At 42.0% G+C, this 131,071-nt stretch overlaps 4 protein-coding genes across 6 annotated transcripts; 1 reads left to right on the plus strand and 3 right to left on the minus strand.

Moving 5' to 3' along the window:
* Window positions 1–3,119: 3,119 nt before the first annotated feature.
* Window positions 3,120–30,233, plus strand: ENOSF1 (enolase superfamily member 1). 3 transcript variants are annotated; one of them, XM_004742804.3, is made up of 16 exons: window positions 3,120–3,441; window positions 9,691–9,799; window positions 13,273–13,388; window positions 15,086–15,172; window positions 15,588–15,614; window positions 17,858–17,930; window positions 18,048–18,086; window positions 18,668–18,750; window positions 19,531–19,565; window positions 20,170–20,257; window positions 21,790–21,924; window positions 25,247–25,288; window positions 26,055–26,184; window positions 26,434–26,533; window positions 29,260–29,341; window positions 29,933–30,233. In XM_004742804.3, the coding sequence occupies exons 1-16, from the start codon at window positions 3,358–3,360 to the stop codon at window positions 30,032–30,034; spliced, it is 1,332 nt and encodes a 443-aa protein (XP_004742861.1). In that variant the 5' UTR covers window positions 3,120–3,357; the 3' UTR covers window positions 30,035–30,233. The 3 variants fall into 3 exon arrangements, with proteins under 3 accessions (XP_004742861.1, XP_044921354.1, XP_004742862.1); XM_045065419.1 differs by lacking the exon at window positions 9,691–9,799 and having other exon boundaries at window positions 3,268–3,441; XM_004742805.3 differs by lacking the exons at window positions 3,120–3,441; window positions 13,273–13,388 and having other exon boundaries at window positions 9,722–9,799.
* Window positions 30,234–30,978: 745 nt separating this feature from the next.
* Window positions 30,979–40,575, minus strand: TYMS (thymidylate synthetase). Its single transcript, XM_004742802.3, has 7 exons — window positions 40,263–40,575; window positions 38,210–38,283; window positions 35,299–35,473; window positions 33,676–33,777; window positions 32,715–32,890; window positions 32,255–32,326; window positions 30,979–31,402 (listed from the first exon to the last, which is right to left on the minus strand). Exons 1-7 carry the CDS (start codon window positions 40,480–40,482, stop codon window positions 31,265–31,267), a joined length of 957 nt encoding a protein of 318 aa, XP_004742859.1. The 5' UTR covers window positions 40,483–40,575; the 3' UTR covers window positions 30,979–31,264.
* Window positions 40,576–49,579: 9,004 nt separating this feature from the next.
* Window positions 49,580–77,768, minus strand: CLUL1 (clusterin like 1). The gene is made up of 7 exons (XM_013051267.2): window positions 77,656–77,768; window positions 76,386–76,534; window positions 71,440–71,607; window positions 69,057–69,489; window positions 62,739–62,876; window positions 53,317–53,531; window positions 49,580–49,768 (listed from the first exon to the last, which is right to left on the minus strand). Exons 1-7 carry the CDS (start codon window positions 77,759–77,761, stop codon window positions 49,580–49,582), a joined length of 1,398 nt encoding a protein of 465 aa, XP_012906721.1. The 5' UTR covers window positions 77,762–77,768.
* Window positions 77,769–97,824: 20,056 nt separating this feature from the next.
* CETN1 (centrin 1) lies at window positions 97,825–98,562 on the minus strand. The gene has a single exon (XM_004742806.3). The coding sequence runs from the start codon at window positions 98,514–98,516 to the stop codon at window positions 97,998–98,000; it is 519 nt and encodes a 172-aa protein (XP_004742863.1). The 5' UTR covers window positions 98,517–98,562; the 3' UTR covers window positions 97,825–97,997.
* Window positions 98,563–131,071: the final 32,509 nt, after the last annotated feature.

The raw sequence follows: 131,071 nt of genomic DNA on the forward strand, positions 1-131,071 counted from the left end.
CTCCCTGTTGAGCCTGATGTGTTAAGAGGCTCAATCCTAGGATCCTGAGATCATGACCTGAGACAAAGGCAGACGCTTAACTGACTTGAGTTACCCAGGTGCCTCTGACCAAGATTTTCTTGCCTGTTCCTTTTTAGTAGCTCTTCTCAAATTTGAGTAGTTTACTCTTATTCATGTGTCTATCAGTGCTCAACCAAATATTTGAAGGGGTCCTTCTGTTCTCTGCCTTTCAGACTATAGCCACATTGGCCTCCGCTAATACAAATAAATACTCATTTTTGTCACCTCAACACAGTAACACTGCAGGGCTCTGTTTGGCTCTCCCCCTACCTATGCACCTTGCACTGTAACCTATAGATAGTGAGTTGGTACAATTGCTCTCTCGAAGATCAATCTTGGTCCATGTCTGAAGTCCTTTCAAATATTTGAGCTGGTTTTCTGGCTAAGATGGTAGAATAAATCCTGTCCTTGTTACTTTATTTTTCCTAGAAGTAACAGACCTATTAGTTGTAGTGATTTTTTTTTAAAGGGTCGTTAATTAGAGGGCAACATTTAGAATGGCTGGGTAGGCCTGCCCTGGTATAATAAGCTGATAACAGTACTAACAGTTTTCCAAAGTTCCCAGTTTGCTTTGGGAGAGTCCTAGATGGAATCTGGGGGCTGGTGAGGAAATAAGCAGATCCTAAAGTAAACCCTGATCACCACAAGGGCAACAGAAATGGAGTCGTTTATTCTGAAATGTACCCCTGGGATCCAGCCCTGAACATGATTTTGAAAGGTCAGAAGGGACACAAGCCACCTCACCTAGAAGAAAAGTTACACACGTGGGGCCATTTGTCCCTCTCTTCCATAACCACCAGACAGAGGGCATCAAGTCCTAGCTTCCCAGAAAGGCAGAATGTGATGCTCAACAATAAATATTAATGGACATATGAACACTAATGTGAAGAAAACCACCATAAAGGAAAGAAATCAACAACCAAAAACTAACACCTAAGGAACCAAGCTGAATGGAGGCAACTAATGAAAACTTTGTTTTGAGATGTTTCAGCCATTTTTTTCAAAAGGTATGAAGGTACACCAGTCTCCTCATCTGTGGTTTTGCTTTCCCTGATTTCAGTCGCCTGTGTGGTTAGCCTGCTGACCAGAAGGAGATGGTCTTCCTGATGAATCCTCAGAAGTTCAGTAGCCTAACACTGCGAATTCACCTCATGTCATCATGTAGACATTTTATCTCACAGCATCACAAGGAGGGTGAGTACAGTACAAAAAAATTTTTTAAAAGATTTTATTTATTCATTTGGCAGCACAGGTAGGCAGAGGCTTCTCGCTGAGCAGAGAGCCCGATGTGGGGCTTAGTCCCAGACCCTAAGACCAGGATCCGAGCCAAGGCAGAGGCTTAACCCACTGAGCCACTCAGGCACCCTTACAAAAAGATTTTTTGAGAGACCACAGTCACTTAACTTTTATTTAGTATATTGATATAATTGTTTTGTTATTGTTAATCTCTTACTGTGCCCAATTTATAAATTAAACTATCATAGGTAAGCATGTATATATAAAAAAAAGTATATCTTAAGATTTGGTACTAAGTGTGGTTTCAGTCATCCATGGTGGGGGTGGGGGTGGTCGTGAAATGTGACCCCTGCTGATAAGAGGGGACAACTGTATTATGAAAAGAAAATTTGGAAGTTTAAAATGGAATGAAAAAAAACCCTCAACACCAAAGGAAAAAAATTGGGGTAAGTAGAAGAACATAGTTGGAGATCAAATCTGAGTTGGAATAATAAGCCAAAAATATACCCAGAATTCAGTACAAAAGGACAGAGTAAAAAATATATATATTTTTAAGTGTGGATAATAGATCTAGAAGTTCAGTATCAATCCAGTTAAGTTCCAGATGGGGGAGAAAAAAGCCAAAAGAATGAACTAATGAAAGAAATAGAGCAAATTTTTCCAGCAAATTTTTGCTTCTGGTTGAAAGGATCCCTCAATTGTAGAACAGAATTTTTAAATTAATCATAAACACAAATAATGATATTTTAAAGCCATAAAGAGAACATCCAACCTTTATCTAGAGGGGCTTGAAACCCCAGCTTATTCTTAAAGAATGGAACTCAGGGGTGCCTGGGTGGCTCTGTAGGGTAAGGATTGGACTTTGGATTTCAGCTCAGGTCATGATCTCAGGGCTGTGAGATGGAGCCCCATGTCTGGCTTCACACCCAAGGTGGAGCCTGCTTAAGCTTCTCTCCCTCTCCCTTTGCCCTTCCCACACTCCTCTCTTCCTTTGGGGGGAAGGAAGGGGGACTTAACCTTAAGTATTAATTTGAACTAAGACTTTTATATAATAAAACCAGCATTCAAATCCAGAAGAAAAAGACATCTTCAGAATACGAAGTACTCAGAATTTATTAACCAGGCCACAGACCCATTCTGAAAAAGTAAATTGAGCATATATTCCAGACACACACACACACTGTGGGTAGAGCAGGACAGGGAAAGACAAAGTCTCTTTCATATTAACACTTGAATTTCAGACTTCCCTTGGAAAATGAGAACATAAGCAATCCAGGGCTCTGATTCCCACTGGACCACTATAAGCTGGAGTTAACTGGCTATTGCTTTCAAAGAGTTACGGTCCTTAGCTACTGTCCCAGTGGCCTATTACTTCACTCTTTATTTGCTGTTGGTGCCCACCCAGCCTCCACAGGCATTTTAGTTGACCTTCTAAGCCTTAAGCCTAAGGAATTCATCCAGCAGGGTTATATGCATCCTTGAGGAGCAGAGGTGATGTGGGCATTCCTGAAAATATCCCCGCCATACCCAAAGAAACATGTTGATAGAATAGCATCTATAGCAGTGCTTCCCAGACATTTCATTTATTCTTCAAAGCATTCCCCAAAAGTAGGAACTGAAAGGGGGTGTGCTGTCCTTCAAAGCCAAGGATCAATGTGCCTTCTAATCCATAGCTTCCACCAAGTTCCCCCTTCAAAAGTCCTTGCAGTCCAGAAGACGCAGCCCAGTATTTGCAGCCGGAACACTCCGCCACTAACTTTAACTTGCTGTGTGGCCTCAAACAAGTCACTCGATCTCTCTGAATCTCATTTCTACCAATAAAATGAAAATGACCTTGCAGAGCTGCAGCGAATCCGCGCCAGGGCCGGTAGCACGGGGTTGCAGACGCCGCCGGGAGCCGTCCCATGGAGCCCGGAGCCCGGCCTGCCCCTGGGGTCCCGTAGAGTTCTTGTGCGCGGCAGGCGGCCAATCAGCGCCCGCCGGGCCGGGCTCTGCCCCTCCCGCCGCGCGCAGGGTCCCGAGCGGAGCGGGCGGCGCGGGCAGCTCGGGCGGTGCGGCGACATGGTGCGTGGCCGAATCTCCAGGCTCTCGGTGCGCGACGTGCGCTTCCCCACGTCGCTGGAGGGCCACGGCTCCGACGCCATGGTAAGCGCTGAGCGACTGCCGGGTGCCTCTTGCCGCGGACGTCCAGGCCCACGTAGGCGCGGGGAGTCCAGCGGGTCGCGGGGGTTCCCCACTTTGGAGCCGTTGCTTTTGCCGGGGAGGAGGCCGGAAAGGGGTGGGGGTGGGGGGTAAAAGTAACCCGAAACTATCCACAACTCCTGGGCTTCCCCGCCGCCCCCGCCTTTGTCGACGTTTTGCGCTTCCTGTTGTTACATTTATGATTCGTATTTTGCTGGAAAGGGTAGAATGCGTAATGTGCAACAGCGAAATGCTCTTGTTGGAGCCCCACCGGTGAAAGCCTAGAACCCCTGCTGGCTTCTGCTGCACTGAAACCTTGGTGGGGTTGTGGTGGTGGACCTGGCTGTTCTGGGTGAGAATCCTGCCTCCCCCACAACTTGCTGTGTGACCTATAGAAGACGCTAACCTCTCTGGGCATCTTGGGCCTGTCTTTGAAATGGTGTCGCACTCTGGCTGGAAAACCAGACAAGCCCGTGGTAATTCTGAGGCATGTGAGGGGCCTCATGAAATTACCTGAAAACGTTGTTAGGAAGGGTTTGTCACTGTAGAGAGTTATGCAAGTACCAGTCTTTGGAGAAGTTGTAAAACCACAGCCCTCTACCTAAATACTGAAGGGCATGTTTGCTTATTGACAGTGTTTGGAGGGAAACCCTCCATCCATACCAGGGTCCCTGCAGGGGTTCCCAAATATAGGAAGGAGCTCTATACAGGGTCTCCCCGAGGGCTGTCATCCACTGGATCCTCCTTGCCCTCAGTCCAACGAGGAGAAAAAATTGCATGAGTCTGTAAGGAATGTGTGCATACATGAGGGGACGTGAGAAACGTCTATGTTAGGATGATATTTACCTATTACGTGTGGAGGGAGGGGAATGAGTACCAGAGGACTCTAGTATGCCCTCTAATGTTGTGCTTCCTACGTGGGAAGGTGATATCATTACATTCATTACCCATGCTCTTTGGGTACTTGAGATTTTTTTTTTAAAGATAGGTCTCTCAATCATATAAAAAAAAATGGGCAGAAGATATGAACAGACACTTTTCCAATGAAGACATACAAATGGCTGTCAGACACATGAAAAAATGTTCATCATCACTAGCCATCAAGGAGATTCAAATTAAAACCACATTGAGATACCACCTTACACCAGTTAGAATGGCCAAAATTAACAAGACAGGAAACAACATGTGTTGGAGGGGATGTGGAGAAAGGGGAACCCTCTTACACTGTTGATGGGAATGCAAGTTGGTGCAGCCACTTTGGAGAACAGTATGGAGATTCCTCAAGAACTTAAAAATAGAGCTTCCCTATGACCCTGCAGTTGCACTACTGGGTATTTACCCCAAACATACAGATGTAGAGAAAAGAATGGCCATCTGTACCCCAATGTTTATAGCAACAATGGTCACGGTTGCCAAACTGTGGAAAGAACCAAGATGCCCTTCAGCAGACGAATGGATAAGGAAGATGTGGTCCATATACACTATGGAGTATTATGCCTGCATCAGAAAGGATGAATACCCAACTTTTGTAGCAACATGGACGGGACTGGAAGAGATTATGCTGAGTGAAAAAAGTCGAGCAGAGAGAGTCAATTATCATATGGTTTCACTTATTTGTGGAGCATAACAAATAAATCTGAGGATATGGGGAGATGGAGAGGAGAAGGGAGTTGAGGGAAATTGGAAGGGGAGGTGAACCATGAGAGACTATGGACTCTGAAAAACCACCTGAGGGTTTTGAAGGGGGGGGGGGTGGGAGGTTGGGGGAACTAGGTGGTGGGTATTAGAGAGGGCGCGGATTGCATGGAGGACTGGGTGTGGTGCAAAAACAATGAATACTGTTATGCTGAAAAGAAATTAAAAAAAAAAATAAAGATAGGTCTCTCGTGGAAAATGCTGACTAAACAAATTGTTATGTTTAAAAGTATGTCCTTTATTCTGAGGTGAAGTTATTCCCACTTTTTAAAATCTTTGTGTTCCTTCTTATGTTAAATGACTTTAAAAACACCCAGTTGGCAATCCTTTGTGGATCTCCAAATGTTTGAAACTTCACTGGCTTGTAAAAATCAAACAATTGCTCTAATGCAACCACTTTGGCTCTCTGAAGTGTAGCAGCTGTGGGTTAAACCACTCACTCTCTTAAGTCTTGGTTTTCCTTTTTCTTCCATTTTTAAAATTTAAATTCAATTAATTAACATATAATGTATTATTGGTTTCAGAGGTCAGTGATTCATCAGTTTTATATAACACCCAGTGCTCATTATATCATGTGCCCTCCTTAATATCCATCACCCAGTTACCCCTTCCCCCAGCTCCCTCCCCTCCAGCAACCCTCAGGTTGCTTATTGTGATTAAGAGTCTCTTTATGGTTTATCTCCCTCTCTGGTTTTATTTTTTTCCCCTCTTCCCCTATGATCCTGTGCTTTGTTTCTAAAATTACACATAGCAGTGAGATCATATGATAATTGTCTTTCTCCGATTGACTTATTTCACTCAGCATAATACCCTCTAGTTCCATCCACATCCTTGCGAATGACATTTTAAATTTTTATAGCTGAGTAGTATTTCATTGTGTATATATGCCACATCTACTATATCCATTCATCTGCCAATGGACATCAGGCTCTTTACAAGGCCTCAGTTTTCTTATCAGCGGCATGGGTATAATAATATCTGCTTTATGTAATAAATGAGATGCTCGTAAGGTGCCTGATACAGAGAATGCCACCAGAAAGTATTGTCTGTAATTACTGTTTACATATGAGGAAACTGAAGTAAAAGGGGCTCTGGCCTAGATTTTTCACTGCTTTGAATTTGTGAAGTGTTGAAGTAGCCTGGTTTTAAGTAGAGTAATTTAAGAACTGTGGAATTTGTCTCTGCGTCTAAGTTGTTTATGACCTCTGGATCAAGAGAGATTCTCTGATACCTGTGTTACAAACTCATAAATACTTAAGTATTTATCTTCCAGAGATAAGAGGTGTGTTGTGTGCTGATTCTCATGTGCCTTCTTATTAGAATGCGCTGCTTTGCAGTTCCTGGGGTATTGCTTCCGAGCCCTCACAGCATGCTGAACTCAGCAATTCAGCTCTGTTCAGCACTAATAAACAGAGGAGGCTTCCTGATCAGAAGCAGCAGGATATTTTCATGAAAGAAACTGAAACTGTCCCCCAACCTCTTAAAAGTAAAGGATTGCATCTGTGATTTTTTTTTTTTTTTAATTCCCCTTTAAGGAAATGTGGAACACTCAGGCCTGCATTATAAGTTGCTTGCTTGTCGAGACACTCATCAAGGTTCCAGAGAGTTCCAGGGCTGTGGGCTCATAGCCCAGCTCCAGCTGACATGTGCCACAACCACCACCACTTCCCAGCCCATACTCTTCCTCTTCTTTCCCCATTGTCTGCTGAGCTCCCAGGAGTGGCTGTGCTCCCAGACCACGCTCCCCCTCCTCTGGCTCCCAGTCCCACACCCCCCAGCACTTGGAAAACTGCCCACCGCATCATGGAGAAGACTGAAAACGAATGCACCCTGGGCCCCATCTCCACCCGTCGGTCTCCCAACTCACCCCCGTGTTTCCCTTTATTCTGTGAGTCCTGTCCTTCTCCCAAAAGAATCCATCCCCACTTTCCCTGACTGCGGAGGCCCCATTCTCCTCCCCCTATCTCCAGTATTTTCTTCCTCAGTTTCTTTTCCCAGTGGTTCCTTTTCTATCACATATAGACAGGGATTCGCACTTTGGAATCACCTTCTTTTGACCCTAACACCCTCTTCTGCTTCTGTGTCTGCTCCTTCCCCACCAGAGACTAAATCACTGGTTCATCCCTGTTGCCTCCAACCTTTGCACTTCCTTCCTTCCTTTACAGTAAGTACTTCCTTCCTCCTTCATCTGAAGCGAACTTTGTCTCCATCCTTCTTTGGGATGGACTGTTATTTCTGCCTCCAGGGTCCTTTCTCAGGGTCTGCGTGGCACGTTGTCCGCTGCCTCCCCTTCCACCCTGGCTGGCTGCTGCTGCTGCTTCCTTTACTGACCCTGCTTCTTCCCTCGGCAAGGCTCAGGCCCCAAGGGCCCTACGGTCTCATGCTTTGGTCCCAGTAAGACCCTCCCTGTGTGTACAGCTTCAGTACCCACTTGTATACCAGTGATTCCAGATCTCATTTCTGAATCTTGCCTCTCAGGAAATCAGGAGCCGAACCAGGCTGTCACCAACCCTTAAATACACTCCAGTCTTTCCCTTTTCTGTCTCTTCACTGTCACTGTCACCAAGGGTGATTCTTCTGTCCCTGCCCTTCATGCCCTCTCCCACTACTGAACAGCTCCCCATCCTGGACCAACCACCTCAGATTCTAATTTCATCATAAAGCCGCCTCCAGCTTCAGATCCATGCCACTAATAGTGCTCCCTGCCTGGCTTCCATAGTTTGTATTTCTCCCAGAGACTTACCACGTCCTGCCTCTTATTATTAGAGCTTCTGTAACCATGGCTTTTAACTGTAACATTCTTTTTTAAGATTTTATTTACTTATTTGAGAGAGAGAGAGCATGAACAAAGGGAAGGGCAGAGGGAGAGGGATAAGCAGGTTCCCACTGAGCCAGGAGCCTGACAGGGGGCTCAGTCCCGACACTTTGAGATCATGACCTGAGCTAAAGGCAGACACCCAGCCGACTGAGCCACCCAGGCGCCCCAGAAACCGAGTTTAAAGAGACAGTTTAGATCCCAAAACCCAGGGAAAGGGAAGAGGCAAACATGGTAGACAGGCGGCCTTTGTCTGGCATCAGAGCCTCGTGGAGGGCATTCAGTGTGAAGGGTTCCTGGGCACCGGCTACGTATCAGAAGTTGTGCAGGTTGCTGGGGGGAGCACAGATACATTTTCCCTTAAGAAAGTTGTAGTTTAAGGGCAACTGAGTGGCTCATTGGGCTGGGCGTCTGCCTTCAGCTCAAATCATGATCTCAGGGTCCTGGGATTGAACCCCCGAGAGTCTGCTGTGCTCCTACTGCCCTACCCCACCCCCAGATCATGCTCTCTTTCTCTCTCTCTCACCTGTTCTCTCTCAAATAAATAAAATTTTAAAAAACAACAACAGCTCAGTTTTCTTATCTGTCAGGTAGGGATAATCTAGCACCTACTTTGTGATATTGTCATGAGGGTTAAATTAAATCAAATAGCTTTTAAAGTAGTGTGCCAGAGCAACAAATGTTATATAGTAATAATAATAACAATAAAAACCGTAATAAATTGTCACCGCCCTATGCAAAATCCGTCATCCTACTTTCCTTATAGATGCATGCAGATCTTCTGCCTGGCTTCTGGGGGTCTCCACTGTCTGCCCCTACACCACCTCTCCAGTCTTGTCTCCATTCACTTGCCACCCCAGGGGCATTTCCCTTCTGTCTAACAAGGCTCAGGGTTTCCTATTGCTCTCTCTTGCCCCGTGCCGTCCCTTGTCCATCCCCATGTCTCTGTCCCCTGCTTCCTCTTTGCTTGCTCCCTTAATCTCCAGGGTCCTTCTCACTGACCACACAGTAGTCCTCGCCTGCTTCTTGTGTGTTGGCTTCTTCTCCCCACTGTAGGAGAAATTTCTAGACACAGACTGGGTTTTTCACTTCTGCCTCCCCCCATCAACAGGTAGTGTTGAGTTTCATCACAGTCAGTAAACACTTACCAAAATACCATTTGATAGTAGCAAGTTTAAAAAAAGAACAAAACAAAAAATGGGCTAATTTGTCCTGAGGTTTTAATTCCTTGCGTTCCCCCAGTGATCTCCTCTGAACCAGCGCCGTTGTCTTTTGAGCCCTGCTACGGGCTGCAGCGAAGAAAAGTCCAGTTTTCTGTGAGGCGCTCTGAAGCCTTGGCTGCTTCCATCTGAGGCTGCTTGTGAATGAATGCAGCTCTGTTCAGAGAGCTGGCAGAGGTAGCTTGGGCGAAAACTCCTGGATTACAATCTGAGCTTATCATCAGAGGAGGCATAATTGCAAACTGGCACTAAAAATGTATACATTGCCCTCGTTGAAATGATATGAATCTGTCAGGAGGACTTTCCCTTTGTCCATTCAGAACTCCTCCACTTGGTGGGGGGGGTGGTGCCCCAAGGCTTGCATCAGACTGGAGCTCTTCGCGCACATCCCCTGTTGTGTTTTCTCTTCTTATGTGATGCTCTGAGGTGTACCTTTGGGTTTCTCATGTTTGCGTTGTGGGGTGGGGTGCATATTTCCCACAGCACACAGACCCTGACTACTCGGCTGCCTATGTCATCTTAGAGACGGATGCGGAAGACGGGCTCAAGGGGTATGGGCTTACCTTCACTCTGGGAAAAGGCACGGAAGTTGGTGAGTGGAATGTTCTTATAAGGTTCTAGAATGCTACATTTTCACTTAGATTCCAGTTGTGACCTTACTTTTCTCTGTATTTGCACTGCTCAGGGTGAGTAAAAACAGTATCTTGTGGTTTATTTGTTTCATGGGGAGAAATGAAATGGTGGCAGAACTTGGCCCTTCTCCTCGCAGGGGTCAATGGACTGTGGGCATATCCATGAATCTTGGCCTATTTCTCTGACTGAGAAAGGCAGGTGGCCAGAGATATGACATAGACAGACGGGCAGTGGTCCTCATGGCGGAAGGGCCTCTGGTTGCCCAGGTTCAGAGCTGTCATCTGGGCAAAGCAGGTTTGCACAAGCCATGAGTTAGTTCTTCTCTCAGATTTGGGGAGAGCTCAGTGGGGGTCTTGAGGCCCCTCATTTTCTTGATAAGGAGACTGAGGCCCAGATAGCTGCTCAGCTAGCCCCTCCCTGAGTGCTTTCTTTCCACATTTTTTAAAAAAGATTTTTTTTTATTTGTTTAAAAGAAAGAGGGAGAGCACAGAGGGAGATGCAGATTCCCCGCTGAGCAAGGAGCCTGATGCGGGGCTCCATCCCAGGACTCCAGGGTCATGAACTGAGCCGAAGGCAGACGCTAACTGACTCAGCCACCCAGGTGCCCCTCTTTCCTCAACGTTTAAATACAAATGATCTCTTTGATTTTTGTTTTGAAATACTTAATCCCTGTACAAGATACAAAATTCAAAAAGTACAAAAGGTGACCTTTGCCAGATCAGTTTCTGTGGATCATGAGGGTCTGAAGCCAAATGATGACAGTTGAGGTGTGAGGATCCAAGAAGGAAGGACACGGATTCTCTAAATTTGGTGCTGATCAGGAGGACTGTCAGCTATTTGCACTGTCAAGTAGAAGTCTTTGGTCCACTGAAAGATTTTAGTATTGTCAAGCAGACGAAAGGTGTGTGTGCACATGTACACACGTGCGTGAATATGCGTGTGTGTAAGGACAAGGGAAGTTTTCTTGTACTTTAAGTGGATGCAAAGTGGCTACTGTCCCACTTTTCACGGGGCTGGCCTTCCATCGTGCCTTTAGCCAGTTCTGTAACAGACTTCCTTTGAGGTTCTCCCATGTGTCAGGCACTGGAGAGAGATTTTAGTGAGACAGACAAAGGAGACAGAATCTCGAGTATATGGAGAAAGAATGCACGAACGTCTCAGGGACATACAGCCATGAAAGAAAGGATCATGCAGCATGAGAAGGATAGATTTTTCAAAAGCTGGCGCAAGTTACACAGAAGGTTAGTTCATTGTCCAGGAGGGTCTTGGGCAGCTTCAGAACAGAGGTGAGCCTTTGAGATTAATCTTAAAGATTATTCCTTGAAGCTAGGAATTTATCAGGTAGCAGGAGGAGACTCGGCAGTGATTCCTTCTCCTTCTCCATTAAGTCAACCATTTGCTGTTAATGTTTTCCATAAGGCAGTAACCGCTGACCACGCTAGGTTTGTGAGCTGTGTGTCAGCTTCTCCGGCCCCGTAATTGTGTCTGGTCTAAGCCAAGTTTACGACGCTGCCTTCTCTCTATTGCAGGCAATATAGGGCGGCCCCCAAAAGTTGCATAAAACTCAGCAAACTTACAAAATATGTTATGGGACGGGCCTCTGGAACTACTCTGTTAATAGCCTAGACTTTGAACTTTGCTGAGTCGGGTGCACAGTGGAGGGACCCCACGTGCTCACTGAGACATGAGATAGGAGATAGGAGGCTCCTCTCCCTGGTTGCTGAGCTCTGTGCTTCGGGGCCTTCACTGACTTCTCTTCCTCCTCCACTCCCGTCCCCTCCCAGCTGTCCTGATGGACACCTCAGCCAGGGATAAATCAGTTTCCATCCTCTATGCCTTTAGTAAATGGCTCTTTGGCGGTGATAGAGTCGGCTTCCGCCTTTTGCCGACCACAACATGAGAGAACCCATTTTAACTTTAACCTTCCTCCATGTTTCAGGCAATTTACCAGTCTCACTGAATGTGTTATATGGCATTCGCATTAAAGTTGAAAAAAATTCCATTAGTCCATCACAGTTCTTCTGTGCCTTTGTCAGCCTACTTACTTGTTCATTCTTTTATGATCAAAAAAAAAAAAAAAGTAAGGGTGCCTTGGTGGCTCAGTGGGTTAAGCCGCTGCCTTCAGCTCAGGTCATGATCTCAGGGTCCTGGGATCAAGTCCCACATCGGGCTCTCTGGTCAGCAGGGAGCCTGCTTTCTTCTCTCTCTCTCTCTCTCTCTCTGCCTGCCTCTCTGTCTACTTGTGATCTCACTCTGTCAAATAAATAAATAAAATCTTTAAAAAAAAAAAAGTAAAAAATAGTGGTTTCCTCATTACTGTGAAGGCAGTGCTAGCAAAGTGTGTGAGAAAGGGAGGGAGGGTTCTAGTTATTGTTTTATGGATAGAATTTAAAAATACAGCTTTTAACAGAGGGAAAAAATATGAAGAAAGAAAAATTTCTAAAGAGACAAAAAACAGCTGTAAGGGTTCACGCCAGCCCTAAGGTCCAGGAACCCATGTCATTCATAGGCTTTATTGACTTGTCCTTCCTGGGCTAGACAATCCCAGGGAGTCAGTCAGCAAGGCACTGCCTTCAATGGCCAACTTCTTCAGATCAAATTTCTCACCCATGGCAGCAAAGCAAACCTGAAGTAGATTGTCCCATACCATGGATGATCACCAGTACCCAAATTTCTGTCAAATGCACTAAATTTTATTTTAAAGATTTTATGTGTGTATGTATGTATGTATGTATGTATTTACTTAATTGACAGAGAGAGAGAGAGGGAGAGACGGCGAGAGAGGGAATGTAAGCAGGGGCATGGGAGAGGGAGAAGTAGGCCTTTCCGCTGAGCAGGGAGTCCGATGCGGGGCTTGATCCTGGGACGCTGGGATCATGACCTGAGCCAAAGATAGACACTTAACAGCTGAGCCACGGAGGTGCCCCCTTTTCATCTGTAATAGTGTGTTATATTGTGAATTCAAGATATTTTCTGTGCCTGATATTAATTAGAAGGTACTTCTCTCTCTCTTTTTTGTCTTTTTTCCCCTTCGGTGGTAAGTAAGACCCTTCTTATTTTTTAGGAACAATGAGTTAGCAAGGTTTGGTTTTGAAACCCAAGTGCCTGGACAGACACTTTCCCAAGTGAACAAGAAAATAAACTGGGAATATTATATAAACTTTCATATCTGTGATTCTATTTTTCACCTGGCAACCATTCAAAATGTGTTTGCTATACTCAGATGGAGCTATGGATTAACAGCTATTCCATATGGATGGTATCACTTACGAAAAACACAGAAGACATATTCTGGGCAGTTTTTAAAAACAAGTATCTTTTGTATATGAAGTTTCTTTCATAAAACGCCCACATTAGTTTGTGGTGTTTTCATGTCTTAATTTTTTGAGTTCATACCCAAACATACTTAAGAATTGAATCCTTACTTAATAGTGGTCTGTGCTGTGAATGCCCTCGCTCACCATGTGCTTAACACGGACCTCAGGGACATCATCGGTGACTTCAGAGGTTTCTACAGGCAGCTCACAAGTGACGGGCAGCTCAGATGGGTAAGGGCCATTTTTAAAGAATGCTTCTATAAGTAGTGTTACTAAGGTCTAAGATGTCCTTTGATGGCAACAAATACGAAAACAAACAGGCTTATAATTCCAAGGTCAAACATTGTATCGAGATAAATTAGGGCTTGAACTATTTAGACCGTCAGTGTTTGGAAGTAATTGATTCCTTTCTATAAGACTTGAATCTGGACACATTTGGATCTTGAGAGCCCTATGGACCTCATCTCTACTCCCACTCCTTGAATGGAGAAGTGTTCTAGACCCCCTAGAAGATTAAGTACTGAATAGGCAGCCTTTCTGGAGGAGAGATAATGTGGGTAGTATTGGAGTTAAGAGAGGAAGTTATTAAAGCCAGAAATGTGAGTCTTACATTTCTTAACCAAAGTTAAGAAGATAGAGACCAGAGTACTTTTATGTGTAAAGGTCTGTATTTTGAACCCTAAGTTCAAGGCATGAAAAGAGTGAGGTTCTAGAGAAAGGAGTCTATCCCTGTAAGGTCAGTCCAATAACTGGGTCCTTGCCTTGTCTCCTGACATCAGCTCTGTCTTTTGCTACCTCTGCTCCAGGTCTTGTCCATGCATGGAGAAAGGCACAAGGGAAGGCACTTGCCATCTTGCCTTGGATTTCATTTTGAACTTAATGCAAAAGCAAGTTGAAATTGTTTTTCAAGGCATTCCCTTGAAGAAGCTCCTACGGGCCAAATCTGGGACAATTCAAGGATCAAAATAAATACGTTAGTAATGGCTTGTAACTCATGGAATAACGCAAGAATCATGAGTCCATTTAGGTAGTGAACAAGCAACCAGGAAAAGCTTGTCATTATAGTAGAATACAAACTTAATGTAAAAAGAATGGTAATGTTGGACAATCACTGTATTGCAAATGTTGTAGCCATAGCTGATTGAGGCAAGAATCTTCAATGCATGCCCAAATTTGGGGATATTAATCTCCATACTTAGAGAAAATGGTAACCTCACAGTGCAACAGCCGAGTGGACCCTGACTTACCTAAGTGCTGAAAGATAATAACCCTAATAAAAAACCAAAGTGACATTACTGTCTGCTTAAAATTTGTGCCAAAAAAGTATGACCTGAATCCCAGTGATGAAGGAACTCCAGACCAACACTGTTACAAGTCAGCCAGCTTGTGCACTTTAAAAATGTCAACAGCAGCTTGAGAAGAACAAGAGAAATTATTCCAGATAAAAAGAGTCTAAAGAGGCAAGACAACCAAATGCAATATGTTAATAAAATATTGAGACAGTTGGCAGAATGTGATTATGGACTGTCTTTTAGACAGAGTAGTCTATCAATGTTCTGTTCCCTGAATTTGATCGTTATACTACTACAGTTATGTGAGAAAACGTTCTTGTTTTTAGGTCCTACATGCAGAAGTCTTAGGGTTTGAGAAGCATGGTATCTGCAACTTAAACGGTTCAGTAAAATCAATATTATATATGTTCTATTTGTATATGTATATGTGTGTATATATAGAGAGAGAGAGTAGGGGGGTAACGTATAAGTTTTTTGTGCTGTTCTTGCAACTTTTCTATAGGTTAGAAAAAAAAAAGTTTAACCTCTACATGAGCCTTTATTGATGCCTTTTAAGTCTTGAAATGTGTCCCTGGCTAGGAGACCTAAATACCTCTCATTTCTAAGAAATGCTGATGTGTTTTGCTTCCTAACCAGATCGGTCCTGAGAAAGGTGTTGTGCATCTGGCTACCGCAGCCGTTCTCAACGCCATCTGGGACCTGTGGGCCAAGCAGGAGGGAAAGGTAACTCATCAAAGGAGCACTTGCTCTGTGGAAAATCCGACGTGTGGCAGAGAGATGAACACTTAACGCTATGAGCAACCTTCTGAAGGAAGACCTACACAGCAGGCCTCCAAAAGAAATATAAAGAATTGTTTGATTCTTTATCTCCCTGGCAGTAGTTAGGAAACTATAGGAGTAGGTTTAAAGGGCAGAGAAAGAAATAGGAGAACAGCAAAGCTAAGGAGTCAGGAGGCAGCATTAGAGACCCCAAGACCTGGGCACACAGGTGGGCCAGAGGGCAGGTGTTTGAGAGTGGGAGTTTTCCTTTTCTTTTAGGAAAAAAAAAAGGCTACTTTACACATGTTTTACAATTCTTTTCTCTTTCTTTCTCTCTCTCTCTCTCTCTCTCTCTCTCTCTCTTTCTTTTTTCTCCAAGCCTCTGTGGAAGTTACTTGTTGACATGGTAAGTATAATGTTGTTATAATGTTAAAGAATTATAATAACGTTGTAATGTAAATGAGATGGATTTCATAGATTACTTGCTTTTGGTAATTAGTAAATATATTCAGTATTGTCTTTGGGTCACTGTAGTGGTGACAAAGCAAAATCCCACTAGATCCTAGTATTTCTTTTCTGATATTTGAAGTAACAGCTGGCTGTGCTCACATAGGCAGAGTGGTGCACGGGAAACACTGAGTTTAGGTCCTGCCTCCCCCACTATGGAGTTTTCGCATGTAACACAAACACCCTGAGCCTCTGTTTCATAACTATGAAAAGGGGATTGTCGTCACTTCTCTGAGAACCTTGTAGAACTTGTTTAAAGACCAAATAAAGTGCTTCCTGAAGAACAAGAGGTTGCTAAGATATTATTATTATCTTAATAATATGTACAATATATTATTAAGATATTGTCTGGTCACTTTGAATTTAAAAGGAAGTGACAAATCAGACTGTGGTGGTCTCCAACTGTCTGATTGCAGAAGGGAAGGAGCCAAACGCTGACGATAAGGCACCTCGATGTTTCCGTGTTTCTTGACATGTTTATGGTAGAGCTGAACACCTGGCAGCTGAGGAGGAAAAAAAGTCTGGACAAGTTAAGGGGCATGAGCTTCACATCCAGGCAGACCTGGCTTTGTATCTGGGCTCTATCACTTCCTGGTGGGTTGACCTTAGACATGTCACTAACCTCTTTGAGCATCAGCTGCCTCACGGTGATGATGTCTTGCATGGTTGCTGAAACCCTGGCGGTCAGCAAGAGTTTGACATCACAATTAAGGAAACACAAAGAACACCATGGCCTTGAAGACTGTCGGTGGGCAGACATTGCCTCTTCTCTGGGAGAAAGTAAAACAGGAGGCTATCACACCGGCTCTCTGATGTGGTTGCAGGTGGCATGGGGGCTCCATCCAAAGGGGAAAGACATGAGCTGCCTTTAGGCACAAGGTCAGACTTTCAGAGGGGTGTAAAAGGCGGCTTCCCAAATGGAATGATTTGAGGGCCACTAGAGAAGATGCCTGAGACTTCATTCTTTTGGACCCTATTTCCTGTTTCAGTAGCGGCCAGTAGTCTAGAAAGAGGCAGAATCTCAGCATTGAAAGAGCTTTTACATCTTTATTTATTTATTTATTTTAAAGATGTTTATTTATTTGTTTGACGGAGAGAGACAGCGAGAGAGGGAACACAAGCAGAGGGAGTCGTAGAGCAAGAAGCCCACAGACCAGTGGAGTATTGTTGGTCACAGTAAAACCTAAGTGGGAGCAAAGCTACTGGTTGCTTCCCAGCTGTTAGATTGAGATGAGGAGGGGTCTCAGCCAGAGGCCCAGATGAGGATGTTGGCCTTGGCAGCATGGCCTGAGCAGTGAATGAGGGGCAGGAGGAGGTGGGGAGAGAGCAGCCAGTGATGGTCCAGGGCCAGGCAGTGTGCTGGGTCGTTCGTGGTGAATCCCTTCTGTCCTGTCGGTGAAGTGAGTTGACAAGAGAGGAAATGGGGGGCGCCTGGGTGGCTCAGTGGGTTAAGGCCTCTGCCTTCGGCTCGGGTCATGATCCCAGGGTCCTGGGATCGAGCCCCATGTCGGGCTCTCTGCTCAGCGGGGAGTCTGCTTCCCTTCCTCTCTCTCTGTCTGCCTCTCTGTCTACTTGTAATCTCTGTCTGTCAAATAAATAAATTCTTAAAAAATAATAATAATAATAATAATTTAAAAAAAAAAAAAAGAGGAAATGGCCCATGGTCAGGCTGCTAATAAATGGTGGGCACAGGGTTGACCCTGGAGGGCCTGGTTCTGAGACCAGCCTTCTTTCATCTCCTGCTGAGCTGCTCCAGCATCACCGTCAGCCGTGAAGTGTGGAGCAGTGACGTAAATAGAGAGGGATGCCAGGTACTCATCTCTCCGCTGAACCCGTGCTGAGCCCTTGCTTGCCTCCTGCCAGATCCTCCTTCCAGGAGCCATGTTAGTTGGGATGGTGGAGCCTAGATGTCTGGGGAGGGGCGGGGTGGGGAGGGAGTAAGGGGTTGCAGCACGAGGGCCTGAAGATGTCTTGGGGAGGCGGCACTGACCCTCCGAAGAGCTCTGTACCAAGGAATGACAGAACCAAACAATTTAACACAAATCCTGAATGCCCTTTCCCAGAGAGGATAAGTCTGTCCTTAGGAACCTAAGCTGCTCATGAATTGATCTGGGCCTTTCCCCTCTCCTGTCACACTGCCAGGACCCCAGGACGCTGTTATCCTGCATTGATTTCAGGTACATCACAGACGTCCTGACTGAGGAAGAAGCCTATGGTGAGTCATACTCGAGTGACGGAACTGAAAGTTTTCTGGTACCTACTGATGTCTAAATAATGTAGTAGCTTGCTTTTTTTGTCTGAAAAAGTGATGATGCTTCTCATTTCTTTCCAGAAATACTGCAGAAAGGTCAAGTTGGTAAAAAAGAGAGAGGTGGGTGGTGAGGAAATTTCCTTCATTATTTTTGTTGTCATTGTCCTTTTGAGGGTCCCTGTCCACTGGGGCTTCACATCATCTTTCCAAATGCCCGTGCCCCGCAGCCAGGCCCTCTGACAAAGCGTTGCATCTGGAAGATGCGGCGTCCTGGGTGTGACAAACAGGAAGACCTGGGCGAGTTTGAGACCCTTGGTATTTGCAGGATTGTGAATGTGGCCAGAGGCTGGGCTTGGGGCTGGTTGTACTTGAAATTCAGGGTCAGAAGGAGAACAGGCTGGATTCTCTGGGGGCAGCAGCTTAGCTAAAGGCAACTGTGGAGCCAGGGTGGCTTGATCGGTTGGGCATTTGCCTTTGGCTCAGGTCATGGTCCTGGGGTTCTGGGCTCAAGTTCCATGTCCGGCTCCCAGCTCAGCGGGGAGCCAGCTTCTCCCTCTCCCTCTGCCACTTCCCCTGCTTCTGTGCATTTTCTCTCTCTCTTGTCAAAAAGTAAATCTTAAAAAATAATAATAATAAAGGCAATTGTAATTCTGAAGGTCCCTGGAAAGCACAAAATGTTGACTGGCATTGTGTTTGCACAGAAGGACAAATGCTGATGCAAGGCTACCCTGCCTACACCACGTCGTGCGCCTGGCTGGGCTACTCAGACGACAAGCTGAGGCAGGTGGGCACTCGGACCTGGTGTTGTGGACAGGTTTTATATTCCTGGCTTTCTGGAGTTTTCTTGTTAGCCTTTCTAAATCATTTTGGACCCAAGACCTCATTCTGAAAGTACGTAACGCTGGAGCGAAGTGAAGCCATTCACATCGTGGGCGCGGGACCCCGTGACCTAGCGTGTCCCCTCTTGGCTTCTGGATCATGACAGGCCGGGGTTTGATTCCCTGGCAGAGGCAGCAGTGTCACACTGAGCCTTGATATCCTCACTGTGAAATGGGGAAATGATAGGTATCTTGTGGGTGGTTTGGGGGGATTCAGAATCCTGCTGTGAGCTGTGTAAGGCCCTCAGCCCTGGTGCTGGCGCCCAGCATGCAGTTGGAATGTGGTTGGTTTGTGACTTTGCCATCACACTGTCCTCGCCGCCGAGAGGAAGACTAGCTTCTGTTTGTTTCCCGTACGTCCACGTGTTCAGGGGGCTGCAGAATACCCTCCCTTTAAGAAGGGGGATGGATAGAAATTCTCCATTTCCCTCCTAGGAATGTTGTGAACAATTTAAGAACTTGTTCCCCTAGAGATGAGGAAAGAACGTCATCCTACAAGGATGAGGAGTTACGCTCTGTTGGGGAAGCCGCTCCTGCTTTTACATCACCAGCACGTGGTGGTTCCTCTGGTTCCTGCGGCAGCCATAGTGGTTATGAAAGGAGACGAGAGACAACCGGGGTACTCACTCGTTAGACAAAAGAGAGTTTCGGGGTGTGTGACAGTAACTGTGCTCCTTTCCCCGCAGCTCTGCACAGAGGCCCTGAAGGACGGCTGGACCAGGTAATAACCTGTTTGTGTGATAATGGGCTTCACTCTCCCTGTCACAGGCTGGGCAGTGGAGGCGAGCCAGGAGCAAAAGGCACCAAGGATGCCAGGGTTCATCCAGGAAGAGTCTGACACGTAGGGAATGCGTGGGACAAGTTTCAGCACAGGCCAGGTTCTTTCTGCAAAGATGAGATGTGATGGGGCCCCTGGGTGGCTCAGTTGGTTAAGCAGCTGCCTTCATTCCGGGGTCCTGGGATCAAGCCAGGACCTGCTCAGTGGGACACCTGCTTCTCCCTCTACCTGTTGCTCCCCCTGCTTGTGTTCTGCTCTAGCTGTGTCTCTCTCTGTCAAATAAATAAAATCTTTAAAAAAATAAATAAATAAAAAAGATCTGACAGCTCTCCTAGTTCCCTGACTTGGGGTCAGCAGGAGAGGAGGCCTTACTGTCCTGAGGTCATTTTCCAGTGACTTGTCTGAGACCTAGGGGGACAGGGCAGGTGGCTACTAGAAAAGGTCACCTGTGAATTCTCAGCAGAGGCAGCCACTTCAGCAGAGAACCTGCGTGTCTTCGCCCTGCCAGGGGATAGGTCCCAGTTACCAAGCCACATCTCTTTTACAGGTTTAAAGTGAAAGTGGGTGCTGATCTCCAGGATGACATCCGTAGGTGCCGCCTCATCCGGAATATGATTGGACCCGAGAAGACGCTGGTAAATGTCCTCCCCGCCCACCGAGAAAGAGCAGCCTTGCATGAAGCCTGTGCCCTGGGCCAAAATACAACTCACTTCAGGCAAGGATTAAAGAACAACGAGAACGTTAAAGCTGAATGTGAGAGGAAACACAGCTCTGTGGTCTTGCAGTGGGCAAACTCTTTTTTAAAAAAATAAAAAACAACTATGGAGGGAGCTGATAGTTTTAAATGATTCTCTTCTGCAGAACCTTAAGTAAGAGCTAGATTAGGGATTGTTCCTTCTTGCTAGCAGCGACACACCTGAGCAGACAGGTTCCCCACTGGTGCCCTCCTGTGTCGTTATCTAGTTTCCCTGAACAAATCTGTCCCTCCTGGTTCAGCAAATAGGCCAGTCTCGGGGAGCCAAGGTGGAAGAAATGCCTAACTTTTGCTGAGATAAATGTAAGGATCAGTGATTCCTGTCTTCATATTTTTATAAGATGTTTCTTATTACGTGTAAAATATTTTTATAAAGTCACTATAAGATGTTTTTGTGGTTTTTGGAGGCATGTTTCATAAGTTAACAGAAATGGAAGTTGAGTCCTTGACCTAGGATCAGAAGTGCCACTACCTATATACAAGTTAATGTGACTTTTGTCTTACGGGGCCATTCTTACCCAAATAACTTATGCTACAAAGTGATTCTAGATGTCCTGTCCTCTAGTCCTCATAGTGGCTCCTGAGGGGACTCATACAACTTAGCACTTCCTACTAGACAGATCCATCCCCATGTCTGTCTTCTCTGAGTGTGTTAATGTCAGGGATGGGGAAGCCCTTTCATCATCTCTGCCCGCCCAGCACCTGGCTTCCAGAGAGCTAGGGCCCGGGAGTTAGAGGCCTGGACCTGAACTTGCCATTCACATGACTTCCTGTTCTTGGCAACTTGCTTAACTGCTCTGCATGCCAGCTTTCTTTTCTGTAAACTGAGTTAATGTGAACTGCTTCATAGAGTTGTTCTAAATATTAAATGGGACAAAATCCATAAAATGCCCGGTTGAGTAGGTGCTTCATCAATGGGAGAGTCTGGGTTATTGATTAACCAGTGCCAGACTCGTAGTTGGCAAGAGTCAAAATGACTAGTGAACAAATTCAGAACTGATGAGCATGATTGGGAAGGTGCTAAAATAGTTTCTAGAACAATGGACAGTGCAAGACAGACACGGTTGGGTGGCACCTAGGTGCAGATTGGGCCATTACTCCGGGGCCCACAAGCACTTCTCCTGGGCCCAGCCCAGGACACCTGCAGACATCACAGTGATCCTGCGACTGGCTTGCCACCTCTTTCAGAAGATGCATCTGGAGCCCCAGTTCCAGTCGTGGTGGCTGCACTTTGGCCGCCTTCGTGCTGGCTGTGTGCTGGTCCTCCACAGGGGAAATGTCAGGCTCCCTTCCAGAGTCTTGCTTAACCATCGGGGGCACTGAGTGGCAGCATTTCTTCCCTTAGAGCCAGGGCCCCATCACAGGTCAGCACCAGCAGACCTCACAGCAGAGGGTCCCTCTCTCTCCGTGCAGATGATGGATGCCAACCAGCGCTGGGATGTGCCTGAGGCAGTGGAGTGGATGGCAAAGCTGGCTGAGTTCAAGCCACTGTGGATTGAGGAGCCCACCTCCCCAGATGACATTCTGGGACACGCCACCATTGCCAAGGTAGAAAAACTGCACCTGCTTCTGCCACTCCTGCAGTATATTTGTTTGTTTGCTGGGTTTCTGGACTGGCTGTGATGGATCCTTTGCTAAGGATCCTAAAACTCCTTTGCTTATTTCCTTGTAGGTTTCTCTTTAGAGACAGTAAATTGCTAAACATTGAAAGGCTGTCCAGCAAACCCAAGATTAATAGACACGACTTCATACTTCGTAAATACAGAAATCTGACTGATACTAAAATATTTTATTCACCCCGAATGAAACAAAATTGTAGATTCCTCTGGCTGACCCAAAAGAAAAGGTTTGCTAGCTAATGCCAAGGTCAGGCCACCCCAAGAGAAGGCTGCCTAGGGTCCCCGCACCAGGGCACTTCCCTCACAGATCTACTGGCCTTCCCACCTCTTGGGTTTAGGGAGACCCTGGTACATCAGAACATCTGAGGAACATGCTTTCTCAGGAAGCGGCTCCCTTTAGCCAGTGTCCGGCACTGATAAATAGAAAGCCAGAATGCCGGGTCACTTATGAGAACTCCCAACTTCTGGGGACACTAGGTGTTTGTATCCTCTGACCCGAGCAAGCTCCACGAGGAGCCACATTAAACCAAAGGCTGTTGGAAGAGTGAGAAATCAGGGAAGGAACGGGTTGTGTGATTTGAATACACTGGTGTCCATCCAAGGGGGCCCCATGCATCTATGCACAGAACATAGCTGTGCCTGCTCCTGGCACGAGGCATGTTGAGTCTTTTTTTTTTTTTAAGATTTTATTTACTTATTTATTTGTCAGGAAGAGAGCACAAGCAGACAGTGGCAGGCAGAGGCAGAGAGAGAAGCAGGCTTCCTGCTGAGCAAGGAGCCCAATGCGAGACTCAATCCCAGGATCCTGGAACCATGATCTGAGCCGAAGGCAGTGGCTTAACCTACTGAGCCACCAGGCATCCCGGAATGTTGACTCTCAAGTTCCCCCTCCTCAACCAGCACTCACCTCTAACTCCCCTTTTATGTTTTCCTCTGATGCCCCTTTCCCCCCAACACTCCGCTGTCAGGGTGTAGGTCTGCTGGCCTTATGTCCCTTCCTGCCTGCCTGAGCAGGTTTCCCCCTGAGGTGGTTCTGCATTGCTATACTTTCCCCTGATCTAGAAAGTTGCACTCTGAGGACGGGCAGTTTCACATTCTGGGAGGAACACCTCCCAGAGGTAGGACACCTCAGTGTGTCCTACAGGCAATTGTGGGTCCTACAGGGACCATCCTGCCCCATTTCTCTCAGGACACGAAGGTATGAGCCCCCGCTGTCAGGCCCTCCACAGAGGCTTGTGTTTGAGGGATGCCCTGCCTTCACCCACATCACAGCCAAGCCACAGAGAAACAAAGATACGTGAACCTGAGAGAGCTGGCATGGCGGGAGGGGTGCCAAGTCCTGAGGACAGTAGGAAGAAGGTCACTGCAGGGAGACACAAGGGTGGGCTACAGCGGTGGAGCTGCTTGGGGAGGTAAGACACGAGCGGACCCTGAGCAAAGCTGCATGGCAGGTTGGGGGGTGAGGAGCAGGAGCCACAGGGGGACCGTGTCAGTTTAAAGAGACCTGAACGCTTCTGAGGAGTCATGAGAATCGGGTCAGAGGCCATGGTTTGACAAAGATTTTCACCTTGGGGTTCTTTGGGGGCAGCCAGGCTCTAGTGCTGCCCACCAGCCCACACAGGGACCTGCCCCCTGCCCCCCAACACACACCCCTGCCCGGAGATTTTCATTAGAAGCTCTTCAGGGCTTCGGCCCTCTGAAGTTTTGTTTTTATGAGGGAGGCCAACCCCTCAGGAAGTATCCCATGATGTGGGCACAGACAACCCAAGGCAGGGGGCAGCTGCAGAGACAGCCGGCCCTGGTGGGGCCATGGAGATGCCCAGCGGAGTGCAGATGCACGTCGGGGGGGGTGGGGAAGACAGGTCCCTGGGACCGGGTGATGGGTCCCTCTGAGCAGAAGTGAGCCACCATAGTGTCTTGAAGGGGAGAGTGGGATCAAAGAGGATTTGACTGGAAAAAACATGTAGGATGGCTTGAGATGTGGTACAGTGTTGTGTGACACAGGCAGAAAGAAACGAGGCAAAGAGCAGAAGTAGGAGGCTTTCGCAGTAATCACGGAGGGCGGGCAGAGAAGGGACAGGGCAGCGAGGTGAGAGCAGGCTCAGGAAATATTTAAAAGGAAGAAATAGAAGTTGGTACCTATTTAGTGTCAGAAGCATATACTTTAAAATGGTAGAGTGAGTAAGCCAAGTGGCTTTCCTACCCCTCTCTTTTTCCCCACTCTGGTTTTTGGTTTTGTTTTGAGATAAAGAACTGCACTCATATAGAGGTCTCTGGAAGCATAAACCAGGAAAGTAGAAGGTGCCCCCACTGACCATCCACTTTAACTCCTCACCTGGGGACAAGGAGGCGAGGCTTGGGAAGCCCATGACTCCCCATCCACACATAGAGGCAGGACAGGTAGCAGGATGGGAGCCCCTGACTCCTAAATTAAGGGTTTTTTTTCTGCAGGGAAGTTTTCCTGTCTAGTGGTTAAGAAGCTTCCACTGGCTCTGGAGCTGGCCTGGAGTCTAGGCCTTGGTTTTACCCCTTTCCAGCCTGTGATCTGGGGCGAGTTACTAGCCCTGCACCTGCTTCTCATCTGTGAAATGGGGACGGGATGATGGTGGCTCCTGTCCCAACGGGCTGTAGATGAGGACCCATTTCAGTCAGGCTTTCACACGGCACCAGACAGGCAGCAGGACTCAGACATGTTAGCTATTGGTTCCCTTGCTGTATTCCCTAAACAATGGGAAGATAAGCTGGGGAGAAACCAAAGGCACCTGAGGAAAGTGCCTGTGGCAGCCCCAGTGGGGACGTTTGGGGAGCAGCCGGAGCCTGGGTGGAGGGGGTGAGGTAGCTTCAGAGGGCAGCACAGAGAGAGCAGTGCTGTGTTAAGAAGACTCCAGCATTCGCCCAGTGAGGAGTTCACCAGGTAAGGAACAAGCTCTGCCTGACCTGTAAAGTGGATCTAAGCCCACTGGCTAAGCTTGAAGGGAGAGGGTCCTAGAACACCCACTGAAGGGGCTGCAGGGAGAATCTGCAGAGCTGTAGCAGGAAGGGAGCTCATGGCAGCGTTGCAGCTAGCCCCTCCTGTGTGCACACATAGTCTCCTTGCCCACCTTTTGCCCTTCCTAAAACTTTACACAGCCCCCGCAGGGACATCTCCTCCTTCAGCTCTGAGTAGTGAAACCACTGTAAATTTTTTTTAAATTAGGATTTTCAGTTCAGAATCTTTGGGAAATAACATCAGGTTGTCTTGTGTTTTATAGGCGCTGGTCCCATTAGGGGTTGGCGTTGCCACCGGAGAACAGGTAAGTGACATCTCCTTGGGGTCAGTACACACTGGCCACCCACTGGGGACGCTGGCATATGTTAGGCTCCACCACCTGTGTTATTTTGAGGGGGAAGTTTTCATAATCTCAGAACCTAGGATACTTTACAGCACATTGGTAGAGTCTGCAGTCAGAGAGAGTCAAAATTTGTCTCTTTTCCGACAATTCATACGAAGTAAAGCCGAGTATCTTTCCCAAAGTATCTAATCAAAGTTTACAAGGCAGCAGTTTGAAGTTGCTCCTGCAAGGGCGTAAGACGCACAGTATGGTTTTAAGAAAGCCAGCTTCCAAATTGAATAAACATTACTGCGTTCACTCTCCATGCTTATAAACAGAGCACAAATGCTTGCCAAGACCCGCAGCCGTCCACCCACGCGCGGAGCCGCGTGGAGGAAGAGATTCTCGGTTTGCCCAGCGAAAGGAGCAGTGCTGGCTGGCCTTGGGGTTTCCGTCGTCCTAGCCACCTGCTCATCGCCATCACCACATTCCCTCCTGATGCTTCGCTTCGCCTCCCCCTTGCCAGCCGCTCTGACCGTCATTCCCTAATAGATGTCCAGTTAGTGGGACTTGTGCATGCCTCACACCCTTCCGCTAGCAGATTTACGAAGCAGTGAGCAGTCAGGACCCCCACCTGCATGGTCAGGGCTCGCTTCCTGCCAGATGAGAGCGAAGAATATAGCCCAGGCTTCCTGAAGGCCCAGGTTAACTCTTCTGCTGGTTTTATTTATTTTAATTCTATTTCCAGTGCCACAATAGAGTGATATTTAAGCAACTCCTTCAAGCGAAAGCCCTGCAGTTTCTCCAGATTGACAGCTGCAGGCTGGGAAGTGTCAATGAAAACCTTTCAGTGTTGCTGATGGCCAAAAAGTTTGAAAGTAAGGGCGCCTGGGAGCCACATACCAACCCTCCATTTCCCCGCCCACCGCCCACCGGCAGGTCCCTCTGGAAAGACTGTCTTTTCAGCCGAATCAGGGAATCTTTGACGATTTTCATCCTGCAATTTCCTCCCTAAGTAATAATGAATGATGTAATCACCTGCGGGCAATGAAAACTACCTCAGCTGTTCTCTCCTCTGCCCACCCCCACCCCACTTGACATTAAGAAGAGATCTGTCTTTATTGTAGTTCCGGTTTGCCCCCATGCTGGTGGAGTTGGCCTCTGTGAATTGGTTCAGCATCTGATTATATTTGACTTCATATCCGTTTCTGCAAGCCTCAAGAACAGGTAATGTCGGATAAAATTCGGGTCTGGAGAGCAGAGGCACTAAGAACTCTGTTCTTTGCCACATTCTATAACTCAAAGGCCAAGCTGGCTTTGCTTTCCACTTTTTCCCATGGGGCCATTTCACTGGAGTCCCAGCAGTGAATAGATCTCTTTTTCTTTTAGATGGTGGGTTCTTGGTAGCTGCCTTTGTTTTCTAAGTACATGATGGGCAGGTGGGGTGGAACCCGGGGAAACCAGAACTCCTTTTTTTTTTAAAGTTGGCTCCACACCTAGTATGGAGTCCACTAGGGCTTGAACTCAATGACCCTGAGATTAAAACCTGAGGTGAGATCAAGAGTTAGGCACTTAACCTACTGAGCCACCCAGGCGCCCCCAGAATTCCTTCCTTTCTAAATCTACATGGCTTTCATCACATTTATATTCTCTGCTTCTCCTGGTCCCAGCGCTGGAGTCTTTCATAGTCTGGCCACATCTAGTTTCATCTTATTTCTCAGGATGTCCCAGGTGAACTTTAAGACAGTCTTCCAATAATCTGCACACACATGGATTTATTTTGATTTATTTTTAAAAAACATTTTATTTATTTGCCAGAGAGAGAGAGAGCATGCGCACAAGCAGGGGGAGTGGCAGGCAGCGGGAGAAGCAGGCTCCTCCCTGAGCAAGGAGCCAGATGCAGGACTTAATCCTAGGACCCTAGGATCATGACCGGAGCCGAAGGCAGATGCTCAACGACTGAGCCACCCAGGCCCCCCTATTTTTATTTTTCTAAAGATGTATTTATTTCAGAGAGTGAGGGAGAGGGTGCAGGGGCAGAGGGAGAGAATGCTGTAGCTAAAACCTCTCGCTGAATGCAGAGCAGGACGTGAGGCTCAGTCCCAGGAGCCGGAGATCATGACCTGAGCCAGAATCAAGAGCTGGCTGCTTAACTGACCGAGTCTCTCAGTCACATAATAAAGTCACATATAATAAAGTGACTTTATTATGCATTTCATTCCTCCTGGAATTAAATGTGGTATTGCAGAAGGATCCCTAGCCATAATTTTATATGGTGACAACATAAACCTGTGCATGAGAATGGCAAACACCAAACGCCAGGCGATGGGTGAGAAATGGGACCTGTGAAGGTTGATAGGGGGCCTCAGTGATAAAGTAATGGTTTCTCTCTCTAGGTGGGGAGCTGAGGACATAGGTGTGCCTTTTATGTCTGAAATATTTTGTACAATAAAAAGTGAACACTCATAGGTTATTCTGCTTTTGCCCTCTCTCATTTCAGTCCTGCAGGTGGGACCAAGGGGAGGTTCAGACCAACCATGAAAGGTCCTGCCAGTCTTGAGGGCTGAGAAAAGGGCCTGCGCTGAGTGGTACACTGTGAGCATGCACGAGTAGGTGCGAGTGCATCAGGCTGCTCTGGGGCTAGGGAATGTCCTTGTGTGGGCGGGGCAGCTGCCAGGCACCACTGGGCACCCCTGCTTTGTGACCACATGGAGTGCCCATTCCCTGTTCATTCTTCAAGGCCAGAACATCCTCTCCCATACAGCTGGTTCTTCACCTGTAGTCTGTTCTTATAGATGATACATAGCACATATTCTAGGTGGTACCATAGTATCTTGTCCACTGAAACCATGCAGCCATATCTTGCCAGTTCCTTGGTGAGTGCCCAGCACCAGGCACCTGGGCTGCCTGTCCTAGCTGTTGATTAACTAATGACCAAAGTGAGGCAGCAGAGTTAAGTCACTTGCCCCAAGTCACAAAACTAGAAGGTGGTTGACTCCACAAATTTGAACAGATTGGTTTGATAATAAAACCTGTGCTCTTTTTTCTAAATCGTGTGTGTAGCTGGATGGGATCTCACTGGGGGATTTTAATCTATTCATCTAACCTCTCGCTAAAGGCACCCAAATAATCCCAGATACTTATGGAGTCTAAATGGGTATCTTCAGGGGGTCATGAAACCTTTACAGATCTTCCTTGGCTTGAGATAGTTTAACATTCCAATAAACCCTCCCTAAAATATTGAAATAGTAATATATTTATCAATATTGATAAATACTAATATATTGAAAATGTATTTTAAAATGTGTTTTATAATGCCTAACCTACTGAACATCATACTTAGCCTAGTGTACCTCAAACATGCTCAGCACACCTGTATTGGTCTCTACTTGAGCACAGTCATCTGGCATGAAGCTTGCTTTATAATAAACTGTTGAATAGTTCTTGTAGTTTATTGAATACATTACTGAAAGTGTAAAACAACGGTTGTTAGGAGTACAACAGTTGCTAGTGTATTCGTTGTGGGCCTTCATGATGGCATGGTTGACTGGGGGCTGCTGCCGCCACAGCCCAGCATCATGAGAGAGTATCGTATCACACATCACGAGCTGGGAAAAGATTCAAATTCAAAATCTGAAGTAAAATTCTAATGAATGCATATGGCTTTTGTTTCATCACGGAATCGAAAAATCTTAAGTCAAATCATTGTAAGTTGGAGACCATCTGTAGACTTAAAACAGACTTTACCCACCCACGTGAGACTTTACCCTCACATTACTTTATTTTACAGAAAGAACCTGAGGCATCGGTTGGAAGATTTGTATAGACATGCACCGGATTGGAGTCTGCCCTTTCTTGAGTGGTTCTCATGCCTTTGCTTTAACAGTTAGTACCACATGAATCATCTAACATAAGATTGTAATTACTGCCCTAATCTGATTCCTTCCTTCTAGAATGTGTGAATATGTCGACCACCTGCATGAACATTTCAGGTATCCTGTGGTAATCAAGAAGGCTTCCTACATGCCGCCTCAGGTGAGCTTGGCCAGAGAATCCCTGAGGAAGCAAGGAGCTGCCAGACCCTGGTATTCTTGTTCTTGTAGGTTAGACCCTAGAGTGCAAAGCGGTCTCCTTAGAGCTTATTTTCAGTATCTAGAAATTACAAATGTCTCTTGAGTTAGCAGTATCAAATTCCCAAGGCCTGAAGGTCAGGAGTTAAAGTGAAATTGCCCCAACAAGGCTTTCTCTAATGCCAGCCTTTCTTCCCAACACCAGCTGAGACCTTAAAATGAACACCTGTTGTGCAAAGCCCTTCCCACCCCCTGCCACAAACAGAACAAAACTTGGCACCACCTACCAAGTTAGTGAACTGAAACGTTTAGACTGTGGTTGTGTTATCTGGACCACTTATCTTCATCATGTCTGAGACACTGGGGCTCATTTTCATCAGTGGAGGCTGAGTTGTCAAGGAAGTGATTAGTTTAATCCCGAGATGTAGCCAATAAAAAGCGTATCCTTCACCATTTCAAATAATCTGAAAACAGCATTTCTTTGAGCAGCAGAAACACATATATGAGTTTTGTTCCAGGTGGTTATGAACACTATTCTATTCTTTGTCTTTGATAGGATGCTGGTTATTCAACAGAAATGAAGGAAGAATCTGTAAAGAAACACCAGTATCCAGATGGTGAAGTCTGGAAGAAACTCCTTGCTGCTAAAGGGAATTAAAATGTTCAGCCCTAACACCCTTTCCCAAGTGAAAAGTCTTACATACACTTTTTGGGTGTGGTTGTACAAAAACAGGAGAAAGAAATCATCCTAGAGTTCAAAACAATTTCAGCCAAAAGTCCTGTTAACCCCAGGAATCAGCTGTCATTATTACTTGATTCTTTTACAAATAAACACATTCTGCTAATTAATCCTCAAACAAATTTAGATTTAACTCCAAGTTCAGAAAGATGTTCTTAGAAAAATTTCTATCAAGTGCTGGTACGTGTACATTACTCTGTACTTTGAAAATAAGCAGCAGGTTGCATAACTATTGGAACACTGCCTTATTCTAACACTTGTTAAAAATTAGCAGAGAAAAAATAGTTCTGTAGGACTGTGGGATAGCTGGTGCATGACCAAAGGTAGCCTTTCTTTTCTTGCTCTAAGGGTACTAGCAGAGGATTCACACCATACTGAAACCATGACAGTGATAATGGGCAGGAAAATGGCATTTCATACATTATCTTTCCATAGTCCTTAAAACTTTATCCTAAATAATTATATGCTAATGATAAATGCAACCAGAATTAGATGAACTGCAGAAAAATAGGGCAGAATGCAGTTTAATCTCCATTTCTAAAATATACTAAACCTCTAAGCTGTATCCAAATGAGAATAGAGCATATGTTTATTTAGGAGGGTTCACTTAAATCTTTTAGGCAGGAAGTGAGCAGAATGGCAATACAGAATTAAAAAGTTTTTTTTAAAAAGATGAATGCAGAACACATCTTTATTATAGCAATATATAAAGCAAATAACTTTAAATGTTCATAACCACAACTGTACATTATTAATGAATGCTGGTGTTATTCAGCTTGCTCAGATTTGGGGGAAGAGCTGATGTGTAATTCCTGAAATTCATGGACCTTCATAAAAATGGGGGGTTGAAATGCATGTACATGTTTTAAGAGTATTCCCGTTTTTATTCTCGTCTGAGTCCCCATCTCGGCATTTTCACATGTCCTCAGTGAGTTAACCAAATTCAAGGCATTTTGTTGCTAAGAGGATCAGGCAAGGTTATGTTTGTCAGTGGCAACATTCTTACAAGTTAATAAATGCTGGTCACCAAGAGATTTTTGACCTAGTTCCCTCTTCCTCTAGGGCAAATGAGCTCATTTGCTTTCACCTGGGGACTCAGTCCAAACCCTACAGACTGAATAGCCTTCAAATACCTCCTTTAAGAGCACTTTAAACAGCCATTTCCATTTTAATAGTCGGGTGAGGACTGTACCCCTCAATCTGAAAGTCTTCAGCCTTGAAGTCATCGATTGTCTCAACTTTTCGAAGGATTTTGAGCTTCGGGAAAGGCCTTGGTTCTCGCTGAAGCTAGAAACAATAGGAGGTTATTATTTTGCCATTATCTGTACAACCTGCTTTAATTCTGCTCCATATGAAACAAGTACACAGTATTATCAACAAAGTATTATTTCACAGGAGTGTAATAGTGCAGATATCTGCCCCGGCTTATGCAACACTCCTGGGTTGTAACCGGCAGATTCTCTCCCACACATGGAGACTAAAGGATCTTTGGGGGCATCACACTGCATCAGGAGCCTTGTGGCTCATTTTACAATTGACTGCTCTTGGTAAATTTATTAAGGATGGGACACTTTTTCACTTCTGCATCTGTAACTCCTGGTAGGCACCCAAGTATGGTTATTTGAGTCCCATAATCCCTATCTCAACCGTCCCTGGCAAAGAGTGTGAGGTAAGATGACATCTGTTGACAAAAGGATGTAAGCTGGGGTTCCTGGAATGAACAGAGGGTAGCAATGGGGACACGGACACAGGCTCTAACCTCATCACTCTGTCCAGCACAACTGGAGCAGATGGCCACAGAAGCCACTGGACAAACCCCAAAGGTACCCTCTACACAAAAGCAGCCAAGCTCCCACAAAGGAGGAACGTCCAAAACCTGTATCTCATCTGGAAGGGGCTAAAAGGATCTGGTTAATTTTTTTTTTCCCTTGGGGCTCATTAAGCATCAGACACTCTTATTTTTAATTGCCATTTCAATGCCTTGTCCCTGCCTACCACCTGTCCCTGCAGCTGGAGCAGGGCATTGTATCTCTGCCCCAGCACAGAGCAGAAGGTCTGTTACATGAGGGATGTTCTAGAAGGCAACGTCTTAACAAGAGAAGGTACCAAAATTCAAAGTGTGACAGATACCACTCTTACCTGCATTTTCAGTGGCTCAATGTGATTCAGGTAAATATGTGCATCTCCCAAAGTATGTACGAAGTCACCTGGCTAAATCCAATGGGAGCAAGCAAAAATGGCAAATGTTTTAGTTTCAATTCCTTTCAGACACATCACTTAAAAGCACATTATGTAGACTATGCAAACATTCCAACACTTTTCAGAAAGCAATTTCACCTGCGTAACTTTTGAGAAAAGTTGATGTTCACAAAAGTTGTCTTGTCTCGTATATAACCCACACCAACCTGTGTGCTTATACAGACCGCAGAAACAGGAAGCCTCCCTGGAAGGCTGCCAGGTGAGCAGCTGTCTCTCACACAGATCACATTTTAAAACTAACCAGACACTGACCTCCCTGCAAGAATTTTTCCACAGTAAATAACCTATGAGCTCAGGGCTTCAGGCAGATAGCCCCCATTCCCTTCAGGGCGCAGCCCACCTTTAGGCCTGTGATGTGTGCGATCATGTAGGTGAGCAGGGCATAGCTGGCGATGTTGAAGGGCACGCCCAGGCCCATATCCCCTGACCTCTGGTACAGCTGGCAGGACAGCTCACCATTCACCACGTAGAACTGGCAGAGGGCATGGCACGGAGGGAGGGCCATCAGAGGAAGATCTGAGGAGCCAGCACAAAGGAAAATGAGGTGCCGGCAGTCTTAATGCAGCTACACACACAACAGGAATACAGGAGCCAGCTCCTATGGGGGAGATGAGAACAGGCCACTGGGCCAGTGACCTCATGAACTACACCATCACCTAAATCAAAAGCAGACCATTCCAATCCTACGGATGGCACCATGCCTACAGTGACCCATCCAACAACACCTGATGTCTGCGGATGTACGCTCGTAACTGAAGCCACAGTCATCCAGCCAAAATTACTTGTGCTGCCTTCGTGGCGCCAACTACAAGCAGGAAGAATCCATTAATTCATTCATTCCCAGGGGCCACAGGAAACTGGCATCCCATGCACAAAGTCTGTATTCAAATTCTCTTTTGGAAAAGCAAATATTCCACTCTGGTAATATTTATTACACCTTGGTAGAATTTAATTTTACTCTAACTGTTGAAATGTTAACAGCCAGGTGGAGGAGATATGAAACTTCATCCACCCCAATTTAAACTGTTAAAATCCAAGATGTATTTTTATAGGTAATTTAAAACCCTCTTTGGAGTAAAAGAACTATCAATACACATATTAAGATCATCTTCATCCAACCCCATCACCTGAAGGTAGACATGTGGCCAAGAGTGACTTGCCCAGGGAAACATCAGCCATGTGGCTGGGGGTGGTTCTGAGGGTCCAGCCTTCTATCGGCAGCCTCCATGTGAAAGCCACAGGGCTTCCCTATGTGCTAGTGGACACTCTGGACACAAGAGAATAACTGGGATGTTTCCAACCTTTTGGATTCCAGCCACACAGGATGATTCTTCTGTCGTCGGGGTTGGTTTTGATCGTGTCAATGACCTTTTGCAGTTGGTCTACTCCTTGACCTGAATAATCTGTGGAATTGTCAAGAGAAGACATGCCACATGTTGATCACAGCATCTCATGAGATGACCTTAGAGGCCATCTATCATCGTCTTACCAAGGCCCCCGAGGTCATGCTACAAGATATCTAAGGCACTCTACAAATTCCTCAGCTCTCTTGGGTTGATGATGCGTTCAGGGCTTTGATATCTATCCTCTGGAGCCATAACAAAGGTTTTTTCCTTTCCTACAAAAGAATCCTTTAAATATCTGTCATGGCGCCACCCCTCCGTGCCAGCCCCCCTCCCCACTGCTAATTTTCTCCAATCCCAGCAATCAGTTTCTTCCATGGTCCTCATGGGGCTGTCTCTATACCCATCAACCATTCCATCACACTCTGCGGCCAAGGAAAGTACTGGATCTTAAATAGAAGATACCACTCCACACATGCTCCAACAGAGGACAGTGGTCTCAATGCTATTCTCCCAATGCTTCCACCTAAAATTACAACTTAGCAACCAAACACCTACTAATTTATAAATATCAAGAAACCTCTGTAACTCTCACACCACCCTGTACTTATCTCCCATTTCTGGTCTCTGGACTTTAATTCCTTGCTTTCCTTCTGAAATGGAACTGGGAGCTGCGAAGTCTGAGAAGTGTGGCGCTTCATATCCCCTCCGGTTAAACCTGCGCTTACTGGGGTCAGACTATAGTCTAGTCCAGTTGTTCTTAATTTTGGGGGGAAGAATGTCCTGTCATGATCATAGCTTCAGAAAAAGGAATAGCAAAGGAATTTGCTATTTTGTGATCCCCAAAATGGCAAAGAAATAGAAAATTTCTTTTCTTGAAAAAGATGCACTGTGATAGTACAGTTCTGTATTTTGGTTGTGGTGCTTATATTAAATGTACAGGTGCTAAAATTATCAACGCTTTCTGTCCAGCCAGCAAGCTAGCACTTCCTACAAATGTGTGTACACACACAAACAATCAGGGCACACATACTGAGGAGGTAGGCATTTGCTTTTGCAGCACCTGACTCATGGACAGGCAGGAGAGGAAGGGTCAAAGGATGGGGGCAAATGGTGCTACCATGAGACTAAGGTGGATGTCCAGCAGTAAGATGATTCATCTTCTTCTACCCGAGAAGGGCAGGGAGAAAAGGGTAACCCCAGAACTACTATTACATGAGCACCACCTAAAGTGTGCGGGGTGGCTCAGCCTTCAAACGGGCGATCAAGCCACTACAAGGCAATCCTGAGGCTTCTTCCTACATTATTTCCCCAACACAGCAACCAACCGACCCACCATGTAGCTATCTGCTAATGAAACAGTATGGAAAGTACCAAGTACCCAATAAATGCTAACAACCAAGAGTGCGATCTGACCTCTACCTGAATCTGAAACAGCTTCTCACAAGGTCAAAGTTATACATCAGCTCCACAGACAGCAGCATCTGTGTAGACACTGGCCCCCAGTTTCACTTAAAACAATGGGGCCAACTCATACAATGTTGGGTGCTCAGGAAATGTGAGGCATCGCGGTTTTCTCACCTGAATCCTTATCTATGTATTCTGCCCCAAAATGCCTCCACTGAAAGCCATAAACTGGGCCTAAATCCCCTTCTTCTCTGTTGGAGAATCCCAGGCTGTCCAAGAAGTCTCGAGACCCATTGGCATCCCAGATTTTCACTCCCTTGGAAGACAGTTCCTTAGCGTTTGTAGATCCCTGCAAGAGACAGGAGAGCAGAGCAGGCATCTGAGTGAAGAAGCTGACACCCCAAGAGCCTCCCACAAACTGCTCCTCTGGCCTGTGCTAACACAGCAGAGATAGCCACTCAGCATGTCCCACACAGTGTGTCCTGTCCTTAAGGGCCAGTCCCAGCCCAGACTTTCTGAGGGCACCTAGGACAGTCTCCTGGAATCGCTTCCAGGACAAGGGATTCTTCCTCTCAATTAAATGTTCTAGATTAAACACCTCAAAGTCCTTTCATTATTCCCACCTCACCTAAAGGTTTTGTGTTTTTTAACAAATGTGTTTTGTATAAGTGTGATCCCCCAAAATGTATTTAATGTCTCCCCTTCAATCTGTTCAACGGATCTTAGACCTGGTATGGAGGTCATAACTGGCCTAATCAGTATCAGCTTTTCTTACAGATTGACTGACTGGTCACATTAGCTCATCGGTGCACTATAAAGTTCTGTTTACCCCAACCTATATTTGTAGTTAAGGTGGGGCTTTGTTTTTCCCAAGCACAAGCCAATGTTTATCACTTAATTTGGCCCATATCATCCCAGCATGTGTCCTGATCGTGCATTCAGGTCAAAGACCTCGGCGGCCTCCTGGTATGATGCACTGTCATGGTGACAAGCACAGGTACAGTGCCACACACACCAGGCCTGCCCTCCAGCACTCTTCTCTGACAGCTCTCTGACCCCTAGCCTCGCCGTCCCCACCAAGGGAAAAACACAGCTGCACCCCCACACTGTGAGGGTTAGAGAACACAGAAAGTGCTCAGTGCTCAACAGAGCCTACCCTCAGCACAGACTCCATGTCTCCATCTTGCCTATAGATGCTAGCCGCAGTGTGGGTTTGTCCTAACTGTGTTTCATCCATCACCCAGGGAGCAACTCTATCAGAGAGTCTGGTACATTCTTGGTAAAGAGTACTTGGAATCCTGAATTCAAGGTAAATTAAGTAAAACCAGGGAATCCATTTTATTTCTGAGCATCTTGTTTCCTCCCTTCTGTTTTTGAGTTTGTACTATCTTTTTCACCTCCAATAAGTCATTTTTCAATCTTTCCCATGTAAATTTTTTTAAAAAGATTTATTTATTTATTTATTTATTTGACAGACAGAGATCACAAGTAGGCAGAGAGGCAGGCAGAAAGAGAGGGGGAAGCAGGCTCGCTGCTGAGCAGAGAGCCCGATGTGGTGTTCAATCCCAGGACCCTGGGACCACGACCTAAGCAGAAGGCAGAGGCTTTAACCAACTGAGCCACCCAGGCGCCCCTCTTTTTTTTTTTTTTTTTTTTAAGTAGGCAACATGGGGTCACCTGGATGGCTCAGCTGGTTAAGTATCTACCTTTGGCTCAGGTCATGATCTCGGACGCTTGTGATCAAAGGGGAGCATTGGACTCCCCGCTCATCCGGGGTGTCTGCTTGTTCCTCTCCCACTGCCCCCTCTCCACTCATGTTTGTTCTTTCTCCTTTTTCTCAAATAAACAAACAAAATCTTACAAGGCTCCATGCCCAGGTGGAGCTCAGCACCAGTCTTGAACTCACAACCCTGAGAGCAAGACCGGAGTTGAGATCATTTGTCAGATGCTTAACCCACTGAGCCACCCAGATGCTCCCTCCCATATTGCTTCTAATGCCTCCCTTTTCTTCCATTTGACAGGGCTCTAGCTGGTTTACAAAGGGGCTCTTCTGAGATTTCTGATGATGTACCTGGAACTAGACACTCACTGCCAGCTGAGATAAGACAACACAGAAGAAAACACTTCAAGAATACGGAAGTAAGGGAAGACTGGATTGGATCCAAATCTAAATAAACTCTTTCTAAAATGTAGTAAGAAGTCTTGGGTCTCATTTGGCCTAAGATCAGACAAACCACACTGCATGCTCTGCAGAAGGGATCGCAGCTTCTACATGGCCCAGAACTGAGCCCATCTCCTCATATACCCTCTGAACAGCACGGGCCAGAATATCACTGGTCTGAACCAGGAGACGGAGCAAGAGGAAGCACTTTGGCCTCTGCCAGAGGTACCTACTTGGCTCTTTGGAAGAGGGATAGCTTGTTACTCAAGAGGTCCTTCTTGCTTATACAAATATGAGAACATGGCTGGGATTTATATTGAATGATCAATCTATGTTGAGTACCTACTCTATGGCAGGCTGTGTTCTAGGCTCAGGGGATACAAACATGAGTAGGAAAAAAACAAATCCTCTGCCCTCATGGAACTTCTAACTTAACAGTTTACTTGTTCATTTGTTGTCTACCTTCCCCCCTTATATAGGGAAAAGGAGAGGGCAGACATTATGTATCAGCTGGTAATGTTTATCTAAGGAGGGTGGGAGGGATGTGTGCCTGTACGTAGCGGGTAATCACAGTCTTAGATCAGGAAGTTAGAGAAGGCTCATTCAGCAGGGACTTGGAGGAGGTGAGGGAGTGAGTGATGCTACATGTAGAGGAAGAAGGTTCAGCACTGGCAAGCACCAGAGTCCTAGGTGGGAATGTCCTGATGTCCTCAAAGATCAGCAAGGACAGGTGGGTGGAGTAAGGTGAGTGGCTCACTGAAGCTAGAGCTGGGACAGAACGCCCCGTGAGTGGGGTCTTACTGACCTTACTGAGTAAAATGGGATCCACTAGGGCTGCAGGTGAAAAGTGACAGGATCAGACTTTTAAAAGGACCACAGTGCTGGGTTTGAGAACACACTGTTTTCCAATACCAGCTTCCTTACCTTGATAAACCACAGCAACTCCTCCAAAACACCCTTCCAGAATACGCGTTTGGTTGTCAGCAGAGGAAATTCATCTGAAAAACAGGTGGCCAGGTAATTTCAAGATGGGAAACTAGAATGTATCATCCAGCTTTCTCTGCGGAGGAGGATTGCCCCCAGGACATAAGGCCCTTGAGTGACCACAGGACCAACTAGAAAACTATGACTGCAATCGCATAGGTGCCCCAGAATTGGGTGGAGCTCCTAGACTACTGCCTAAGTCAGTGACACAATTCAGACTGAGACTGCCCTCCCCAATCCCTTGACCACCACAGGAATTCCACGTGGTGAGATGGGGCACGAGCTAGGCAGGGATGCCCATGTGGACAGGAAAAGAGCTACCATCTACTTCCCAGTTAGTGTGATTCCTTCACAGAGGTGTGAAGACAACACAGAAAATGTGCCCTAAAACAAAGGCTAAAGGCTCCCAGGGCTCTTCCTTGATTATCCTGCCAGGGGAAGATTTGCTCAGGTCTAGGAGACAGTGGATACCACATTAACCAGAGCTAAAGCATAGTTTTTAATTATTTGCAAAGCAAATTAACCTCTATTATTTAGTGTACCAAAAATAGTAACCGTTTAAATACTTGTATGCATGACCTTATGGAAGCCTCCAGACAACCTTCCTTGAGGCATCCTTAAGATCTCCATTTTACAGGCACCAGGAGGGAATGTATTAGTTTGCATCTAGCAGCAAAGAGATCAAAATGTAAAATCTTATCTCTAAATTCACTACCTGTTCAGTTCACCTTATCACCTAACAAGGAGATATTTTTTTTCAAGCACCTACTTTTATCAGTACTGCCTACTGAGCATTATTTTCTCTATTTTAAGCACACTGGAAGCCAAAGACCAGAGAAGTAACTTGAGCACGGTCTAAACGGATGGGCTGGAGTAAAAAAACGAGATCTGTGGCTCACTGGAGGCCACTGTGTGGAGCTGCAGGAAGCTGCCCTAAGGCAGATCCCTGTCCAACCCGCAGCCTGGGTATCTTCCAGTCTCTGGAATGATTGGGGGGTTGAGGGTCCTCCCCCTGTTCACCACAGTGAATCAGCGTTACTAACAGGGCGTCTCTCCCTACTCAAAACCACCCCTATACCTGTGTCCAGAAAATTCGTCTTGCGTACCCCGCCCCCCCACCCTCCTCTTTGTCCCCTGAAAGCCTGACTCTAATAACAGCCAAGAGAAACTTCTCGGGAGCTATCCTGTTTTAATGGAAAAGACGAGTAAGAACTTCTACTCGTCCTCTGGCGTTCCTGTTTCGAGATTTAAGAGGAAAGCTGGTTCGTGCGGACCAGACGGGAAACCTGTCTGGAACCACAAGTTCCCGCCCAGCCTCTCCGTTCGCGCGCTTTCCGCGGCCCTTGGCCCGCCCTTATTCCTTCACTCTAATTTTTAGAAACTTTGCCAAACAGAAGGGCCGGACCGGGCAGACAGGAAGAGGAGAAAAAAGGGGAACCTCTAGCCACGTCCGAGCGCACACCCCGGCAAACCCTCTCCCACTCTCTAGTATGAGGCGAACACTACCAGACCGTGTTCACTCTGGGGCAGACACGACCAGGGTAAGCACAGGACTCGAAGCCGAAGGACCTGGTTTCACCTCCCACTTCTGTCACTCCTGACGTTACGCAAATCATTCCTCTAACCCGAGTCTCTGTTTTGTTTGTTTGTTTTTTAAAGATTTTATTTATTTATTTGACAGAGAGAGATCACAAGTAGGTAGAGAGGCAGGCAGAGAGAGAGAGGAGGAGGAAACAGGCTCCCTGCCGAGCAGAGGACCCTGAGATCACGACCTGAGCCGAAGGCAGCGGCCCAACCCACTGAGCCACCCAGGCGCCCCCGAGTCTCTGTTTTGAGGGTCTGCAAAGCGGGGTTAAGGAGCTCCCAGGATCGACATTAGGAACAAAGGTTGAGGGCAAAGCCCAGCAGTTCCCAGGCGCGCCTCCCCGCCCTCAGCGGCCGCTCGGAGCCCACCCGGGCACAAGCCCCCTCGCCCGCGGCGCGCGGGGGTCACCTCTCAGGCTGTAGCGCGCCTGCATTCCGAACACTGACAGCGTGCCGGTGCCGGTGCGGTCATCCTTCCGGACCCCGCAGCGCAGGATATGCTCGATCTGCCCCAGGTACTGCAGCTCCCCGTGGGGTGCCGGCTGCGGCTCCGCGGCCGGTTTCTGCGCCGCGGGCGGCGACGGCGACGGCGACGGCGGGCGCTGCAGCTCGGAGCCCGGGGCGGGCATGGCGCTCAGGCGGCTGCGGGGCCGGGACGCTGGCGGCGGCTGATGGCGGGCTCGGGGGTACGTGTCTTTCTGCGCGCCTCTTTTCCCGCCAAGGCGGCGGTAGCTCCGCCCCTTCCTGTTCGCTGACGTCAACCCGCGCGCGACCCTCTGGCGTCCCAGGAGCGCGCGGAGTCCCAGGTTGGACAGGGCGTTTGCCCCCGAGTTGTGGGGTTTGTAATCCCGGTGTAAAAGCTAAAAACCTAAATCCGGTATTTTGGTGTGTCGGCTGAGAAAGGCCGCTAGAAAGTTTCCGAGTCCACCGCGCCGTTCAGTACTAAGGGGAGCCCTGAATAGTCCCCACGTGCTCGTGAAATCTAAAAACAAACAAAACCCTGTTACTTGAGGTTTGTTTCCTACAACTAAGGGGGTCATGCTGTCAGGCGATGTGCGTTTCCGTTTTCCCCCATCTTCAATGAAGGCCGGTAGCAGGAGCGAGTGAAATAGGCAGTTTTTTTACTTAATTAATGACAGCCAGACTTTTTCAAGTTTTTGATACCAAAGTTTTCACTTATGGTGAAATGTTTATAATTAAACACTGGTGAATAAGAGCTATTTGATAATGAGTTTAAAATGTACCACGGGCACCTGGCTGGCTCAGTCAGTAGACCATGCAACTCTTGATCTAGGGCTTGTAGGTTCCAGCCCCACGTCAGGTGGAGAGATTACTTAAAAAACAAAATCTTTAAGGGGGTGCCTGGGTGGCTCATTTGGTTAAGCCTCTAACTCTTGGATTGAGACCAGGTCATGATCTCCCCGTTATGAGATCAAGCCCTGCATAGTCTCTGAACTGAGCATGGAGCCTGCTGGAGATTGTTTCTCCTGTCCCACAGTCTGTCTGTCCGTCCCGGCACTCCCCCTTTCACAAAACGTATGTATAAGTAAATAAAATCTTTTTAAAATAAAATACATGTGCATGTGTTTTACATGTAAAACACATGCATACATCTGTTTACATAATACATGTACATGCTTCAAGTAGTCTTTTGAATCAACAACTATTTATTGAGGACATAGTAGATGGTCAGTGTATTTCTTGTTAATAGGTCTGGGATTGTAAAGAATAAGATGCCGGCTTTGAAACATATCAAACACTATTTCTTGCTGTTCAATGAAGTCAACCTTTGTTTCTGGTTACCTGAAGTGAATTTGTGCAAGATTCTGGAATCTGTCTGCCAACACACATCTCTCAACCTCAAGGATGAAATTTTTGTAACACAAATCCTAGGAAGAGATAAATATCTTTCATCAGCAGCCCTGCCTAATCTCAGCGAAAACAATCTTGCATGCTTTTATAGGCACAAAGCCTATTAAAAAAAAAAAACCAAATCAATTCTCAAAGACAATTTACAAAATTCCTGAGTATTTGGCTTAATTGGAGGGAGAAAAATACTATGCACAGAATGAGGGACTGTTTCAGGGAACATTTCACAAGCTCATAGCTGGAAAGTCCACGTTCTTGCCCTTTAGTTGTATGAGTGCTCACATACACTAGACCACAGTAAAAATGCCCTGGGTTACAGAACAGCAGATATTTTAAATCTATTTCATCCATCACAGTACTAGGCCGGCCTTTCCTAGGTCAGCATAGATTCATTTCCCCCTCCTACAGCGCATTCCCCACCCTACCCCATTTCAGGATAATAACAGTTTTAAAAAGTCACCCTGTCTCTGCTAGGAATGACGGGCCTGCTGTGTTGTGTTGTGTTGTACTGTTTGGACAGGGTAGGTAGCACCAGATGCAGTGGGCATTCGTGTTGCTGGGCATTTGGGAAGAAACATGCTCAGTCAGAAAATCTGAACTCCGAAAACAGACTGTAGGCAGGAATGGGCACTTACATTGCCTGCTGTAGCTTGAGCGTGTTCCTGGGTCTACAAAGCTAAAATGCCATATGGAAGCACGGCCCAGGATGAGGCAGAAAATGCAGAGTTCTTTGCTGGGCAGGATTGTCCTGCAAATTGTAGGGCTTTAGCATGCGTGTGGAAAGACAGCTCAGTGCAGGTATTTCTCCAACCCCAACCCTATTAAAAGTGTCTCCATAATCTCCAAACAGGGGAAGGATACCAGCCTGAACATATCCCAGATTTTCCAGTTGTATGTTATCCTCCGTGTTTCGTTTTCTTTTGTTATTTTGAGCCGAGTTTAACTGTTGCAGCTGAGTATCAGTTGTACCACAAGGAGAACCTCAAGACATAAGGGTAGGCCCCCTGGCCATGTGGAGATTCCTCTTCCACTGTGGTACTTGGAGATCTTGGTTTGATGATGATAGAGAAACAATAGTTCCGATCTCAAGGGCTGCTCCATAAATGAATGATCCTCTCAGAGGAGCGTATCGTTTATTCATTCATCCAAGAAGAAATTTTTTTAAGATTTTTTTATTTATTTGACAGAGAGATGGAGAGCACAAGTGGGCAGAGCAGCAGGGAGAATAAGGCTCTCTGCTGAGCAGGGAGCCTGATGCGGGGCTCGATCCCAGGATCCCGGGATCATGACCTGAACTGAAGGCAGAGGCTTAACCGACTGAGCCACCCAGGAACCCCCAACCAAGAAGAATTTATATCCCTGTGCCTATCATATGTCAGCAGAGAGCAAGGTAGACAAAATCCCTTTCGCAGAAACTGATGTTCTAGCGGAGACAAACAATGCATATGTTCCCAAACAAGACATCTGCAGATAGTGACAGTGTTATGATGATTACATAACCCAGTAAAAAGCTACTGAAGGTACAGAGGAACTACTTTATTTAATAATTTTTTTAGTTAAAATTTTAATTCCAATTTTAATTTAATTAACATACCGTGTTATATTAGTTTCAGGTTTACAATACAGTGATCCAACAATTCTATACATTACTCAGTGCTCATCATGTTAACTGTACAGAGGAACTACTTTAGGTCCCATCACCAGGCAAGACCATCCTGAGGGAAAAAACATTCCAACCCCCAGTGCATTCATGTCAGCATGTTTCATAGCACTTGCATCTATAAAAATTAAAAATAAGGGTAATATGGGTGCTGAAACTTATCTTATTCTATGAAAGAATTTTATCAATGGATACATTAATTTGTTAGGGGGCAAAGCTCTTCCTTCTCATTAAGAGGTCTATTTTTTTTTTTTTTAAGATTTCATTTATTTATTTGACAGACAGAGATTGCAAGTAAGCAGAGAGGCAGTCAGAGAGAGGAGGAAGCAGGCTCCCTGCTGAGCAGAGAGCCCGATGTGGGGCTCAATCCCAGGACCCTGGGATCATGACCTGAGCTGAAGGCAGAGGCTTTAACCCACTGAGCCACCCAGGCGCCCAAGAGGTCTATTTCTGTTAAAAATTTATTTTTATATGTTTAATGGTCATAGAAATTTATAATACATTTGTTATTTTGATCAATATGTACAAATGATAATTATAGGCAATAACTCAATTGAGAATGAATATTTGATACCTAGAATTTTGTGTCTGGGGAGATTTTTAATTTTTTTTTTAAAGATTTTATTTATTTATTTGACAGAGAGAGATCACAAGTAGGCAGAAAGGCAGGCAGAGAGAGAGGAGGAAGCAGGCTCCCTGCTGAGCAGAGAGCCTGATGCGGAACTCGATCCCAGGACCCTAAGATCATGACCTGAGCCGAAGGGAGCAGCTTAACCCACTGAGCCATCCAGGCACCCCGAGATTTTTAATTTTTAAAATCTAAAAATGCTAATATTTTCTTGATCAATAAAAAATGCTTAGACATAGGGCACCTGGGTGGCTCAGTTGGTTAAGTGTCTGACTTTGGCTCAGGTCATGATCCCAAGCCAAGAGCCTTGGAGAGAGCCAGCCTCACATCAGGCTCCTTGCTCAGCAAGGAGTCTGATTCTCCCTGGGCCCCTCCCCACACTCATTCTTTCTCTCTTGCTCTCTCTCTCTAATAAATAAGTAATTTTTTAAAAAAAATGCTTAAGCATAAGAATATACTACATTAAGGTAAAACTCTCTGAGAAAAGGAGAATAAAAATCAGAATTTAAGGAGAAAATAAGATTTCTCACTGTTAAAGAATAACTTGTTTCTTCGTTTAAGTGGATGAAGCTGGGTATCAAATTGCCATGATATTTAGATTCCATTTGGTACATTTTAAAGAGAGATGAAACTTTTATATTTTTAAAGTGCTAATATTTACAATACATGGGAAAATAAAATTTTGCTCTTCTTTTAGCTTATGTTGAAAAACAACATGCAGGAGTATTTATAACATTTTAAGATTCCTGTTAGGAAGTTTGAGAACAAAAATATTAGAATATTATTGGTCTAAAGAAACCTTCTCCTTGGGGTGGCTCAGTCAGTTAAGCATCTGCTTTCGGCTTAGGTCATGATCCCAGGGTCCTGGGATCAAGTCCTGCATCAAGCCCCACATCTGGCTCGCTGCTCTCTCTCTCAAATAAGTAAATAAGATCCTTTTTAAAAAAAGATTTTATTTATTTATTTGACAGAGAGAGAGAGAGAGAGCACAAGCAGGTGGAGAGGCAGACAGGGAGAGGGAGAAGCAGACTCCCCCCTGAGTAGGGAGCCCCATGCAGGTTTTGATCCCAGGACTCTGGGTTCAAGACCTGAGCCCCAGGCAGATGCTTAACTAACTGAGCCACCCGGTGCCCCAGTAAATAGATCTTTTAAAGATTTTATTTATTTGACAGAGAGAGATCACAAGTAGGCAGAGAGGCAGGCAGAGAGAGAGAGGGGAGGAAGCTGGTTCCCTGCTGAGCGGAGAACCCGACTCGGGGCTGGATCCCAGAACCCTGGGATCATGACCGGAGTTGAAGGCAGAGGCTTTAACCCACTGAGCCACCCATGTGCCCCTAAATAGATCTTTAAAAAAAAAAAAAAAAAGAAACCTTTTCTTTACACAACAAACTCTCAGAGATATTGGTCCTGAAATCAGGAAACATTTTTAAGAGCCAACTCTGAGTCAGGTCTTGATAATAATATTATTTTATAATCAACACTATGATTTATTGATGCTTTTCATTATGGATTATTTACTGTGGTTCTCACAACTACCCTACAAAATAAAAACCATTCCTTTTACTACGTTAAGGTAAATATACTGAGGTTTAGAAAGGTTAAGGGTCTCACCTGAAGTCACACATAGGAAATATAGCAGTGGGGATTAGAAGCCAGGTGAGCCTGGGTGCAGAGGCTTTTTAAGACTGTGGCTTTCCACTTGCCAACCCCTTCTTCCTGCTCCTCACTCTGCAGATTTTCTGTAGTTCATTGACCATAAAATAGGTTCCCTTTCTAATGTATTTTTTGGCACCCTCTCTGGCAAATATATCAAATATATGGTTGAATAGGCTGTATTTATTTGAGACTTCTGCACATTAAGGAATCCAAGATTCTATCAATAGTGTCTTTTTTTTTTTTAATGACTTTCAGTTTAGGTAAGAGAGGCTTTATCTTCATTTGTAGTGGATTATATTCAACTGGCTGTCTCTGACCCCTCTTTCTCTAACAAACCTTCCTGTCAAATATAATTTCAAGACTAGGTGGAAAATGCTTTAACAGTTTTGAGACCTCTCTCATTGTATTCCTTTTCATAACTGGAAAAGCTGATTATAAATATATTTCCAATGTAACCTTTAGTGACATATTCTGGCAAACGACCCTCTGATTATTATATTGCACCAATGTTCAAATTATGATGTAAAATAAGTGTCAGCCAAAGACAGCTTGTATTTTCCATTAAATAAGTGTGGACTCGTTCAAAGAGAGCCCTGTTGTGTCAATTAAAAAACAAAACACTGAAGTGCACTCATGTTCATAGCAGCATTATCACAATGACCAAAAGGTAGAAGCAACCCAATTATCCATGGGTAGATGAATTTATAAACAAAATGCAACACACCACACACACACACACATACACACACACACACACACACACACACACACAGAGGAATAGTCTTTTACCTTAAAAAGAAATTCGAACACAAGCTACAAAACGGATGAAACTTAAGGACACTCTTCTAAGTAAAATAAGCCAGTCACAAAAGGACATGTGCTGAATGATTCCACTTAGGTGAGGTGCCTAGAGGAGGCAGAAAATGGAATGGTTCTTGCAAGGGATTCGGGAGAAGAGAGAAATGGGGAGTCAGTGTTTAGTGGCTATAGAGTACAGTTTGAGGAAGATGAAAAAAGTTTTCTCAATGGATGGAGGTGATGGCTGCACCATCATGGGAATGTACTTAATACTACCAAACTGTGCACTTAGAAATGGTTAAGATAATACAGTTTATTATATATTTTTTATCACAATAAAAAAAATCTACACAGAAGTTTTAGGTCTTTACTAAACAAAGGAATGAATTATAGTTTTTTTTTTTTTTTTCAAAAAAAAGTCAATTATTATATTTTAAATTCAAAAGCAAATTGAAAGGGCACCTGGGTGGCTCAGTGGGTTAAGCCGCTGCCTTCAGCTCAGGTCCTGATCTCAGGGTCCTGGGATCGAGTCCCGCATCGGGCTCTCTGCTCAGCAGGGAGCCTGCTTCCCTCTCTCTCTCTCTCTGCCTGCCTCTCCATCTACTTGTGATCTCTCTCTGTCAAATAAATAAATAAAATCTTTTTTTAAAAAAAAAAGCAAATTGAAAGAAATATCCTTTGTTAATTAGAAAGTGGTGTAGTTGGTAGTAGAAATGATGGAAAACAGACACCTTGATGATTTTATATTTATTTAATATACAAAGAACTACTAATGTACCATAGAATTCCGTAAGAGCTACATGTGATTCTTTTAAAAAGGAATTTTACTTTAACTCAATTTGAATAGCTATTAAACTGCCACTCAGCATAAGGAAATTAATAGTACTTCATAATATGTAGCAGACATACTTTCCTGCTATTACATTTATTACATTATAATATGTATAATATGTATATGTATAATATGTATAATATGCCACTCAGCATAAGGAAATTAATAGTACTTCATAATATGTAGCAGATATACTTTCCTGCTATTACATTTATTACATTTGGGGTTTTCAGTTCTCAGAGGTACCTGAACAGGTCATTCTACTTGCCAGATATAGAATGCATCAGGTCTTCTTACCTTTAAAAAAAAGCAGCAAAAATAAAAATGTTAATAAATTATTTACAGACATTATTTTTTTTCCCTTAGAATAAAATTCAGAATGAGTAATAGAATAAATGCTGTTGGGGATTTTAAAAAATTAATATATAGCAACATAATGGAAACCCATATTTTTTTTTAATTTTTTAATTTTTTATAAACATATATTTTTATCCCCAGGGGTACAGGTCTGTGAATCGCCAGGTTTACACACTTCACAGCACTCACCAAAGCACATACCCTCCCCAATGTCCATAACCCCACCCCCCTTTTCCCAACCCCCCTCCCCCCAGCAACCCTCAGTTTGCTTTGTGAGACTAAGAGTCACTTATGGTTTGTCTCCCTCCCAATCCCATCTTTGGAAACCCATATTTTATAAAGAAAAGAAGAGAGAATAGGGGGTGAGAGGGAAGGAGGAAAGAGAAAGAGCAAAGGAAAGGAAATAGAAAGCCATTGGGAAAGGAAGAGGAAAAAGGAAATATATCCAGCTGAATAGTCTCTCCTTTTCTGGAAAGTTAAGTGTTTTTGCCTCAATTCCCAGAGGCCAGGGCCTTGGGGCTCGCTATATGCCATCTTGCATCACTGTTGTATGTACATCTTTTTAAACCCCTGCCCCAACCCCTGCTGGAGAAGAAGCTTATTTGGGGAAAAATCTTGTCAAATTCAACATTTTCTCCCCTCCCCCAGTACCTCGGTTCTGTGCCTTCACTTGGTAGATGCTAAAAAGATACTGATTGTTTGACTACTCAACTTAAAAAAAAGAGTTCTTCAAAACTCAAAGGTAAAGGGACAGGCAGTGAATTATATAATATGTAGCTTAATTATACATTGACCTACTAACAAGGTCCCTTAGGAATTATAACTTATAATTAAAATGTAATTATTATTTAAGATTGATCATATTACCAAAAGAGAATGTTACATACAGCTTTGATTATGCCACTAATTCAGAAGATATTAAACCCTAATCTACTTAACCATTTTCTTGTCTTTAGATATTATGATTGTTTTTAAATTTGATTATTTTAAATAATTTTGCAGACACAGATTTTGGGGCTGGGGGAAGGGAGAACTTTTTTTTTTTTTTTAAGTAGGCTCCATGGCCAGCATGAAGCTCAACTTGGGGCTTGAATTTACGATCCTAGATCAAGACCTGAGCTGAGATTAAGAGTCAGCTCAACCTACAAAGCTTACCCAGGTGCCCCTGCAGGGGGCAGAGGCACCTGCACCTAAATTTTAATCAAATTGAGATTTATTCCTTAGGACTGATTTCAGAAATGGAATTATTATATCAAAAAGAAGTTTTATGGCTCTTGACATGCATAATCAAATAGCTTTTCAAAAAGGCAGAATCAGTTTATGTTATAATAACATATAAGAATTCCCATTTCAGGGGTGCCTGGGTGGCTCAGTGGGTTAAAGCCTCTGCCTTTGGCTCAGGTCATGATCCCAGGGTCCTGGGATCAAGCCCCGCATTGGGCTTTCTGCTGAGCAGGGAGCCTGCTTCCTCCTCCCTCTCTCTGCCTGCCTCTCTGCCTACTTGTGATCTCTGTCTGGCAACTAAATAAATGAAATCTTTAAAAAAAATAAATAAATAAAAGCAGACAAAATAGGTGAAATAATATTTAAAAAAAAAAGAATTCCCATTTCATTACACTTCTATCACAATTTTGTATGTTTTTAAATTTATACATTTGATAGGCACACAATGCTATCTTGTCTTAATTTTTATGTCTTTGATGATCAATGAGGTCGAACATATCTTCTAGGCATTTTATTTATTTATTTATTTTTAAAGTAGGTTCCATGCCCAACATGGGGCTTAAAGTCATGACCCTGAGATCAAGAGTCAGATGTTCTTCCGACCAAGCCAGCTAGGCACCCCTATTTTCCAGATACTTAAAAACTAGTTTTGTTATCTTTCTCTTTTGTGAATAATCTATTCCAATCAACAAGGCACTCTGCTTACCAAGTTTTAAAATGTTTTTTAAAATGCTGCATGGCTTTCTCCAGCACATAGCTAATGAAGTTAGAACTCTCAGCACTTTCTTCACGAGGGATCTTGAGTGTGAAGTTGGGGTAAGACGGAATGCTTAAGTCTATCATCGTGTCATCTTGGTTGGAAAAATTGCCTTCAGGAACATTTGGAACCACCTAAGAAGAAGGATTATGCAGTGAAAGATTACTAATCCCTAGTGCACATTCAGAATTAATTTAATAGCACATGAGTCAGGATAGGCTAGGTTGTGCTGAGGTAACAAAGTAGCTCCAACATCCCAGTGGCTTCATACAGCAAACATTTATTTCTCACTTATGTTTCATGTCCATTTCAGGGAATCTGTATACCCTCTACTGCTCGGGGCCCTGGTTGACAGTGGCATGTCACCTCATGGTCGTAGTCCAAGGAACACCTGGCTTTCTCTGTGCCCTTGGCAGAGACAGAGAGTAATCAACACACACAAGCCCTGCACTATCTCAGTCTAGAAATAACTCCAGTCAGTCTTGATCACATTTCTTTGGCCAGAACTTGCCACACGGCACCACTTCGCAGCAAGAACAGCTAGAAAAGATGAGTGAGCAGATGGAATATTTGGTGAGCACAACTGTCAGTGTCACAAACATGTCACAAACATTAATGCGATGCACCGAGTTTTATCCTGAGTTTTCCTAGGACAGTAACAATTTAGGGTGGCATGTGTTTGTGAGAACCAGTCGTCTGAAAGTCACAGTGGTTGCTCTTAATGAATTCTCAAGTGCGTATACTGTGATTGTAATCATTTAAATGAAACTGTACTGACATGCAAGTTGATGTAACCTCAAGAGAACTATTTTGAAAATGTTTTCAAATAACCTCCTTATCAAAAAAAATTAAAAGAAAATATAAGGTCAAATAAAAACTGATAATTTCTTAATTCTGATTTATAAAGGAATAGCTAACAAGGATTTTCCCCCTTTCTCTTTTGGTGAATATGACCCATATAAAAACTGCATAAAGCATTTTTGTCTAGTTTAATAAATAATTATAAAGCTAACACCATGAAACTAGAACCTGAGGGGCATAGCTTTTTTCACCTGCTGGAATTTATGTGTTCCTCTTCAGTCCTTGCTGTTTTATGGCTTTGCACTTTCTGTTACACGATGAAATAAGAGCTGTTTTGAGAAAAATAACTTTTACAGGTAGTTCAGCAAAGTAGTTAAGTCCAGCAACTCCGGAGAAGTGCTGCTTGGGCTCAAATCCTACCTAGTTCTACCGATTTCCTAGCTATGTGACCTCAGAAAAGTTGTTTAACTTCTCTGTAACTCATCTGTAAAATGTGAAAAACAGTGCCTTGAAGGATCACTGAGATTATTAAACAATCTGGTGTATGAAAAAAGTCTGAGAACATTGCCTGACACATAGTAAGTGCCCTTTAGTGACAATGATTATTAGAACAATGTATCCTTGAAACCCACAATTTTATTTCATATGGAGATTTTTATACAGAACTGCATTTGTTATCAATAGAAAGAATTTCAGGTAAATCTGTTAGTGTTACCCAGAGACACTAGAATAGAAGCAAATTGAACATAGAATGGAAAATACTGATGACGATAAAAGCAATTAACTCTTGGCTGTATCTTTGAAAGCATTGCTCACATTTTTCTTCAGATCTTATTCTTCAAGACAAGACCTTTTCCTCATTAGCTGAAAGTCTGTATTTTTGAGGATGATCTGATATACTGAATTATTTTACTCTATAGAGTATGATCTATCTAACGAAGGAAATGAATCAGAATCAGCAGGGATGGGAGGGTGGTTTTCAGAACCTTTTGAATGTGGTTGAGAGTTACAAATACATTTTACATCATGACTCAGAAACACATATCTTGGGGCACCTGGGTGGCTCAGTGGGTTAAAGCCTCTGCCTTTGTTTGGCTCAGGTCATGATCCTAGGGTCCTGGGATCAAGCCCCTCATCGGGCTCTCTGCTCAGCAGGGAGCCTTCCTCCTCCTCTCTCTCTGTCTGCCTCTCTGCCTACCTGTGATCTCCGTCTGTCAAATAAATAAATAAAATCTTTAAAACAAAAACAAAAACAACCCACATATCTTACATATATGTATACACATTTATGCACATAAATGTACATAATGGAAATGAAAGTTCTGTGATATATGCAATTGACTTGTTAAATATAATGCACTCTCATATTTTCTCTCCTAGTTTGCCCTATTCTGTTTTGTTTGTTTGTTTAATGTGCTGGTTATGACCGTCTAAACCTAAGTCTCAAACCACACAGGGGCCACAGCTTTGCAGTCTGAAACAGACAGAATGTTATAGGTCAGATTCCCTGGAAGCAGAGCCTGAAGCTGTGATGCAAGTGATTGATTAAGGTTGGCTTCAGGTGAAACTTTTGGGGGGATTAGGCAAGCAACACAGACAAAAGGGAGAAGCTAATCTAGGATGTTTCAGGTGACCTCTGGCCTTAGTTTGATGCTGCAGGGAGCTCTTTTCCCCCAAATTCAATTAGTTAACATATAGTGTATTATTAGTTTCAGAGGTAGAGGTCAGTGATTCATCAGTGAACCCACTGCTCATCGCATCACGTGCTCTCCTTAACGTCCTTCACCCATTACCCCTGCCCCTCCAGCAACCCTCAGTTTGATTCCTATGATTTAGAGTCTCTTATGGCTTGTCTCCCTCTCTGATTTTGACTTGTTTTATTTTTTGCTGCAGAGAGCTTTTAAGTGGCCCCTAGGGCAACCCTTTTGGAGATCTGGGGCCAGGAAGAACAGTGAGCAGCAGTACCAGCCAAAGTTGGTAAAAGGATTCTCGGGGATCTGGGTAAGGCACTGACATAACGTGTTGCACAAAATATTGCTTCTTCAGTTGCTCTGCCTGGTGATTTCTGTATGCAGGTCTTTTTAGGAACCTGTCAATAACTAACCTGGTATACTTGTATGTTAACGTAATGCATGTTGTTGGAGTGGGGGTGGGGGCAATTGGTTAGAAGAAAAATTTCGCCACTGTTTCATGTTATGCAACAAGAATTCTTGACTGATGGTGGGAGACATGGTCTAAGTGCCAATTAAGATAGCAATATGCTTTGATGTGAATATTAGTAGACAAATATCTTTAACTCTCAAGGTAAGTCAGCAGCTTTTTGTTTCAGAAACTTTTGAGAGCTAGAATTTACAGACTCTTGCTTTGGATAAGGAACCTATGCTAATAGCTTCACAGACATCCATTTTAAGGTATCCTACTATTCCATTTTTTCAGGGGGGAAAACTGAGACCAAGAAAGGTTATGAAACGTTTCCAAACTTACTCAGCTGCTAAGTATCAGGGTTAGCATTTGAATTCGTTGCTTCACCTGGAAATCTTCACTCTTGAAAGTTACATTGGTCAGGTTTCTTCAAGTTTGCTTGAATCAGTTGAGTACATCCCTCTAGCCCTAAGTGGAACTGGGCATGTCTGAATTAGAAAGTATTTTGCATTTTTAATGGATTTTCCCTATAGAGTTTCTTGCTTCTAAGAACCATGCACACATTATATCAAGTCAGACTGAATGGTCATTGTGGAAATATGAATATGCTCCCACAGCTTGTTTTCAAATGCAGATGTACTTAAGAAGTGAATTAACAGGGAAAAAAACAAAAAAAAAAAACAAAAAAACAATGGATGCACACATAATCTCCTTTTCTGTTCTCGGGTCTCTCCATTACCTTTATGGAATTGAAGATGTTCTCAGTTGCTGGAGTCTGGTTTGCCAGGTCAGCCACCCAGCCAAACTCCTCTCTCATCTTCTTCATCAGATATGCCGTGTCCTCTAGGTGATGCTGGGCCATCTGGAGAACCTGGGCGTATTGCTGGTGGGATATGTTGACCAATTCCAGGGCCTCGTCCACTTTTATATGGAGGTCAGGTACATCAGGACAGTCTAGTAAAGAAGAAAGTAACGTGGTAAAGGGAAATGACCGTGGAATTTGGAGTTGGGTGAGGAGCGTTTAAATCCTGGCTCTTAAGCTATTTCTGTTTCTAGCCTTTGGACCTTCAGTGAGTTTTCAATGAGGTAAAATAGGCGTGAATGAAATAACACTGTGAAGTGCCTGCTCATTGGACAGTCACACGCTGGAGATTTGGCCAAGGTTCCTTTTTCTTTTCCTCCTTTCTGTAGTGCCTCTGGATGGTCATTAGGGCTACTCACTGATATTCTGACCAGGACGCCTGGGAGATTGTGCTTCCTGCCGCCCTGGAAGTTCAGGGGGGCCGTCTTCAAGGTGATGGGTCTCACTTCCAGGGGAAGCATAAGGAATGGTAAGGATTTAGCACATTCCCTTTCCCCTGATGGCAGAACTAGGTTTGCTTTGTAGAGTGGAGGCTGCGTTGCCCTGAGTGAGAGGGGTAGCAGGGCCTTTGCTCAAACTGTAACTGACATGGCACACGGTGAGAAATCAACCTTTGTGCTGACAAGACACTGTGATTCTACAGCTCTGTGCTGTATTGCATAATAGCCCATCTGAACTGAATCAGGATTCTAGGAATTTACACAGCTGTGCTAATGAGTGGCTGGATACTGCGGAAAGATTATCTGAAAATTATGGAAGTGTCTATGTGTTAGGGTGTTGAAGGTCGTGGGAAGTTGTTGTTGTGGAGAAAAGACCACAGACTCTTTAAACTATGTCGCCAACTATTTACCAAAGAGCCATGCCTTTAGGAGGACAGGGGCTGGAGAGAATCCACCAACCAGAGCTGGGTGACTATGTCATCTGAGATTTATTTTGGATACCTAAGATATAACACAAGATTCCCTGGCACCTCATACATTTTCATATAATTTTGGGATCTTCAGGAGAGGGAGCTCCTTGTACTTATAAGTAAACAAATTTGGGACACCTGGTGGCTCAGTCAGGTGAACATTTGGCTCTAAATTTCCGCTCAGGTCTTGATCTCATGGGCTGTGGGATGGAGCGCAGTGTGGGGCTCCTCATTTGGTGGGGGATCTGCTTGAAAAATTCTCTCCCTGTGCCCCTCCCCACACTCACATGCTTGTGTGCTCTCTCTCTTTCTCTCAAAATAAATAAATCTTTAAAAAAATTTTGCAGTAGCATGCATCAGGAAAGTGATTCAAGATAACATTTTGACAACAAAGGGAGTCACAGTCAATGAGATGTAGTATACACTTGAGGGCTGCCTGAGTGGGTCAGTCAGTTAAGCATCCAAATCTTGATTTCAGCTCAGGTCATGATCTCAGGGTTGTGAGATTAAGCCCCTTGTCCTAAGATCTCTTTCTTCCTCTCCCTTTGCTCCTACCCACCAGTCTCTCTCTTCCTCTAAAAACAAACAAACAAAAAGATATGGTATACATTTTTTTTCTAATAAAAATTATCTTTTTTTAAATAAATAAATTTATTTATTTTCAGAAAAACAGTATTCATTATTTTTTCACCACACCCAGTGCTCCATGCAATCCATGCCCTCCATAATACCCACCACCCAGTACCCCAACCTCCCACCCTCCCGCCACTTCAAACCCCTCAGATTGTTTTTCAGAGTCCATAGTCTCTCATGGTTCACCTCCCCTTCCAATTTCTCCCAACACCATTCTCCTCTCTAACATCCCCTGTCCTCCATGCTATTTGTTATGCTCCACAAATAAGTGAGACAATATGATAATTGACTCTCTCTGCTTGACTTATTTCACTCAGCATAATCTCTTCCAGTCCCGTCCATGTTGCTACAAAAGTTAGGTATTCGTCCTTTCTGACGGAGGCATAATACCCCATAGTGTATATGGACCACATCTTCCTTATCCATTCGTCTGTTGAAGGGCATCTTGGTTCTTTCCATAGTTTGGCGACTGTGGCCATTGCTGCTATAAACATTGGGGTACAGATGGCCCTTCTTTTCACAACATCTGTATCTTTGGGGTAAATACCTGGGAGTGCAATTGCAGGGTCATAGGAAGTTCTATTTTTAATTTCTTGAAGAATCTCCACACTGTTCTCCAAAGAGGCTGCACCAACTTGCATTCCCACCAACAGTGTAAGAGGATTCCCCTTTCTCCACATCCTCTCCAACACATGTTGTTTCCTGTTTTGTTAATTTTGGCCATTCTAACTGGTGTAAGGTGATATCTCAATGTGGTTTTAAGTTGAATCTCCCTGAGGGCTAGTGATGATGAACATTTTTTCATGTGTCTGATAGCCATGTGTATGTCTTCATTGGAGAAGTGTCTGTTCATATCTTCTGCCCATTTTTTGATATGTTTGCCTGTTTCGTGTGTGTTGAGTTTGAGGAGTTCATTATAGATCCTGGATATCAACCTTTTGTCTATACTGTCATTTGCAAATATCTTCTCCCATTCCGTGGGTTGCCTCTTTGTTTTTTTGACTGTTTCCTTTGCTGTGCAGAAGCTTTTGATTTTGATGAAGTCCCAAAAGTTTATTGAACCAGGAAGAAATTGACAACCTGAATAGACCGATATCTAATAACGAGATTGAAGCAGTGATCAAAAACCTCCCAAAAAACAAGAGCCCAGGACCTGACGGATTCCCTGGGGAATTCTACCAAACCTTCAAAGAAGAAATAACACCTATTCTCCTGAAGCTGTTTCAAAAAATTGAAGCAGAAGGAAAACTTCCAGACTCTTTCTATGAAGCCAGCATTACCCTAATCCCCAAACCAGGCAAAGACCCTACCCAAAAGGAGAATTTTAGACCAATATCACTGATGAATATGGATGCTAAGATTCTCAACAAGATCCTACCCAACAGGATCCAACAGCACATTAAAAAGATTATCCACCATGATCAGGTGGGATTCATCCCTGGGCTACAAGGATGGTTCAACATTCGCAAATCAATCAATGTGATACAACAATTAATATGAGAAGAGAGAAGAACCACATGGTCCTCTCAATTGATGCAGAAAAAGCATTTGACAAAATCCAGCATCTGTTCCTGATTAAAACGCTTCAAAGTATAGGGATAGAGGGAACATTACTTAACCTCATCAAATCTATCTATGAAAGACCCACAGCAAATATCATCCTCAATGGGAAAAAGCTTGCAGCCTTCCCGTTGAGATCAGGAACAAGACAAGGATGCCCACTTTCACCACTATGGTATACGTTTAAGAAGAGTTTGAATATTCTTTTAAAATGTCTTCACTGGCAACTTCAGAGTTGTTAACTTTTACAATAGTAATAAAAATATACATATTTTAATGACAGGGGAAGAAGATGGTGATTGCCTCATGATTTAGGCAAGAAGAATTCTACAAAGGACACTCATTTCTTCTTGTAGAGAGTACCACCCAGGCAAAAAGATTTTCATGGAACAAAGGTGAAACTTCATGCAAAATAGAATCACCTGGGAAAGGAAAAAGTACAACTATATTCACAGATGATGTGATCTTGTATACAGAAAGTCCTAAAGAGTACAAATACACAGAAAACTATAAAAACTAATAATTCAGCAGAATACAAGATCAGTATTGTATTTCTATACAGTATGAACAAACCAAAAATTAAATTAAGAAAATAATTGCATTCACAATTGCATTAAAAAGAATGAATTGCTTATGAAAAAAAATTGAGTGAAAGATTTATACACTGTAAACTAAAAAACATCTTTGAAAGAAATTAAAGATTTAAATAAATGGAAAAACATTTTGATGGATTGGAAGACTTAATATTGTTAAGATGGCAGTACTCCACAAGTTGGTCTATAGATTTAATATAATTCCTATCAAAAACCCTGCTGAATTTCCTCTCTACAGACATTGATAAGCTGATCCCAAAACTTATGAGGAAAGACAAGGGACCCAGAATAGCTAAAACAACTCTGAAAACAAAAAAAAACAGGGATGCCTGGGTGACTCACTTGGTTAAGCATCTGCCTTCTGCTCAGGTCATGATCCTGGGGTACCAGGATGGAGTCCCACATCAGCCTCCCTGGTTGACAGGAAGTCTGCTACTCCCTCTGGCCCTCACCTTACTGCTCTCTCTCTCTCATTCTCTGTCTATCAAATAAATAAGTAAAATCTTAAAAAAACAAACAAACAAAAATAAAAACAAACAAAAGAAAAACCCCAATGTTGCCAAAACTTCCTACAAAGCACAACAGTTAAGACAGTGTAGCATGGGCATAGGATAGACATATAGATCAATGGAATAGAACTGAGAGTTGAAATAAACCCTATTTGTTATTAATGAATTTTCAATAAGGATCCCAAGATAATTCAGTGAAGGAAAGAACAGTCTTTTTAAGAAGTAGAACTGAGACAGGGTCGCCTGGGTGTCTCAGTGGGTTAAAGCCTCTGCCTTTGGCTGGGGTCATGATCTTGCGGTCCTGGGATCAAGCCCCGCATTGGGCTCTCTGCTCAGCGGGGAGTCTGCTTCCCTTCCTCTCTCTCTGCCTGCCCCTCTGCCTACTTGTGATCTCTCTCTGTCAGATAAAAAAAAATTTAAAAATCTTAAAAAAAAAAAGTAGAACTGAGACAACTGAATATCCACTGCAAAAGAAAGAAACTGGATTCCCGCCTCACACCATACAAAAATGAACTAAACACATGGACTAAATATGTAAGTCTTATAGGTGAAACACATGTGTAAAATCTATGTGACCTTGGGTTAGGCAATGGCTTCTTTTTAAAAAAAAAAATATTTATTTATTTGAGACAGAGCAAGTGAGGTGAGTGGGGGGAGGGACAGAGGGAGAGGAAGAGAATCTCAAGCAGACTCCCCACTGAGCACAGAGCCTCATGTAGGGCTCTGTCTCATGACCTGAGATCATAACCTAAGATCAAAACCTGAGCTGAAATCAAGAGTCAGATGCTTAATGGACTGAGCCACCCAGGAACCTCAGCGATGGCTTCTTAGATGTAGCATCAAAATACAACAAAGAAAAGAAGAAACAGATAAGTTAGACTTCATTGAAATGAAAAATTTTCATAATTTAAAGAGCACCATTCCAAAAGTAAAAAGGCAGCATGTGGGAATGGGAAAAAAATATTCATAGATAATATATCTGATAAGGGTTTAGTATCTAGAATATATAAAGAATTCTTACAACTCAATGATAAAAAGACAAATAACAAAATTAAAATATGGGCAAAGGATTTGAGTAGACATTTCTCCAAAGGAGATACACAGATGTTCACATGGTAGTAGATAGGTATCCAACAGCAAGAGAGAAGTTTTGTGTTTGTTTTTTTTTTTTAAGATTTTATTTATTTAAAAGAGAGAGAGAGTGAGAGAGAATGGATGGGGTGGGGGCGCCTGGGTGGCTCAGTGGGTTAAAGTCTCTGCCTTTGGCTCTGGTCATGATTTCAGGGTCTTGGGATCAAGCCCTGCATCAGGCTCTCTGCTCAGCAGGGAACCTGCTTCCCTTCCTCTCTCTCTCTGCCTGCCTCTCTGCCTACTTGTGATCTCTTTCTGTCAAATAAATAAATAAATAATCTTAAAAAAAAAAGAGAGAGAGAATGAATGGGGTGGGGTGGGACAGAAGCAGACTGTCCTCTGAGCAGGGAGTCCACTGCTGCTGTGGGGCTGGATCCAGGACCCCACGATCACCTCCTGAGCCAAAGGCAGATGCTTCATGGCCTGAGCCACCCAGATGCCTGAGAACAAGCTTTCATTTATAAGCACATGTCAAGCCTCCACTTTGGTCATGTTTGCCAATGCCTCATTCACTAAGGACAGATCCATGGCCAAGCCAGATTTATGGACTGGAAAAATAAAAATATATATATAATAAATATAAAATATAAAATAAAATCTCTCTTGCTGGAAGTAACCACAAATTACTGTGATAATTTTGTTTTAATCTGCTATACATACATCCCCTTCTGCCTAGGAGAGCTCCCAGTTTATGCCTATTGTTCTTAAGTAATTGTTTATATACCCACATCACTTTCAAAAGAGATCTAGTTTAACTGATAATTATATGTCTTATATAACAAAATGGGCAGAAGACAGAAGTTTCTTGGTATAAATCCATGTGCCTATCACTTCTCTTAAGAAATGAAATACTACCGAAACAGATGAAGCCCCCCACTGTGCCCCTCCCACATCAAAACCCCTCTCTGTCCTCTCAAAGGGAAACTACTATTTTGAATTTGGGTGTATATATGCAGTACTAGTAATTGATATGGGAGAAGAGGAAAAGAGTCACAGTAAATATGTTTAAAATCAAGACCAAAAATGTATGGTAACTAGTGGGAAAACAAAAAAGATTTATGATGTCTTGGAAAATATTTATCAAATATAATATTTATTTATTATAAGATTTATAAGATCTTACATCTATAATTGCAGCTATGTGCTCTTAGAACAAGGGAAGAATCAAATGCTGATTGAAGAGGCAAAATTATTGTTTGGCAAAATGTAGAAGAGTTGTTTGTAATAGCAAAACATGGAAGCAACTTAAATAGACTTCAGGGGAATGGATAAATTGTGATATGCCCACACAGACTAATGGAGCAATGAATTAATGAATTAGAACACGTATTCACATGGCTAAATCTTACTATCTATACTGTGACAAGCCAAGTTGCCGAAGAACAGCTAAGCAATAATATTTTACATTGTTAAGAAAAATTACCCCAAATTTGGAAATAGGGGCCAAAGAATGGCTGCATTCTTTTCAAGGATATATACAGCATTGTCCAAGAGACCCACCTAAAGCCTCTTTGATTCACTCGGGAAATGACCTTTTGTTGGGTTTACCATTTACTGGTGCTCAGGGCCAAATTCTATGTGCTTAGATGAACATTCTAAATTGAAAAGTTGCAAGTGTTTTTTGTCCAGTAGAGATATAAATTATTTTGGTCGGATACAAAACATCACTGCAAAACTTACTGTTTTATTGCCCATTAGAAGAGTAACTAGTCTTATATTTAATTTTGCAATCTAACTTCCACATTCTATCTTTGACTATAAATTCTCCAGTCTCTCCTGTACTCCTTAGAAACAGCTTTAACACTTTGCGGATTCCCTCATTAATAGGATAAGTTCATCTTGACACTTGCTCATTTTATATTTGTATGAGTCATAGTTTTAAACTTAAAAATCATGCTTTAATAATATAAAATTAAGAACATGCAAAACATTGCTATGTGTGTTGTGTGTGTTGTATATACATGTGATAGCAGTATAAAGAAAAGTAAAGGAATAATAAACACTAAATTCAAAATAAGTTTCCTTTCTGGGGGAGAAGAAGATATGATCTGGAAGGAGCACAGAGGGGGCTTCATCTCTTTGGGTAATGTTTTCTTTCTTTCTTTGACAGATGGAGATCACAAGTAGGCAGAGAGGTAGGCAGAGGGAGAGGAGGAAGCAGGTTCCCTGCTGAGCAGAGAGCCTGATGCTGGGCTCCATCCCAGGAACCTGGGATCATGACCTGAGCCGAAGGCAGAGGCTTTAACCCACTGAGCCACCCAGGCACCCCAATGTTTTATTTCTGAATCCAGTTGTAGGCATGTGAGTTTTTGTTCTTTTATCCTCTATACCATTATAACAAAATGCATTTTATAATGAAAGCTTTAAGTTGTGTGGGAATGCAATAGAGCCTCCTTTCTTTGATGTTCTATCTATGCAGCTGCCAATTCATGCCTTCTGTGTTATCCGATGTGTACTGTAGCTAACGCAGTCCAATGTATATTGATTATCCAAGGCACTTGTACTATATTATCTGATTTCTTTCATATTTTTTCCAGTTGAATTGACCAATAATTAACATATCACTGTCTGAGTTTAAGCTGTACAGTGTGATGTTCTGATTTACATATATTGAAATAATCATTGCAATAGGCTTAGCTAATATCTATCACATCATAGAGATAAAACAGAAAGAAAACAAAATTTCTCCTTGTGATGAGAATTTAGGATCTACTTTGTTACCAACTTTTCTGTACGTCACACAGCAGTGTTAGCTAGAGTGATCCTGCCATAGCTTACCTGCTTCAAACCTCTTTATCTTAGAACTGGGCGCTTGTACCTCGTGACCTCCTCCCTCTGATTCCCTCTCCCCATCTTTGTATGATATTATGAAAGGAAGAGATTAGTCATCAAAGCTTTTAACTGGATGAAAGGAAGGTAATGATACGTAGATGGAATGTTTGAGTGGGACTGTTTTTGTAAGTGATCAGGGTATTTGTGTGTATTTTTCTCTTATAAGAACTTCTGTTTCTGCATGCAACCTTGTAATTGTGACTTGAAAAGCAAAACCTTTATTGTACTCAATAAAAGCTAAAAAAAAAAAAAAAAGCAAAACCCTAAATAATGAAAATCATTAGTATGGTAGACATTTCATGTAATCTGCAAAACACCGGTGTAAAATAGACACATTCTTTCCATTCTCCTTGTGATGGAACAGAGGTACAGAGTCACTGAATCAGTAATTCAGGAGAAATAACAAAAAGACCCAATTTATACTCAGCCTTCTGGCTTTTCAGCAACTCCTTCAGGGCTTTAGTGAGGTAAAAAGCAGAAGCATGGGAATCAAAATCTCTTGGGTTTTGTGAGAAAATGTGTTGGGGGGTGGCCATGGTGGGTGGGAGGGGTGACTTTAGTTACCCTTTAGGGAAAGGAGATGGGGGGAGGGGAGGAGGGGGGATAGGGAGGAGCCAGGGGAGAGAAGGATTTCTCACTTCTCTTGGCCAGGTCTCGAGGGGAAAGTCTATGTGGTTTCTGAGGAGGAGCCACTTTACATATTTAAATACTAATTAGTAAATAACCCACCAACTGGAAAGGGTTAATACCACTTAAAAAAAAAAAAAGAACACTCATTTGGCTAATAATTTGTTTATATAATGGGAAGATTGCTTCCATTGGGGGGCTTGCTTTTTCCTTGCAGTAAGAAGAAAGGAGTGCCTAATTTGCTCCTACCTTCTCCTTTGCACACATTTAACCATAAAAAATGTCACAGCAGCAATGATGGAATCTTAAATAAGAGAAAAGGCGAGTTCGCCTACTTTTGAATAATGAAAGTTTATAAACCTACACTGAGCACCCCCAGATAGCAATAAGCATGCAAAAAAAAGTGCTCGAAGGAAAGTAGATGAACCCATGATGATTGTAAAAGTGAGATTTTGGCCTCTGACCAGAATAGCATTGAAATGCTGGAAAATAATAATTATTTACCTTCCCACAGGTAATCCTGACATTTTTGGCATCTGGCATGAAACTGGAAACATTCTGACAAATTCTGGCCAAGTTCTCCACACAGTCCTCTATCCTGCACAGGTGACACCTTTGAATTCAGGCTTCCGAGGTTAGAATCTGCAGGTAACATAATGTTTGCACATTAATGTCATTAGAGTCTGTATTTTTTCTTTAAGATTTTATTTATTTATTTATTTATTTCACACACACACACACATCTATCACAAGTAGGCAGAGAGACAGGGGAAGAAGGCTCCCTGCTAGGCAGAGAGCCCCATGTGGGGCTCGATCCCAGGAGCCTGAGATCATGACCTGAGCCAAAGGCAGAGACCTAACCCTCTGAGCCAGCCATGCGCTCCTAGAGTCTGTATTTTAAAGGAATGGACATGATGTCATTTCTTTTTCTCACCAGTTCTTTGAAAATCTTTCTGTATTCCATCATAGGAGGGCATATAGTGGCAACCATTTGCTAGGACAATTTGACATCTATTAAAAATTGCTTATATCCTTTGATCCAACAATCACATTACTATGATTATTTGTATATGTCCCTCCTCCCCACAAAAAGGTTAAGGCATATAATTTTATTTTCTGGAAGGAATCATGAAGAATCTTTTGGAAGAGATAGCTGGTGGGGTGAGAGAAGGCAGCTTTCATTTGTTTGTTCTATATTGAAATTATTTTTAATTTAGTGTCATTATTATTATTATTTCTGATGTCAATGCTTTAAATAAGGGATTGTGGGCCACTTTTCTCTTTGTATTTCTTTCTATTTAAAAATTTTCTGATGCTTATTTCAATTTTTTAAAGCTATAATTGAGAAGTACATTGGAGTTTCAGTGATGTTGGTGATGTCTGTTTCTAAAGCTGGGTGGTAGGCATTTCCATTCTTACTATTCCTTTTGTATTTCATAGGTATAATGTTATGGTTGATGGGTCAAAGATTTGGGAAAACATCTAAAGCTGATCAACTTTTGAGAGACCCTTTTCTTTTTCTGGAAGAATTAATAATTTATATGAAAAAATGATGTTGTAAAAAAGAAGTCTGTCCAACAGAAAATTGACACTTCTCAGCTGAGTGTTTCACATTTATTAGGATACATTTATTATTAATTTACCACATCTTAAAATGAAACATTTCATCTTGAGATGACTTGTAATGTCTGCTGCTTAAAAACCTGAGGCCCTGGTTAGATCATGTGGTGTGTAAGGCAGCCATCTCCTTTGGTTGACTACAAAGTTGTGGCCTCCCAACTGCCTTCCAGAACTGTGCCTGTCGAATTGGTGGCATCCCCTTTCACCCCTCACCCCCCCGCCCCAGAGTTCCTGTGAGGAGTTCTGCTACAGAGCTTATCTCTAGCTTTATGTACTATTTGCTCTCTTATCCTCTCTGTTAGGGGGGACCCTCTCCGCACTGAGGGAAGGAATTTGGTCCTGTCATTTGAAATCGTGCTGTTCTTCTGTACCTTCTTCTGTCATTTTGTTCTCCATATGGTAATGGAGATAACATAATTGCCCAGTGATCTGTTTTCCTTTCTCTGGACTGAGCTCCTGAAAGTCAGGGGCTGGCTGTGTTATAATCATTGTCTTAGTCTCAGCATCTTGATCAATATCTGGTATGTAGATCAGGGATGACAAATTCCAGGGTCAACTGATACCAATTTCTCATCCTGTGACATGGCAGTAACCCATCCCCGAGCCTCCAGACCCCTCTAGGCAGCTCCTTCTGGTGCCATCACTCATATGAAACATCTACTCTCCCCACCTGCCTCTGCCTCCCCTCCCCACTCATAGGGAAAATTAAAGTCAGCAAATGCTCTCTCAGGTTGGATTAGAATTCATATCTCCTGGTGTCTGGCACTGTACCAAGCTACTACATCACATAGTTTTATTGAACATAATCTTATCTATCCTTTCCAGGGATTTATAAGGCAAGAGAGGACAACTACAAGAGCTATTTTACTCTTTCAACAGATACAGGAATTGAGGTTTAGAAATATCAAAGTAGGAAAGAAATTCTCCCATATGAAGACTAAAAAACTTATAAAAAGATTGAAAACCAAAATATTTCAGATTTTTTTTTTCTAAGTAGGCTCCAGGCCCATCATGGGGTCTAACACAAGACATGACTCACAACCCTGAGAGCAAGACCTTAGCTGAGATTAAGAGTTGGATTCTTAACCAACTAAGCCACCCGGGTGTCCCAGTGTTTCAGATTTTTACTATTGCTTCTTTTCTTTTAATAGTGTTCATTATTCAATTTTAGCTATTTTTCTAATTTTAGCTCTTAGGACAATCTTGATAAATGAAGCCCATCCATGAAGGTTGTCAGAAAACACAGCGATCACTCAGTCACTATTGGGCATTGTAACTGACAGGAGGCTTGTATTAGTTCCCTGTTACTGTTGTAACAGATTACCACAAATTTAGTAGCTTAGAATGACACCAGTGGTTTTCTGGTTCTATAGGTCAGAAGTTTGAAATGGATCTCACTGGCCTAAAATCAAGATGTTGGCAGCGATTTTCTTTTCTGGAGGCTCTAGGGGAGAATCCATTTCTTTGCCTTTCTAATTTCTAAAGGCCAACTAGAGTCCGTGGCTCCTAGGCCCCTTCCTCCACCTGCAAAGCCAGCAAAGTAGGGCCAAGTCCTTCTCATGCTACCATCTCTATAGATTCTATTCTGCCCCCCCTTCCACTTCTTTTTTTTTTTTTTTTAAAGATTTTATTTATTTGACAAAGAGAGATCACAAGTAGGCAGAGAGGCAGGCAGAGAGAGAGAGAGAGAGAGAGGAGGAAGCAGGCTCCCTGCCTAGCAGACAGCCCGATGCAGGACTCGATCCCAGGATCCTGAGATCATGACCTGAGCTGAAGGCAGAGGCTTAACCCACTGAGCCACCCAGGAGCCCCCCCCCCCACTTCCACTTCTAAGAATCCCTGTAGCCACATGGATAATTCAGAATAATCTCCCTATTTTAAGGTCAGCTGACAAGCAACCTCAATTCCATCTGCAAACTTTCCCCTTGCCGTGGAACACAATATATTCACAGGTCCTGAGGATTAGGGTGTAGATATCTATGGGCAGCTAGTATTCTGTCTACACAGGGCAAAGCTCAAAATATCCTCTCTTTAGGCAGATTTTCCAGGAGTGTTAGGTGTATGGTTCAGCTACCACCTGTCCAGAAAAGTAACAGAAACCATTTGCAAATACCCTAGAGCCCCTGCGTGTCTCTTCTTGATAAATAGTCCACAGGTGCTAATCGGAGAAGAGAGCACCTCTGTGGAGCTACCTGGGCACTGAACGGTTAGGGAAGGGATAGCAGAGGAAAAAAAATATAAGGGTGGGACATGGCTTTTTTGTTTTTGTTTTTCCTATTTGCATTTACATTCCCTTTGCATGACAGGGCACTCTGATATGTGGGTCTCCTTCAAAGTGGAAGCTGTGCAGAGGTCCAGCTGAGCCGGGACTGGTCCTGGGCTGTGAGAATGGGGAGGAAGCTGGGGCAGAACTGGTGGAAACCTGCATTATTAGTCCGTGGGGTGGGAGGGAATTGCAATGATTAGGAAGTTATTTTGATTTCAAAGTGAATGAATCACTCTTCACTCCTGTGCACATTTGAATGCAGCAACCCACGTATAAGGTTGTACACAATGTGAAAGATGGGGGTCATTATTTTGTTCTAATGAACACATTTTGAATATTATTCCCCAACAATTGCCATCTGTTTAAAAGTTCAGGCAAAAATAATTTAATATCACCCCAGCATTGATCTATTTAGTCTACTGCATTGATGCTTTTCCTGAATATTGGAAACCTTAGAATAGAATACCAGAGAAAACATCTGACTTACAAGAAAGTCTTCCAGACCCTGAAATAGAACCCCAAAAGGATTCCAGTAATGATGGCTGTTCTCTGCTCAAGAAACAATGGGATGGGAAGGATATCATGTGTTGTTTTTTGGCTTCAGTTTCTGGTACTGTGAGGTTGGTCCCTTCTGTATAGAGACCAGTGGTGCAATGTCATAGTAATTTTGAGAATTTCATTCAGATGTTGCCAGGTACAGCTGATATAATTAGGGGAAATAGCTAGAAGGAACCCATTTCTTTCTACATACAAAAAGCTGTGAGTTAATTGCACTATTGGGTATTTACCCTAAAGATACAAATGTAGTGATCCAAAGGGACACGTGCACCCGAATGTTTATAGCAGCAATGTCCACAATAGCCAAACTATGGAAAGAACCTAGATGTCCATCAACAGATGAATGGATCAAGAAGATGTGGTATATATACACAATGGAATACTATGCAGCCATCAAAAGAAATGAAATCTTGCCATTTGCAACAACATGGATGGAACTAGAGCGTATCATGCTTAGCGAAATAAGTCAAGCAGAGAAAGACAACTATCATATGATCTCCCTGATATGAGGAAGTGGTGATGCAACATGGAGGCTTAAGTGGGTAGAAGAAGAATAAATGAAACAAGATGGGATTGGGAGGGAGACAAACCATAAGTGACTCTTAATCTCACAAAACAAACTGAGGGTTGCCGGGGGGAGGGGGTTTGGGAGAAGGGGGTGGGATTATGGACATTGGGGAGGGTATGTGCTTTGGTGAGTGCTGTGAAGTGTGTAAACCTGGTGATTCACAGACCTGTACCCCTGGGGATAAAAATATATGTTTATAAAAAATAAAAAATTAAAAAAAAAAAAAAAAAAGAAAAGCACATGCTGCCCTTGTTGGGAGCTTTAGTTTCAAGACTAAATAAACGTTTGGTGTGACAAAAAAAAAAAAAAAAAAAAAAAAGCAGCTGTGAGTTGGGGCACCTGGGTGGCTCAGTGGGTTAAAGCCTCTGCCTTCGGCTCAGGTCATGATCCCAGGGTCCTGGGATCGACCCCCACATGGGGCTCTCTGCTCAGCTTCTCTGCTTCTCTTCCTCTTTCTCTGCCTACTTGTGATCTCTGTCTGTCAAATAAATAAATAAAATCTTAAAAAAAAAAAAAAAGCTGTGAGTAATTAATATATACAACTTGGAGAGTTTGGAGAGAAGTATAAACCCGTGAAACCATCAGCACAGTCTATGCTATAAACCTATCCATCATTTCCAAAAATATTCTCCTGCCATCTTATTATTATTAGCATCATCATTATTAAGAATGCTTAATGTAAGACCTACATTTCTTGGGAAATTTTAAAGTATGCAGTACTGTGTTTGTAACGATAGGCACTATCCTGCAGAGTTGGACTTCTAAGTTTAGGACTTACTCATCTTGCATCACAGGAATTTTGTACTCTCTGACCAATACCTCCTCATTCTCCCTCCACTCAGCTCCCAGAAACCCCATTCTACTCTCTGCTGCCATGACTTTGACTAGTTTAGATTTCTCATATACATGGTATCATATAGCATCTGTCCTTCTGTGTGTGTCTTGTTTCAGTCGGCATAATGTCCTCCAGATTCATTCACGTTGTTACAAATGGCAGGATTTCTAGAGGGAGCCCACATTATTTTTCATGTCAGAGGGGAGCATTCTTTCCCGTGGGCTTATGGTCCATAAGACATAAGTCTAAGGAAATGTACATCCTACCTTGGCCCCCCAAGCAGCTCTCGTTTCTGAGATGCTGTTTCCCAGCCACTCCACAGAAGCCCAAGGAAGCTATCTCTTTCTGCCTGAAGACGCACAGCAGCATTATGCTTCCAATGTGGAATATCTTGGGGGCATGTTTGGCATCAGTAGAAGGCAATTCTTATCCTTTACCGTTATTCTGGTTTCTGTAGTTTTGGGTTTGTCTGTGAGCATCTTCTGTGGTTTTATGCATAAATGTTACGATTTAAAGGATTATGGCAGTGAGACTCTGTGGAGAGCACTCAGCATGACCTGGTTCATACGGGACACCAGGCTCCTAACCAGACTGAGAGCGGAGGAGTCTAGACTGATTTTTTTAAAGAAACCCCCTGATGTTCAAGCAGAAAAGAGTTGAGCATATCTACATGACTTTCAATAAAGGAGGCAACTGTTCTGTTCAACTTCTCACACTGCTAACATTTTCTTTCTCAGCTTTGAAAATTTGCTTTAAAAAGAGATACCAGCCCCTCAGGGCTCTTGACAGTGATGGAGGAGGGATGGTGTTTGGCAGACTTCAAAGCTTCCTCGAAGAGGCTCTGAAACTGATACCCTGTAAATTGTCACTCTCAGAAACACTGAACAATGACTTAGAAATGTCTACTCTTTCCAAAGGTAAACAAAGCTTGACCTTAGTATTGACATCTAAGTAAAGCTGTCTTTTAATACTTGCCTTTGCCTTGTTTTGGTAAATCCTCTATTGTATTCAGTGTCTCCGTGATTGTTGTGCTGATACTGTGATAAATAGAGAGACTGAAATTATAAAACAGCTGGAAGAAGCTGGGAATGTCCCAGCTTTGTACAGGATCCAGTGTTGCCCTTGGCTCTTGGGATAAAGCTGGAAGAAAGTTAGGCTGCATTAAGTCCGCATCTGACATGAAATATGATTGAAAATTTTGGTCAAATTCTTGCTGCATCTGTTTGAAGACGTTAAGACTTCTGTTAAAGAGAATTCTCACATCCACAGTCAGCTGGCTGAACACATTCTCTATTTGAGCCATTTGTGTATCCTCCTCAATGAACTTTTCACCCACAGGGAGATCTTTTTCATTATCCTCATGAAAAGGAAACAGGTATTGATATATCTTCCTGAAAAACTGTTCGACCTATGGGGTGGAGGACAAAAATGGAATAAGAAATTAATTTCCTTTCTGGATCATTTCTTTTTTTAAAATCGATTTTATTTTATTACTTCTAAATGGAAAAAAATAATTGACACAGACCATTTCTTATTGTAGATTTTAAAGTCAGTTTACACTGGTCATTCTAAATCAAAAACAATTCTGGGCAAGCTAGGAAATGGTGACTCCTTTTAAGATAATGTATTAACACTCTTGTATCTTTGACTTTGATTGTGGAAAGAGGATCTGACATTCTTCCCAAGACCTAAAAAGGCCAAATCTTCAGTATTGCTGACAAGCCACACCTGATATACTGGCAGTGGTTGGGATGCTGTGGTCTAAGTAGAACAGTCTAGGTTTCCCCAAAACTCTGAAAAAGGCTCTTGTCTTTCACCTCTGTCTTAGGGTTTGGGCTGGAGGTTGGTTTGTTTCACTCAGTGGAATGTCGTTAGTGACTTTACGGTCTCTTCTTTCTTGTCTCATAAATTAGTCCATGAAAAGGTAAAGATAAACACATTCATGCTATATTATAGATGCCTGATGGAGTTAAATAGGTTACTTAGGGACGTTTATATATTAGTAGCGATCAAAGCCTTCCCTGGTTATTGTCAAAGAAATGAAGCTCTAATTGTAGAATTTTTATACTCAGTGGAAGAATTTTTCTGCAGTCACACCATGCTTTCCATTTATATGGTGCCTAATTTTGTGCCAGACCACAGTTGCCCTTATATGGTAGTGATGTGGCATGCTGACTGTTATGGTACATACCAACTAACATCACAACACTAGCATCCCAGTCCTGTTCAAAGAATTCTCCAGGAACTCTTAGATTACTCATGCCTTCCTCAAAAAGTAATCTGGGTTGATTGTCTGCTCCTCTCTCTGCCAGCTTCTATTTCCCTGAATCCATCCACAAACACAAACCTTAAAGCCCCATGAAACTTTCATCAAATCACACAACTGGCATAGTCAGGAATGGTTCCCAAATCTCCTGCCTTCCAGCCAGTGCTCAGTCCACCATATTCTGGTATAATGGAGAATGACTGGGGCTATAAAAACAGAGCAGATGCAATTAACAGTGGTGGCAAATTAACTTGGCAAATGTATTGTCCTAGGGGTTTCTCCCTCTATAATTGGGTATGGCACTGCCAAGTCAGGAACATACTCTAATTAGTGCATGCTCTGATATGGAGAGGGAGATTTCACTGCCTTTCATATTGAGCTCACTTCTTGAAAGGAAGAGAAATGCAGGCCAATACAATAGGAGCCTTTCATGGGGCAGAGCTCATCCTATTCAGGTCACCACCCTCTGTGATTCCCTCTGCCCAGATGATAGCCAAAGGGAACAAAAAGAAAACATGCCAGTCCTATGGGACTTGTGTAGGTATGGCTAAAGAGGACGTGAAAGTGTGCATATGTGTGTATTTCCAGAAGAGGGCAAGCCTATCGAAAGAGAGATTCAGGAGGCTGAAATGTCTTCAAATGTTTTGCCTACAGGGGAAAAAATTCAAGCAGGTTGAAATCAGAGACTGTGATACTATTATTCAGAATTCAATTCAGCATTTATTAGATACCTGCAATGCTTACATGAAGACAGATAACATATTATGGTCCCTGGCCTCAAAGAGCTTACAATCGAGTGGGAACATGTTCACAAATAACAAGAGGCAGAAAGATTCAGAATATTGCTAACAGAGATACATACAGTGTCATTATAGGGAGAGACAAACACTGAATGGCTATTTGATCTGATAAGTTAAATGTACGTAGGAGGTTCATACATAAGCAAGCATGAATGTTAGATTCTAGATTGTAAAAGGCTAATATCAGGTCAGGCATCTCTATTCTAAATAGTAAAATAAATTAATTTTTAAGAATTAAACTGGGGTGGGTACTTTCAGAATTCTGAAACCTTGAGCTCTATTTTTCCCTTACCGTATTTTTCACAGAAGCCCCACTAGGTTGGCAGGTTGTATAAAATCTCATGCAGTCATTCTCCAGGCAAGTCTTGCATTCATCCCAGGAACCTGTCAAAGACACCTGACATAGGCTTTCTTCTTCTTCCAGATGTTCCTGCACTTCATTCATGAGTTTTAGGGCTTCCTAATTAAAAAGGAGAAACAAACATCCTATTTTCATCTCATAATTCTGTGTGTGTACCATAGCTGATTTTTTGAAATATGCATATTCTGATGTACTTCTTCATTCTTTCTTCTGGCCCCTGGCTGCTGGCAGAGCTTGAATCTGCCTTTCTGTTTGATTAAGAAACGAGCACTGTTTGATCCCGACTAGGGACTGCAAATCTCCATCTATCCATTCGTGCATTCAACACCTATTTCTTGAGTACTCGCAAAGGGACAGACATTGCACTAGATGTGGGTGAACCATGACATGGTCCATCTCTGGGGGACGACTATAATTTACTTGTGTGCTTGTCTGTCTCTACATCTAGTTCTTGGAAGATGTGGAAAGTGGGCTTTAAAGCTTATAGAGCTTACAAATGTATGTCCCTTATTTATGCTGCCTTTAATTTTTGTATGTGCTTAAACATTGCGCTAAAGTACAACTCTTGTATATCAAATCAAATCTTCCCAGCAAGTTACAATTTAATTGCAGAGATGTTGTATTATGCGGGCAGAGGTGGGCATGCGGGGGTGGTGGTGGGGGTGCGGTCTTTCTTCTCGTCTCTATTCCAAGTGCTCCCCCTCGTGGTGCCTTGCTGAATGTGTCCAGGTCCCGCTCTGGGTGAAAACGGGATCCGGCAGAAAGGACACCTGCCTCTGAGAATCTCAGTCCTGCCCCAGGACCTCCCTCAAGGCCAGCACCCCTGCCTAGATTCCTGACCTCCTTGCGTATGTGGACTTTTTTTTTTAAAGGAAAATTTTTAGGATTTTATTTTTTTTTTTATTTGACAGAGAGGGAGAGAGAGAGAGAACGCAAGCAGGGAGCGCAGCAGGCAGGGTTGGGAACAGCAGTCTCCTCGCTGAGTGGGGAACCTGATGCAGGGCTTGATCCCAGGACCCCGGGATCATGACCTGAGCCAATGGCAGATGCCCAACCAACTGAGCCACCCAGGCACCCCCCACATGTGGACTTTTGAAGACTGGCTCCCTTCAAGCCTGAGACCTAGTTCAGGGGACTGACAAGGTAAAATGGATTCCTTCATCACCCAGTCTCAGGGCTAACAGTGACTCCCTTAAGTGAAAAACACATGAGGGAGCAAAGTTCATGTACTTAAAACCAATTTAGTATGCATTTTTACCTAATGGAGGAGAAAAGGAAATTACCCTTCCCTGTCATTAACATGCCAAAAAACCATGTGAGCCCCGAGAATCTTTTGAGGATTTTTCTTATCTCCTCGGGCATTGCAGAACAATTTTGGATTCCTACATCTTCTCAAGAAATTCACCCCACCATGGGAGGAAACAATACTTCCCACATTTCCTAAGTCAGTCCCAGTTTTAAATATCCTCTTCATGGTCACCATAAACCAAAACCCCACTATTTCCTATTCTAAACTACACTCGCTGTGTCCCTTTGGGCAAATTGCTTAACATCTCTGAGCCTCAATATCTTCCTTAGCAAATAGGAATAGCAATAGGATTTGCCTCTTAAGGCTTTGTATTAAGTGAGATAAGCAAGCAAGCTACCTAGTATATTATCTGTTTCCTTCCACTCGCCTCCAAGACCACAACAAATACCTGTCACCAAATCAACCTGTCCCAAGTGTTGGTAGTGAAATGTTGTGGTGGAGGAAGATCTCTGGTTTAGGAATGCCCTGCCCATTCCTTTTGTTTCCCCCCCTAGATGTCCCACCGACTCTTCCTGTAGTTTACAGTGTGTCAAAGTCCCATATAAATTTGGTGTGAGGTTCAAATCACTTTATGCCCCACCCCCAGGGCTTCCCACTTTTAGTTAGTTTCAGATGTTCTCGATAAATATCAGTAGGGAGGGGCTGTGGAGGGGTCCATGATGACACTGGGTCCCCTTAGGGTAGGTGGTGCTCTGTGCTGGGAGACTAGGGGCACCAATCTCATATTTGCTAAGTCATAATTTATCTAAAATATCCTTTATCCTCACTTTAAAGTAATTTTGGGGAGGGAGACTCAGAGTTAAATGGGTTTTTCCATTTTTAAGTGGACTTTTTGAGTATCCACACCTTAACTGACATTTGCTTAGCTGACCCACCCCTAATTGGAGCATTCTTTTCATAGTTCTATACCCTTGGCTTTTGGGGAGGCAGAGGGAAGGGAGAAAAACAAAGCCATTGGGTCCCAAAGACAAACAAGCGCTGCCCACTGACTTTCTCCCCAGTCATTCATTACAGTGCTGGATTACCAAGTTCATGAACATCATGAGCTCGGTTTCCTTAGCTGTAAAGTGAAAGTAATGGGTTACACAGATGTTGGAAGGATTACATGTGATACTGTGTTTTTTTAAAGGGGCTTTAAATGCTATTGAGTGTCATTATTCCCCAGGGCCAGCTCACAAACCCACTGAGGAAGAATCCAGCTCTGGGGGCTTCCACAATTTCCTCATAAGGAGCTATTTTCAGTTTCCTTAGATCTTTTGCTTGCTGCCCAAAGGGAGGAGGGCTTGCAGCTGTTAATCAGGTGACCTTCTTTCTTTGCAAGGGACCCTATGTGACAAGGGGTGTGGCCACAACATCAACCAGTCTGGTGACAGCCTCATAGGTAGGATTGGGGTCAGACTGTCACACAGCCCTGCTCCAAAGGCTTAAGGGACGGCCAGAGGCCACCGTGCTCAGAAATAAAGAATTCCAGCAACTCCCTGAAGTTTGGGGGCCCCCAGTTCACATGTAGGGGGAAATATGAAAACTTCCATCTTTATGTTTTAACATAAAATTGATGGTAAATGAAGGAGACATGGGGAGTTCTTCAATGGGTATAGAGTTTTGGTTTTGCCAGAGAGGAGGGTTTCTGGAGCTTGGTTGCACAGTGGTATGTAGGTACTTAATACTAGTGAACTATAACACATAAAAAATGGTTAAGATGGTTGATGTGATGTTATATATATTTTACCACACCTACAACTTTTTAAAAATAAAATTTAAAAGTAATTGACTCTCAAGTAAAAATTTAAAATATTTTCCAAATTATTTCTGTTATAGTTTTGATTTCTTCTTTAAGGGTAACGTTGGAAAATAATTTTAAAAAATAATTGAAGTGTTTTGAATGTTATGTTCATTGTTAATGGTATTAAACTGGGAGCCATGCTATGCTCATAATTTAGAAATATTTTAAGGTTTGTACTGTAACATATGAACAATTTTTAACAGTCCCTGTGGACATTTGGATGTATAATTGACCCTTGAAAACATGGGTTTGAATGCATGGGTCCACTACATGTGGATTTTTTTCTATAAATACAAGACAGTACTGTAAATGTATTTTCTCTTCTCAATGATATCCTTAATATTTTCTCCTTTATTGTAGGAATACAGTATATAAGGGAAATAACACACAAAACGTGTTATTTGACTATTTATGTTATTGGTAAGGCTTCTGTCAACAGTAGGCTATTAGTAATTCAGTTTGGGGGAAGTTAAAAGTTACATGCAGATTTTTGACTGGAGGTCAGACCCCTTTCCCCTGCATTGTTCAAGAGTCAACTGTAATGTGTATTTCCCTTTGCTAAGGTTCATAGTTTGAACTACAGCGATTAACTAAAGGCATTTGAATAAAGGATTATGCTGAGGTACTATTTAGTATACACTAGGACTGTCTTGTGGTGCCATCACATGTCACCAACTGCTCAGTAGGACCCTGGGGAAGTGGGGCCCTCCATGTTCACAGAGCATAGACACTGGTTCCCTTTCTCTTTATTCCCTTGAAGCTGATTGCAATGAATTGCCAATTTAAGAGGATGCAGGTAAATGATCCTTTTATTATCTAGTTTTAACTAGACTAGCCTTCACTAAATGGACAAGTGGTTTTAAAAGATTCCTGAAAAAAAATATCTAGCAGATTAAAAAATATGAATAATTTCAGCTCAGATAGATAAGAAGCAAATGGCAGAGCTGATACTTCTTCATTATAAGCTCTTTTTTCGTCATGTGACAAAGTAAAACTGTGATCTAATTAGATCTGGGAATCGGCTAAAAAGAATTTCAGAATACAGGGCACCTGGGTGGCTCAGTGGGTTAGACCTCTGCCTTCAGCTAAGGTCATGATTTCAGGGTCCTGGGACTGAGCCCCTCATTAGGCTTTCTCCTCAGCGGGGACCCTGCTTCCTCCTCTCTCCCTGCTTGCCTCTCTGCCTACTTGTGATCTCTGTTTGTCAAATAAATAAATAAATAATATATATTTTAAAAAGTAAAAAATAAAAAATAAAAAAATTCCAGAATACTATCTAGAAGATTATTTGAAATATGGACTGAATACCCACTCTGGCAAGTGATGAACCTCACCCTTGAGATGTTAATGATTACAATTCATGTGTGTAATTTATAAATAAATTAATGTATATAAATTTAGGAGTAAATGTGAATAATAATTTTAGTAATAGGGATGGGAGATCAAAAACCTTTGGAAACCACAGAACTAGCCTGAAATTTCTGTGACACTTTTGAAACAATATCCCAAGTCAGAAGGAATTAAGATAAAGTCTTTTTAAGAAAGTAGCACTTCCCTAACAGACAAATCCCCTAAATTCCTGGATTTGGAGTCCTGCAAAGGTCTACTCTGCCAGGACTGTGTTCTTAAGAAATTTGAAATTTCCTCAAACTTTTCCTCTACTAAGAGCTGCTGTCCAAAAAATCCATTATTAGGGGAAAGAAGTAATTTATCCATTGCACTAAGAAATGCAATATTTATGGTCTAGCTGTATTTAAGAACAGGTGCTATTCTCAATTACTGTACCTGCTTTTCTTCTCTGCATTTCTTCAGGGTTTTCATCAGATTGGTATGTTCCTCCTCTCTTCTTTCCATCATGGTTTTCATCTGCTTCATACCAATCAAAGCCTTCTTCACCTCTTCCTCCACATCTATGTCTCCAGCCTCAGAAAAACCTAAAAGATACATTGTAGTTTTTTCCTTTGAGATCTGATTAGATTACAATGTATCAGAGTTACAATGAATTCACCAACTTTTCACTGTCAGACTTTTACCACATCAGACTCTGAAAGCAGATGACAACAAATCAGCTGTCAGCTGCCACATGGACACAGCTGCCACATAGAGGATACCTTCTAGTCCTTGCTTCTGAACTAGATGAGTCAGAGTTCACTTAACCTCATTCTTGTCATTTTCCTCAGGGCCTTTTTCCATGTATCCTTTTTTTTTTCCCTTTCACTTAAAACTCAAGTGTGTTATATTAGAAAAATATTGAAATCTTCTTCACAGACTATTTATATTAAATGCCCAACTGGGAACCTCAAACACAGTGAACAATTTCCCGTTCTTTCAGCTTTAATTGCCTCTCCAGGAGGCATCAAACCTAGAAAGTATCTCGTATAATGCAAGGTTCTTTAATAACCTACTGGACTTCTCTTATACAACTTTAATAAGCCTGTAGTGGGCATGAAGTTCATTATCATCCTCTCTTTGCAGTAGTCAATGTGGCTTCCAAAGGAGCTTATGCTTGCTTCCAAATTTAATATTACACATCCCTAAAGCGACATTTTAACTAATATATTTTTCTAAGTGTTCAGTACTCAAAACATGTACTATCAAGCAAAGGTCACAAGTTAAGGAGCATAGACCAACTAGATTCGATGTCATTATAACCCGTTCTTCCACTATGTCAAGAATAACTACACAGATTACTTTAATTGTTTAAATTTTTCAAGTGCTAGAAAAGAATTTCACTGCTCATTAAAACTGTGCTTAGAGGACACCAAACATCTGGACGATACCAAGAAATGCAGTCCAAAAGTTGGCAAGTTTTATCTGTATGATAGCAAACATCTGGATATGTGAACCTTCTCAGATACTCGACTGGAATTTTCTATTTTTATTCCAGATGTTTGGCGTCATGTCTACTTGGTTTAAGTGCCTAGAGAACCTCTCACTGTCAAATAAGAAGGCCGAAATGAACACGGTTATCTCTCAACTGTAAATCACTGCAAATGCCAGCAGGACATGCAAACAGGCAAACAGGACACAGCACAGATAAAGAAACCAAACTTACCCTTCAGGTTTCCGTGGGTATCGGTTTTGTCCTTCCAAGTAGGCGCACAGTGACAATCTTTCAACCATAGCAGATACACAATAAACACCAAGAGTGATGGCTTCATGTTCCTGCTGTTACTGCAAAGGAAAAATAAACCTGTACCAAATGCCTTCAATTAGGTTCGTTTTCGCCAGCATCAATTGAAAACACATGGTGATCCAAAGCATTTTTCTGTCAATTTTTCTTTATGACTTTAGACAAGTTATGCTAATATGCCCGAGACATAAGGAGACTTGGAATATAAATTTTAAAAAAGATAACCCAAGTCCCTATTTTGTTTACATTTTTTCTGACAGCTAAATAAGATCATCATCTGAAGTATTTGAACTTCAAGATAATGAATAGTATGAATCACAGCCCCATAGAATTCATACCTCATTTTATGTTCTTGTCAATAGTAAACATCCTGAAGCACAGAATTAGTTAAAATTCTGAGTTCAAGCAAGTTTTTACCTAGGTAAAAATAGCCTGACAGATTTTTCCCATATGTCTTATAAAACCATCAAGATATATAAATAGTGCACAATTAAATTTTTTCTTCTCAGATAATGAATTTCCTTTTAAATTCAATTTGATGTGCTTTTTAAATAAACATTCCAAATATAAATGTATGCTTTAAAAAAAAAATCTCCTCAAGCCCCCCAAAACTCCCACAAATGTATACTTTAATGAAGTTAAATATATAAAATAAATTAGTTATTAACTTCTCCCAAAGGGATATTTATCTGCATTTTGTATATTTGTTATTTTGGAACAAAATTTTTGCTATTTAATCAATATTTGGATTATCTTTTTAATAAAATAATACCAATACTAGTAGCTACAAAGTTATCACATTTTACATAAATCTAGATCTATCATTTGAACTAAGTCTTCTCTTTCTGTTAAGATCCTGTTTATAAAATGAAGCCTGTTAATATATTTACCACTAACTTTGCAGTATCTCTCCAGTGAGGTTGCCACCAGCTTCTGAAAGGTCCTTCACTTTTCTCTGATTTAATTTTGATCCGTGTCAGGGATTTAGCCTTGTTCTATTAATTTGATGACACAGTTCTTAATCCTATTTACCTAACATTTTGAGATTAAGAGTATGGTTTAAAATTTGGTAGGATTTAGATAGAAACACTAGAGGGCGGGCTGTGCACGTGATCAGGAACAATGACCCTGAGTTACTTCATTTTACACAATTTTTTTTTTTAATTTAAAGTATAGTTGACATACAATATTACATTAGTTTTCAGGTAAACAGCATAGTGGTTTGACATTTATACACCTTATGAAATGATCATCATGATAAGTCTAGTTACCATACATCTGTCACCATACGAAGTAATTGTAATATTATTGACTATATTACCTATACTATAATAAATACAAATGTAAATAATGCTGCAATAAACATAGGGGTGCATATATCTTCTTGAATTAGTGTTCTCATTTTCTTCAGATCAATACCTAGAAGTGGAATTACTGAATCATATGGCAGTTTTTAATTTTTTGAGGAACTTCCATGCTGTTTTCCACAGCAACCGCACCAATTTATATTCCCACCAACAGTGCTTGAGGGTTCCTTTTTCTTCCCATCCTTGCCAACACTTGTTATTTCTTTTTGATACTAGCCATTCTGATGGGTATGAGGTGACATCCCATTGGGGTTTTGATTTGCATTTCCCTGATGATTAGTTATTTGAGCATCTTCTCATGTTTCTGTTGACCATCTGCATGTCTTCTTTGAAAAAATGTTTATTCAGGCCTCTGCTCATTTTTTAATCAGACTGTGGGGTTTTGGGTATTAAGTTGTATGAGTTCTTTGCACATTTTGGATATTAACCCTTATCGAATATATCATTTGCAAATATCTTCTTCCATTCAGTAGGTTCCCTTTTAGTTTTTTTTTTTTTTGATAGCTCCTTTGTTGTGCAAAACCTTTTTAGTTTGATGTAGTCTCTCTTGTTTGATTTTGCTTGTTGCCCTTTGCCTGAGGGGATAGATCCAAAAAAATACTGTTATGACCAATGTCCAGGAATTTACAAACTCTCTTTTCTTTTAGGAGTTTTATGGTTTTGGGTCTTACATTTAGGTCTTTAATACATTTTGAGTTTATTTTTGTGTATAGTGAAAGGAAGTGGTCTGGTTTCATTCTTTTGCATTTAGCTGTCTAGTTTATCCAACACCATTTGTTGAAGACATTGTTTTTTCCCCATTGAATTTTCTTGCCTCCTTTGTTGTAGATTAATTGACCATATACTTATTTCTTGGCTCTGTATTCATTTCCATTGATATATATCTGTTTTTGTGCTAATACCACACTGTTGTTTTTTTTTTTTTTTTTTTTAAGATTTTACTTATTTATTTGACAGAGAGAGATCACAAGTGGGCAGAGAGGCAGGCAGAGAGAGAGGGAGAAGCAGGATCCCCACTGAGCAGGAAGCCCAATTCGGGGCTTGATCCCCGACACTGAGACCATGACCTGATCTGAAGGCAAAGGTTCAACCCACTTAGCCACCCAGGCGCCCCAATACCACACTGTTTTGATTACCTTAGCTTCATAGTATAGCTTGAAATCAACCAAGCTGATACCTCCAGCTTTGTTCTTCTTTTTCAAGATTGCTTTGGCTATTCAGCGTCTTTGTGGTTCCATTCAGGATCATTTGTAGGATTATTTGTTCTAGTTCTGTGAGAAATGCTATTGGTGTTTTTGTAGGAATTGTATTGGAACTGTAGATTGCTTTGGGTAGTATGGACATTTTAACCGTATTAATTCTTCCAGCCCATGAGCATGGTATATTTATTTATGTCATCTTCAATTTCTTTCATCAATGCCTTATAGTTTTCAGAGAACATGTCTTTCACCCCTCTGGTTTTATTTCTATGTATTTGGTTCTTTTTGATGCACATGTAAATGAGATTTTCTGAATTTCTCTTTCTGCTAGTTCATTATCAATGCATAGAAATGCAGTAGATTGTTGTATATTGGTTTTGTATCCTGTAACTTTACTGAATTCATTTATTCTGGTAGTTTTTGGTAGAGTCTTTGGGTTTTCTATATATAGTATCATGTCATCTTTAAATAGTGACAGTTTTATTTCTTCCTTACTAATTTTTTTTTTCTTGTCTGATTGCTGTGGCCAGGATTTCTTTCTAGGTCTACGTGGAATAAAAGTGGCAAAAGTGGGCATCCTTGTCTTGTTCCTGATCTTAGAGGGGAAAGCTTTCAGCTTTTCACCATTGAGATTTTACTTACATGTGGAATCCAAAAACAAAACAAAACAAATGAACAAAAAAACAAAAAAACAGTCTCTTAAATACAGAGAACAAACTGGTGGTTGCCAGAAGGGAGGTGGCTGGGGAGATGGGAGGAATAGGTGAATGGGATTAAGAGTACCAACTTCCACTTATAAAATATATAAGTCATGGAGATTAAAAGTACAGCATAAGGAATTATAGTCAATACTATTGTAATAACATTCGAGACATATGGTGACCATGATAAGTGGTGAGTGTGAGTATTGTAAAGATTTGTCAAATCACCATGTTGTACAGATGAAACTAATATAGCTCTATATGTCAAGTAAACTTCAGTAACAAATTAAAAAAAAAATTAAAATGATGACATATCACAATCAAGTGGGATTTATTCCAAGGATGCAAGGATGGTTCAATATCTGCAAATCAATCAGCATTATTATACCAAATTAACAAAATTTGGATAGAAATCATACGATCATCTCAACAGATGCAGAAAAAGCATTGGACAAAATTTAACATCAATTTATGATGAAAACTCTCAAAAAAGCGGGTATAGAGGGAACATACCTTAACATAATGAAAGTCGTATATGACAAACCCACAGCTAACATCATACTCAATGGAATGGATGAATTGGGCGGGACAGGTCCACAGGGGACATCTGGGTAGGGTGAGTGGTGGTAGTAAGGTAGATGGGGAGTATGAAAATGCCATCCATCAGTGCCAGGCCAAGTGTAGAAGGAGAGTAAGGAAAATGGTGCCTGCAATCATTTCCATCTTCAGAGAAAATTCTTACAATCTTCTGTTCCTTTTTCACATGCCATAAAACTAGTCAATAAATCTCTTTTGCACATGGCTTGGGAGATTTTCATACTCCTCTCTCTGTGCTGGGTCTCAGAATGAGTGTGTTTGTGCAGAGGCTCTTTGGGAGTGCAGGCTCATTTCTCCTGGAGTTAAGCGCTACTGATTTATAAAGCCAGATGTTATGATGGCTCATCTTCCCTGTGCAGGACCCCAGAGCTGGGGTGCTTAGTGTGAGGCTTGAACCCCTTGCTCCTCAGAGAGAACCTCCACATTGTGACATTTCTCCCACTCGTGGCTCACTATACCAGCGGTGTGGGTCCTGACTAGATAGCATCTCTGTCCCTCCTACCTGTGTCGATGTGGCTTTAACTTTTCCTTTATATATTTAGATGTAGAAGAGCTATTCCACTAGTCTGCACATTGTTCTCAGAGAGAGTTGTTTTATATGTAGTTGAAATTTTTGTGTGTCCATGGGAGATGGTGAGTTCAGGATCTTCTTGCTCTGTCATCTTGATCTTCTCTCCTCTACAAAATATGTTTTGATAGGATTCATTAAAGCTTTCAATATATATTTTTTTTAAATTTGAAATTTATGATATGTATATTCCTATGTAGGCCAAACAATTTTTTTTGGAAATATAAGCCATAATATGAAATTGAGTAAGTAAATTCTTAGCTAAAACAATTTGAAGATTATTTATATAGTGTCTGATGTTTGGCATTTTTTTGAAGATATGCAAACACATTTTAAGTAGATATATGATAAAATCTAGCATATAAATAATGCAACAGATAGTATTTCAGGCCCCCTACAATTTGATAATTGATGGCTTGAATGAAAATTCAGCTAGTGATTTGTTTAACAACAATTTGGAGAACTCTTGGTCACCATAGCCAGTTATAGTCTGGGTCTCTCTGGCTACTGAAATCTCAAGATCATCATGGGTGCCTTTAAAGTTTTGAGGGACTAGCTGGTCAATACTTATTATGTGGTTAGTGCTTTCTAAGTGGGTCACACTGACTCTTCTGATCTGGTCGACCTACCTATCAAGGGCCCTTAGAAGTTGGTCCTTGTGTTTGAGCAAACTGCTGTTTGGATTTATCTATGTTCCACTTGGGCACCAGGATGGGCACAGGACACACCCAAAGTCCAGCCCACGCCCTATTTTAGAGGTCTTGATTACCTGCTAATTCTGTTTTAGTTGGAAACCTCTTAGCCTCTATTGGAAAACAGATCAACTCAAAGCAAAACTTGAAATATTATTATGTTAAGTAGCCTAATGTCACTTTTTTTTTAAGATTTTTTAATTTATTCATTTGACAGAGATCACAAGTAGGCAGAGAGGCAGGCAGAGAGAGAGGAAGGGAAGCAGGCTCCCTGCTGAGCAGAGAGCCCGACGTGGGGCTCAATCCCAGGACCCTGAGATCATGACCTGAGCTGAAGGCAGAGGCTTTAAACCACTGAGCCACCCAGGCACCCCATCACTTTTGAGCAACTATAGTCCACACCTGTCAACAGATGTGTCCTATCCTGAGAAGTGACTAGTTGGCCAATGGAAGAAACAGGGCTTTGGGTGTTTTTCTCAGGAAGAGAAGAGCACAGTTCTGGAAATGTTAGAGGAAATTATCCAGTGCTACTCTGACCCTGAGAGCCCTTGCACATTAGTTTGCTGTTGTCCATGTTTGGGACCATTTGAAGTCATGGCTGACATCTGCACACTCTTTCTCAGCAAATCCAAATTTTGTTGAAAAAGAAAACTGTTGGTTAGGAGGTCCAGTAGTTCATCCTAGAGTGGAGTTTTTTTTTTTGGTATTTTTTTCTCTCTGTAACCCATGTTCCCCCTTTAAGTGTAGTTTTTGAGAGCACAAGTTTATTGCTAACTAGTACTAAGTACTTTTAAAATATCCTGAAGCTTCCAAAAAGTTTCTTCCTGTAATTATTTCATCTGTTTTCACAGCTGCCATTTTGTTCTTAAGATTAAGCAATATTTCATATGAACCCCTTTACTTTTATAATTATGGTGTCATTATGTTTAAGATTTAAGTGGATTATAAAATATCACAAATAACAACTTGGTAACTAAGGAGCAAGGTCATCTTGGTTAAGAAGGACAGCAAGAAGATGTGTTCAATATCAACCAAGACATAGGCTGAAGAGTCAGACAGATGGACTTCAGAATGTCAGCTACACCACTAAGATCAGGCTTGGGCAGAGTGTCTTAGATATGTGGCCAAAATAAATATGTGGCCATACTAAAGTCACCCCAGATTGGATTTGTCCATCCTGCCTGCCACTGGCATAGCCAGACAACCTCTGGACTTCCTTTTGGGACGCTTACTTGGCAGAGAGCAGAAGAGGAAGCCTGTGCCATTTGTGCGGTTTCCTGTGTGCAGCCCAATTCCAAGATGCTATGTCAGTGGTCCCCTGCAGTTGTGCCACCCAGGAGCCCTGCATGTGTCCTTTAACACAAGCTGGGATTTGCTGACTTGCAGCAGTAAGGTCAGAAAGGGAAGGAAAGAGAGTGAATCACTAATGCATTCTCACAACCGATGAGATCATGGACTAGTGGATTCTCCATAAGTCAAATAACCTACTTTTGCTTGGGAAGGTGGGAGGCAGGACTGTTAACCCAGTAGAAGTTCCTCCCTAGTAACATGAAGATGTTCTCCTATACCAACACACACACACACACACACACACACACACACACACCCCAAAGATGGAATGCATGAAAGAAGTAAAATAAAAGGGGTGCCTGGGTGGCTCAGTGTGTTAAGCCTCTGGCTTCAGCTCAGATCATGATCTCAGTGTCCTGGGATGGAGCTTCGCGTTGGGCTCTCTGTCCAGCAGGGAGAGTTCTCCTTCTCTCTCTCTGCCTGTCTTTCTGCCTACTTGTGATCTTTTTCTCTGTCAAATAAATAAAGTATTTTTTAAAAAAGTAAAAGGCAAAAGATCAAATATTAAAGATCCAAATTAGGGATGCCTGGGTGGCACAGTGGATTAAGCCTCTACCTTCAGCTCAGGTCATGATCTCGGGGTCCTGGGATCGAGCCTCACATGGGGCTCTCTGCTCAGCAGGGAAGCTGCTTCCTCCTTTCTGCCTGCCTCTCTGCTTACTTATGGTCTATCTCTCTCTGTCAAATAAATAAAATCTTTAAAAAAGGGTCCAAATTATTTATGTGGATTATGTAGATTATAATAGTGATCAATTTCACTAGGTTTCTTTCTTTCCTTCCTCCCTTCCTTCTTTCTCTCTTTCCTTCTTTCTTTATCTTTGTTCATTTAGCCATTTATTTAATAAACTTGAAGTATATGATTCATATTACAAAGCTAAATTTGAGAAGTAGAGTTCTCTTTTAAAAATTGCTTCCTTGGGGCGCCTGGGTGGCTCAGTGGGTTAAAGCCTCTGCCTTCGGCTCAGGTCATGATCTCAGGGTCCTGGGATCAAGCCCCACATCAGGCTCTCTGCTCAGCAGGGAGCCTGCTTCCTCCTCTCTCTCTGCCTGCCTCTCAGCCTACTTGTAATCTCTGCCTGCCAAATAAATAAATAAAATATTTAAAAAAAAATTGCTTCCTTTAGGGATCCTGTGTGGCTCAGTTGGTTGGGTGTCAGCCTTCAGTTCGGGTCGTAAACCTGGAGTCCCGGGATGAAGTCCTGCATTGGGCCCCCTGCTTAGTGAAGAGTCAGCTTCTCTCTCTGCCCTTCATCCCCAACCCCCTCAAAGAAATCAATAAAATCTTTTTAAAAAATTGCTCCCTTTATAGGCAAAGTTTGACTAACTCACTGACAGAAAGGACCAGTGGTATAGTATAAAGGTCACTGATTTGAGAGGTCAGTTTTCATCAAAATCTCTGCCACTCTATACACTCCAGACATCTGTGTCCTCATCTAAAAATGATAAATAATAAAAAAAATAATCTCAACCGTTAACTCCAGTTCTAAAGTTCTGTGATTAATATTCACTTATTGTCACCAAGCTTCATCATAGTTTGAGTATAATAAATGAGTTGAATCAATCTGTAAAATAAAACATTACAGCGACCTTATCTCTCTTATAGAGTTGCTGAATGTGTTCTTTAGTTAATACAAATGAAAATATTGTGTTGAGCCATAGAACACATGTAACTGAAAGATAGACTTAAAACTTCCTTAAAAAAATTCAGACTGAACTAAAATTATTTTAGGCTCCTATAATATAGTCAGCAAAAGTAGGCACTGAACTCAGACTTCAAAATCTTTAATGAAAAAGATCAAGCTTGAATACAGTATGAAAAAATTATATCCCACTTAACCTCATTATAAAGTCAGAATTTATCTGTACAGATAAGTACTGCATAAATTTAATTATTGATCAGGATGCATATAAATACTAAATACATTCTAAAATTTCCATTATAGTCAGCATAGTGCTCCCCTTGTTTCCGGTGAGCTCAGCTCTCAGAATAGCGTATTCAGCAAATGTGTATGGGGCACCGATTATGTCCCACACATGGGGGAAATGACAGGAAGAAAACAGAGGCTTTCTGCTGTCTGAGAGTTCATGCTGCATTCTAATGGGAAGGAAAAGGACAATACACAAATAAGCATTAAGTAAGAACACATCAGAGAATGAAAGCTGTTACAAAAAAATAAAATGGGGTAATGTGATTTTTAAGTAATTTGAAAGGGGAGGGGCTACTATAGGTAGCCAGTCAAGGAAACTTTTAAACCAGTGCTTCTTAAACTTTATCATGTAAATGAACCACATGGGAATCTTGTGAAAATGAAAATTCTGATTCAGTATGTCTAGCTGGGACCTGGGATTCTTCATTTCAAATAAGATCCCATGTGATACCTATGGGTCTTGGACCACACTTTGAGAAGCAAGCATCTTAAGTATTTTTCCCCTATGGCATTCCCATACTTAAATCCCTTCAGTTAATTCTCATCGACCACAGAGGAAAAGTTCAGTCAGAGCTGTAACTCCTGGCTCAAAAGTCTCCAATGGCTTCCCATTTTCCTCAGAGCAAAATCCGAAGGATTTATAATGGCTTACAAGCCTCCTCAAGACGTTATCCCCTCTGAAACTATTTGCTCTCATCTCCCTTTGCTCTCTTCTTGTGATATCAACTCTAGCTTCCCTGGCCTTAATGATGTTCCTGGAGTATGTCAAGCGTGATCTTACTATTGGGCCTTTGCATGGCTAATCCCTGTGCCTTGAATGCTTTTCCTCCTTCCTTAACTCAACTGTGTGCACAAATTACCGTCTCAATGTGACCCATCCAATGACATGAGGTCTGTTTCCCTCTTTTTAAAACAGAGGACAATCAACTCCCCTGCATCTCATTCCTGGTCTCCCTTATACCCTCTTCTTATGCTTTTGCCATAACACTTAACAGCTGCTAACAGATTACAAAATTTATGTGTATATTATATGTATTACTTATTTGTATTCTTCTGAGAGGGCTTTGTTTCATAGTCTAATAAATCTCAAGTGCCTAGCACATTGTGTGTGTATGTGTGTGTGTGTGTGTATGAAATGAACAGAATTGCATAGCATACTTACATGGCCAGACTCTGGTCTATTTCTCCTATCTCTAACTGCTTCCTTCCCTATACTAAGTGGCCCAGCAGTCCTAAACTTCTAACAGTTACATGAATACTTCATAGTTTATTTTCTCTTTGTGCTACATTTTGCCCCTTCCAGGTCTTTCTTCCACTTTTTACTTATTCTTCAATGTTCAAGATCAAGATGCATTTACTTATTTCCATTCTTAGGACATTCTTGATAAGGCCCTGCTTTTCTATACCATTCTCCATTAATATACCTCTATTAATGCACACGCCCTCCTTTATTGCAAGGGTTTACATATCAAACCGGTCAAGGTCTGGAAACAGGAAACAGAAGGTACACTCAGATGAAATCGTAAGAATAATTTTATGAAGGGGCCATTTGCAGAAGTGGGCAGAGCTAAGGAAATGGATCACTGGATACAGGACCTCAGTGAGTGTTAGAACTTTGGAGAAGAGAATTGGAATATAGGGAACAGCCAGAGCAGTCACACCAAAACAATGTCCTCCATTCGCTGAACTCAGCCCAAAGCCATGAAGCTCTAGGGTGCCTCTGAGACATAGTTCCTAGAGACTGAATTCTGGGGACATTGAGGGAGGCAGAGAAACATAGAGAATGGATCTGTGGAGAGGGTGGCAAACAAAGGCCAATCAACACATATGTTCATCTCCCCTGTAGGTGGATGATTCCTGAGGGCAGGACCGTTTCTCATTCATCATTGTATCCCCAGAACCCAGCACAGGGCTTGGTTCAGAATGATCATTCAGTTAATTCTTGAGGATGTAAACTGTAACATTAGGGTGTATACTACATTTAATTGAATATTTGTAGGAAGGTAGGCAGGAAGGCTGGCAAGATAATTACTTTCAATTTTTGACCCATTTTCATTCATTTCCACACAGAATTTTTTAAAAGTTTCTTTTTTTTTTTTTTAAAGATTTTATTTATTTATTTGACAGAGAGAAATCACAAGTACACTGAGAGGCAGGCAGAGAGAGAGAGAGAAGGAAGCAGGCTCCCTGCTGAGCAGAGAGCCCGATGCGGGACTCAATCCCACGACCCTGAGATCATGACCTGAGCCGAAGGCAGCGGCTTAACCCACTGAGCCACCCAGGCGCCCTTAAAAAATGTTTCTTGATATCCTATCTAACTTAGATGACAATAGTATGAACAGGACAGAATCTACTAGAAGAGTTAATTTTGGTCATCCTGCTTTGCTGAGTTCAATCTAATAACCCCCAAGGCAACATAAACCTGGAAATAAAAGTACCCATGTGAGACTATCAGCCTAAGATCCAAAGCATTAGAATTACAAAATATTTCAATTAGTGATGCTTGTCTACTAATTGCACAACATTGCCTCTGGGTCCTGGCTCGAGGAGGCAATGACTAAAAACTTGTTGACCATATAGGGTCAGGTAGGTTTTTGAGACAGGGAGTAATCCAGATACTCTGATGATACCTGGGGGGCCATCAGGTAGGGTGACCAGCTGTCCTTGTTTGCTTGGTACTGTCCCAGTTTTAGCACTGAAAACCTTCAGCTTGAGGAACCCTCAGTCCCATGTCAACTGGGACAGTTGGGTACCCTACAATTAGGGTCAATCGAAAAATAGAGAGTGTGATCCCTCCTGATAGAATTTCTCTAAGAGGTGTTATTCAAAGATGACTCAAGCTACTGTAGCTCTTTGACAGTTCACTGATGAACTAGTCAAGAAGTCCTAAGAATTAGTCAAGTCCTAAAAACTAGTCAAGAAGTTCTAAGAAAAACCCTACACTGCCTGTATTCTCTTAACCTCAAACCTTGCAAAACAGCTTGATCTAATCGGGTCCTCAGGTGTAAAATCATGTATGGTAGCATATTCATAGAATTGACAAACCTTTCTTTGCACTGGTTTCCGGGTGTATTTCTAAACACTTTGCCAGCCTTCGCTGTAAACTGCAAGCCCTTATTCTAGCTATCTGCAGGAGGGATATACACAGGCAGCTCTTGTACCCATGGCCATTTCTGATCTCTGTATCTGCTAAGTGAGGAAATGGTTGAGAACAACTTAACTTTTTGCAGCAAGTCTAGCTTGTTCAAACTTTTGGCTGAACTACAGAAACTTGATACGCCATAAAACTGCCTGGTTCTTGAACAAGATAAACTTATTTTATTAGTGAAAACATCATATAGTTACCAATTTATGTATCCTTTATGTAAGTACAGGAAATATTTAGCCAATATATAGTACTTATAACTTATGAGAGATTTTAGAAGAAAAACTGGCAAGTGGATTGCTTTGAATTTTGGTGGGAAAGGTGAATGCTTCTGAAGCAAATAATAATAAAAAAGATCCAACTGCTGAGAACAGTAATAGCATGCAAATGATAACAGGTCAAACAACAGTTTGCTAAGATGAATAGATTAAATCAGTCCCCCAAATCAAGATTTGCCTATGTGATGTGATGTTAAGGGAAATAATTTAGTTAACACTTATGATTTAAATCATTATTAATTTTTATGATTATGGCAGTCACTGACATTTTGGGTGCTAAAAGGAAATAATTTAAATAATTGGAAAGTCAACTGTTTTGAAAGTTTTAAAAAATTTACTTAAGCTGCTTAAGTCGCCATCACCTGAGGAGAAAAACGAAGAGTTGCCTTTACTGGTTACACAGTGCCAGGCTCCCTGTTAGACATTTTACATAGAACCTCATTTAATCCTTTCAACCCTATGATATGAGTGTCATCCAACCTCATTTACACACAGGGGTCACAGAAATTAAGTAATTTGCCCAATGTCACAAAAATCTCTTTGTTTTTTCCACTGCATCATGTAATTGCCTTAGAAATAAAACCAAAATCACTTAAAGACATGTAAAAATACCATTCTAGTAATGATATTATTTTGCTTCTCTCTGTGTAATTTCATTGTATTTTGCTAATTAAAAATGAAGTTAAATAAGAAACCTGATATAACATTATAAGATCTATAATGATGCTTTTTGTGTATTTGTACCTTTAGTGCTTGTTGAATGGTGCTTGGTAATTCCACTCACTTTACTAATTTGCTCATATATTTCAATTTCTGAAATAGTTGCCAAAAGCCACTAAAAGGGAACAATGGGCATATTTTTAAAGCTTAATAAATCAAAACAATATGGGCACATGCTAAAGATTAATTTGGGATCATTTACATAAATGGCATTCTGGAAAATAAAAGGAGGGTTTTTTTTTTTTTTTTAAGCGCAGAAAAAGGAATGCAACCTATTTCTTACAAGGGCATATGAGTGGATCTCATATTCTCACACATGGCTTTGTTTTCAAATTCTTGAAAGTGCAGAAATTCTTTTAATTTAAAGGTGAGCCCATGGAAAATCTGGAACAGCTGTAGGAAACCATAGAGGAACGCAGTGCCACAGCCACCTTCTCAGCTTGCGACACTACCCCAGGGAGATCTGACCCTCCGCTCACCACTGTTCTAAATTATCAAAGAGAGGCACTTCTGTCCCCATTGCTACAAACAAGATGCTTCCATGGAATTCATGGTCTCATTAACTGATCCTGCCTAAGGGTTATTGAGTACAGAGAGAAACTTGACAACCCTTTGGACGCAAGAGGGACACCACGCTGTCCAAGGAAGAAGCCTCAGGAAGAGTCTAAGTTCAGCTGATGAGAAAGTAAGATGTGGAAAACAGCCGTATCTCAAAATGCTATCTGAGGGACACGGCAAAACATACCACCATGACTTTCTTCGAGGTCACACAAAGTTTAAGTGATTTTTACTATCCCGCATTCCAATGTGTCCTTCTCCATCAATGCATTTCCCATGGTAGTTCATCATTCTATATTTATGACATTTTTATTAGGTAACAGCATCTCATCTCTCTGAGTAAGTAATATGCTGCTGCATATTTCTGGTCACGGTCACAGTTTGGGACTGAGGGGTTTCATCCATCTTGGGGGAGTTTGAAAATCTTGTTCTTGAATGAGACAGGTAAAAAAATGGTCTTATTAGGATTTCTGTTTTCAATGTCCAAAGAAGAGTCCCTGGGAAAGAAAAAACAGATAAGAGAGCACTGGTGAGATCTATACGTTGGAAGTAGGCTAAGCTGGGGTAATCAGCTTAATCTAGCCCTAAATAGTGTACGCAGCTCTTTGTCTCATTTTCACCAGTAACCAGGGCCCATTAGGCACATGGATGGACAACAGGCGGCTCCTCCACGCTTCCACCAATGCTGAATTCTGCAGAACTGCGCGGAGAGTTCCATGAACTGTCCGAGCATTCATCACACATCCCTCTCACAGTGATTCATTTTCTGTCTGGCTTCCCCACCCTCCCCACCCCCCACCAATGGTTTTGTAGGGCTGGGCTGTCTCCCTGTGTTCACACTGCTGGCTGTTTTGACAAAGACAAGAAATGGGTTAGTATAGCCCAAGAGATCACCTGAGCTTTGCAGGCAGCCTCTGAAGGAGCCACCAGCATTTCCACGTTCCTGGGCAAGGACAGGAAGTGGCTTTGTTCTGCCTTCCAAGAGGCTGGACATCCACTGAGTTTGTCCTGCCTGATCTCAGAGGGGCTTTTCTGGCCCTCCAGAGAAGTGGGCAGGAGCAGCCAGAAGAGGAATGTCTCTAGCCTAGAGGATCTCACCCTTCACCTGTTGCTCATATGCGCTCCAGTGCTGCCCTCTGGAGGAATCTATGCCACCGGCCAGAAGTCAGCCCTATTCGTCCCAAGATAGTCTCCACCTGAAGCGGGGGAACCCAACAAGCTCGTAGGTTTTCTTTTCAGAGAAGCAGCTGCTACCAGGTCTGAAAGGAGAAGTGGCCATTTGGCCCCAGGTAAATGGCTGTCGTGAAGCAATTGTGGACCTACAGTAGAAAGAACATCCAGGTTTCCAAAAGAAGCTAGAAATACAGATTCTTGCCTGAGATTCCTGACTTTTCAAATTTGGCAAACTCACTCAATTGAAAAAAACAAAACAAAACAGAAAAACATTGTAATGGCAGGACCATGGGTAATGTATACAATGTCGTGTATAAATTAGAAAATAAAAGCACCCCTCTGGGCAGATAGAGCAGGACCAAAACCCCAGTGCCAAAGTGCCAAGTAAAAAGGTCCCCCTGAGCAGTTGCTCCCCGTGCTGCTGGCTTAACGAGCGAGTCCTGGCCGGGTTTCCTCCTCCCTTGCTTGCTGGCTGGGCGCTCGCGAAGGTTCACCCACACAGCTGCAGGCAGCTCTCACACCACTGCCAAGTGTGTTCATACAAGCCAGATTCTGCCCCTGGGTCTCAGGCTCACAAACTCTGTATGATGGAAGAGGTAGCTAGAGAGCAGGGAGGCCAACAGAAATTGCAACCCTACCCTTTCTAAGGGGCCATAAAACTTAAAAATATTTCCCCCTTCACTGGGTCCCCCAAACCTCCTCTCAGTCATCCTGGCTGGTGAATGTTGGATCAGTAGACATCAGGATTTTAGATGGCATTTTTTTTCTAAGGTCAATGTAGTCTGTATGTGAGAAGGATGTCTTTCTTTGTTTACTTTCTCTTTTTTGATACACTTCATTTATTATTATTATTCTTAATATCTTCCCTTTATTGGTCTGCTATGGGTCAGAGCACCTTATATACATTATTTCCTAAGTGCATGGAGATCTTCTATTTTGTACCTTCCTCCCCCCTCTATTTCTTAATAAATGCAAGAACAATTCTTTTATAAAGCAAAGAATGTATTTGTGTAATGTATAACTTTGAAAATCACAGTAACACCAGATGTGCATGTCCCAATGTGTGTTGTTCCTTCAAAATACTGTGTTGCCTTGGTGATTAGAGACTTACTCCAACGATGTCTTCATCAGTCATCACCTTTCCAATGCTTCTCTTTTGCAAGTACCTTCAAAGCCAGTTTACATACCATTCCAAGAAATTAGGCTTATCATTTCAGTGGCATCTACTGCTTTAATCCTTAAATGATAATATTCAGCCTTTCCAGACTTTTCAAGTCTGTTATCAGACTTGAGTACAAGTAACTTGAAGCGATTTCCAAAAATTAATTAACCCCAGTCTCAATGGAATTAGATTTGCTTCTTGAGAATGTTCACAAGAATATGCTGGATGTGGAGTACCTGGGTGGCTCAGTTGGTTAAGCATCTGCCTTCAGCCCAGATCATGATCTCAGGGTCCTGGGATCGAGCTTCGAGTCAGGGTCCCTGCTCAGTGGGAGTCTGTTTCTCCCTCTCCTCCCCACTCATGCTGTCTCTTGCTATTTGTCTCTCTCTCAAACAAATAAATAACATCTTAAAAGAAAAGAATATGCTGGATGTTTTAAGATTGTCTCCTAAATAGGGGTTCCAAAACTATTCTGAGCCCAGGAGCACCACTGATTGGGTATATGACCTTTAAAAGACATACCTTGCATTGGACTGGAAAGGTCCTGAGACGTTGATTAAACTAAATAAAGAGTTAGAATGGTAGAATCTGTAAGTTTTGAGTTTGGATTCAGGAGCCAGACAGACTGGGTTCAAATCTTCCTTTTGCCTCTTACTAGGTATATAAACTTGCACAAATTATCTCTTCATGTCTCAGTTTCCTCTTTTTTAAAGTGAAAGTGATAATTGAATGTGTAGGGGCTCCAAGAATACTGGGTGATATGGAATAAGGTGATACAGGTGAAAAGGATGAAAAGGGATACATCATGTAGACATTAATGAAAAGAAGCAGAAGAGCTATATTTGTATCAGGTAACTTAGACTTCAGAACAAATAAAATTACCAGAGACTGAGAGAAATATTAAATAATAATAAAAGAGCCATTCCACCAAGAAGTCATAGCAATCCTACATGTCTGCGTAACCAAACAACAGAGATGGAAAATATGTGAAGCAAATACTAATAGAACTGAAAGGAGAAATATACAAATCCCCAATTAAAATTGGAAACATCAACATCCCTCTCTCAACAAATGGTAAGATAGAAAATCATCAGTGTTATAGAAAGACTCATCCTCACCAACAACCAAGAGGAGCTGATCATCATTTATATAATAGGCATTCTAAGGATTCTTAAAAAAAGTGGACAATATGAAGGACTGTTGTGTATGTAGACAGAGAAATGGAAACTCTAGGAAAGAATTGGAAAAGAAAATCACAGACCTGTACCCCTGACACAATACATTATATGTTAAAAAACAAAAACAAAACTATGGTCCCTCCTCATCCACATTTCTAAATAAATGCAGCAACTTAACCAAAAAAGAAAAAAGAAAGAAAGAAATGAATAAATGAATAAATAAGAAATAGAAAACACTGAAACAGAAATGAAGAATGCCTTTCCTGGGTGCATTAACAGACTGGATGTAGCCAAGGAAAGAATGAGTAAGCCTGAAGATATGTCACTAGAAACTTCCAAAACTGCCCAAGTGCTGGCACAACAGGCACAAGAATGGAATAGTCATTGTGGCAGAGACAGAAATTATGCACAAGCCCAACAGCATAGCTGCTGACAAATGCAGAACAGCACTGCTCTCAAGGAGATCAGTTGGCTTCTTAATGTCAAGTAGCTTAACTGGATCCCTTCTACTTTGGAAAGACCAGGGACTCATCTTGATTGGACCAGACACATACTTTGGTCATGAGCTTGCCTTTTCTTACAGAGTTTCAGCTGACACCATATCTGGGTGTTTGTTCCACTGACACAGGATCCCACATAATATTACATTGGACCAAGGGACCCACTCCACAGGAAAGGAGGTGCGGTGACCAGTGATTCTTTCCAATATCTTCTTAAACATAACTAAGATGTCTTTAAGGGAAAACAACAAAAACCTTTTACTGTTCTCTGCTTATTTGGAGCATTCACTCTCTTGATATGTTTTTTAAAGAATGAGGGTAGGGAGGGTCCGAGGCAGAGGGAGAGAGAATTCTCAAGCAGACTCCCCAGTAAGCAAGGAGCCCGATGTGAAACTTGATCCTAGGGCCCAGAGATTACCACCCGAACCAAAATCAAGAGTCAGATGCTTAACCAACTGAGCCACCCAGGTGCCCCACTTTCTTGATATTATTACAACCTTAATACAGTCATATTTTCATCCTTGGCTCTAAGCTATGCTTTTCATGTTACATTTGTTATTAGAAAGCAAGGGCTTATCAATGAGGTCTCGACACACTTCATATAGATTTCTTTGGTCTGCTTCCTGCTCCTTTGTTGGGGTCATTTGTAATAGCCCAGTGGAAATTACTTTTTTTAGTTCTTTCCAAGCTTTACTACTGTGTTTCCTCATCTGCAGAAAGGTATCTGTAAGTTTTCTTTGAATTTCTTGTGTTTTACTTTTGTAAAGACTAGGCCATATGTAAAGAGTAAGACTGAGCCAGACATATATGACTAACTTCTCTTAAAATTCAAATTCAAGGGTGGCTCTGTCAGTCAAGCAACTGCCTTCAGCTCAGGTCATGATCCCAGAGTCCTAGGATTAATCCCCACATCACATAGGGCTCCCTGCTTAGTGAGAAGTTTGCTCCTCCCTCTCCCTCTGCCTGCCACTCCTCCCTGCTTATGTGCTCACTCTGTCAAAAAAAAAAAAAAAAAAAAATCTAAAAAAAAAAAATCTAAATTCAAATGCCAGTTTGGTCCTGCTCTCATCATCCCCCTTTCTCCTCTTTACCCTCCATCCTTTAAAGTATGAGTCAATTGAGAAGCAAGACTAATAGTTCATTGTGAAGTTCTTCCTTAGCAGTAAATGGGATTCAGAAATATTCTGGAGCTCCCTTCCCTTGTGTGGGATTGTGCCCTCAGGGCAACCCTTTATGTACTGGGCTACATACAGCCTCCACAGTTGACCCCAGGGCATTTGGGCAGCCCGACTGCTGGGCTTCAGCCCAGGTTCCTGGTTTTCACTTCTGTCCTCTGCTGGGACAGGAGCAGAGACTGAAACTAGGCCAGTTGGCTGAGGCTCTGACCCTTTTTCTTAGTTTCTGCCAACTTTCTTTGTTTCTGGTATTTCTACCTTGATCCATATATAGATCCTTGGGCCAAGATTCTGGTCAACAGGATGCCAGGAAGTCTTGCTTCCCAGAACGCCATACTCCTCCCCTTGCCTTTGGATCAGGCCCTTCAGATTGATGTGGACCCAAATTGCACCTGTATCCCCTATAACTGAACTTGAATCCACACCCAGACCCTGAACCTGAACTGTAAGCATTTGCAGCCTGATGAGTTCCTCGGCCCTGTGCCAGCCACCTCAGCAAAACTCTTTCTCACAACAAATGTCCACATACCCATCACTTCAGCTAGTACTACTGCTTTGACAAATTAGTCCCCGTTAATGAGAATTCAGCTCAGAGTAGTAGTTTCCCTGATTATATCCACCACCCTCTGAAGGGTACAATTGCTGGCAAAGCAAGTGAAAAATTTTCCAGAATTTCAACATTTATCTTAATGGGACTTTGTATGAAGATTTAATTTACATTCAGTTGTGACCAAAATATCTTGCCCATTTAATAGTTTTGTTGCCTATTATCAAAACGTTAACCTAGGTTGTATCTTAGCAGATTATATTATTTTCTCACAGTCATATTATTTAAATTCTCTCTAATTTCAGGTTTATAGACACTCAAAAGGGCTAGATTTCTTATTTCAAAACAAGAAAGGCTTAGTTTAGAACAGAAAACAAGTAGTATTAATACATACACACACCATAGTGAAACAGTGTTCTGGGATTATAAAATAAAGAATCACTTACATGCCAAATGCTCTGGCATCAACTATACACCAGAGGGGGAAAATCAAATCAAGAACTAAGATGTTCTAAGAATTAGCATGTAGACACTGGCATGTAATGTAAAGCAGTAATAAAGGGAAGGATATAATACAGTGTAACTAAAATGCTAACTGATCTTTCCAAGGACAGATAAGTAGCTTAAAATACGTTCCATTTTTACTAAACGAAGATCTTACATTTGTAAGATATTTACTCAAAATCACTAGTTAACTTTTTATGCAAATGATGCTTCGCTTGGGCCAATATTAAATTAAATTTTATTTTATAGCTCTGATATACATCTGGCCTTGGATAATACACAGTAGATAATTTATACACAAAGGAAGAGTCATTTGTATGTGAGGAAGTCAAAGAATAGACAAAACTGCATAATTTACCAACACCCAACTGCAAGCTTATTCTTTAGGAGAGCACCTTTCCTGAGCCTAGTAAGTGGCTGCACCATTCTTCTTCAAACCAATATTCAGTTAAATGAAAAGTAATGGCTAGAATGACATGCTGGCCAATTCCACCTCATCATGCTAAAAGAATGGCTCGAATTCAAGGAACAGAATGTGAAGCAAGATTAATATAAGGCCACCAAAGAAGTAACAAGGGAATCGCATGGCTCTTTGTCGCAAGAAGCCAACCTACCTTCCTTCAGCTCAATGGCTGTCCACCAAAGCAGGGCAGAAGGTGAGCCAGGGGACTGAAGCCTCAGGGCTCTTTATTCAACCTAAAGTACTCCAGGTCTGATTGCGAGAATTAGAAACCAAAACACTCACACTAACAAACTTCTTTAAAATTCTATAATTGAGCCAGAGATTTGGAAATAGAAGTATTTAAAGAAATTGGGGGTAAGAGGATAACGCTGTCCTCTAACTCGAGGTCCTACAAAACCGAATCAGAGAACCCAGCATGCCATTGGACTTCTCTACACATGCTTGCAGAAGAAAGTGACTTTAATACAAGCTGGTCTTTTTCATGATCCGAAGAAATTCTTCCTCGTTCACTTCGCCATCTCCATCCCGATCGGCTTCGTCTATCATTTCCTGCAGCTCCTCGTCGGTGAGGTTTTCCCCTAACTCGTTGGCCACGCGCTTTAGGTTTTTGAAGGAGATCTTCCCAGTTTCATCATCATCAAAGAGCCTGAAAGCCTTCAGGATTTCTTCTTTGGTGTCTTTCTCGGCCATCTTCTGAGTCATCACGGCCAAAAAGTCATTGAAGCTGATTTTCCCTGTGCCTTCTTTGTCTACTTCGGAGATCATCTTCTTCATCTCTTCCTTCCTGGGTTCAAAGCCCAGCGCTCTCATGGCCACCTTCAGCTCCTTCACGTCGATGGTCCCACTTCCGTCGGCATCGAAGAGGTCAAATGCTTCGCGAACTTCTTGCTTCTGATCTTCCGTGAGTTCAGGCTTAGGACCCACCTTTCTTTTCTGGCTGGTAGAGGCCACGTTTGACTTCTTGTAGCTGGAAGCCATCTTCTTTCGGCGGTTGTTACCTTTAACGGCGCCACTGCAGTCACTGCGCTTGCGCAGGGGTGACCCCTCCCTGGAGCGCAGGCGCGGGGCCTCTCCCCATGCATTCCCAAAGCTTTCCCTCACGGTCTCCCAGCGAGTTGCAGGTCAGTAAGGCGGCAAGTTCTGCGGCATCTTACTACGTTCTAACCCGCCGTTCCCTCGATTGTCGTCCAGTTTCCATGAGCTGAGACATGGGCCGGCAAGAAGTGACTGCAGCCACAGTTGTCTTCCATAATGCATTGTAACTTGCTGTGCTATCCGGGCCATTTGCCAGTACCCAGAAGACCATGTTTATAGGGTTATTTGGAAGTCCTTCTTCTCTCCTTTTCTATATAAATTAAAACAAGCAAACAAGCAAAACCAAACAAACAAACAAAAACCTTCGTGGAATTAAGAAAACAAAACAAAATTAAAAGCCCCCTCTTAGTCTGAGGTCACCTAAGGCGAAATTTAGGATAATCAAGATGGAGCTTGTCCCTGGGCATTAAATGCGGGGAAGAAGGAGAATCTTAAGTCACAGCATGTGCTCAACTTGACATAAATGGAAAACAGAAAAATGGAAAAAACAGAAAAAAATGGAAAAATTTTATATATAAAATTTGTAGAAATTTCTCTCCTGACATTACCCCCAACAATAATAAAACTTCACTGGCTTATTCAGCATATGCTGAAATATGAAATGTAATATCCAAATGTATGATTTACTTTCAGTGTTTCAATTTTATATACTCAGTGTAATTACACTCGAGTAACAGTCTTAATTTCATCCACTAGGCTTTTCATTTGGAGGGGGGTTGAAATACTACTTTCTGGTATTTTTTAAAGACTCTAGCAGCATATTATGCTCACTGTTTATCATCTAGTTGGGGCTGTGCTGAACCGCCCCCCTCCCCCACCGTTGTCCTGCTTTGGCCATGGAAATGGAAGCATATGGTGCAGCACATATTGGGACTAAAAATTGCCTCTGGGGAACAAAGAAGCAAGAGAAAAATGGGAGGTTTTTAAGTGGAAACAAAGGAAAGAATCCTCAAAAAAGCCCATAAAGGAATTTTTTTTAAAAAAATCTGATGTTTTAGCATTCTTTTCCCCCAAATCTCAATTTATTATTACTTGATCAGTTACCAAGAAGGCACTTTCAAAAGCTTTTATTGAAGAGTTTTTGTTTCCCCAGTATCTAGAACAGTGCTTGACACCTAGTAGGTAGATTAATAAATATTTGTTGAATAAGTGAATGGGAGTTACAATTGGTTTTAAAATCGTTCTAAATTGTGCAGATAAGACCAACCCCACCCCCACTCCCAGATTAAATTATGCTGGGAGTGTTTTATAAATTAAGTGTTGTTGTTTTTTAACTAGTGATCAGATATTATTTACATGATCTGTTTAATAGCTACATCTTACTACCTGCCCCAATTGATATGTGACATGATGGACTGAAGGCCTTAGTATAGGGTTTCTAAAAGTCAAGAAAACTTACCACTGGCATCTCCCATCTCCTGCCTCCCAGCATTTGTCACAGTGTCAACCCAAAGTAGACTTTGGCAAGTAGACACTGCCATTGCCTATCTTTCAACACTGCAAATCCTCCTGCTTTATTAACCAGGTCAAAAAGCCTGGGATATTACCCCAACCCCATGCCTTGTTATCTTTGTGACTTGAGAAAGTGACTTAACCTCCCAGGTTCAGTTGAGACATCTGCAAAGTAGACATAATAGTATAGCTTCCTAACAGGGCTCCTGTGCATGTTCTGTGAGCTACTCCAGGAATGGTTCCCTAGTGGGAACTAAACAGGGCTGGGTAATTGTTAGTTGAATCTGAATTTTTCCTAGACATTGTGCATTTCTTTTGACACCCACTCCTCTGCCCAAATTCAAGGCAAGCTATGATGTGTTGGGAAAAACTGAAGGATAGAAGCTGCCTTATATAGAGCTACATTTGGGCCAAGCTGAGCTCAAAGCAAAGCGGTTGTCATAGTTTCCAGATGTGTGTAATCAGCAGTCACAACTAGGGGCCACCAAGAGCACCCTTCATAGAAAACAGTGCCCTCAGCCAGAGTCAGCTGTTGCTGCAGAGTTACTTTATGTTCATAATCTGTAATCTGATTTAAAAAGGGAAGGTAATTTTACATGGATTGTGTGCCCAGCATGGCACTTGCTCCTTGCATTTGGGCTCATTAAATCCTTGCATCATTTCCCCATTCTGCAGATGAAGAATAATGAGGCCCACAAGAGGTTGGTAGCATATCCAGTGGTACACAGCCAATAAATTGTGGCTCTGGGATTTTAAACCTCGGCCTGTCTGAGTCCAGTGCTGAGGCTTTGTTCACCACACCATGCTTCCTTTTCTACAAATTGAGATTATTACCAAGAGTGTAGTATCACTGGGAAGATATGATCCTGCTCTTCTTCCCTAAATGTAATAATAATTAAGCATCTTGCCTAGAATGATTTAATAGGATTTTGTAGAATCTTAGATGGGGTCCCCTTCTGGGGTGAGTCAATGAAAAAAAGAGCAATATGCTTGATATTTACATTTATTTTTCCATTCTGCCTCATTCCATTCCCTGCGTTCAGCTCCTGGTACAAGGTAGCGAGAAGCAGTCTGGGCAAAGTCCTTTCAGTTGTCATCAGTGAGAGTCTATATAGTGCTTGTGAAATCAGCTTCATTGCCTGTAAGTCACATTTCAAGTTCCACTAAGAGCGACATGAAGTAAACAAGATGTCCTGGAAAATCAGTGGATAGGAGTGTTCTTGTTTTGTTTTTGCCCATTAAAGCTTTTGTACTGGAGTGTCCTAGGTAATATGCTAAATCAGTTGTTGATTTTCTGAGAGGGGGAGAGGAGATGTTTGTTTAATGGAATGGTCATGGAAGCTTAACGGCTGGAAGAGGGAAAAAAAGAGGTGCTGGGATTCCACAACAGGGTCTGGAGTCAGTCAAGACCAAGAGAAAGGACCCATGCAGCTTGCTTATTCCAAGTATTTGGTTTTCCATTTGACCTGCATGGCATTAAAAAAGGTGAGGCTCAGGAGTCTTTTAAAATTTAAGTTGCACTCAGCAAATTCAGCAAATTCCAGGTGCCACCCAAGGCAGAAAACATGCATAATGAAGTTTCTTTATTGCTGCCTATTTACTTTCCAACAAATGCAGAAGAGAGAAAATGCAAATGTTTGACACTTGTGCATAATAAGCAGGACAACTGTGCCAGTGTGGTGGATGGGTGATTCCCAAACCAACAGTAACAGAACTACGCTATTTATTCTTAAATACGTGGAGCCATTTACAAGAAATGGCCTCAGCAGCAAGAGTTTTACAATCCCAGTGGTCTCTGAATGAGACTGTGAAGTCCAGTCCAGTGACTCAACCCAAGCCTTTTTGGCAAGCCCAGGAATAGACTTAAGTGTCCAGCCAAAGGCTACATAATTTCTCATTTCATGAACCCCAGAAATAAAGAAATACTCCTCTCAGATACAAAATCAGGCTGTGTTTTAGAAAAGAATTTACCAGAATCTCACACTATTTCTCAAACTTTCACCCAGTTACTCCTAATAGCAAAGTAGATATAAAGGACTTCTTTGCGATCCAAAGAAACATTTGAAAGAAGCCTCCACCAAGCATGAAGGCCTTTATAATTCTGTGTTTTATCTTTTTAAAACAATGAATATTGTTTTTTGCTTCATAGAACATTTGCCAGTTCTATTATGGTTTTCAATGATTGACCATCAAGGAAATTGATTCCCTCGCAGAAAATGCACTTGTGACTTCAAGTATATCCTAAGGATGAAAGCAGGGGTGAGGAGAACCTTACATGTTTTAGAAAACTTGGATGGAGGATCTAATGTAGAGCTTGAGGTGGAAAAAATAAAGATTGACAGTGTTTCCCTTCCACTCCCAACGGAGGTCCACTCCACTTATACATCATTTGGATTTGGGAGAAATAAAAGAAGGAGGAAGGAAAAGTGTGGGGAAGAGAAGAAGGAAGGTAAATGCATGTCCAGAGCATTTTAAACTTAAGAGGGAGAGTGAAATTAAATGCATCCAATGAAAGAACGACTGCCCTCCCTTCTGGGAGCACAGATCAGTCCAAATTAAGCATTGGTCTGATGGAAGCACGCTGAGAAAAGATACAATCTATGTTGATATAAACTCAAAGCCAGACCTCATGGGATTTGTGAGCCAGCAATCATATTGCCCTGCTGTCTGCAGAGGGCCCCCAAGTGTGGGCATGCGACAGAGAATGCTGAACCAAGAGGCCTGGAAATGGCTTGCTTGGATTTTTAAAATATCTCCTAAACTAAGCTATTGACTTACCCTTTGATCCACCTTCGTTTATTCTCCAAGACCTCTGAGACATCAGCATCTTAACTGGCTCCAAGGTTGTTAACCAAGGAGAAGTTTCTGATTACCAGGGATTGAAAGGTCAAAAGCCCACAGGGGTGTTTGTAACACAAGATGAGCCAAGTGGGCTGCGTGTTCAGGGCGTCTTTAGGGATTAGCAGTGACCTGGAGAGTTTGTGCCCTTTTAAAAGACAACATTCAAATGTAAAAACAGAACAAACCAAAGAACTGCACAGGCCCAAGAAAACAGGTCTTGTGGAAAACAGGTCAGGGGGAACTTGGCCTGTGGCCGGCATGTTGTTTATCCAGTCCTTGCACTGGTCACTTCTGCTGGGGTTCATGTACTAAGGATGCCTCTCAGAGAAAAGGACAGAGAAAAAGGGAAGATTGCATCCTAGCTCAAAGCCTATTCATGCCTAGTTCCTTTAGTACAGCATAAAGATCGTTCCGGAAGGGAAGACCGTGCCAAGTCAGCCCCATAGGGGAAAGTGAACTGCTACAGATGCACTAATCTGTTTGATTTTCTCCCTTGAACCAGCCTGGAAAGGAGGAACCCTCCCTTCCTGCCATGTCTCCAAGTCCTCATCCACCAGCTTCCCTTTGGCCTAGGGGCCCCTGTGATTGGCGGTGAGACCCATCCAGGTCCTTTCTTAGAGGCCAGCCCTGAAGTCCTGTGCAAGGCACAGTGAGGGAGCAAAAAAGCTGGGACTGGGACCCTTTCCCACAGAGGCCCTTTCCCACATAGCCGTGTTTTCAGATTTCTCCCCAACTCATTGGAAATTGGGGAAACCAAATGAAAGTGACAGTAGAAGGAAACATAATGCATTTTGTGAAGAAGGGATTTGTATTAACCAAAAAATTTGAGAAGGTAGTAAGAATCAGTTCTATGACTGCAATGTATGTTTTAAAATAAGCTTCTGAACTAAATTATAGTTTTTCTGCATTTCAGAGTTTAGCAGTATGTCAGAAAACAAAGCATCAAAGGAAACCAGTAGGTCATGTTAGGAATCCCTTCATCAACAAGTAATCATATTACAGCTCCCTCCTGCTAAGCCTCTAAATGAGAAAGGGGGTACAAATTAGGGTAGGAGGAGATGATGTCTTCTCAGCCGTTTCAGTTGGCAACTGACCTCCCCACAGAGGTTTTTCATTCAGATGTTGGTTAAACATCTTTCGAAACTCAGTGGGTTCACCATGGGGGATTACTGTCCCTCTACTTTCTGTGATGTTCCGCATTTGCTACTTTGCATCTACAAAGTCCTTTCCAAATTCCTTTGGTTTCTGGATCATTCTTATCTGAAATCCATGTTCTTTTTTTTCCCCCTTGGCACTAGCCAGGGTTCCTTTTGCTCAGAATGCTATGCATGGGATAAAGTTTAGAATGGAAACTGGGTCATTTACTTGTGGTATTGTTTTCAGTTGCACCTTATACAAAGTGTTTGCCTGCCAGGGTGCTTTTGGACCCCATTGCATTAGTGTGAGTCCATAGTTGGTTAATTTTAAAGTTCCCCACATCCTCTAAGCATGGTTTCATACATGCACTTTGAAAAATAACTTAAGGATTTAAAAAAACAACTTAAGGATAACAGAGGGGAATGAGAGGGGAGAAAGAGAACAAGTGTTAGCTTTTAGATACAAACTTACACTTCCGACTCATCTACCAAGCTGGGTTGAAGAAGATGGGGAGGATTCATATTTTAACACAGATTTGTCTATGAGAATTTATCAAAATCCTGAGTATTTAGTGAATCCTTAAAAAGTGGTCATTATTTAGCCTTTCTTTCTGCTTAAAAGTTGTGAACATCCTGATTTCCTAGCAATCAACTTCTAGACACTAAGGCATAAACTAGACATTTTATCTTACATATTGTTCAAAACAAAGGAAAGGGCACTTTGGAATTCCTGGTTCATTAGGGATTAATTTAGAATACACAAAACAAATACATTTGAATTTAGCATGGAGAACTCCTGAAATTTACAAGGCGAAGATTAATGTCTAGATAAATGGAAGAAGATGAAGAACAAGTTCAGAATAGTATTCTTTAGCTTGATGAAAAAGTGAAGTGTGTAAACCTGGTGATTCACAGACCTGTACCCCTGGGGATAAAAATATATGTTCATAAAAAAAAAAAAAAAAAAAACAACTCACCAGCAGAAAGGTCTCTATCCTCCAAATGACTGTGGTTATTCCAGCTCTGCTGGTTTACTGGCAGCCCAGATGGGGAGAAGCCAGAGATGCTGCATCTATAGGTTACGTTTTAGTCTCAGACAAGTTGTCTAAATTACATCGGTGGTATGTAAGTACATAGGTAGTGCCCATATGGTCCATGGGCATGGGGCAGCAGTGAGGTGAGCTCAGAGCCCTGGGTGCCTGCCCTTGGAAACCAGCCCCACCCACTGCTAGGTGCATGACCTCAGGCAAAGTAAGCTCCAAATTCCTATAAAATGGGAGTGGAAAAGTAGTAAACTCACAAGATTGTGGTGGTGGTAAAGTGAGATAATCCATGTGATTTGGTGTCAGGGACTGAGCCACATGACAGTGAGATTTTTAAGGTGATTGTCATGTAGCTCAGGGCTCTGTCACCTGTTGGCTAACACCCAAATATTTTATTCACTGTCTAAACAGATCCCTCCAGTTTCATGTTTATAACTTACGATTACCAGGCTTCCTTTTTATTAGTTTCTAAAATAACAGTTGCTTAAATAAAAGAGATTTATTTCTCTCTTTTATATGGTCCCAGCTAACCTGGCTACTCAGATCGTCCCAGGACACCAAGCTCCTTCAGTATTACTGTTCCAACCCTAATATGCAGTTTGCCATTGTTACATGGTCTAAGGTGGCTCCCCATTACCAGCGTCCTCACCAGCAGGAAGGGAGATGTATTGGGTTCCTCTTGAGAAACGAATCCTCTCCACTCTACCTAACCACTCCTCTGGTGCCCATAACGGTGCAGGCTTTGCTAGTTTGCATAGGTGCGATCTGGCCATGCCTCACTTCAGCCCAAGCTTCTCACTTTTCTGTTCTGGAGCTTCTTGGACATCGTAGCAAGAACAAGCCAGTGGTGTGGGACGGCTAACACCTTGACTGATGGACGAGTACCAGTGGGTATCTCTCCCCTTGTGTCTCCCCATCAGAACGTACTGTGTCATTGAGTGCTAGTCACCTGTAATGGTGGCCAACTCTGTGACACATTCTTGTGTTGGCTCTCCCTCCTTTCTCGTCATACTTGCCTTTGTCACCTTCACTCCTGCTCCCTATTTAGGAATCACTTCCTAAATAAATCTGCAGTCAAGCTTTAGCTTCAGACTCTACTCCCAGGGGAGCCCAGGCCAAGAGAGGGGGCTCCACAAGACTTCCATGACCCAGAAGTGACCCACATCCCTTCTGCTCACACTCAACTGGACACATGTAGCTACCAGGCAGATTGAGAAGTGAATTTTCTCTCTTGCTCTCTTTTTTAAAGATGCATTTATTTATTTTAGAAAAAGAGAGGGTGAGAGAGAGAGAGTGTGTGTGAGCGCAGTGGGAAAGGGCAGAGACAGAGGGAGAAAGAGTCTCAAGCAGACTTTGCTGAACATGAAGCTGCGTGCAGCCTTACTCTCACCACCCTGAGATCGGACCTGAACTGAACCCAAGAGCTGGATCCCCAACCGACCATGCCACCCAGGTCCCCCAAAGTGCATTCTTTATTGTGGGCTGCCATGCTCCCAGCTAAAGTCCATGACTGCGGAGGACATCTCTGCACGTGATTCATGGGCCTATTTCTTTTAGTTAGACCGATGTGACTTTGCAGAATTAAATGCATCCTGCATAGACCAGGGGTTATGACCACTCAACTAAGGGACCTGAGATATTGTCTGCATTCATTGACTCATTTCCTATATGAACTTAAACAGGTTGCTTGAGTCTTCTGGGCCCAAATGTCTTTATTTGTAAAATGGTGATAGTAGTAACTCGTTTCATTCTGTGACTACATTACCTGACTGGACTTTGACAGAATGCAATCCGATTCACGCCCTGGGTGGGTGAGCTCACCCAGTCCACCATCCTGGGAAACCGTGATCAGCACCAGGTAAATATTTGGTGCTTAAGAGGTTACGCTGAAGTGAGCTTTTGCAGATCTTTTCTCTTCATTTCATCATTATTTTTTTTCTCTTCCAAAAGATTCTCCACCTTTGGAATTTATCCTTTTAAAAATAATCACAAGGAAAAAATGGCAGGGGAGAAAAGTTACCCATGACACTTGTTATGTGAGCCTAAGGGACAAAACTGCATTCTCTCTCTCCATCAATAACTTAAACTTTCAAACATGTAGGAATAGTTAAGGATTCCTTCTGGACTATTTTAAGGAGCAAATTTATTAGTTCTATAGCATCTCGTAATCCTGAGGTATTTAGGAAAACTACATTCTTTGGATTCTGAAACCCTGGCCGTTTCCCTGAGCTGCTTCAAACAATGTAGCTTTTGCTGACGGGGCACTCCCTGAGCCAGCAGTGTTGTTGAATTGTAAGTAAATAATCTTGACACAAATCTGTGGTTGACACACTGTCATACTATGTTTACTGCTCCAGAGGAGGGATTTATTCTGGGGATATTGAAAAATTCCATTGCTGTTTGGGGGAAAGTGACAATTGGGGTCACCCATAAATTAAAGTGATTGGCCTCTGTACCTAGATATGATCCAAAATATTGTGCGTGCTCTAAAATGTCATATGCGAAATAGAACAGTGCTGGATAAAGCTATATCATGCTACTAAATAAAAACAGATACCATGGATATGACATTTAAACTGCCAAGTTTGACTGCAGCTAGCAGCCATCCTTCTTCCAGGATTAATAACTAGGAGTTCTGAAGGTGGAACAGAAAAACTAACTTCAGTCCAATGGCATCCTGCTTTGGTTTAGCGTAGATTTCATGATGTAGTTTAGGTTGCCTTTAAAAAAAAAAAAAAAAGGTTTAGTTATTTATTTGAGAGCGAGAATGCATACGTGTGAGCTGGGGGAGGGGGCAGAGGGAGAGAAACTCAAGCTAACTCTGCACTGAGCTTGGAGCCCGACCTGGGACTGGATCTCACAACCTCTGAGATCATGACCTCAGCTGAAATCAAGAGTTGTCCACTCAACCCACTGAACCACCCAGGCACCCTTAGGTTGCCTTTTTAAAAAAGAATAGTTTAATATTTAATGAACCAGGTATGTCTGTCCTTGCAAGAAAGGTATTTGTTTTGTGAGTTTCTAAAAACCAGTTCCTACTCTACCATCTCTGTCTCTCCCCATGCCTGGCTCATTTGGGGGCCGGTCTGGCTTTGGGTGTGAGCAAGAACAGTCATGTAATGTGGAGTAGTGACAAATACTCAGGTGAAGAAGGCATCAGCCGCAGTCCTTGATTTCAGCAGAAACTTCTCTCCACTAACTCCATCTAAATCACAGCAACATGTAATTACAGAAAATCAAGAACAAAGCTAGGATTAAACTACAATATCCCTCTGTGCACATAACAACCTTCCTTTGATACCTTCTACAATCTTTTAAATAGCAAACGTGTGCTTTTTTTTTTTTTTTTCTTTAGGTGATTTCCATCTGTAGAATGATGGTCATAGAGACAGGAAAAAAGAGTTTTTCCACAATTGTGGAATATTCAGCAGAGAGCAGTTCAGCAGGGTGGAAAAAGCCAGAAGTGTTGCAAATAATCGTAGTACTGAGGATGATGCTTTAAAACAGTGGGGCAAGGCCTCCCCTCCCTGTGGGTCAGGGAGAGCCTCCTAGAGGAGGTCCCACTCCAGCATTCTGGGAAGGCACTTGTGAACTGTCCAGGAGGACAGAAGAGCAAGGGACTTTTTGATCAAGGGAATAACACCTACAGTACAAAGGAGTGGAAGCAAGAAAGTGAACAGCAGGTTCAGTAGGGGTTGAGTAGGGAATGTGTGCGTGGGTACGTGAGGAACGGGTATGCTTGAGGACAGTGTAAGCCCCTATGAGGTCTGCTGGGAACTCATATATGGAAGGCAGTGGGGTGGCAGGCACAAGCCACGGAGGTCGTGGGAAGGAGAATTAGAGCCATGGAATGTGGTAGTTTGGAGATGATAGTGCTCTCTGTTTTGTAGACCACCCAGTTCAGGTGGCTGATGGCCGGTATAGCACGGCAGGATACCCATAGTGTTTTATCGGTTTGTGTCTTCCCCTGACTCAGGGCTGCAGCAAAATCATGGAGGTCCTCAGCAGCAGCCAGAGAAGAAGTGGCCTCTTGCACAGTGTGTAGGATTGCCCAGAGCTGGCTCTCACCATCTCACCTCGGGTCACACCTGCCCTGCCAGCCTGGCTAGAACTTTTATGTCTTCATGCCTGCACATTTTATGAGTACTAGCTGCCTTCTCCATGTATAAAGAGCCAGCAAGGAGGTGCCTGGCGGGCTCAGTCTGTTGAGCATGCCACCCGTGATATCCAGGTGGTGAGTTTGAGCCCAGCACTGGGTGTAAGAGATTACTTTAAAAACAAAAAACAAAAACGGGCTGGTCTGCCTTTATTTCATTCCTCTTCCTTTTAAATCTACTGCTTTATTCTTTTTTTTTTTTTTAAGATTTTATTTATTATTTGACAGATCACAAGTAGGCAGTGAGGCAGGCACAGAGAGAAAGGGGGAGAAGCATAAATTAAAAGGGGGAGAAGCAGAGGGCTCGATCCCAGGATCCTGGGATCATGACCCAAGCCAAAGGCAGAGGCCCAACCCACTGAGCCACCCAGGCACCCCCTGCTTTATTCTTTATACCAGGGAATGCTGAACATTCAGACAATCAGTAAATATCCTCACTTGTTTCAGTGAGATTTCTCCACCCCTTCCTTCCTCCCTTCCCCCGCCTCAAGCGCACACAATCACTTGATCTTTAGGGACAATAGTATAAATGAACCCCCATGCGCTCATCACCCAGCTTCACCGATTACCAGCTCATGGTCAATATTTTCACACTTACCCCTATGCTCAGCTTACTTTGAAGCTATTCTCAGCATTTCATCTATAAATAGTTCAGTGTGAAAAGAAAAATTTGATTCCCATGCCAATCCAATGTCCCCCACTTTAGCTGTATTTAAAAGTATCATCTTTTCTGTTCATTGTCATCAGAACCCTTGTCTTCAATGAGCAATTTACTGAAAAGCCATTTGCCACTTAAAAATGCATTATATGTGCAAAATGTTTCTATAACATATAATATTAGAACTAAAAATAGAATAGTGTTAGAGCAAACACACATGTAACCATGACTGAGCTAGAGAGAGAGGAGTATTACCAGAATCTTTGAGGTCCTTTGTTTGTTTCTTATCTCTCCCTTCCAGTTACGTTCTGTCCTGAAACTGAGGCTCATCGTTTCCCCCACACAGAGCTGTGTGTGTCTTCACTATATGCAAGTTTGGACCTCCAAACAATATATTGTTTAGCTTTGCCTAATTGTGAACTTTTCATAGAAATAGAATCACTGAATCTTATAAACACAGTCATATAAAAACAAAAATCATATAGAAGTAAAAATCATTTAAATAGAATCACTGAAATATTGTTCTGTGACTTTTTCTACTTTAACTTTTTTTTTAATATTCATCCATGGATGCATACCTTAAACAGATTAAAAATGTTCTCTTCTATTGTTAGTTGTTGAGGTGTTTGTTTTATACTTCTGAATGGTAACTGGATTTTTATTTTTCTTTAAACAACCAATACATTTATTCATCTTTTACTTTAGATTCAGGGGAAGAATTTAGTGATTCATCATAACACCCAGTCTCATCCCCAAAAGTGCCCTCCTTAAAGCCCATCACTCATTTAGCCCATCTGCCTGCCCACCTCCCTTCCAGTAACCCTCAGTTTGTTCTCTGTGGTTAAGAGTCTGCTTTTTGGTTTGCCTCTCTTTTTTTCTCCCTCTGTTCATTACAATCTCTAGTTCAATCTACATCTTTACAAATGGCAAGATTTCATTCTTTTTTTTTTTTTTTTGTAGCTCACTAGTATTCCATTATCTCTATCTCTCTCTATATATACCACATCTTCTTCATTGATTCATCAATTGATTAATGTTTGGGCTCTTTCCTTACTTTGGCTACTATGGTAACTGGATTTTATTGAATTCTTTTTCTGCATATTCTGAGAAACCATGGTTTCCTTTTTGAAGCTGTCATATTACTTGGCTTTTTAACATTGAGGCAACCTTATATTCTGAATAAATCTAGCTTGGTCATAAAATATTATATTTTCATACATTACTGGCTACAAGTTGCTAATATTTTGTTTAAGGTTTTTCTTCAAGGTTTTTCTTCTATGTCCATGACTGAGATTAGCCAATATTCTTCCTTTCTCCAATTGGTCCTGGCCAAGTTTAGACATCAAGGTTAAGCTAGCATCGTGATAGGAATTTGGGATTAGTCTCTCTTTTTCTATAATCTGAAAATATTCTAAAACTTGGAATTGTTGAATCCTTGAATGTTAGTTAGAAGTCAACAGTAAAATAATGGGTCTAGTATTTTTTTCTGAGAGAATATTTTGAATTAACTCAATTACTTTTGTGAATTCAATTTCTTTAATGTCTATAAGGTCATTATGATTTTCCCTTTCTTCTTGAGTCAGTTTTGATCATGAAAATTTTTCTAGTAATTTGTGTATTTCACTTATGACTTTGACATGAAGTTAACTGTACATGGTATTATTACAAAGAATTTTAAATCTCTTCTGCAACTATAGTTATGTCTCCTTTCTATTCTTAACATTATTTATGAATGATTTATCTTTTTTCTTGTCCAGGCTTGCCAGAGGTTTGGCAATATTTGTCTTTTCAAATAATCAGTTTTTGGATTTGTTAATCCTCATTTGGTATAGGATTTCCTCCCATTAATATTTCTATCCTTTTTTAAAAAAAATCTACCTTTCTAAACTCATTGATTTATGTATTCACGTATTTATTTTACTGAAACATAGCTGACACAATGTTACATTAGTTTCAGTGTGCAATATAGTGATTCAATAACTGTGTTATGCTATGCTCACCATGAGTGTATATGTTTGCTATCTTTATTATAATTTTCTTCCTCTACTTTCTATTTTTTTCCCCTGCTCTTCTTTTTGCTCCTTTTAGGAGCGTACCTACCTTGCTAATTCTCAGCCTTTATTCTTTTTTTTTTTTTTAAGATTTTATTTATTTCGTTGACAGGCAGAGAGGCAGTCAGAGAGAAAGGTGGGGAAGCAGGGTCCCCACTGAGCAGAGATCCAGACGTGGGGCTCAATCCCAGGATCTTGAGATCATGACCTGAGCCAAAGGCAGAGGCTTAACCCACTGAGCCACTCAGGTGCCCCTCAGCCTTTATTCTTTATCATTATAAGCCTTTAAGGCTGTAAAATTTCTCCACACCCCTTTAGAATATCTAAATGTTTAATAAAGCAATAATTATTAATATGAGATATTATAAGCACTGTTAATGTTAAGCAATCTTTGCAGTGAGTTTACTAAGACATGAAATACATTTCATCATGTTTTAAAATTTTGGTTTAACAGCTTATAATACAACTACTTGAAAGCCTAGTTCTAAATTCAGTTTATTTCTATATTTCATTTTAATGATGATCACAGCTGAAATTGATACCTCACGATAACATAAAATACAAAAATGAAAGATGTGCATTGTTGGGTGTACTTACTAATGATGGTATCTTTATTTTTTAAATAGTTCTGGTACCAATTATGCAAAGTTTTTCTTAATATTTGATTAGGAAATTTCCATCTTCACTTATCTGTGGATGTTGCTTCTCTCTATATTTGGCAGATGGTTTAAAAAACACTGATATTCTTCATTTAGAAGAGTTTAAAAAAAATCTTTCTCCAAGCCCAAGTAGACAGATAAATGAGTTCTAAGAGGTGAAACATCTTTTCCGCAAGAAAGTTACATAATAATGGAAAGATTTCTAAACATACTTTGCACAGCCTATCTTTTCTCTCTTTTCTTTTTTTTTTTAATCTTTGACATAAAACATTTTACTAAGTTTCATTTCAGCGGAAGCCTCCATCTGCCTTATGGGTATTTCATTACATTTTATCCTAATCATAATTTTTTATGTCAAAGACCTAGATAGTAGAACACTTAGAAACACTTATTTTTATATGTTATTATTATATTTCAAACAGGCAGGTAGAAAAATTGAGAACATGAATTTCCTCCATCTCTTTATTTTTGACCCAGGTGGCTTTAGCATTCACTTACGTCTCTAGATAACTGAGTCCTGCAATGAGTGAGTTCCTACAATGCAGGAACACACAGTAGGCACTCAAGAAGTAATGGCTGGGAGAATGTGTAAATGAATGAATGAATGAATGACCTAATTGTTTGGCTTCCTCCATAGACTGATCTGAAGGGAGGGACCACTCCTTATCTTCCTTTGTAACCCAAGTATCTATCATAATGCTGGCACCCAGTAGGTGCAAGATATTTTTAGAAATAAAGGAAGGGTGAAACAGGAAGAACAGAAAGGAGAAAAGGGAGAGAGAGGAATTGTGGATGTTTGTATCTGGACGTCTCAGTTAAAAGGAGGGCTTATTAGTAAGTTTGGCCAGTTCAGTTTTAACCTTATTTACAGCCTTGTCAGTGCTTATTTTTAAGGAGAGCAGTCAAAGAAGATTCCTAGGGTAGCATTTACCTCTCTATAAGTGAAAATGGTTTCCCAAGGAATAGAGGAACTAGTGAATTCTATTTTCGTAGAGTCTCAAGGCTTCTCCTAAGGGTGTGGATTGGAAAGTAGAACTTTGCCTTTTGATGTGGTTCTTCCACTGTCTTGAAAGATAAAAAGCCACCAGAGGTTTGTGATTAGATAATCCACCCCCCTCCCCGCCCCCGCAGCCCTGGAAGTCTTGGTGGGCTAGGATCTGGGGATACTCTGAGTGGCTCAGAAGCGTGGGTGAATAAAGCCTCATGACTGAATGGTTTGAATGGTTGCCGATACTCAGTGCTGCGCGCTTACACGTGGGCTGTGCCGCCTCACAGGGGTCCTTCACCTCACGCCAGGCTGTTTAATCAACGCCTCTGACAAAGTTACACGGTTACCTGCGGGGAGACTCTCGTAATACTTTTGGAAACCAACCCACCGCGAGCTCTTGCTGTGAAAGTATTTAAATAATTAAAAACATTCCTCTATCAAAGGAGGCTCCTTCTGACAGTGGAATCCATAACTTTTGCTGCCTTTCTTTTCAAAACACTTAGATGAAAGAGATGGTTGTGTTTTGCGCAGCACTCACAACTTTTTTTTTTTTTTTTTAAATGAGGCCAAGCTTTGTTCAAAATATTTAGTGATGAAAATCTTAATAACCATAGGTTGGGGCACCCAGCTTCTTACTTCACTGTCTTCCTCCAAGAGGCACGAGTGGTATAAATGCGCTGAATAAGGAGAGGTTTGTATTTCCTTGTTTGGATCAGGAAAAGCTGTTTTTGTTTACACAGGAAGTCACTGGGCAGGAAATCTCAGCAGTAGGTTTCAGGCTCAAATCTCTGAAGATCCGTGAGAAGAGAAACAGAAGTGCCTGAATTCATACATACAAACACACACACACACAATCATCTTGTCTTACTCATTGTGGAGGAAATACAAACAGCCTTAAGAAAGGCCCTGAGGTTTAAGACGGGACGCATCTGGAGGGGTGGTCAAGAGGAGGATATGAGGACACCCAAGTGAGGAAAATACCACCCTCTGAGCATTTTTTTTTTTTAAAGGACAACCATTGTAACAGCAATAGCTTCCAAGACTGAAGGTATTGAAATTCACCCAGACAGATCCCGCTGGTCTGAAGCCCTCTCAGAATGAAAGGGCCCTGCTGTGGGGTTCTGAGGCGGAGCTGATGGGATTAATAAACCCCTGTAGATCTCAGATGGAGCAGGCACCAGCTTGGTAAGGTTTGTCCCTGGATTGTCACCCACGGTGAAAATTGGATAAAATGGAGAAGGGCATTGTCATGGCAACCGAAAGATGGTCATCAGGGAACCTGGAAAAAGGAAGCTTCTGTCTGCACACCACGGAGTGGACATTGTGTGGCAGGTTGTTCCAGCTACAGGAAGATCTCACTCTTTGCCTTAACAATTCTCCATCTTTCAAGCACACTTACAAGGAAAGGCAGGCCCTGACCTGTGGGCCAAGTATGACAGTCTCCATGGCAAACACATTGGCTATTGTAATTGAGAGATGCGTTACTCATTCATAAATCAATTTTCTCAAGTTTGCTTAGTGTAAACATTCATTCCCCAGGCGTCAACACCCCTAAATGAATGGATGAGAGGAAAGTTTTGAACCAAAAGATAAAATCTGAGAGCCAGCCTCCAGGCCTCTGGGACCTCATGACCTCAGCTGCCCCAAAGGCCCCAAATGACCCAAAGGGATGTCAGCTGAAGCAATGACTCCAGCCACCTCAAGTGCCCGGGGAAGAACTAAGAGGACAAATTTTAAAGTTGGCTAGATTAGGGGTGCCTGGGTGGCTCAGTGGGTTAAGCCGCTGCCTTCGGCTCAGGTCATGATCTCAGGGTCCTGGGATCGAGCCCCACATCGGGCTCTCTGCTCAGCAGGGAGCCTGCTTCCCTCTCTCTCTCTCTCTCTCTCTGCCTGCCTCTCTGCCTACTTGTGATCTCTGTCTGTCAAATAAATAAATAAAATCTTAAAAAAAAAAAAAGTTGGCTAGATTATTCCAGTGAGCAAGTAATTGTCCACTTCATGCCTTTTCTGACCTTGGTTTCAGCTTTTGGCATTAGTACCAGGGACACCCCCACATTCTATTATCTGAATCCTGGTCACCTTTATGGGGAACTTCACTGTTTATAAAGCCTTTTGCATTCATGATGTCATTTAGCCAATATAACAACTCTGAAAAGTAGGTGATATCACTATCCTCACTTCATGGACAGGAAACACAAGGCTCGGGGAAGGAAGTGAACTGCACATAGCCAGTCAGTAGGCAGCAGAGCTGGAACCTGAACGCTGATGTTCTGGTTTACCTCTGTTATGACACGTTGTTGTATCCTTAAACTACCAATAGACAAACTTCAGCCTCAAAGACCTGTGAAAATATTTCTATGCTTCCTTATCTGTAAATTGTAAAATGCATGACAATGTTAATATGTTAAGTACACTATTGAACATTCAAAACAACAGACGTTTTGAAAGGATAAAGAAATGAAATAAAAGGATGCTTTAAAAAGTCATACATTTTGTTTATTGATTAAGCAGAAACAAATTTTGCTATAATTACAATTATTAATAATTTTAATTTTTAGGGAGATATGATGATTAAAGCTTCAGTATTTATGAAAATCTTGATTTAACCTTTTGTGATAGAGTGATTTTCAAGTTTGGTCCTCAACATATTTTGATGCTTTTTATTTTGGAATAATTTTAGATTTATGAAAAGTTGCAAAGATAGTACAGAGTTGTGTATATCCCTTACCTGTTTCCCCCTACTGTAAACATCTTTAGTCGTGATGTCTTCCTGTGGCATATTGGATTTAGGAATGGACATTGATACTTTTTTGTTAACTAAACTCCAGACATATTTGGATTTCACTAGCTTTTCCATGTATGTCCTCTTTCTGCTCCAGGATTCAGTATAGGGTCCCATCTTGCTTGTCATCATCATGTCTCCCAGTTTCCTCTGATCTGTGATGGCTTCTCAGTCTTTCTTTGTTTTTTTATGACCTTGGCAGTCTCAAGAAGTATCAGCCAAGTAGCCTGTAGAATGGTTCCTCAATCTGTGTGTGTTTGATGAGATTAGACTGGGGGAATGGTTTTGGGGATTGAATATCAAGAGGTAAAGAGCCTTTTTGGTATCATGATGTGTATACATGATAACCATATGACATCACAGGGGATGTCAGCCGTCCCTTGGTTGAAGCAGTGTTTGCCAATCTTCACTGTGGAAGAACTACTTAGCCCTTTCTTTATGCTGTCAAATCACTATATGTAGCTCAAGTTCATAGCAGAGGGAAAATGAGCTGGGAAGTAAGCCCTACCTCCTGGAGGGGTAGAGTCTACGTACATTGTTTGGAATTTTTCTGTGCGGAAGATTTGTCTCTTCTCCTCTCATGCATGTATGCATTCAATCATTTATTTATATAAACATTAGCTCATGGATATTTATTTTATAGTTTGGGTTATAATCCAATACTATGTACCTATTTTGTTGCTCAAGCATTTCTAGCTTTGGCCATTGGGACTTTTTTTATATTGGCTCCTATGTCCCAGTTCATGCTCCAAGTTCATCTTGTATTTTCCCTGCCTCAACCCTGGAAATGATCATTTCTCCCAGGAGTCCTGGTTTTTTAAATTGTAGAATGTTATTTAGAAACCATTGTGTACTCACTGCTGTTGGAGTATTAATTCTGAGCCCATTCAATAGACGGAACTTAGGCATACACACACAGATGTGTACTAACTCATGTTTACCTGATATTTAGTTTTTAACAGGCAACATGGGAAAAGATTTCTTACAAAGATAAACAGACCCAGGGATGCCTGGGTGGCTCAGTTGGTTAAGCAGCTGCCTTCGGTTCAGGTCATGATCCCAGCATCCTGGGATCGAGTCCCACATCGGGCTCCTTGCTCCGCAGGGAGCCTGCTTCTCCCTCTGACTCTGCCTTCCACTCTGTCTGCCTGTGCTCGCTCTCGCTCGCTCTCTCTCTGACAAATAAATAAATAAAATCTTTAAAAAAAAAAAAAGATAAACAGACCCAAATAAAAGAATTGCATCACTGACTAAATTTCCTAAAACATGACACTTAATTTTCAGCTGTATCTACCAGTTACAAAAACATTTGTGTTCAAATTCATCTAGTAAGCCTAAATATTCACTGTTGTTAATCAGTTGGTTCTCACAAACTTAAAAATGTTGCTTTTCTGTACTGTGCATTCATAAGTAGATTCAAAATCTACAAATTCTCTTTCCAAGTTTTTAAAAAGTGCAGTTATCAGAGTTTTTAGAGATGACACACTATTTTGGGCAACAGAATTCCATAATCATGGAAATGTTTCCAGACATCCAGTTTTTTAATGTTTTTTTCTGTAGTACAAATTTTATTCAGACAGTTTATTTACTTTATTTATTTACTTTCTCATTCATTGGGAACATATCGGCTTTATTGTGAAATGACAGAGTGAGAGTGTTCATTATTTATTTACATATATATTTTATTGTGATAGGACATAAAAGTTATCATTTTAACCATTTATCAGTGGTACTATTTTATTGTTGTGGAACCATCATCACTTTCTATCTCCAGAACTTTTCATCTTGTAAACCTAAACATCTGCACTCATTAAGTAAGATCTCCATTTCCTTCTCCCTCCAGCCCCTGGCAACCGCCACTCCAGACTTTTTTCTCTCTCTGAATTTGACTATTCCAGTATCTCATATAAGTGGAACCACACAGTATTTTTCCTTTGGTAACGGATTTGTTTCACTTAGCACCAAGTCCTCAAGGTTTATCCGTGTTGTAGCAGGTGCAAGATTTTCCCTCCTTTCTGACTGAATCATAGTCTGTTGTACATACGTATCGTGTTTTTGTTTATCCATTCGAATGTCAGTGGACACTTGGCTGTTTCTACTGGTTTGGCTATTGTGAATAACACTGCTGTGAACATGAGGGTACAAATATGCCTTCAACTTCCTGCTTCCACTTCTTTTTTGGGCATATCCTCAGAAGTGGAATTCCTGGGTGATGTGGGTAATTTATGTTTTTTTTTTTTGAGATTTTTCTTGGTCATTTTCCCATCTCACTACAATCTCATTTTTATAAATCAGTCCAAACAAAGACATCTTGGAAACTGAAATATACCGAAAGTGAAGACAAAGAAGAGGGCATTATTCTTTTCTGAGTAAACATAGTGTCTGTGAGCCTAATAAACGGTTGGGATAGGGATCTTAAGACAGTATATGTTAAATCCTAGAAAATCTTAATTTTTCTTATTTTTAAAACGAATTTTAATATTCTCCAAAATCTTAATGTTTTCTTCTCACACACCAACGGACTGTTCTAGGTGGCACAGGAGAGGCAAACTGCAGTGGCAAACGAAGTTTCCAGTCTCAGGCCTCCCCCCCACCCCCTCTTGGGCCCTCCCAGCAGGCATCACTACCTACGCCCATTAATCAATCACTCAGGTTCCATCAACCCCTTGGTATCCCAGATCCTCAGCCCAAAACAACTTGCTGAGAGTTCATTCATTTTCTTAATTTTCTCATAAGCGAATATAACAGAAGGCTCTGAATTTCTGGGGCACTCGTGTCAGGACTTACAATAGGAATTTGCTCAAAGAAATGACCCTTGGCCTTGACACCTCTGATCAGTGTTGATAAACATTCAAAAGTTGCTAGAAGATTCTGAGATTAATTGATGCAGGTGGGACAGCTCCTGCTGGGACCTATATATAGAACTTTGGCTGTCTATACATATGACAGAAGAGTTACAAGCTATTCTTGTAACTTTCTTAGTAGCTCCTTAGCAGTAGCCCATGCAGAAAGTAGCAAGGTCAGAATGATGACTACTATTATGGACACTGCTATGTCTATGTGTTCAACTAGAATTTAGATTTGGAACAGGCTCGGAATTCTTTTTTTTTTTTTTTAAGATTTTCTTTATTTATTTGACAGAGAGAGAGCACAAGTAGGCAGAGAGGCAGGCAGAGAGAGAGGGGGAAGCAAGCTCCCTGCTGAGCAGGGAGCCCGATGCAGGGCTCCAACCCAGAACCCTGAGATCATGACCTGAGCCGAAGGCAGAGGCTTAACCCACTGAGCCACCCAGGTGTCCCAGGCTTGGAATTATTCTATTGCCATGCATGTAGAACTGACATATGAAAAGATGGCTTCTTTAATTTTTTTAGTTTATTTTTAAAAAAGACTTATTTATTTATTTTGACAGAGAAAGAGAGAGAGAGCACAAGCAGGGGGAGCAGCAGAGGGAGATGGAGAAGCAGGCTCCCTGCTGAGCCAGGAGCCCAATGCGGGACTGGATCCCAAGACCCTGAGATCATGACCTCGGCCGAAGGCAAATGCTTAACTGATGGAGCCACCCAGGCATCCCCCCAGCCATTTTTATAGTTTAGTGTGAGCCCACTTATGGAAACTGTCCGTCCATTTATTCATACAGCACATTTTCCTCAAACACTTTTGGTGCTTTTCTTGTGACAGGGTCTGCCAGGACATATATCAGCACCTTCTCCCGCTCCACCCCCACCCCAGGTCAATGCTGACAGTCTTCTGGCTAAAAAAAATGAGTCTTCTCATTTCAGCTTACTCATTTGGCAGAACCACCACAGCTACATGCCAATTCAAATAGAAAAGAGGGAAGGGGGGCATATGAAAAGGGGAGGGGGGAAACTATTTTCTAATTAATCAAGATGTACATACCACCACCCCATTTTTTTTTTTTACCTCTAAATAGCACTGTGCCCCACAAATGAACACTTGGGACTGCAACTCAGAAGTTAAGTCTTTCTAAGGATGCCTGGGTGGCTCAGTTGGTTAAGCCGATGCCTTCGGCTCAGGTCATGATTCCAGTGTCCTGGGATCGAGTCCCACATCAGGCTCCTTGCTCAGCGGGAGCCTGCATCTCCATCTGCCTCTGCCTGCCACTCTGTCTGCCTGTGCTCACTCTGACAAATAAATAAATAAAATCTTAAAAAAAAAAAAAAGAAGTTAAGTCTTTCTATACCAGGAAATAAAAATGAATCGATGTAAAAGAAACTGCAAAATAAATTGAGACCTTAACTATTGCTCTCTACTAGGAACATGTTCTTATGGATTAAACACTATACAACAACATTTTTTGTTTTGTGTTTTGTATCTTTTTTTATTGAGGTATAGTTGACACACAATGTTACATTAGTTTCAGGGACACAGTAGAGTGATTCAATGGCTCTATAGTTTATGCTATGTTCACCACAAGGGTAGCTACCAACTGTCCCCATACAGGGCTATCAAAAATATCACTGACTCCATTCCCTATGCTGTATCATTCATCCCCATGACTTATTCATTCCATAACTGACAGCCTATCCTTCCCACCCCCCTTCACCCACTTTGCCCATCCTCCTTCCCCTCTGGCAACCACCAGTTACAAATATCTTTCTTGTCAAGAACTTTTCTCCGTAATAAGGCAGAATTTTCAAAACTGTTCTTACCTCTGTACAGAAAATTTTCCCATTTTTTTTTCTGATGAAACTAACCTTTTTACCAATGCAAGGAAGATATCACACAGACCTACTACCTTCCATCCATACATTCAGCACTGGACACAAATTATATATATAAGTAAAGAGCTAGAGGACAGATCATTTCAGGTTGGGGGAGAAGGAGGGGTTTTGAGGAGGAGGGAACATGTAAGGTGGAATTTGAAAGAAAGGATGGCAGAAGGAGGGTATTCAGGGATGAAGAAATGGTTTGAGCAATCATGGGGAATGTTGGGTGTGTGAAAAACTCTGATAAGGACTGATAAAGACTGTTGGAACCAGAAAGCAGCTTTCCTAGAGTGTGAGGTGAAGGAGTGGCAAGGGTCCATTGTAGTGGAGTGAAAACATACTTCATTTCTAGGACGAGGGTCCTAATGTTATGGCTTCTCTGAGGTGGAAAAGGGAAAGCCAGATGGACATGAAGAACCTCAGGAAACCTTATGTTGCTTTCATGGTGTCAGGCAGAGGCAAGAGAACATTCCAAGTTTAACTCTAAGAAGTGCGTTTTGACAAAGCATCGTATATGATATGATCCAGTTTTCCTAAATGTACATTTTAAAACTTGTTCTCAGCTCATCTGCCCATCACCATGAAAGTCACAGGAGCACTGTCCAGGGGGATAAGAGGAGCAAGACTGTCAACATGATCTTTACCCCAGTGAGAAGATGCTCATCTTTGTAGGTAGTATTCAGTAATGTTTAATTCTTGGAGGTACTTGGCTTCACACTTTGACTACACTAATACTGCCCAAGCCAGTTTGGTGTCAAGTACCCCTAACATCTTGGCACCAAAGCCATTATCTGGGTCCAAACATGTTTTCCTCCAATTTCAGCTTCAGTAGGTCAGAATCCAACTAAAAGTCATACATAAGTAATCCATATCAAATAGGGAAATATGAAAACAACAAGATTTTAAGACAACATTGAACAGGCATTGATACCAGTTAGCTCTACCATTGGTATGCTGGATATTGTGATGTCTTCTCAACATCCATTCCCCCTTTTCTTGGTAACTCTTCCCATGTTAATTTAAATATCTACCCATCCAAAAACAGGTATGTGCATTAGCACTCTAACATGCTCAGAATGCCAGCACTAGCCTACAGTTGGGCAAAATCATCTAACATGAGGCCTGCTTTATAATAAAGCATTGAATGTCTCCTGTAATTTTATGATTACTCTATTGGAAGTGTAAAACAGAATGGCCATATGGGTACAAAATGGTTGTCAGTGTATCATTTGTTTACTCTGGGGATGGAGTGGCTGACTGGAAGCTATGCCGGGCATAAGAGGGTACCATACTATGCAGAAAAGGTCAGAATTTAAAGTTTGTACTATGAATGTATATTGCTTTTGCATGATTGCAAGGTCAAAAAATTGTAGGTTGAAGCACAAGTTGGAGGCCATCTACATCGGGAGAGGGCCTAAACTGGAGGGATCAGGGAAGGTTTCTGCATGAGTTACCTCCTGGGATGAGCCTGAAAGCAGGGTTGGGTGGGAAGGAAGAATGGGCATTGCAGGCATGAGGTTTTCACATCAGTCAAGTAAGAAGCTACAATTTTTAGAAACAGACTCTCTTACCTCAGAGGCCTTCCTCCGCGGGCACAAAGTAGAACAGGGTAAATGGTCATCCTTGGTCATATAACCCATGTCAGCATCTGAGTGAATAAGTCAGACCTCCAAAAGCCTCCTGGGGAGAGAGAGTTGTAGGTGGGGATTGAGGAATAGGGCATGTTGACAGCATTCCTACTGTGTGTCAAGAACTGTGTCAGATGTTTTACATACTTCGTCTACTACATTTAGTAATCATAACAATCCTCATTATAAAAAAAGATGCATTTGAAATTCTGATAGGATAAATCATTTTCCTAAGGTCATAAAGCGAGTAAGTGGTAGAGCAGGGATCTGAATTGAGGTCATTTTGGCTCTGAAGCTTCACTCTACATTTAGTTTTGCTTATGTAGACTCAGCTTGAAACTTCAGTTTGAATGAAACCACTTGGTATTAATTAGAAGAAGGAGAAATTGGCAAATGCTATTTTAAATGCTTTGAACAATTCTCTGGAGAGCACATTAAATACCCCAAAGCAAAGCAAAAATGTATATTAATAAGAACACAGCCATTCAAAAGGCAATTGTTCACCATCAGTTCCAAAAAGAATAAAAAAGGGGAGTTCAATTTCCCCAATTTTTCATGCCAAGTGCTCAGGCTCCAAGTTTCCCTCACTGCTCTTTCTTCACCTCTTCTCCTTACACATTACATGTTACAGCTTCATTCCATACGATGTAAGTGGTATTTATAGGAAATGCTGATCACTGCCAACAAGTGAATACTCACATTAAACACGATTTAAAACAACCTTTTCTGCAGTTGTTTATAATAACCTCTTGGAAGTTTGAAATTAAAATCTGTATCCCATCCAGCCTTTTTCCCGCCTCTTACATTACCCAAAGCCAAGAACTTGCCCTTGAACATACTTCAACTCCCCGGCACACCACTCTGACATGCTCTGTAGCTAATTATCTCAATCCCTAAATATTAGTCCTTTCTCTTGTCTTCTCTGGTTTCCTGGACAGGATTCACGCTCTCTGGGTATCTCATTGTTTATGTCAATGAACAAATGAACAATGTCCCTTAAACAGACTCCTTCTTCTTTGTTTTCCCTATCTTCCCTCAACACCTTTTCAATTAAATGTGCATGGAACTTCTCCTCTTTCACAGGAAGAGATCCAAAATTTGAGATAGTCCAATGTTCTCATTAAAGAGACAAGGTCATTGAGACCCAGGGAGATTATGTGATTAACCTAAACTCACACAAGACTTTTCCTTGGGTTTTGGTTCAATTTCCTTCTCACTGTCCTGTACCACCGACCACTGGTTCACACCCATCCCAACTGCTTGCCAATTGGATGTCAGATTGTGTCTGCCCAAAGCAAGGGGTATGTTCCATTTTCATTTTTCAAGTGACACATGGCATAGGGGAGGTCCAAGTGCAATTGTCTTGGGTGGTTTGTCTCATGGCCCAAACGCTGCATGTATGTTCCTTAATCTGCAACGAGTGCGCCTAAACCAAGGCAACTTCCCAAGTCCTTCCTTTGAAGCTGTTCACTGGTGTGTGGCATCCCTCTTCCAAGGGTGTTTTAAGAGGACAAGATTATAGCCTAAAAATTTCAAAGTATTGTAGAGGCAAAACTGTGAGGGTGGGTGGGCTGGGTGGGGCTTATAAGGCAGGGCTCAGAAATACTAAGCTATGCAAACATTTTGCTATGGAGGGTCTGGGAAGGATGTGGCAAAAAGAGTTTTGCTTTATTCCCATTGCTGTGAGGTCCTTTGAGACTATCGCTATTCATACAAACATAGCAAAATACTCAGGGAAAGAAACTATAAAAGGCAGATTTCTCTTCAACATGGCATTTGATACTAAGCAAACCTGCCCTCCTGCTGTTTGGGATCCCCATGTGACACTGGCCCAGTGTGGATATCGTCTTTTAAGCCTGAAATACTTGTAAATACTGGGAAACAGAAGGTGAGCTTTTTGACATCCCATGACATGGTGCTGGTATGGAAGGAAGAGTCCTAGCATCTGTATTTGGCAGGACAAGACCATGGTTAACCCACTCTCTTAGGCTGGCCTCATGAGCACGGAGATCGTGCCTGATTCAACACTCTGCTGTTGCTGTTTTGACTTTCTTAATAATTTTTTAAATGAGTCTCACATTTCATTTTGCACTGGGCCCCATAAATTAGGTAGCTAGCCCTGTCACTGCTCCTCCCTCACCCCATTAACTTCCATATACAGCTCCTTTTCTAAGCTAGACTGAAGGGACTATGTTCTATTCATGCTTGTTTCCCATCTGTGCCTACCAAACTGGATATCATTAGACCACAATTTTATTTTCTCCTTCACCAATGCCCAGCTTTATTAGGACTCAGAACCTCACTGCAAACCTAAGTATATACGGTAGCCTTAAATCTTATTTCTAAGCATTTTCTACCTCTAAGGCTCTATAATTCTCATTTTCTTCTTGAGTGGTGCCGACTAATTTTGTGACCAGGTTAATTAAGGCAACTCCTCAAAATTACTTTCAGAAGACTAAAAGGTTTCTTTCACCAGAAAGAAAAAGAAAAATGTCTTATAAAATTGTTTCAGAATATAAGATTGTTTAAAACCTTTTTCTAAAAGATGAATAAAAACCAGGTAGCTCTTTAAGTTTCAGTTGGCTAATGTTTAATATTTTCTTGTAAAAATCAGCATTTGGGTAAACTTCATGGGTAAAAGAAAACTACTGGTTATACTGAAGCTATTGGGAATAAGAACAAATAGATAATTTTATTTATTAACTGCATCTGGTTAATATCTTAATAGTCATTTAATATTTATTAAATTTTTTTATTAAATAGGTTTAATTTTAACAGTATTTAATAACTGGGTAACTAGTAACTAATGTCTTAAATGAACAAGACCCAAAATAAATCATAACAGGTAAAAAAAAAAAAAGTCAACATCAAAGATAATATGCTCTTACACAAGTCCCCTTAATCTCAAATCCAGGCTTTTCAAGTACAGGAAAGAAATCGAGCTCCTGCTTTTTCACATAACCCTGGGCTCTTCCTTGTTTCTGGAAAGTACAACAGCTTCCATCATTCACTTTAGGTGAAATGTGCTCCTTCCCATAGTAAATGTTGATCGTGGACCTCTTTGCACAAATCACTGGGACTGGTGCCATGTGGATAGAGAAGGGATGGGCTTCGTTCTTACCTTCGAGGAGTTCGTTCTCTAGGTGGGGATGCCAACACATACATTGACACCCCTGTGCCACCAGACTGAGTTTTGGCCAAGATGTGAGTCTGTCTTGAGTCATCTTTGCCTCGTACATGTCTAACGTGTATGGAACATCTAAGACGCAAGAGATGTTTCACAGCCGACTGGATGAATGAATGAGTTAATGAATGAAGTACTAATGAACTCCTCTTTTTCTCATAAATACCAGCTCTTCTTAGTTGGCACCAACTAAACCATTGAACAAGCACAACTTTCAGGGAGAAAATGTGTAGGTTGGTATGGAAGACTACATCAACCTGATCTTCTCTACTCTAATTATTTCACATTAACTTCAAATAGGAAAGGAGTCTTAACAAATGATTTAGATGTTACTGATGTTTTCTATCAGTAACATGAAGTCAGAGGCAGCCTTAATTCAACAATCCCAGATTGTCTGGATGAGATATGGTGTATATGTTAAGTAGATAATAAAATTATTACTCTTGCAGTATGGAAGGGACTTTGGAGACAAATCAGTATGGATCTTAAAAGCCAGGTTAAGGAATTTATGCTTTATGTAGCTATCACAAATTCTGTTATAGAAATGTATTTGTGGGCATGGAAGACATTTGGGATCTAGCACTAAGTGGGAAAAAAAGTCCAAAACATAGGCCCCCAAATAGCCTTAGCGTCACTTGATGTCACCACAATTGTAGATCTCCAGGGAGGGGCCTGTAGGTGGGCCTTCACTGGGCCTGACACCAAGAACAGCAGGCTCTGACTTGTATTTTTCATGTAATTACCATTGTTCCTGCTTTAAAATGTATCTATGCTCCTTCTACCCTCAGTTTCAGGATGCAATTAATTATAAAATAGAGAAGGCCTCAATTCCAGAGTATTACACTGAAGAGTAGACTTTGGATGAGTGGGTCCAAATTGGCCATGGTATTTCACATTGAGCCAGAAAGCACCATCTGAGCAAATAGACTTTTCTGGAATCATTTTAAAGTGCTGATCTCACACTTAAGAGCTTGTCACTCAAATGAGATCATTTCTGTTAATGCACATATAAATTTGTATAAAAAAATTGATCTTAAAATATAATTGACAGCAAGCATAGGAAGACGTTATGGAAAGCACATGGCCTAAGACTCCAGAGTTCACACCCTGCCCCTGCCATGTAATAGCCAGGTGATCCAGTGAGGGATACTTGTTTTTTCAACCTTGTTGTTTGTGTAAATTAAACAGGGGTTATAAAGAACCATTTGGTCTAATTCGTAGGCTAAGACCCAAATGGGAAAGTGCTTTGTAAAGTACAGAGCTTTATAAATATCAAAGGACTGTAATCAGATGATGGTGAAAACGTCTGGGTGTTGGGAGACTTGGGTTCTGGGTAGACAGCAGCTATGACAGATTCTATGGAGACAATCCCATGAGGTCTTCTGGCCTGAGGGCTCATGGTCAAATGCAGAGTTGGCCTAGGTACATTCCCATGATACTTCCAACATGAAAACTCTACTGTGTTAGAAAATAACCTTTGTGTTTCACTCTCATTTTTAGTTTTTCTCATATCATGAAAGAATGAGTCTTGAGTTTGATTTTCTGGGCTGTATGTGAGAGAGAATATGTAATGGAAGAGGGAAGTTGGAGAGGGTTTGGGAGAGGAGGGGAGAGATGGGAGGACTGGAGAGGAAACTGGGAAGGGGAAGAATGATAAGATAATACAACCAGGCATCACAAATTGGAAAAGCAGACCACCCAGAATTGAAGACCTGTTCTGAGAAAACAGGAACTGCATGTAAGGGGTGGATGTAGATGCCTTGGCAAGCCCTGCTCTTGCTGTGGGAGAAGCCATCAGGCTTCCTTCCTTCCACCTTCAGTTCTACCAAGGGTTGTCTCTGCCACACCAAGTGTTCCCTAGACCTGGACTTCGTGGGGTCTTTTGCTTTCTCAATTTGTTTCTCTGAGAAAGTCTTTGATCTATTTTAGATACAGTGGCTTTGATGAGTGAAGAGCCCCTTAGGAATAGAGACAAATCCACATTGAACTGTGGACAATTTTCTACTGAAATAGATTTCTCTCTACTGTTCTCAATTAAGAGTTTGTCTTCTGGGATTCAGCTTCAAAAGTTGCATTTTCTCCTTATGGATGTCAGAAAACTTGTGTTACATTTAGTATCCAGACAGCAAAAAACCCAACTGCATCTAGCTGCATCTTGCCAGGTGAAGAATAGCAGGACATCAGAGATGATACAATTTGGTTAGGGAGGTCGGACAAGCCAGTGTGTCCAGGCGGAGGCAAAAAAGGATCTTATTAGCCTGAATTATCCTGGAAGGTGAATGCAGAATGTAACTTTATTTCATCCTGCCTTTCCAGGCACACATTCTGAGAAAGAAAGAGCAAAAATTAAATTCACAAAACATGGCACTGTACCAGGGTCCTTTCAAGATTTAAGATGGAGAGAGCTAGAGATCCTGGATTCAGCTTCCAGAATCACAGAATGTAAGTGCTGAAGAGGACTCTCACCTTGCAAACAATGATTCAGAGGTCCAGAGGGGTTGAGGGACTTGCCTAAAGCCCTCAACTTGCTCAAGACAGAGCCATTGTGACTCAGGCCATTCTTTTCTTTCTACCACATCCCAGGGCCTGTTGAGTTAAAAAAGAATTTTGAGCCTGAAATATGATATGTCAAAAGCAGTGTGATAAAATGACATTATCAGTCAACTTGTCTGGCATCTAAATAAACCTTTGTTGTAAAAGTTTGAAGAAATAAATGCAAAAAGAGATCATCTGAAAGATACCCGTTTCAAGACAACAGAACCTCTAAGAATGGGTTTGTTATAAGATCTCTCCGTAAGGACATCTGTTGAAGAGTGGAAAATTGAGTCAAGCATGAATTCTAGAGTTGGATCAGACTTGGAGTCAGTTCTGACCCTCTCTCATCCCACCTTTGGGCAAGTTTCCTATTCCCTCAAGCCTCAGTGTCTAGGTATGTACAACAAGGAGACACATATTCTCGACCTCTTAGGGCTGCTGCGAAGACTGGGTGAAATTAAATACACATAAAATGCTAAGTACAATGCCTGACATATTGCGCACACCTAATAGACATTCACTATCACGATAATTCCAGTTACTGATTGATAGGGTAACCAAATCCTTTCATTCACTTCTGCGGTATTTTTTGAGCTTCTCTACCCCAGGCACAGAGGATAAAAGGGTGCATGTGATGCAGTGTTTGTCCTTAAAAATAAAAACAGACTGTCCCAAGGCAGGGAAAAAGCTAAGTTGGAGGCCCAAGGAGGGGTACTGGCTGTTCTGGGAGGGTTGAAGATATCTTTCTTGGAGAAGGCAAGGTCTGAATAAGGAGCAGTTAGCTAGTTAAAGGCGGTGGGAAGTGAGTAGGGTAGAATATGGGATCAGGGCTGGAGGGTGACAGGTACATGTGAAAGACGGTAGGCTGGGGGTAAGCACTGAGTCCTACCTGCCCTGTTGATGGCTCTTTTAATATGCATTTAGAAAAATTAGTTTCAATGAATGATGTTTCATAGTTTCAGTAAGTGTGCAGATTAAAGGCCGTTGCCAGATTAAAATGTATCCTGTAAGCGATGTGTTCGTATTTTTTGGATTGATCATGTGATTCAAAAGTGAACCACACAGAACTCTAATTGGGTTCATTTGAAGCACAAAATCAAAGTTGCACCAAGAAAAAGAAGTATTCACCAACGAGAGAAAGGGAAGGAGGGAGGGACAGAGGAAGGAACAGACGAAAAGGGAACAGAGAGCTGGAGGCGCTGAGAAAGGAGCAAGGAAAGGGAAGGCTGTTGGTTTGAAGTGAGAGTTTGTCGATGGAAACTGCTTTCCTTTCCTGCCTTATTTATTTTGAGCAGTTTTCTATATTTAGGATTGACATTTTCGTTTTGTAATAAACTGCATAGTTGATAATCACATTCCTATTAATGCTATTGTTCATGGAAATGGGACTGCTTTAGAAGATTCTGATTCTCAAGGGAGACTTCTGGACTCCCCAAGGAGACTGTCCCCTTCCTTCCTCCATTCCTCAGGACTGCTTACAAATCTCCCTACAGCGTGGACTCCCTTGCGACTATTACCTTCTGTCTTCACACTTGACAGTCAAATCCCCAAGATGCTTTGTAGCTACTGTCAGCATCTAGAATATTGTCAGTCACAAAATGGACAGTCATGAAACGTGTGTTAGTGTGTTGAATAAATGACTGACTCCTGACAATGAGTGGCTCTTATCTGAGGAAACATACTCCACTATGAGTTTTGTCTAGCAGTCTGTTTTATTTCTAGCTTGATCTAAGAACAATGAATAAAATAATGACATAATTTAAGAATAATTTGTAATGCTTAGACATACACTTTATCTGATAATCAAGATTTCATCCTGTTGAACCAAACCCAAATGTTTAATAAACATGATCACTCAATATCTCTCTCCTTTATCCAATCACAATTCATGTGTTGAAATTTCTTTTTTTTTTCTGCTTTAATTTTTTTAAAAGATTTTATTTATTTATTTGACAGATGGAGATTACAAGTAGGCAGAGAGGCAGGCAGAGAGAGAGGGGGGAAGCAGACTCCCTGCTGAGCAGAGAGCCCGATGCGGGGCTCAATCCCAGGACCCCGAGATCATGACCTGAGCTGAAGGCAGAGGCTTAACCCACTGAGCCACCCAGGCATCCCTAATTTTTTATATTTTATAAACATATAATATATTTTTATCCCCAGGGGTACAGGTCTGTGAATCGCCAGGTTTACACACTTCACAGCACTCACCAAAGCACATACCCTCCCCAATGTCCATAATCCCACCCCCCTTCTCCCAACCCTCCACTCCCCAGCAACCCTCAGTTTGTTTTGTGAGATTAAGAGTCACTTATGGTTTGTCTCCCTCCCAATCCCATCTTGTTTCATTTATTCTTCTCCTACCCCCTTAACGCCCCATGCTGCATCTCCACTTCCTCATATCAGAGAGAGCATATGATAGTTGTCTTTCTCCGCTTGACTTATTTCGCTAAGCATGATACCCTCTAGTTCCATCCACGTCGTCACAAATGGCAAGATTTCATTTCTTTTGATGGCTGCATAGTATTCCATTGTGTATATATACCACATCTTCTTTATCCATTCATCTGTTGATGGACATCTAGGTTCTTTCCATAGTCT

The sequence above is a fragment of the Mustela putorius genome, unplaced genomic scaffold (genome assembly GCF_011764305.1).
Source record: "Mustela putorius furo isolate JIRA1106 unplaced genomic scaffold, ASM1176430v1.1 tig00003858_pilon_pilon_pilon, whole genome shotgun sequence".
NCBI lineage: Eukaryota > Metazoa > Chordata > Mammalia > Carnivora > Mustelidae > Mustela > Mustela putorius.

Coding starts and splice junctions, on each gene's coding strand:
- ENOSF1 (XM_004742804.3), top strand. CDS start 3,358: ATGGTGCGTGGCCGAATCTCCAGGCTCTCGGTGCGCGACGTGCGCTTC. Junction 15,173..15,587: donor GGGCCAAGCAGGAGGGAAAG/GTAACTCATCAA, acceptor TTTTTCTCCAAG/CCTCTGTGGAAGTTACTTGT. Junction 29,342..29,932: donor CTTCCTACATGCCGCCTCAG/GTGAGCTTGGCC, acceptor TGTCTTTGATAG/GATGCTGGTTATTCAACAGA.
- TYMS (XM_004742802.3), bottom strand. CDS start 40,482: ATGCCCGCCCCGGGCTCCGAGCTGCAGCGCCCGCCGTCGCCGTCGCCG. Junction 33,778..35,298: donor ATACATAGATAAGGATTCAG/GTGAGAAAACCG, acceptor ACAATTCCACAG/ATTATTCAGGTCAAGGAGTA. Junction 31,403..32,254: donor TTGAGCCACTGAAAATGCAG/GTAAGAGTGGTA, acceptor TATTGTTTCTAG/CTTCAGCGAGAACCAAGGCC.
- CLUL1 (XM_013051267.2), bottom strand. CDS start 77,761: ATGAAGCCATCACTCTTGGTGTTTATTGTGTATCTGCTATGGTTGAAA. Junction 71,608..76,385: donor AATGCAGAGAAGAAAAGCAG/GTACAGTAATTG, acceptor CTTTTTAATTAG/GAAGCCCTAAAACTCATGAA. Junction 49,769..53,316: donor ACATCTTCAATTCCATAAAG/GTAATGGAGAGA, acceptor CCTTCTTCTTAG/GTGGTTCCAAATGTTCCTGA.
- CETN1 (XM_004742806.3), bottom strand. CDS start 98,516: ATGGCTTCCAGCTACAAGAAGTCAAACGTGGCCTCTACCAGCCAGAAA.